This window comes from Oncorhynchus gorbuscha, linkage group LG01 (assembly GCF_021184085.1).
Source record: "Oncorhynchus gorbuscha isolate QuinsamMale2020 ecotype Even-year linkage group LG01, OgorEven_v1.0, whole genome shotgun sequence".
NCBI classification, from domain to species: Eukaryota; Metazoa; Chordata; class Actinopteri; order Salmoniformes; family Salmonidae; genus Oncorhynchus; species Oncorhynchus gorbuscha.
Window position 1 is genome coordinate 113,743,213 of NC_060173.1, and position 137,605 is coordinate 113,880,817.

At 43.8% G+C, this 137,605-nt stretch overlaps 6 protein-coding genes across 11 annotated transcripts in view; 5 read left to right on the forward strand and 1 right to left on the reverse strand.

The window, feature by feature from the left end:
- Nucleotides 1-5,804, forward strand: part of ercc1 (excision repair cross-complementation group 1) — a 10,855-nt gene extending 5,051 nt beyond the window's left edge. The window contains exons 6-9 of the mRNA XM_046342434.1: nucleotides 2,936-3,035; nucleotides 4,849-4,920; nucleotides 5,014-5,082; nucleotides 5,592-5,804. Of these exons, the coding sequence (XP_046198390.1) occupies nucleotides 2,936-3,035; nucleotides 4,849-4,920; nucleotides 5,014-5,082; nucleotides 5,592-5,654 (304 nt within the window). The 3' untranslated portion in view covers nucleotides 5,655-5,804. The remainder of the gene's footprint in view (nucleotides 1-2,935; nucleotides 3,036-4,848; nucleotides 4,921-5,013; nucleotides 5,083-5,591) is intronic.
- Nucleotides 5,805-23,008: 17,204 nt separating this feature from the next.
- LOC124030631 (guanylate-binding protein 1-like) lies at nucleotides 23,009-40,843 on the forward strand. 2 transcript variants are annotated; one of them, XM_046342083.1, is made up of 10 exons: nucleotides 23,009-23,095; nucleotides 23,742-23,936; nucleotides 30,938-31,065; nucleotides 31,227-31,336; nucleotides 31,868-32,064; nucleotides 35,390-35,632; nucleotides 35,753-36,033; nucleotides 37,492-37,704; nucleotides 37,871-37,973; nucleotides 39,784-40,843. In XM_046342083.1, the coding sequence occupies exons 2-10, from the start codon at nucleotides 23,765-23,767 to the stop codon at nucleotides 40,224-40,226; spliced, it is 1,890 nt and encodes a 629-aa protein (XP_046198039.1). In that variant the 5' UTR covers nucleotides 23,009-23,095; nucleotides 23,742-23,764; the 3' UTR covers nucleotides 40,227-40,843. The 2 variants fall into 2 exon arrangements, with proteins under 2 accessions (XP_046198039.1, XP_046198135.1); XM_046342179.1 differs by lacking the exon at nucleotides 23,742-23,936 and having other exon boundaries at nucleotides 23,029-23,095.
- Nucleotides 40,844-45,806: 4,963 nt separating this feature from the next.
- On the forward strand, nucleotides 45,807-68,698 carry LOC124031236 (guanylate-binding protein 1-like). The gene is made up of 10 exons (XM_046342312.1): nucleotides 45,807-45,882; nucleotides 46,804-46,998; nucleotides 59,458-59,585; nucleotides 59,747-59,856; nucleotides 60,441-60,637; nucleotides 63,830-64,072; nucleotides 64,183-64,463; nucleotides 64,995-65,207; nucleotides 65,346-65,448; nucleotides 66,342-68,698. The coding sequence occupies exons 2-10, from the start codon at nucleotides 46,827-46,829 to the stop codon at nucleotides 66,806-66,808; spliced, it is 1,914 nt and encodes a 637-aa protein (XP_046198268.1). The 5' UTR covers nucleotides 45,807-45,882; nucleotides 46,804-46,826; the 3' UTR covers nucleotides 66,809-68,698.
- Nucleotides 68,699-85,649: 16,951 nt separating this feature from the next.
- On the reverse strand, nucleotides 85,650-111,215 carry LOC124031307 (guanylate-binding protein 3-like). 4 transcript variants are annotated; one of them, XM_046342431.1, is made up of 10 exons: nucleotides 100,017-100,092; nucleotides 98,966-99,160; nucleotides 92,613-92,740; nucleotides 92,343-92,452; nucleotides 91,539-91,735; nucleotides 89,622-89,864; nucleotides 89,239-89,519; nucleotides 88,572-88,784; nucleotides 88,308-88,410; nucleotides 85,650-86,162 (listed from the first exon to the last, which is right to left on the reverse strand). In XM_046342431.1, exons 2-10 carry the CDS (start codon nucleotides 99,135-99,137, stop codon nucleotides 85,705-85,707), a joined length of 1,905 nt encoding a protein of 634 aa, XP_046198387.1. In that variant the 5' UTR covers nucleotides 99,138-99,160; nucleotides 100,017-100,092; the 3' UTR covers nucleotides 85,650-85,704. The 4 variants fall into 4 exon arrangements, with proteins under 4 accessions (XP_046198387.1, XP_046198466.1, XP_046198554.1 ...); XM_046342510.1 differs by lacking the exons at nucleotides 98,966-99,160; nucleotides 100,017-100,092 and adding an exon at nucleotides 109,480-111,215; XM_046342598.1 differs by lacking the exon at nucleotides 98,966-99,160 and having other exon boundaries at nucleotides 100,017-100,060.
- LOC123991685 (guanylate-binding protein 1-like) lies at nucleotides 99,406-112,868 on the forward strand. Its single transcript, XM_046293364.1, has 6 exons — nucleotides 99,406-99,427; nucleotides 107,032-107,274; nucleotides 107,401-107,681; nucleotides 111,373-111,585; nucleotides 111,714-111,816; nucleotides 112,315-112,868. Exons 1-6 carry the CDS (start codon nucleotides 99,406-99,408, stop codon nucleotides 112,677-112,679), a joined length of 1,227 nt encoding a protein of 408 aa, XP_046149320.1. The 3' UTR covers nucleotides 112,680-112,868.
- Nucleotides 112,869-136,407: 23,539 nt separating this feature from the next.
- Nucleotides 136,408-137,605, forward strand: part of LOC124031487 (protein FAM124A) — a 58,406-nt gene continuing 57,208 nt past the window's right edge. Inside the window, exons 1-2 of one of the 2 annotated variants that reach the window (XM_046342898.1) lie at nucleotides 136,408-136,617; nucleotides 137,172-137,199. In XM_046342898.1, coding sequence (XP_046198854.1) covers nucleotides 136,584-136,617; nucleotides 137,172-137,199 — 62 coding nt within the window. In that variant the 5' untranslated portion in view covers nucleotides 136,408-136,583. The remainder of the gene's footprint in view (nucleotides 136,618-137,171; nucleotides 137,200-137,605) is intronic. The other variant, XM_046342803.1, reaches the window with a different exon arrangement.

The following is a 137,605-nucleotide window of genomic DNA, read 5'->3' on the forward strand; positions in this document are numbered from 1 at the left end:
TCTCACCCCTGGCCTGGAGGTAACCCTCTCACCCCTGGCCTGGAGGTAACCCTCTCACCCCTGGCCTGGAGGTAACCCTCTCACCCCTGGCCTGGAGGTAACCCTCTCACCCCTGGCGGTAACCCTCTCACCCCTGGCGGTAACCCTCTCACCCCTGGAGGTAACCCTCTCACCCCTGGAGGTAACCCTCTCACCCCTGGTCTGGCGGTAACCCTCTCACCCCTGGTGGTAACCCTCTCACCCCTGGTGGTAACCCTCTCACCCCTGGAGGTAACCCTCTCATCCCTGGTGGTAACCCTCTCACCCCTGGCCTGGTGGTAACCCTCTCACCCCTGGCCTGGTGGTAACCCTCTCACCCTGGCCTGGAGGTAACCCTCTCACCCCTGGTCTGGCGGTAACCCTCTCATCTCTGGTCTGGAGGTAACCCTCTCACCCCTGGCGGTAACCCTCTCACCCCTGGCCTGGCGGTAACCCTCTCACCCCTGGTCTGGCGGTAAACCTCTCACCCCTGGTCTGGCGGTAACCCTCTCACCCCTGGCGGTAACCCTCTCACCCCTGGAGGTAACCCTCTCACCCCTGGAGGTAACCCTCTCACCCCTGGCGGTAACCCTCTCACCCCTGGTCTGGCGGTAACCCTCTCACCCCTGGTCTGGCGGTAACCCTCTCACCCCTGGCGGTAACCCTCTCACCCCTGGAGGTAACCCTCTCACCCCTGGCCTGGTGGTAACCCTCTCACCCCTGGAGGTAACCCTCTCATCTCTGGTCTGGCGGTAACCCTCTCACCCCTGGCCTGGCGGTAACCCTCTCACCCCTGGCCTGGTGGTAACCCTCTCACCCCTGGCCTGGTGGTAACCCTCTCACCCCTGGCCTGGTGGTAACCCTCTCACCCCTGGTGGTAACCCTCTCATCCCTGGCCTGGAGGTAACCCTCTCACCCCTGGCCTTGCGGGAACCCTCTCACCCCTGGAGGTAACCCTCTCACCCCTGGCCTTGCGGGAACCCTCTCACCCCTGGTGGTAACCCTCTCACCCCTGGAGGTAACCCTCTCACCCCTGGCCTTGCGGGAACCCTCTCACCCCTGGCCTGGTGGTAACCCTCTCACCCCTGGCCTGGCGGTAACCCTCTCACCCCTGGCCTGGCGGTAACCCTCTCACCCCTGGCCTGGTGGTAACCCTCTCACCCCTGGAGGTAACCCTCTCACCCCTGGCCTGGTGGTAACCCTCTCACCCCTGGTGGTAACCCTCTCACCCCTGGCCTTGCGGGAACCCTCTCACCCCTGGCCTTGTGGGAACCCTCTCACCCCTGGCCTTGTGGGAACCCTCTCACCCCTGGAGGTAACCCTCTCACCCCTGGGCTGGTGGTAACCCTCTCACCCCTGGCCTTGCGGGAACCCTCTCACCCCTGGAGGTAACCCTCTCACCCCTGGCCTTGCGGGAACCCTCTCACCCCTGGCCTTGCGGGAACCCTCTCACCCCTGGAGGTAACCCTCTCACCCCTGGAGGTAACCCTCTCACCCCTGGAGGTAACCCTCTCACCCCTGGTCTGGAGGTAACCCTCTCACCCCTGGTCTGGAGGGAACCCTCTCACCCCTGGCCTTGCGGGAACCCTCTCACCCCTGGAGGTAACCCTCTCACCCCTGGCCTTGCGGGAACCCTCTCACCCCTGGAGGTAACCCTCTCACCCCTGGAGGGAACCCTCTCACCCCTGGAGGTAACCCTCTCACCCCTGGCCTTGCGGGAACCCTCTCACCCCTGGCCTTGCGGGAACCCTCTCACCCCTGGCCTTGCGGGAACCCTCTCACCCCTGGAGGTAACCCTCTCACCCCTGGAGGTAACCCTCTCACCCCTGGAGGTAACCCTCTCACCCCTGGAGGTAACCCTCTCACCCCTGGAGGTAACCCTCTCACCCCTGGTCTGGAGGTAACCCTCTCACCCCTGGTCTGGAGGTAACCCTCTCACCCCTGGTCTGGAGGGAACCCTCTCACCCCTGGCCTTGCGGGAACCCTCTCACCCCTGGCCTTGCGGGAACCCTCTCACCCCTGGAGGTAACCCTCTCACCCCTGGAGGTAACCCTCTCACCCCTGGCCTTGCGGGAACCCTCTCACCCCTGGTCTGGAGGGAACCCTCTCACCCCTGGCCTTGCGGGAACCCTCTCACCCCTGGAGGTAACCCTCTCACCCCTGGAGGTAACCCTCTCACCCCTGGCCTTGCGCGAACCCTCTCACCCCTGGAGGTAACCCTCTCACCCCTGGAGGGAACCCTCTCACCCCTGGAGGTAACCCTCTCACCCCTGGCCTTGCGGGAACCCTCTCACCCCTGGCCTTGCGGGAACCCTCTCACCCCTGGAGGTAACCCTCTCACCCCTGGAGGTAACCCTCTCACCCCTGGAGGTAACCCTCTCACCCCTGGAGGTAACCCTCTCACCCCTGGTCTGGAGGTAACCCTCTCACCCCTGGTCTGGAGGTAACCCTCTCACCCCTGGTCTGGAGGTAACCCTCTCACCCCTGGTCTGGAGGGAACCCTCTCACCCCTGGCCTTGCGGGAACCCTCTCACCCCTGGAGGTAACCCTCTCACCCCTGGAGGTAACCCTCTCACCCCTGGCCTTGCGGGAACCCTCTCACCCCTGGAGGTAACCCTCTCACCCCTGGAGGGAACCCTCTCACCCCTGGAGGTAACCCTCTCACCCCTGGTCTGGCGGGAACCCTCTCACCCCTGGCCTTGCGGGAACCCTCTCCATTCCTGGCCTTGCGGGAACCCTCTCCATTCCTGGCCTTGCGGGAACCCTCTCACCCCTGGCCTTGCGGGAACCCTCTCACCCCTGGCCTTGCGGGAACCCTCTCACCCCTGGCCTTGCGGGAACCCTCTCCATTCCTTACTATGTAATGACAATGTTTGAGAGTGAAGATTTTAAGTTGGAACTTATTTTTTGTTAACAGTCCAGAGGAGGCGGGGCGTTACCTGGAGACGTACAAGTCCTATGAGAAGAAACCAGCTGATCTGCTGAAGGAACATGTGGAGAAAGACTACCTGTCGAAGGTCTGAGCCATTATGGGCACTAACCAACAGTCATATTAATACACTGAACAAAAAATATAAACGCAAAATGTAAAGTGTTGGTCCCATGTTTCATGAGCTGAAGTAAAATTTCCCAGAAATGTTCCTCATGCTCAAAAATCGCATTTCTCCTCAATGTTGTGCACGAACGTGTTTACATCCCTGTCAGTGATAATTTCTCCTTTGCCAAGATAAGCCATCTACCTATGTGACAGGTGTGGCATATCAAGAAGCTGAGTAGACAGCATGATTATTACACAGGTGCACCTTGTGCTGGGGGACAATAAAAGGCCACTCTAAAATGTGCAGTTTTGTCACACAACACAATATAGATTAAGGGATTGTGCAATTGGCATGCTGACTGCAGGAATGTCCACCAGAGCTGTTGCCAGATAATTTAATGTTAATTTCTCAACCATAAGCCGCCACCGACATCGTTTCGAAGAATTTGGCAGTACGTCCAACTGGCCTCACAACCACAGACCATGTGTAACCACGACAACCCAGGACCTCCACATCCTGCTTCTTCACCTGCGTAAACGCATGAGACCAGCAACCCCGGACAGCTGATGAAACTGTGGGTTTGCACAGCCAAAGAATTTCTGCACAAATCTCAGGGAAGCTCATCTGTGCGCTCGTCATCTTCACCAGGGTCTTGTTCTAACCGTAGTTTGGCGTCGTAACCAATTTCAGTGGGCAAATGCTCACTTTTGCTGGGCACTGGAGAAGTGGGCTTTTCACAGATGAATCCCAGTTTCATCTTTAGAGGGGAGATTGCAGACAAGCGTGTATGGCATTGTGGATGGATTGCATGGATGGCATTATGGAGTTGTGTGGGCGAACTGACTGTGAACAGAGTGCCCCATGGTGTGGTTATGGTATGGGGCAGAGGCATAAGCTACGGACAACGAACACAATTGCATTTTTTACGATGGAAATTTGAATGCGCATAGATAACCGATAACACCCGTTTTTTAAATAAACATGCCGCCCGTTTATTATGTTTGGGATGCTCTGGATCGACTTGTTCGACAGCGTGTTCCAGTTCAATATTAATATTATAAAACCAATATTCCAGCTAGGAGAGACAACTAACAACCTGATCCAACTATATGTGAAGGAGTTGTTGCACGGCATGAGGCGGTGGTCGCACCAGATACTGACTGGTTTTCAGAATTATTATTATTATTATATAATTATTATTATTATTATATAATTATTATTATTATTATATAATTATTATTATTATTATATAATTATTATTATTATTATATAATTATTATTATTATTATATAATTATTATTATTATTATATAATTATTATTATTATTATATATAATTATTATTATTATTATATAATTATTATTATTATTATATATAATTATTAATATTATTATATATAATTATTATTATTATTATAATTATTATTATTATTATATAATTATTATATATTATTATTATTATATAATTATTATTATTATTATATAATTATTATTATTATTATATAATTATTATTATTATTATATAATTATTATTATTATTATATAATTATAGATTATTATTATATGTATCTATTCCTAATTCCCACTGGATGTCATAAGGTGAATGCACCAATTTGTAAGTCGCTCTGGATAAGAGCGTTTGCTAAATGACTTAAATGTAAATGTAAATGTAGTCATGTGACAAACACGGATTAGGGCCTAATTTAATTTATTTATTCAATTATTTCAATTGACTGATTTCCTTTCATAGGAACTGTAACTCAGTAACATCTTAGCAGTGTGTTGTTTTTACAGGTGACGGACTGTCTGACCACTGTGAAGTCTGTCAACAAGACTAACTCGATCACTCTGCTGTCAACCTTCTCTGTAAGAGGCTTTCATTATATATTGAAATGAACCGTGCTGATGTACTCAAATGAATTGTCTTGAGTTGAGCTGAGAGATGGTATTTTTTCTCAGTCCTTAGAGGGGATCATCACTGCAACTAAAGAGGACCTGGTTCTCTGTCCTGGACTGGGACCACAGAAGGTGAGCAGGAAGGATGGGTGGAGGGGTGGAGGGATGGGTAGAGGGGTGGAGGGATGGGTGGAGGGGTAGAGGGGTGGAGGGGTAGAGGGGTGGAGGGGTAGAGGGGTGGAGGGATGGGTGGAGGGATGGTAGAGGGGTAGAGGGATGGGTAGAGGGATGGGTAGAGGGATGGGTAGAGGGATGGAGGGATGGGTGGAGGGGGGTGGAGGGATGGGTGGAGGGGTAGAGGGATGGGTGGAGGGGTAGAGGGATGGGTGGAGGGGTAGAGGGATGGGTAGATGGAGGGAGAGATAGGTGGAGGATGGGGGGTGTTTGACAGAAAGATAGGGAATAGTGTTCCCTTGAATTTTAAAATATGACCTTCAACATTTTAATTATTATAATTCAGTGTGATTATTTCCAAACGTTGATGGTTATTTCAAGGAAAATATATCCTCGAACGGTGTCAGTTTTCCTTAGTTAGTCTCCTTGCATTATTGAGTGGTGTGTGTGTTTGCTGTGTCCTACAGGCCAGACGTCTCTATGACGTGCTACACCAGCCCTTCCTCAAGGCCAAGAAGAAAGACAGCTGACCCACAGACAGTCCTTACTACTCTACTGTGGACCTTTCTCCTCAGCAGGGAACTGGCTTCCATAAGGGCTCACTATCCTAAGGACTGTTTCAACTGTATTGTTGTTGTTTTTTTTGTTGCATTTGTATAAAAATAAAACACGAGAAAATAGATCTTGTGTCAATAAATGTTAGAATCACCTTTGGCAGTGATTACAGCTGTGAGTCTGTCTGGGTAACTCTACACCTGGATTGTACAATATATTTTTTTGTTCTTTTTTAAAATTCTTCATCTCTGTCAAATTGGTTGTTGATCATTGCTAGACGGCCATTTTCAGGTCTTGCCATAGATTTTATAGCAGATTTAAGTCAAAACTGTAATTCGGCCACTCGAACGTTCTCTGTCTTCTTGGTAAGCAACTCCAGTGTAGATTTGGTCTTGTGTTTTAGGTTATTGTCCTGCTGAAAGGTGAATTCATCTCCCAGTGTCTGGTGGAAAGCAGACTAAACCAGACCTGTGGTTAGCTCCAGTCTGTTTTTAGTTGAGTTTTTTTTTATCCTGAAAAACTACCCAGTTAATGAATACAAGCATACCCATAACATGATGCAGCCACCACTATTAGGGATGCAAACTAGTCACCTTTCAGTGAAATTCGCCGTTTTGAATCCAAAATAGGTGACCTAAGTGATTCGTGTAGATCTGATGAGAAAAGTTTGGGAGGGGGGGGGGGCTTTAGATGACTACTTTGGAGCAATATTGGCTGTATCCTACGGTCAGCCAATCGTTCACATAACAACAGAATGCAGCATGTGCCTGAAGAGAGAAAATACAACCAATGTAATAGTTAACAGCATCAGCGTGCACTCTGGAAAGAGAGTAGAATGGCAATTTGGCAGTTATTAATTTACAACAGCATGTCTCCTGAATGATATCGACGAGGTAGGTGAGAGGCTTGACCGCGGAGACAAGGTGATGAAGCATACTTTATGAGCTGTAACCGAAAAACAACTGGCATTTGGAAAGTTTGAGGTGAGGGAGAATGTGTGGTGGAACCAGTATTGTTAGCATTAAGTGTCTTACTAGCTCAATCAAATTATCTATTAGCTAGCCAGAGAAATGTTGAGCAACATTAGCCAACTTAACTGACCAAATATAATTTATGGTGTGAAAATTAACTGCCTAATAAAGTCAGACAGCTAATGATTGTAACCTAACCTTAGCCAGCAGCATACCACTGCTGGCTTGCTTCTGAAACTAAGCAGGGTTGGTCCCTGGATGGGAGACCAGATGCTGCTGGAAGTGGTGTTGGAGGTCCAGTAGGAGTCACTATTTCCTCTGGTCTAAAACATATCCTAATGCCCCAGGACACTGCCCTGTGTAGGGTGCTGTCTTTCAGATAGGATGTTAAACAGGTGGCCTGACTGATGTCATTAAAGATCCCATGGCACTTATTGTAAGAGTAGGGGTGTTAATTGGCTAAATTCCCAATCTGGCCCTCAAACCATCATGGTCACCTAATATTCCCAGGTTTACAATTGGCTCATTCATCCCCCTCCTCTCCCCTGTAACTATTCCCCAGGTTGTTGAGGTAAATGAGAACAAGTTCTCAGTCAACTTACCTGGTAAAATAACAGATAAATAAAATAACACATTTGCAATAGTGTTAACTGGTAATGTTATACGACTCCTTGCCGTTATAACGTGTTAGTTGCTGACTGGACTGCAATCTGTGAAATGTTAACTAGCTAATGAACTAATGTTTTCCCAAAGGTTATCATGCTCCGCTGGCACATTGTAGAACAGATGTCCACAGGCAGAAAGTGTACCATTTTAGGTAGCCTAGTGGTTAGAGTGTAGGGACGGCAGGTAGCCTAGTGGTTAGAGTGTAGAGGCGGCAGGGTAGCCTAGTGGTTAGAGTGTAGGGGCTGCAGGTATCCTAGTGGTTAGAGTGTAGAGGCGGCAGGGTAGCCTAGTGGTTAGAGTGTAGAGACGGCAGGGTATCCTAGTAGTTAGAGCGTTGTGCCAGTAACCGAAAAGTTGCTGGATCGAATCCCTGAGCTGACAAGCTAAAAATGTAGTGTATTGTTTTTTTTCTCAAGACTTGAGTGTCATTTGCAGTTTTTTTATATTAGCCACTTATTTTACACACAGAGATCATGTGATCATGTGTATCATGTGACTTGTTGTTTAATTAGTTCAAACCTGCATTTCCCCCTAGCAGGGATTTTTTGGCCTCCTATCACAGCCATTAAACTCAAACTCTTTTAAAGTCACCATTGGCCTTATGAACAGTTTCCTTCCTCTCCGGCAACTGAGTTAGGAAGGACGCCTGTATCTTTGTAATGGATAGGTCTATTGATACACCATCCAAAGTGTAATAACTTCACCATGCTCAAAGGGATATTCAATGTATTTTATTTTTAAAAAAAATGTATCCACCAATAGTTGCCCTTCTTTGTGAGGCTTTGGAAAACCTCCCTAGTCTTTGTGGGATAGTCTATGTTTTAAATGCACTGTTTGACTGAGGGACCCTACAGAGAAATATATGTGTGGGGTGTTTACCATGATTCTTTTTCATTACTATTATTGCACACAGTGAGTCCATGCAATTTATTATGGGACTTGTTAAGGAAATGTTTACTCCTGAATGTATTTAGGCTTTTGCTGTAACAAAGGGGTTAAATACTTATTAACTCAAGACATTTCAGCATTTAATTTTAACATTTAAAAAAAACATAATTCCACTTTGACATTATGGGGTATTGTGTGTAAGTCAGTGAAAATTGAATCCATTGTTTATTCAGGCTGTTTATTCAGGCTGTAACACAACAACATGTGGAACAAGTAATGGGTTTTGAATTCTTTCTGAAGGCATCAACAGCTATTTGTTTCAATTCAATCCAGGGTTCAACTAAAAATAGACAATACATAGAGGCTTAGGCTTTCAAGTATTGATTGATTTCAAATGTAATCTTCAAGTTAATCATTAATGTTGAATTCACGTCTCCATTTCAACCAAAAATCTAAATTTAAAGAATAGGACTAAATCAAAATCGCACTTTATTTAAAATGCATTTAAGATTAGATTAAGTCCTTCAATTCACGTCATCATGTATCCAACATATCAATGATTAATGCGGAGCTATATACAGGTGGTACCAGTACCAGGTCAATGTGGAGCTATATACAGGTGGTACCAGTACCAGGTCAATGTGGAGCTATATACAGGAAGTACCAGTACCAGGTCAATGTGGAGCTATATACAGGAAGTACCAGTACCAGGTCAATGTGGAGCTATATACAGGTGGTACCAGTACCAGGTCAATGTGGAGCTATATACAGGAAGTACCAGTACCAGGTCAATGTGGAGCTATATACAGGAAGTACCAGTACCAGGTCAATGTGGAGCTATATACAGGTGGTACCAGTACCAGGTCAATGTGGAGCTATATACAGGAAGTACCAGTACCAGGTCAATGTGGAGCTATATACAGGAAGTACCAGGTCAATGCGGAGCTATATACAGGAAGTACCAGTACCAGGTCAATGTGGAGCTATATACAGGTGGTACCAGTACCAGGTCAATGTGGAGCTATATACAGGAAGTACCAGGTCAATGCGGAGCTATATACAGGAAGTACCAGTACCAGGTCAATGTGGAGCTATATACAGGAAGTACCAGGTCAATGCGGAGCTATATACAGGAAGTACCAGTACCAGGTCAATGTGGAGCTATATACAGGTGGTACCAGTACCAGGTCAATGTGGAGCTATATACAGGAAGTACCAGGTCAATGCGGAGCTATATACAGGAAGTACCAGTACCAGGTCAATGTGGAGCTATATACAGGAAGTACCAGGTCAATGCGGAGCTATATACAGGAAGTACCAGTACCAGGTCAATGTGGAGCTATATACAGGAAGTACCAGTACCAGGTCAATGTGGAGCTATATACAGGAAGTACCAGTACCAGGTCAATGTGGAGCTATATACAGGAAGTACCAGGTCAATGCGGAGCTATATACAGGAAGTACCAGTACCAGGTCAATGTGGAGCTATATACAGGAAGTACCAGGTCAATGCGGAGCTATATACAGGAAGTACCAGTACCAGGTCAATGTGGAGCTATATACAGGAAGTACCAGGTCAATGCAGAGCTATATACAGGAAGTACCAGTACCAGGTCAATGTGGAGCTATATACAGGTGGTACCAGTACCAGGTCAATGCGGAGCTATAAACAGGTGGTACCAGTACCAGGTCAATGTAGAGCTATATACAGGTGGTACTAGTACCAGGTCAATGTGGAGCTATATACAGGAAGTACCAGTACCAGGTCAATGTGGAGCTATATACAGGAAGTACCAGTACCAGGTCAATGTGGAGCTATATACAGGTGGTACCAGTACCAGGTCAATGTGGAGCTATATACAGGAAGTACCAGTACCAGGTCAATGTGGAGCTATATACAGGAAGTACCAGGTCAATGTGGAGCTATATACAGGAAGTACCAGGTCAATGTGGAGCTATATACAGGAAGTACCAGTACCAGGTCAATGTGGAGCTATATACAGGAAGTAACAGGTCAATGTGGAGCTATTTACAGGAAGTACCAGGTCAATGTGGAGCTATATACAGGAAGTACCAGGTCAATGTGGAGCTATATACAGGTGGTACCAGTACCAGGTCAATGTGGAGCTATATACAGGAAGTACCAGTACCAGGTCAATGTGGAGCTATATACAGGAAGTACCAGTACCAGGTCAATGTGGAGCTATATACAGGTGGTACCAGTACCAGGTCAATGTGGAGCTATATACAGGAAGTACCAGTACCAGGTCAATGTGGAGCTATATACAGGAAGTACCAGGTCAATGTGGAGCTATATACAGGAAGTACCAGGTCAATGTGGAGCTATATACAGGAAGTACCAGTACCAGGTCAATGTGGAGCTATATACAGGAAGTACCAGGTCAATGTGGAGCTATTTACAGGAAGTACCAGGTCAATGTGGAGCTATATACAGGAAGTACCAGGTCAATGCGGAGCTATATACAGGAAGTACCAGGTCAATGTGGAGATATATACAGGTGGTACCAGTGCCAGGTCAATGTGGAGCTATATACAGGAAGTGCCAGGTCAATGTGGAGCTATATACAGGAAGTACCAGGTCAATGTGGAGCTATATACAGGAAGTACCAGGTCAATGTGGAGCTATATACAGGTGGTACCAGTGCCAGGTCAATGTGGAGCTATATACAGGAAGTACCAGGTCAATGTGGAGCTATATACAGGTGGTACCAGTACCAGGTCAATGTGGAGCTATATACAGGGGGTACCGGTACCAGGTCAATGTGGAGCTATATACAGGAAGTACCAGATCAATGTGGAGCTATATACAGGTGGTACCAGTACCAGGTCAACGTGGAGCTATATACAGGAAGTACCAGATCAATGTGGAGCTATATACAGGAAGTACCAGGTCAATGTGGAGCTATATACAGGAAGTACCAAATCAATGTGGAGATATATACAGGTGGTACCAGTGCCAGGTCAATGTGGAGCTATATACAGGAAGTACCAGGTCAATGTGGAGCTATATACAGGAAGTACCAGGTCAATGTGGAGCTTTATACAGGAAGTACCAGGTCAATGTGGAGCTATATACAGGTGGTACCAGTGCCAGGTCAATGTGGAGCTATATACAGGAAGTACCAGGTCAATGTGGAGCTATATACAGGAAGTACCAGATCAATGTGGAGCTATATACAGGTGGTACCAGGTCAATGTGGAGCTATATACAGGAAGTACCAGATCAATGTTGAGCTATATACAGGTGGTACCAGGTCAATGTGGAGCTATATACAGGGACTACCAGTACCAGATCCATGTGGAGCTATATACAGGAAGTACCAGATCAATGTGGAGCTATAAACAGGAAGTACCAGATCAATGTGGAGCTATATACAGCTATATACAGGAGCTATATACAGGAAATACCAGATCAATGTGGATCTATATACAGGGGGTACCGGTACCAGATCAATGTGGAGCTATATACAGGGTGTACCAGTACCAGATCCATGTGGAGCTATATACAGGAAGTACCAGATCAATGTGGAGCTATATACAGGGGGTACCGGTACCAGATCAATGTGGATCTATATACAGAGAGTACCAGTACCAGATCAATGTGAAGCTATAGTACCGGTACCCCCTGTATAAATCAATGTCCTTCTGTAGCTCAGTTGGTAGAGCATGGCACTTGTAACACCAGGGTAGTGGGTTCGATTCCCGGGACCACCCATACGTAGAATGTATGCACACATGACTGTAAGTCGCTTTGGATAAAAGCGTCTGCTAAATGGCATATTATTATTATTATTATTATTATATTAATGTGGAGCTACGTATGGGGTTACCAGTACCAGATCAATGTGGAGCTATATACAGGAAGTCCCAGTACCAGGTCAATGTGCAGAGGTACGAGGAATTTGAGATAGAGATCAAATCAAATCAAATTTATTTATATTGCCCTTCGTACATCAGCTGATATCTCAAAGTGCTGTACAGAAACCCAGCCTAAAACCCCAAACAGCAAGCAATGCAGCTGTAGACGCACGGTGGCTAGGAAAAACTCCCTAGAAAGGCCAAAACCCAGGAAGAAACCTAGAGAGGAACCAGGCTATGTGGGGTGGCCAGTCCTCTTCTGGCTGTACCGGGTGGAGATTATAACAGAACATGGCCAAGATGTTCAAATGTTCATAAATGAACAGCATGGTCGAATAATAACAAGGCAGAACAGTTGAAACTGGAGCAGCAGCACAGTCAGGTGGACCGGGGACAGCAAGGAGTCATCATGTCAGGTAGTCCTGGGGCACGGTCCTAGGGCTCAGGTCCTCCGAGAGAGAGAAAGAAAGAGAGAATTAGAGAGAGCATATGTGGGGTGGCCAGTCCTCTTCTGGCTGTGCCGGGTGGAGATTATAACAGAACATGGCCAAGATGTTCAAATGTTCATAAATGACCAGCATGGTCGAATAATATTAAGGCAGAACAGTTGAAACTGGAGCAGCAGCATGGCCAGGTGGACTGGGGACAGCAAGGAGTCATCATGTCAGGTAGTCCTGGGGCATGGTCCTAAATCAAATCAAATTTATTTATATAGCCCTTCTTACATCAGCTGATATCTCAGCATGCTGTACAGAAACCCAGCCTAAAACCCCAAACAGCAAGCAATGCAGGTGTAGAAGCCCGGTGGCTAGGAAAAACTCCCTAGAAAGGCCAAAACCTAGGAAGAAACCTAGAGAGGAATCAGGCTATGAGGGGTGGCCAGTCCTCTTCTGGCTGTGCCGGGTGGAGATTATAACAGAACATGGCCAAGATGTTCAAATGTTCCTAGATGACCAGCAGGGTCAGATAATAATAATCACAGATGTACATGAAGGCAGGGTAAAGTGACTAGGCATCAGGATAGATAATAAGGTACTTGAGGTAGATATGTACATGAAGGAGGGTAAAGTGACTAGGCATCAGGATAGATAATAAGGTATTTGAGGGAGATATGTACATGAAGGCAGGGTAATGGGACATCAGGATAGATAATAATAAGGTATTTGAGGTAGATATGTACATGAAGGCAGGGTAAAGTGACTAGGCATCAGGATAGATAAGAGTAAAATAAAGAATAGCGTAGCAGCAGCAAATGAGTGTAAAGGTTTTTTGTGTGTGTTGTTTTGGTTTGAGTGTGCGTATATAGTGAATGTGTGTGGGATTTGAAAGGGGAGTGACAATGTAGTGTGTGTGAGTTAGTGTGTAGGGTCAGTGCAAGAGAGTCATTGCAGATAGTCTGTGTAACAATAATTTACTATTTAGCTGTCTTATGGCTTGGGGGTAGAAGCTGTCTCTGAGCTTGTTGGTCCGAGAGCCGATGCTCCGGTACCATTTGCCAGACGGTAGCAGAGTGAACAGTCTATGACACGGGTGGCTGGAGTTTTGGCAATTTTTCTGGCCTTCCTCTGACACCGCCTGATATAGAGGCCCTGGATGGCAGGGGGCTCGGACCCAGTGATGTACTGGTCTGTCCGCCACCACCCTCTGTAGCACTTTACGGTCAAGGGCAGTACATTTGCCATACCAAGCAGTGATGAAGTCAGTCAAGATGCTCTCGATGGTGCAGCTGTAGAATGTTTTGAGGATCTGAGGGCCCAAACCAAATGTATTCAGCCTCCTGAGGGGGAAGAGGCACTGCTGTGCCCTCTTCCTGACTGTGCGGGTGTGTGTGGACCATGTTAAGTCCTTAGTGATGTGGACGCCATGGAACTTAAAGCTCTTGACCCGCTCCACAACAGCCCCATTGATATCGATGGGGGCGTGCTCTCCCCTCCTTCTCCTATAGTCAACGATCAGCTCCTTGGTCTTATTGACGTTGAGGGAGAAGTTGTTGTCATGGCACCACACTGCTAAGTCTCTGACCTCTGACCTCCCTGTAGGCTGATTCATCACCTTCGGTGATCAGGCCTACCACCATTGTGTCATCAGCAATCTTGATGATAGTGTTGGATTCATGCGTGGCCATGCAGTCGTGGGTGAACAGGGAGTACAGGAGGGGACTAAGCACACACCCCTGAGGGTGTTGAGGGTTAGTGTAGGAGAGACGTTGTTGCCTAACCTCACCCCCTGGAAGCCGGCCCATCAGGAAGTCCAGGATCCAGTTGCAGAGAGAGAGGTTCAGTCCCACAGTGCGTAGCTTGGTGATGAGCTTGGAGGGGACTATCGTGTTGAACGCTGAGCTGTAGTCTAAGAACAGCATTCTCACGTTAGTTATATCCCCTCATGTCCAGGTGGGAGAGGGCAGTGTGAAGTACAATTCAGATTGCATCATCTGTGGTTCGGTTGGGGCGGTATGTGAATTGGACTGGGTCTAGGAATATCTGGGATGATGATGTTGATGTGTGTCATAACCAGCGTTTCAAAGCACTTCATAATTACAGATGTGAGTGCTACAGGGCGATAGTCATTTAGGCAGGTTACCTTGGAAACAGGGACAATGGTGGTCATCTTGAAACCTGTTGGGATTACAGACTGGGACAAGGAGAGATTGAAAATGTCAGTGAAGACACTTGCAAACTGGTTTGAGCATGTTTTGAGAACGCGCCTTGGTATTTCCTTTAGGCACGGCGGCCTTGTGATAGTAAACCTGTTTAAATGTTTTGCTCACATCGGCCATGGAGAGCAAGATCACACAATCATCTGAAAAAACAGGCTTTCACGCAAGGCACAGTGTTATATTTCTCAAAGCAAAAAGACATTTAGGAGTTCTACATTATGGTAAAATAAACATATGCGTCTCCATGCTGCTATCAAATTAAATCAAATGTATTGGTCTTGTGCTTGTCCTTCTAGTTCCGACAGTGACGTAATATCTAACAAGTAATCTGTCTGTCTGTCTGTCTGTCTGTCTGTCTGTCTGTCTGTCTGTCTGTCTGTCTGTCTGTCTGTCTGTCTGTCTGTCTGTCTGTCTGTCTGTCTGTCTGTCTGTCTGTCTGTCTGTCTGTCTGTCTGTCTGTCCGTCTGTCCGTCCGTCCGTCCGTCCGTCCGTCTGTCCGTCTGTCCGTCCGTCTGTCCGTCTGTCCGTCTGTCCGTCTGTCCGTCTGTCCGTCTGTCTGTCTGTCTGTCCGTCTGTCCGTCTGTCCGTCTGTCCGTCCGTCCGTCCGTCCGTCCGTCCGTCTGTCCGTCTGTCTGTCTGTCTGTCTGTCTGTCTGTCTGTCTGTCTGTCTGTCTGTCTGTCTGTCTGTCTGTCTGTCTGTCTGTCTGTCTGTCTGTCTGTCTGTCTGTCTGTCTGTCTGTCTGTCTGTAACCCCATAGTTTGTAACCTGCCACCATCCATGCAACCAGGCCTCACACATACCCCAAGCGTGAGAGAGAGAGCGATTTCATTCATCGAAGGTGAATCACAGTACACCTAGAATTGGTCTAGGAGACATGTTTTCTGTACTTTATCTCTCTTGAGGTTTCTTGTCGCTCTGAGTGTTCACAGCTCTTACATATACTCAGACATAACTACCCCGCAAATTACTGTTTCATATACAAGATCCCTTGTACATGAAGGCAGGGTAAAGTGACTAGGCATCAGGATAGATAATAAGGTATTTGAGGTAGATATGTACATGAAGGCAGGGTAAAGTGACTGGGCATCAGGATAGATAATAAGGTATTTGAGGTAGATACAGTTGAAGTCGGGAACTTGACATACACCTTAGCCAAATACATTTAAACTCAGTTTTTTACAATAACCAATAGTCTGAGTACAATAATCAGAGAAAGTAAAATAACATTGTCACGCCTTGGTCATAGTATTTTGTGTTTTCCTTAGTTATTTGTTCAGGCCAGGGTGTGACATGGGTTTATTGTGTTGTCTTTTCGGGATTTTTGTAGGCATTGGGATTGTGGTTTATTAGGGGTGTGTCTAGCATAGGCTTGGCTGCCTGAGGCGGTTCTCAATCAGAGTCAGGTAATTTCTCGTTGTCTCTGATTGGGAACCATATGTAGGTAGCCGGGGGTTTCACTTTGTACTTCGTGGGTGATTGATCCTGTCTCTGTGTAGTTTCACCAGATAGGCTGTATTTAGGTTTCACGTTCCGTTTGTTGTTTTTGTATTTATTAAGTTATTTCATGTATCGTCATTTGTTTCATTAAAGACATGAGTAACCACCACGCTGCATTTCGGTCCGACTCTCTTTCGACAAACGAAGAACGCCGTTACAGAATCACCCACCACACACGGACCGAGTGGCGTGGTTACAGGCAGCGACAGCAGGAGCAGCGAAGGGAGGACGTTATGGACAGCAGAAGCATGGAGTATACGACGTGGAATGAAATAGACAGGTGGGCGGTCGACCCAGAGAGAGTGCCGGAGCCCGCCTGGGATTCGCTGGAGCAGTGCGAAGAGGGCTATAGGAGAATGGAGTTGGAGAGACAATCACGACAGCGCAGAGGAAAGCCTGTGAGTCAGCCCCAAAAATGTATTGGGGGGGGGGGCTCAGAGGGAGAGTGGCAGAGTCTGGAGATAGACCTGAGCCAACTCTCCTTGTTAATCGTGAGGAGCCAAGGAGGAGACCAGAACCAGAGCCGGTGTTAGAGGTGAGCGAAGCAGAGACTGTGAAGGAGTTAATGGGGAAGGTGGAGTGGAGAGTAATGAGGAGTTGCTAGCTTGGTGCTTTAGGTACAAGATTCGTCCGACGGAGCGTGTCGGGGATTTGATGGCACCTGGGTCAGCGCGCCATACTCGTCCTGAGGTGCGTGTTAGTCGGCTGGTGAAAAATGTGCCAGCCTCACGCCCTAGGCCTCCTGTGTACCGACCTAGCCTTGCACGTCCTGTGCCAGTCCTGCTCTCAGGCTCTCCAGTACACCTTCACGGTCCAGTCCATCCTGTGCCTCTTCACATACTAGTCCTCCGGTAGCAGCTCCCCGCACCAGGCTTCCTGTGCGTGTCCTCGGCCCAGTACCACCAGTGCCAGCATCACGCATCAGGCCTACATTGCGCCTCACCTCTCCTGCGCTGCCGGAGCCTCCCGCCTGTTCAGTGCTATCAGAGCCTTCCTCCTCTACAGCACTGCTGGAGTCTCCTGTCTGTTCAGCGTTATCAGAGCCTTTCTCCTCTCCTGCGCTACCGGAGTCTCCCGCCTGTTCAGTGCTATCAGAGCCTTCCTCCTCTACAGCGCTGCTGGAGTCTCCTGTCTGTTCAGCGCAGCCTGACCTGCCAGTTTTTGCATGAAGCAGCCAGAGCTGTCAGTCTGCAAGGAGCTGCCAGTCTGCAAGGAGCTGTCAGTCTGCAAGGAGCTGTCAGCCTGCATGGAGCAGCCAGAGCTGTCAGTCTGCAAGGAGCAGCCAGTCTGCAAGGAGCGGCCAGTCTGCAAGGTGCTGCCAGTCTGCAAGGTGCTGCCAGCCTGCATGGATCAGTCAGAGCTGTCAGTCTGCATGGAGCAGCCAGAGCTGTCAGTCTGCATGAAGCAGCCAGAGCTGTCAGTTTGCATGAAGCAGCCAGAGCTATCAGTCCGTATGAAGCAGCCAGGGCTGTCAGACTGCATGAAGCAGCCTGAGCTGTCAGTCTGCATGGAGCAGCCTGAGCTGTCAATCTGCATGGAGCAGCCAGAGCTGTCAGTCTGCATAGAGCAGCTAGATCCGCCAGTCAGCCATGATCTTCTAGATCTGCCAGTCAACCAGATTCTTCCAGATCTGCCAGTCAACCAGTCTCTTCCAGATCTGCCAGTCAATCAGAATCTTCCAGATCCGCCAGCCAGCCAGGATCTACCGGAGCCTACTACCTGCCTGAGCTTCATCTCAGTACTGGGCTTCCTCTCAGTACTGGGCTTCCTCTCAGTACTGGGTTTCCTCTCAGTACTGGGCTTCTCCTCAGTCCCGGGCTTCCTCTCAGTCCCGGGCTTCCCATCAGTTCCGAGCTGTCCCTCAGTCCCGAGCTGCCCCTCATTCCCGAGTTTCCCCTCAGTCCCGAGCTGCCCCTCAGTCCTGAGCTGCCCCTCAGTCCCGAGCTGCCCCTCAGTTCAGTGGGGTTCTGGGTGAGGACTATTAGGCCATGGTCGGCGGCGAGGGTGGATTATACTAGGACGCGAAGGGGAGGAACTATGACAGTAATGGAGTGGGGTCCACGTCCCGAACCGGAGCCGCCACCATGGACAGGCACCCACCCGGACCCTCCCTATGGTTTTGAGGTGCGTCCGGGAGTACACACCTTAGGGGGGGGGGGCGTTCTGTCACGCCTTGGTCATAGTATTTTGTGTTTTCCTTAATTATTTGTTCAGGCCAGGGTGTGACATGGGTTTATTGTGTTGTCTTATTGGGGATTTTTGAAGTTTTTTAAAGTTATTTCTTGTATCGTCATTTGTTTCATTAAAGACATGAGTAACCACCACGCTGCATTTCGGTCCGAATCTCTTTCGACAAACGAAGAACGCCGTTACAAGCATTCACATGTGGAAATCTAACTTTCACACGTGGAATTGCAAGTTCACATGTGTGGGTAAGAATAGTGTTATTGCTCAAGGTGGTGTTATTGTGTTGTACTAGTAATGTTTCCACATGTGGAATTGCAAGTTCACATGTGTGGGTCAAATAGTGTTATTGTTCAAGGTGGTGTTATTGTGTCGCCGTTACAAACATGGATATAAATAAGAGAGAATAGGGTCAAAGTGTTTTTAGCCCTTTAGATCTGTAGGAACTATAAGAACCAATGGTTTTAATAAGCACAATAAAACAAAAATACCAAAGAATAAGCAAAGAAAGAATAAATACGGAAAAAATACGAATATCACAGGAAGTTAAATGAATAAACCCGGAAACAAGAATATCCGTAGCGTTAGAATAGATAAGGAACATTACATGAAAGAGCAGCAATAATAAAAATATAAATGGTCTATAAACTAATATTAATGATAATACTAGTACTTCGCAGACAAAGAAAAAGGTAAACAACACAGATGCAGGCCGCAATAATGAGTAAATTGGCAGTAGACATTCTGAGCGCTAGGCATCCGCTAGGCAAAAAATAACTAATAGAAATGTCTAAGAAATGGGAAAAACGCACTAGGAAAATGGGTACTAAATGGCCAGAGGAGGGAACATTTGATGTCTCAGTGTGTGAGGAAATGGAAACTATAATAAAAAACACATAAATCAAAGGACACAGGAAAGAAATTTAAAAAATAAACGAGCTAGAGAAAGCAAGGTGATGAAAATGTTCAAAGTAAAAGGAGAGGGATTGCTGAAAAGTATAAAGACAGCTAGGGGAATGTTGAAGAAAGACAATGAAAAGTCAGACAGGAAGATGGTGGAGGTTTACAGAACCTCCACCATACATCAATGGACAAATGCTGATGGTGTCTGAAACAGTGGAAATGAAGGGAGAAGTGGGATTGGAAAAAAGAGAGGGATGTTTCCTCTACACTTTCTTTAGAGAAAAGAAAGGACTTGAAAAAACACACAACTGATGAACAGAGACTTACAAAACAAGAAAAAAAAATCCAGAGAAAACTGACTCAGCTTCAGCTGGAAGAATTGACCTACAAAGGATAAAAAGGAATCCAGGCTCCAGTGACAACACCTCTGCCAGAAGTAGGGACAATGGCTGCAGTCTTGTTGTGGAAATTTCCTGTATTTACCAAATCATGAGAGCAAACCACACACAAGTCAGAGTTAGTTATCACAAAGTCCATCTTTAATTATATGAGCTCCATCACAACCCTGTGACTCTCAGATCAATTCAGTGTCTATCAATGAATTCTCTGAGAGTCCCTTACACATTGCAACTGAGATCCTTTATAGCAAAGACACACATAGCCAGACAGCATTGGCATAATTTATCGTTCATGTTATGTTCTTTTCTCAAACTCAGAACCATAAACCAATCCTCCATATCAACAGGCATATATCAAATCCATCCTATCTTGACAAGATCACAGAGACACATTGACTGGCACACAGACATTGTGGAGCCAAGAGATACACGCTTGACCTCTCCCCTCTATCCGGCCCAAACAACGTAGTCTTGACAGAGAACAGATACTGCAACCCCGCCACAGTATTATACAAACACATTCTGATGAGAAGTAACTTACAAACATATGATGAATATAAAACATCTTACCTATGTTACCAACTAATTCTGATTATTCCCCAACAGTCTCTCCAGGAGACTTTTTTACTTTACCTTTATTTTACATTTATTTATACAGGTTTTTCTCATTGAGATAACATCTCTTTTCCAATAGGTACCTGGTCCAATAGCAGCAGGGGGAACTGTCACGATCGTCGTACGAACTGGAAATATACTCAGACCAAAGTGCAGCGTGATTTGGGTTCCACATGTTTAATAAAGGAAACTCACAATAAACAGCAAACGAAACGTGAAGTCATGGAGTGCTCACAGGCAACTACACACAAACAAGATCCCACAAAACACAGTGGTGAAATGGCTGCCTAAATATGATCCCCAATCAGAGACAACGATAAACAGCTGCCTCTGATTGGGAACCATACCAGGCCAACATAGAAATATAAAAACTAGAGTACCCACCTTAGTCACAACCTGACCTAACCAAATTAGAGAATAAAACTCTCTCTAAGGTCAGGGCGTGACAAAGGTACTACATCTCTGTGCTAAAGGTGTCCCTACAGACCCTGGTTCGATTCCAAGCTGTATCACACCTGGCCGTGATTGGAAGTCCCCATACAGCCCCAATACAGTCCCCATACAGCACCCATACTGCCCCAATACAGCCCCAATACAGCCCCAATAGGGCTGCACACAATTGACCCAGTGTTGTCTACAAAGCATGTGACAAATAACATTTGGGCTTATGACACCATGGTCTTGGAGGCTACTTTCACATTCAGTAGCCTGCTGTGTAGTGTTTGCCATTTATAGATGGTGGGATGAGGGTTTGCAGGGGATCCTTGAATGTTTCTGGCAAAGAAAATACGAGTCTACGTGAGTATCAGGATTTCAGGGATCCAAATGGGCTGAATACTAACTTTAGATCTGCAGGCTAAACTTATTTAAATTCAATCTATCATGGCAAACTCCCATCAATAACAATTGCTTTGCGAATGCATCTCAAGATTGAATTCTGCCCTATTCTTCCTAGGCATCTCCAAGTGTGTGTTCCACATCTGCACTAACACGCCTGTTTCAAATATTCCACTTATAATAGTCTTAAGTCTGGACCTTTAATATTTGAATATCGTGCTAATGCTGGGTTGGAATCAAATATACATACATGTTGTCTCTTGGCACAAGAGAGTGGAATGCATTATCATGGGAATTTAATGTAAGAATCAATGATGATTAACTTGTATCAACCATTAGCTGCTTTGAAGTGATCGTTTGATCATGGATTTCCCAACGTGCCTCTTTAAAAACAATGACATGTTATTGTTCTCAGAAAGCAGTCCTGAGCCATACTTTCCTGACTCCATAGACTATACGCAGTACACTGACATTTTTTCATGCAATTGTTTTTACTTGAGAAATACTGCACCCAACATCTTAGCTAGACGTAAAATTGCGCGACTAAGATTTTGGCGGCAAAAAAGTATAAATTAATTACAGATTTCTTTATGCACCTTAGAATAATTCTGATTATTTTGAGGGAGTCACTATTTTGAGGAAGTGGCTATGATGCTACGGTGACTCAGGAGGGACAAACAACAGAACCTGCCAGGGTATTCAGGCATGGCCTCTAGCATTTCTTAATTAGCTTTGGTGGAAAAACGAGGTGAAATAAGGAAGTACGTTCGTCCATTAAATATTTGAATAGTGTGTTAGTACTTGGTTGGAATGAAAGCCTCCAGTATGTTAAGACCTTGATAGTGAACACTAGGCCTTGTATTTTGCAATCGGTACAAGAAAGAGTGATATGGTTTATTTGGGGGATTTAATATTTAAAACTCAAATTTCATATTTAAGTATTAACGAGAATTAACTCGTATCAATCATTCACAAAAGCATTTGGGGATTTGCGTGTAGGCAATTTGGTGTGCGTAAAATTAGGCCTGAAAGTTTAGGCTTAAACACTAATACCAGATGGATAGAAATTAAAGGATAAAACCTATAGATATAAATTACACAACAATGATGATTCATTTATGGATTTTTAATGTATTATTTTCTCTTTATTCAACTAGAGCGCCACCCATCCGCTCTCCAACCAGAGCCCCACCCATCCGCCCTCCAATCAGAGCCCCACCCATCCGCCCTCCAACCAGAGCGCCACCCATCCGCCCTCCAACCAGAGCACCACCCATCCGCCCTCCAACCAGAGCGCCACCCATCCGCCCTCCAACCAGAGCGCCACCCATCCGCCCTCCAACCAGCGCACCACCCATCCGCCCTCCAACCAGAGCACCACCCATCCGCCCTCCAACCAGAGCACCACCCATCCGCCCTCCAACCAGAGCGCCACCCATCCGACCTCCAACCAGAGCGCCACCCATCCGCCCTCCAACCAGAGCACCACCCATCCGCCCTCCAACCAGAGCGCCACCCATCCGACCTCCAACCAGAGCGCCACCCATCCGCCCTCCAACCAGAGCGCCACCCATCCTCCCTCCAACCAGAGCACCACCCATCCGCCCTCCAACCAGACCGCATTTAATGACCCTAAACCTTCCCGCCCAGTGGATATAACCACAGAAGGTGGTTATTAGAAGGAATTGTACTTTAGTACATTGTAAAGTTCCATTGGCACCCATGAATAAAAGCAACTGTGAATCTGAGGTAGTTCCTGTTAAACTGCATTCTTGTGGTACTTAGGTAATGAATGAGTTTCACCAGACAGGAGGTCACTTTCACTTTCAGTGTCTGCAGCCTTTAAATGGCCTGCTGCTTGGTGATTTTACCAAATTGTTTTGCAGAGAATCCTTGACTGTCAGCGAAACTACGAGTATATGTGAGTATCAAGCCTGACGTTAATCTGACTTCTGATTTCCAAACCCACAGGTATTCAAACTCTTCGCTGGTTGACCTAATCCTGACAAATTGGCTCCCATAAATACTTGGCCTGTGGTATCTTTACAAATGATCTCAGCGACCACTTTCCTATTGTTTGTACTAAAGATACCAAACTGAATAACTTTGATCGTTGTAGATTTATGAAGAGGTTAATCATATTTTTGCCCCCAGGCGTTCCTTCGTGATCGGTATTCTTCAGAGTTTCTCTATATCAGTTGCATTCATCACACTGATTTGGTTGTTGAATTGTTCTCATGTTCTCACGACACACACCAATAGCACTGTCAAACTTGTATAAACCTGGACCTTGATTTTTTGAATCAGGCATGTTAGTGCTGGACTACAATACAAGCTTGTAGAACCAGCCACTACTGGACTGGATCAGGAGATCCCTGCATTAGAATTGTGGTGGTGTCTTAACAAACTATTTACTATTTATTATTGTTACAGATCATTATTAGAAGTAAAATGGTTTATAATGACAAAATGTGTTGTATTTCGCTATTGACATGATAAGGAATAGCATCGTAGAGGTAAAATAAGTATTCATGATGATGAACTTGGATCAACCATTTGCTTTTAAGTGATCTTGTGAAGCCACTTGACCATGGACTCCCCAATGTGCCTCGTTAAAAACGCTGACGGAGAGCTTTGCGTAGAACCAGAGGCCATCAACTACCTGATGGGACTGAAACAGAAAGTTGTGGTTGTGTCTGTGGTCGGGCTGTATCGCACCGGAAAGTCCTACCTCATGAACAAGCTGGCTCAGAAGAGAAGTGGTGAGAGACAAATATATCTTACTTTACAAACAGGTTTGGACATCATCTGTGCCTCAGTCTTTTTTGGTAACACTGTACATTAAGTTTATTCTACTACTCTGCAACTACACAAGTAATAACTGTAGAAACAGAGTAGGACAGGGATTCTTGCAACTTGTACAATATTTGTGTTGCAGGAAGGCAATATCTGTGCGTAACCTCTTAGATTTAACGGCAAAATGTTGATTTCCACCAAATTAGACATACGCAAAAGTAACTGCGATTCATATGTAATTAGATGATTCTGACATGCCAAAACTTGGTATATTTGTAAAGAAAATATCTGGGAGATTATGAGGAAAGTATCCGAAGATAGACAGGAGTTACATAGCTCAGAATACACAAGATCAAGCACACACAAAAATAATTGTTTATTTTGTATTTTGAAAGTCATCTTTCATTGGCAAGCTTTAAGTGAATGATTGATTCCCAGAGCTGGAAACACATCAGAAGGCGTCCACATCATCTGAACAATATCAGAAAAAAAATGGGATTGATAGACCTAACAACTAGAAATGGGATTGATAGACCTAACAACTAGAAATGGGATTGATAGACCTAACAACTAGAAATGGGATTGATAGACCTAACAACTAGAAATGGGATTGTTAGACCTAACAACTAGAAATGGGATTGATAGACCTAACAACTAGAAATGGGATTGATAGACCTAACAACTAGAAATGGGATTGATAGACCTAACAACTAGAAATGGGATTGTTAGACCTAACAACTAATAATAATAATAATAACTAGAAATGGGATTGATAGACCTAACAACTAGAAATGGGATTGATAGACCTAACAACTAGAAATGGGATTGATAGACCTAACAACTAGAAATGGGATTGATAGACCTAACAACTAGAAATGGGATTGATAGACCTAACAACTAGAAATGGGATTGTTAGACCTAACAACTAGAAATGGGATTGTTAGACCTAACGACTAGAAATGGGATTGTTAGACCTAACAACTAGAAATGGGATTGTTAGACCTTACAACTAGAAATGGGATTGTTAGACCTAACAACTAGAAATGGGATTGTTAGACCTAACAACTAGAAATGGGATTGTTAGACCTTACAACTACAAATGGGATTGTTAGACCTAACAACTACAAATGGGCAGGTGTTTTAGTAAGTGGTGTCAGGTGTGGTCACGGGACGTTTCCAAAGTGGCAGATGTCTGTAAATGTGATCATTCCAGTGCTATTATATATCTGTAATCCCTAAATGCTGTTTGTTCAATATAAAAACACAATTTCTACCATATATATATTTTTTTAACAAGGGAAGTCAGTTAATGTTACCGATGTGAAATGGATAGCAAGTTAGTGGGGTGCGTGCTAATAGCGTTTCAATCATTGATATCACTCGTTCTGAGAATATGGGTAACGATGCTTCGGTGGGAGGCTGTTGTCTAGGTGTGCAGAGGGTCCCTGGTTCGAGCCCAGGTAGGGGCTAGGAGAGGAACGGAAGCAATACTGTTACCTTAACAACAAATTCTTATTTACAACAACGGCATACCAGGGAATAGTGTTCAGGGGCAGAACCTCACTCAAACTGTGGTGGTATTATGGGGTATTCAGGGTATTATGGGGTATTCAGGGTACATTCAAGTGCCCTTTCAACCTTTCAAAATTGTCTGAATGTGGTATTTGCATTGCTTTTGCACTCTGGATGTGCCTATATTGTTCACTATTAAAACTAAATTTCTACAACACCAACCTCTCTCAAACGTTGTGGTGGTGTCAGGGGATATCCAAATCGCTTTTCAACCTCTCCAAAGTGCCTCTCCAAAGGGCCTGCATGTTTAGCCTAGGCATATCCAATGTATTGGCCCCACATACAAACTAACTGTTCACAAAAACAATATAAAAGCAACAGATATAGTGTACATTAAAGAATATATCAACATGTCTTATCAAACACATACTTGGTTACACGTGTCCATCACCAAAGAAAAAGTGCAAAACTAAACAACTATTTACAAAATGGCGTCCGTGTTTGTTTTACATCCCAAGTGTAAATGATAAGATTTAAATTTCACCGTAGCTTGTGCATGTCGTGTTAGTCTTTGAAGGAGGCCCTCTCTGCCAGGAAACAAAATGAGAACTGGAATTTCGGACAGAAGATCTGGCATTTCACCCTTTTTTCCTGTCTGTGTTTAGTGAAATGCTTGCGGTTTTTCGTTTTGTCTTTTGTGTTGGGTAGTGTCACTCACTTTGAGAGGTGGTGGGGGGGGTCTTTGTTGAAGGAATTTAATTCCTCTGTTTTAATTCCCAATTAAAATTAAACACTCTGTCAATTCATAAGAATTTGTAGGACCCTTATTTTATAGGAATGGACAGAGCCCCGGTCTTAAAGTCAAGTAACAGCCTTTATTCAAGAGAGTACTGAGTACACACACATTTTACCACAGGTTATAAACTGAAAATGACGTCAGCGTTTTCTAAATGTTCCATCTCTTCTTGACACTGGTAGAAAGGCTCTATAGCTTTCAAGCCTTCCCTCCTCGCCTAGAGCCAAGATCAGTCAGTGTAGATAAGCATTCTATTCAGTTTGGAGATATAGTTCATTCATTTGTACCAAGGAACAGACCGTCATTGTTCTAAACTCTTGACCACATTCACACACACATTATTTTCAGTACTGGGATTAAGAAAGAAAACTCATACATATACAGTAACATAATAGTATTCTGATTAGTACATATACAGTAACATTTAGTATTCTGATTAGTACATATACAGTAACATAATAGTATTCTGATTAGTACATCCTGATTGAAATGTATACATAATTAGTCATTATAGATAAACATTCCCTTAACAGTCTTGTGATGGTTGTGAGGTTGCTATGGCACCCCAATTCAGTAATTTCCCACACCAGCTGTTATCGGAAGGCCAGCTGGGAGAGAGGTGTTTGACTTTTTGTGTTGGCCATTTGCTTGTGGACAATGAAAGCATTTAATATAGCAATGTAAACAAAGTGGTAAAAAAAGGCTTATACCACTTCCTGGTCTTGTGGAGAACCTGGTAGTAGCCTATCAGAGCATCAGATAGGTTGACACGCCCCCATGCTGGCATTGCAGTCCTCCACAGAAACAGGAATGCGGACATTCTTCCTTTTCACCCTCCTTGAGACATGGTTGTTGTTGAATGCCTTATGCTGTGTGGTGAGCATGTTAACTTCCCTAGTGTCCTTCCATTTCACAAAAAGCAGTTTGTTGGGGAGGGGTGGCTCGCAAATGTCATCATCCAAATACTCTGCATCCTCCACTCTGTAGTGAATCAAATAAAGGGATGTATTGTTGTTAGACACACAGAATTACAGTTGACTAAATTTACAAAACAACATTACCGTAAAGTTAAAACACCAAGCCTGAATTTTATCTGTACAGTGACTCATATAGAAGGTGTGAAGCACAAACAATGCAAACAAATAAGCAATGGTCATGAGAGTTTAGTGGTCCTCTCCAATGGTCATGAGAGTTTAGTGGTCCTCTCCAATGGTCATGAGAGTTTAGTGGTCCTCTCCAATGGTCATGAGAGTTTAGTGGTCCTCTCCAATGGTCATGAGAGTTTAGTGGTCCTCTCCAATGGTCATGAGAGTTTAGTGGTCCTCTCCAATGGTCATGAGAGTTTAGTGGTCCTCTCCAATGGCCATGAGAGTTTAGTGGTCCTCTCCAATGGTCATGAGAGTTTAGTGGTCCTCTCCAATGGTCATGAGAGTTTAATGGTCCTCTCCAATGGTCATGAGAGTTTAGTGGTCTCCAATGGTCATGAGAGTTTAGTGGTCCTCTCCACTGGTCATGAGAGTTTAGTGGTCCTCTCCAATGGCCATGAGAGTTTAGTGGCCTCTCCAATGGCCATGAGAGTTTAGTGGTCCTCTCCAATGGCCATGAGAGTTTAGTGGTCCTCTCCAATGGTCATGAGAGTTTAATGGTCCTCTCCAATGGTCATGAGAGTTTAGTGGTCCTCTCCAATGGTCATGAGAGTTTAATGGTCCTCTCCAATGGTCATGAGAGTTTAGTGGTCCTCTCCAATGGTCATGAGAGTTTAATGGTCCTCTCCAATGGTCATGAGAGTTTAATGGTCCTCTCCAATGGTCATGAGAGTTTAGTGGTCCTCTCCAATGGCCATGAGAGTTTAGTGGTCCTCTCCAATGGCCATGAGAGTTTAGTGGCCTCTCCAATGGCCATGCGAGTTTAGTGGCCTTTCCAATGGTCATGAGAGTTTAGTGGCCTCTGCAAAGTAACAATGATGACACTTAGAACAGTAAACAGTGAACTAATATGAAATAATAGACAATAACTACTTTGGAATTGTATAACATTGACATTTCTTGTTACATAGGCCTATGAAAACTAAATCCAAAGCACAAAAAGCAGACAATGTACTAAAAACAAAATAAATATACTAAATAAGCTACAGTATATCACAAAAGTGAGTACACCCTCACATTTCTGTAAATATTTGAGTATATATCTTTTCATGTGACAACACTGAAGAAATGACACTTTGCTACAGTGTAAAGTAGTGAGTGTACAGCTTGTATAACAGTGTAAATTTGCTGTCCCCTCAAAATAACTCAACACACAGCCATTAATGTCTAAACACTGTTATACAAGCTGTACACTCACTACTTTACATTGTAGCAAAGTGTCATTTCTTCAGTGTTGTCACATGAAAAGATATACTCAAATATTTAAAGAAATGTGAGGGTGTACTCACTTTTGTGATATACTGTATATGAAGTACAAAATAAAGTATAGTGTATATATATATATATATACATATATATATACACATATATATACACTATACTTTATTTTCATATATAGATAAGTCATGAAAATAAAAATGATATTTCCCTTTCCTTTGAGAAAGAAAAATAAATAAACAAAAATCACCATGGTTACAATCATGATCTCCATCTCCCTTAATTAAACAAAATAAATACCTCACTCTGAACCCCAAACATATTTGCTAGATTCATGATAGGAACGTGAATTTAAAACATGATCTTGTTTTATTGGAATTTGAAGCTGTTGTTGGTAAAGAATGAAATCTGCTGGCTTCCGAAGTTACTTTCTCAACTTTGAAACCCTTTTTAATAAAGAGAAGTCAAACAGAAATTTTTTCTCCTGTCTCCAAATTTTTGCTGGTTTCTGTTGTCTGCAAAGGTTGTACATTGTTACATTACATTGTAACTACATAGTAATTAGAAATGTAAGGGGGTTGGTTTTAAAAAGGAAGACACATCTCAGTTGAATTGCATTGAATTGTACGACTGACTAGGTTGAGTTTCAGATTATTTTGTGCCCAATGGAAATTAATGGTAAATAATGCATTGTGTCACTTTGGAGTCACTTTTATTGAAAGTGTTTTAAAAACATATACTATTCTTATTTACAACAAAAGTGTAACGGCGTTCGTCTGTCGAAGGAGAGTCGGACCAAAATGCAGCGGGGTTAGTTCGATACATGTTTAATATAGAAAAAACACGAACAATACAAAAACAAGAAACGGAACATGAAAACCTATACAGCCTATCTGGTGAAATACAAACACACTGAGACAGGAACAATCACCCACAAACACACAGTGAAACCCAGGCTACCTAAATATGGTTCCCAATCAGAGACAACGAGAATCACCTGACTCATCTGACTCTGATTGAGAACCGCCTCAGGCAGCCAAGCCTATGCTAGACACCCCTACTCAGCCACAATCCCAATGCCTACTAAAACCTCAATACGACAACACAATAAACCCATGTCACAACTTGGCCTGACCAAATAACTAAAGAAAACACAAAATACTAAGACAAAGGCGTGACAAAAAGTGACTCGAATATGACAATACGTATTTACCATTTATTTCCAAGTTAATTTTGTCCCAATACTTTTTGTCGCCTAAAATGGGGCAACTATCTGCCCCTCCCCCCTAGCTCTGGTCTGGAGTAGTTCTGGTACACACTAACTAACTCTGGTCTAGGGCTTTGCTAGTAGCTAGCTAGTTCTGGTCTGCACTAACTAACTCTGGTCTAGGGCTTTGCTAGTGGTTAGCTAGTTCTGGTCCATACTAACTAACTCTGGTCTAAGGTGTAGCTAGTAGTTAGCTAGTTCTGGTCCATACTAACTAACTCTGGTCTAAGGTGTAGCTAGTAGTTAGCTAGTTCTGGTCCATACTAACTAACTCTGGTCTAAGGTGTAGCTAGTAGTTAGCTAGTTCTGGTCCATACTAACTAACTCTGGTATAAGGCGTAGCTAGTAGCTAGCTAGTTCTGGTCCATACTAACTAACTCTGGTCTAAGGCGTAGCTAGTAACTAGCTAGTTCTGGTCTGCAGTAGCTCTGGTCCGTACTAACTAACTCTGGTCTAAGGCATAGCTAGTAGTTAGCTAGTTCTGGTCCATACCAACTAACTCTGGTCTAAGGCATAGCTAGTAGTTAGCTAGTTCTGGTCCATACCAACTAACTCTGGTCTAAGGTGTAGCTAGTAGCTAGCTAGTTCTGGTCTGCAGTAGCTCTGGTCCGTACTAACTAACTCTGGTCTAAGGCATAGCTAGTAACTAGCTAGTTCTGGTCCATACTAACTAACTCTGGTCTAAGGCATAGCTAGTGGTTAGCTAGTTCTGGTCCATACCAACTAACTCTGGTCTAAGGTGTAGCTAGTAGCTAGCTAGTTCTGGTCCATACTAACTAACTCTGGTCTAAGGTGTAGCTAGTAGCTAGTGTTCTGTTGCAGTAGTTCTGGTCCATACCAACTAACTCTGGTCTAAGGTGTAGCTAGTAGTTAGCTAGTTCTGGTCCATACTAACTAACTCTGGTCTAAGTCGTAGCTAGTAGCTAGCTAGTTCTGGTCTGCAGTAGCTCTGGTCCAGCTCTGTAACAGTGTTATAGTCTGGTTTAATATTTATACTGTAAATGTCCTCATCAATCTCTCTTGATTTAGGTTTTGCCCTTGGAGCCACCATCCAGTCTAAGACTAAGGGCATCTGGATGTGGTGTGTCCCTCATCCTGAAAAAACAGACCACACCCTGGTGCTGCTGGATACAGAGGGACTGGGGGACGTGGAGAAGGTGGGGGGGTCAAAGCTCAATCTCTTTACAATCCACATTACATATTCATATTCCATTTACCAACAAAGCACAATGAACACATACTGTATCTGCACCCTCATCATTTAAACAAGATGATTACTTTGTCAGAGATCCGATACATGTTGTGATACTTGTTTCAGGGGGATTCTAAGAATGATGCCTGGATCTTCTCGCTGGCCATTCTGTTAAGCAGTACTCTGGTCTACAACAGTCGAGGGACCATCGACAATGATGCTGTGGAGAAGCTTCAGTATCCTTTTGCGTCAAAATGTGGCTCAAATCTTGTGGACATAATCTGTTGTGGTATTTCATATGATAGTTTGCTTGTTTGTTAGGCTTTTGAAAGTCATCTCAGCCATATTAGTGGTAGCCTTGCTAATTGTGATGGCCATTTTCATGAATTTGTATGTATATTTTTAACATGATTTAATTGTAGGCTAGACCTAATCATTGATATAGAGAATTTAAATGCATATGTTGTGTTTATCAGTACTACGTAGTCATTTATTTCTCTGGGAACTGTAAAGGGCTTGAGAAATCTCAGGATGCCGGTTCCGGGATTGATTCTTAGCTTTAGTGAACATGAAGAGCTGATGTAAAGCAAAGTCGGTGACATTCAAACAAATGACGTTACTGTGTCAGTTGAAGTCTAAACTGAAAATTACTTGTTTTGTTTGTTTGTTTGTAATTTCCCTGAAATTCAAGCCCCTGAACTCAAACTGTGCATGACACTGACATGAGCTTTGGGAACTTCAATATCAATCCTCAACCGGTCCTGAAGATATGTGAACGAACTGACAGAGATGATCAAGGTGAAGTCTTCCACTGTCGATGAGGAGGAAGGAGAGGGCACCCAGTTTATGCAGTTCTTTCCTAATTTTGTGTGGACCGTCAGAGATTTCACTCTACAGCTCGAGATCGACGGCAGAGAAATCACTCCAGACGATTATCTGGAGAATTCCCTGCAACTCAAGAAAGGTGATATTGATTAATATAAACCAGGTAGTTTGAGACCAAGATGCTGATTGGCTCAAACAGCATTCCAGCTGTGTGTATGTCAGACAATATACCACGGTATGATGCAAAGTGTAATGTTATGACTATAACTACTGTTCCCTGAAGAAGTACAACATACTATGGAGATTCACACTCTCGTGACTTCGGTTGAAGGATTTACAATCACGCCTGACAAGGCCAATGAAATCCTGGGACTGGGAGAGATTTCATCCACCACTCTTGACAACTGTTTGAGAGATGGATACTTTTCATCTGACTCATATGTGGGAGACACAACAGCTTTTACACCCGTGAACACTGTGGAACTCAGCTGAAAAACCTGTGTTCATGTGCCAAGGTTTACAAAACCCTGGTGAGCTCTGGGTAAACCGGCTCCCGCGATCAGTGACAAGCCTCATTAAAAATTTACCTAGTGAAAAAGCCTTGTCATGGAGGTTACCCTACCGACCAGTCATAGATACTGACAAAATACCTTGTAACATATCTGGGAATGGGACAGACAGCTCATTTGGGGGCTCAAAGGGGGGAACATTAATAAACATAGACAAGCTTCCAACATACGTAGTGTTTCCATGAGACTGTATAACCTGCGGGAAGCAAAAGGGGCTATGGCAAGGTAGGCTAGCTCGCATCTTTGACCGAAGCAGTCTATTTAGAATAACCAAGCGACTTTAAGCTACATATTCTGAACAAGAGAGCTACCCCAGCAACTCCACCATGGGCAGGTAGCAATAGCTAGTTATATGCTATGCTTGTTTAGCTAGCCCAGTCTCAAAAGTCCAGGTAGGAACGGTTTACTGGGGTGGGACCGGACCGTTCATCAACATGTCTGGGAAGAGAGATAAACGGTGCTTGACCGAGGCAGACACAGGCAGCAGGGGGTACCCACTGAATCTGGCCGCCCTCTCTCTTCGGGTAGCCTCACCCTAACTGGCAACAGAGCACACAGGAGCCGCCCTCTCTCTTCGGGTAGCCTCACCCTAACAGGCAACAGAGCACACAGGAGCCGCCCTCTCTCTTCGGGTAGCCTCACCCTAACTGGCAACAGAGCACACAGGAGCCGCCCTCTCTCTTCGGGTAGCCTCACCCTAACAGGCAACAGAGCACACAGGAGCCGCCCTCTCTCTTCGGGTAGCCTCACCCTAACAGGCAACAGAGCACACAGGAGCCGCCCTCTCTCTTCGGGTAGCCTCACCCTAACAGGCAACAGAGCACACAGGAGCCGCCCTCTCTCTTCGGGTAGCCTCACCCTAACTGGCAACAGAGCACACAGGAGCTGCCCTCTCTCTTCGGGTAGTCTCACCCTAACTGGCAACAGAGCACACAGGAGCTGGGTTGAGTCCCATAATCACACCGGTGTGATTTATTACCTCCAGCCCATTTGAAACATTGTGTGTTTGTGCAACATACATATTTTTTTGCATTTTTTTGCATTGTTTTGCATCCATTCCTTCTGTATCCGCCGATACCAACCATTAACCTGTGTGATTAACGGGGGCTGAGCTAGAGAGGAGTCTGTGTGACAAGGGCAGATCCCAAAAACGGTTCTTCTCACAAAAAAAATGTCTGTAAAGTCCGAACAGTTTGAACTGCAGATTATTATGACCCTAATATGAAAAGCTGAGACAATCACAAACACACACATGTAAGCTACACAAGAGTCTTTAGAAGGTAAGGAGTGCTTCTACGTAGAAAATCATAGGACATCCCAGAACATATGGTCTATAATACTGTAAGGTGTTCTTCTACATAGAAGATCATAGGAAATCCCCAGTCATAGTGTCTATAATACTGTAATAAGATCACATAGTTGCTGTCACAAACTCCAAACTCCACACAGTTATCACTGAGTAGATATTATTATTATTATTATTGAAGAAACAATTCCTGGATTTATAGCATTTTTATGAATTCATATTTGATCAGGTTTCTGTTAAGGTGGACCATATTTTTATTTATTTATTTTTATTTAATATTTTTTTTTACATTTGAAATTAAACTCACGAATGCAATTGTTTATGTCAAATTGTTCTGTTCTCCTTGTATCCCTGGTTGTCCTGAAAAGAGCATGGGAAAACACTTCAAGTAATAGTAGCCTGGTAATGCTTATGTTATGTGAGGCTAAATATAAGAGCAAGCAGATTAATGAAATAACGTCGGTCGATGACGTTTAAGATGAGGGAGGACATTTTTTTTTTCATGAACATGGCCTTATTTCTATTACAGCATATTGGATGACTGTCATTCATATTCCATTCACCCAGTTTAATAAATCTTCTTCTGGATCGGTGTCCCTTCCATGGGACGGTTGAGCTAACGTAGGCTAATGCGATTAGCATGAGGTTGTAAGTAACAAGAACATTTCCCAGGAGACATATCTCATATTGGCAGAAAGCTTAAGAAATGTTTTTCAACAGAATGGGTGGAATTAATATAATAAGCCTGATCACACACAAACACTGTTCACTTTCATAGCAGCTACATACAAACAGCATGATCATTTTGCTCATTATAAATATCTATAATTCCTTCTCACGTCTACACGCTCTACTCCTCTCACCTTTTCCCTTCACTTGTAGACTTCAGTGCACAACACATCAGCTGTCTGTGACCAGGCAACAACAAAAATCAAAGCCAAACCTTCATATCATAACCGCTAACTACTACACACAGTCTATATCATTATCGCCATATTAGCTAACATCATAGTCAACATAGCTAATAGAAGTAAGATCTTACTAAACCCGCTACATTCATGCAGTAACGTTACAGTTAACAGTCAGCAAGCAGTTTAGCAGTTAAACCAGTGGGCCCTGGCGACAATAAATTAGTAAAACCAAAATCTTACCTTGGAAGAGTTCCAGTGTTGGATAGACATTCAGCTGGGAAACATAGCATCCCTCGCTGTTTTAGCCAGTTGTTTGAGTATGCTAAACTAGCTAGCTGCATTCACTAGCTAAGTAAAAGTGGAAAAAATACAACGAAATATACACTCTCTCTATCGCTTCTCCTTCATTTTTAAAGAAATGAATTTGTTAAAAACTGTTAAACTATTGTCTTTCTATTTGAGTCAATTAATCACCACACTTTACACACTGTAGTGCTAGCTAGCTGTAGCTTATGCTTTCAGTACTAGATTCATTCTCTGATCCTTTGATTTGGTTGACACCATGTCAGTTCATGCTGGAAGAGCTCTAATAGGTTGGAGGAGAAAGGACATATTATTGGGACGTACCCAAGATCTGCATGTACTATAAAATCCAGTAATGTCAATGTTATCTTTCAGGTACTAGTAAAAAGATCAGTGACTACAACCTCCCGCGAGAGTGCATCCGGAACTTCTTCCCCTCACGCAAGTGTTTTGTGTTCCCTTCCCCTACAACTCCTGACAACATGCACCGACTGGACTCCATGGACGAGGCTGAGCTTTCTGAACGCTTCAGAGAAGTCGCAGATACTTTCTGCCTCTTCATTTTCCAGGAGAGCCGTCTGAAGACTGTTATAGGGGGACACACATTGACTGGAGAGAGTGAGTCAGACATCCACCTACAGGACAGTATATGAAAACGGATAAATATATTGATTATGCATTGTATTGTGCCACTAATTTCATACATTCATATTTTTCCTCCCATCTGTCTGATTGCAGTGTTGGGCCACTTGGTCACCACCTATGTGGAGACCATTGCCAAAGGCAATGTGCCCTGTCTGGAGAATGCTGTGTTGGCCATGGCTAAAATTGAGAACCAGGCTGCTGTGGATGAGGGCCTGGCGGTGTACCAGAAGGGAATGGAGGATGTGAAGGCCTTATTCCCAGTGGACATCAATCAGCTGTCAGAGAACCACCTTCGATCAGAGACCCAGGCCACAAAGGCATTCATGAAGCGATGCTTCAGAGACGACAATGGGGAGTTCTTGAAAGCTCTTGTGGTAATGCATTTTTATCATCATCAATGCCATTCAATAGAAAAATTATTGATTCGCTTATGCAACAAAATGATAATCACCTGTAACAGTAACACCAGTAGGACCCAAGGGCACCAGGTGGAATATGACCAAGCAGTGCAATTCCTCAATCAATTCATTTCTAGAGACAAAATAACACTACTTTGAAAATCATTGCTCAAATTAGATTTTTAAACTTGGATTAAAACTGACACTATATTGAATAAAAGCCTTGTAGTGGCTTCCTTTCTCTTTACCATAGCCACTGCCCAAGCCTGAAGCGGGGTTGTTTGGTACGCATACAGTCCACACTCAAGGTTTCCAAACGGCCAAACATTCCATGACATCCAGGGATATGGTGCAACAAAAATGTTTATTCTTCTTATATCTAACAAATAAATGAGTCTCCAATCAACTTAAAGCACAAAATACTTGATATGGAAAATAAATATTATGGTCTGTATGTCTGTATGTCTGTATGTCTGTATGTCTGTATGGTCAAAAAACTATACCGCTCCCGCGTCTAGCAAGGACTCCCTCTCCCGAAGGCCCAACTTCCTGCCTTTATCCTAACAAAATTAACACAATACAATGAACAGGCAAGAGGGGGGGCCAAATGTCCGAGTTACACTAACAACAAATTAATATATCTCAATCGGGTAAATATAAATCATAAAGGTACGTACCTAATATTTCATCATTTACATTCATATTTAATATATTTACACAAATATACATGGAGCTCCATATGTTCGGTCTTTTATACAAATATGTCCAAATCGGCTCTAACAAGCCTTATGTAGATATGGAGCCAATATGTAACAATTACTCACTATAGTAATATGGCATACCGGGATCCACATGTCTGAAGCTAGCATCAGCTCATACCAGGGTTCACATGTCTGAAGCTAGTATCAGTTCATACCAGGGTTCACATGTCTGAAGCTAGTATCAGCTCATACCAGGGTTCACATGTCTGAAGCTAGTATCAGCTCATACCAGGGTTCACATGTCTGAAGCTAGTATCAGCTCATACCAGGGTTCACATGTCTGAAGCTAGAATCAGCTCATACCAGGGTTCACATGTCTGAAGCTTGTATCAGCTCATACCAGGGTTCACATGTCTGAAGCTAGTATCAGTTCATACCAGGGTTCACATGTCTGAAGCTAGTATCAGTTCATACCAGGGGTCACATGTCTGAAGCTAGTATCAGCTGAAGGTCAACCTGACCTTGTATACTATAAAATGTTGCTTCTTAGAGAACATTCTGATCTACAACGTGTTATTGTATTGATGTTGACTTACAGCTGCTGTGTTTCTCATGTGGTTTATACTGTCTTCTCCAATGTTAGCAAGCTGTAATAAACGGTCTTTCTATAACTGTCTGATCTTTAATCTTAGTCTACACACCTGCATCTGAATATTCCCAATAAATCTTTCAGGAGGCCATTAGCAACCACTCCGCCGACCTTTTCAAACAGAACAAGGATGCCTCAGAGAAGAAGTGCAAGGCTCTTCTGGAGAAGCTGTCTGCTCAGATGGATCAGGGGATGAAGGAGGGGACTTACGCCACACCGGGAGGCTATGAGCTTTACTGCAATCACCATGACAACATAGTGGCACAGTACCGGGCCGAGCCCAACAAAGGAGTCAGGGTAAGAGCTGGAAACCAAACAACATCAACAACGTACTGTATTAGAGAATACAAAAACATCCATCATTAGTCAGTGATGATGACCAACATTTCAACTAATTTCAGTCAGCTGGTTACGGTTTGAATCAAAATCGATACAACAACCTATAAGGCCCTGTTTTCTGCAGGCTGAAGAGGTTCTGGAGCAGTTCCTGAAGGACAAGAGTGCAGAGTCCAACTCCATCCTGCAAGCTGACAAACAACTGACAGAAAATAAGAAAAGAATCCAAGGTAAGCCACACCTCAATTTTTTTTTCTTCAAATTATAAAATAAAAATATGACTGTGGTAGGTTAATGTTCGGAAGATGTAAACAAGACCATTGGCCCCGCCCTAATGCCAGGCCCTGCCCAAAATGACAACTTCTAAGTATTATGGATTAAAAATAACCAAATATATTCAAACTGGATTTTATTATTGGTGGCCGACTAAAACATACTAATGGCAGATTTGACAAATAAGCATTTAGTTAGTATCTACTATTTTGAAAGAAGAATTAAAATCAAAGCAAATCAAATTTTATTTACAGAGCCTTCAGAAAGTATTCACACTCCTTGACTTTTTTCCACATTTTGTTTTGTTATTTTTAAAATTTAAAATGGATTAAATTCAGATGTTTTATCACTGGCCTACACAAAGTATCCCACAAGGTCAAAGTTGAATTATGGTTTTAACATGGGTTACGAATTAATTAAACATTACAAGCTGAAATGTCTTGAGTCAGTAAGTGTTCAACCCTTTTGTTATGGCCTAAATAATAGTGTTTAACTTGATTTTTGAATGACTACCTCATCTCTGTACCCCACATACAATTATCTGTAAGGTCCCTCAGTCGAGGAGTGAATTTCCATCACAAATTCAACCACAAAGACCAGGGAGGTTTTCCAATGACTCGCCAAGAACGACACCTATTTATTGGTAGATAATAAAAATAATAAATGCAGAAATGTAATATCCGTTTGACGATGCTAAAGTTATTAATTACACTTTGGATGGTGTATTAATTCAACCAGTCTTTTCAACGATACAGGCGTCCTTCCTAACTCAGTTGACGGAGAGGAAAGAAACCGGTCAGCGATTTCACCATGAGGCCAATGGTTAATTTAAAACAGTTACAGAGTTTAATGGCTGTGATGGGAGGAAACTGAAGATGGATCAAAAACATATTACTCCACAATACTAACCTAATTTACAGAGTGAAAAGAAGGTGAATACTTTCTGAAGGTATAACAATCTGGTGCTCAACTAACTGTCTCCAAAGGGATATCCAAAGTCAACCCAAATGTACCACTACGACCGGATCTCATGCAGCTGCACTCTGAATTGATGATTAACTGATTGCTGCCAGCTGTAGGCAGGATTGAAACAAACCTATCCTTCATTTACATTGTTATGCAGTCACGACCACAAGTCACACAAAAATCTGTTTTGGGGTGACACTGACTTTATGTCCAAAATTATCCTCTTTACAATTTGTGTGATTTATCTTTTTTTTCATCAAATTCAAATGTTTTTCCTTTTTTCCCACCAATTTCATGATATCCAATTGATATCCAATCTTGTTCCATCGCTGCACCTCCCATATGGACTCGGGAGAGGCGAAAGTCGAGAGCAATGCGTCCTTCGAAACAGTGTGTCAAGAAGCAAGAGACACTGCTCTCTTAACCCGGAAGCCAGCCGCACCAATGTGTCGGAGGAAACACAGTACAACTGGTGACCGAAGTCAGCGTGCATGAGAAGAATGATTTGCGGGATGTTTCCTGGTTTGACAAACAGGGCTGTAGATCTGCCCCTTTCCACCTTCTGGTGAGGAACGACGACATAGATGGATGTGGTGGATTGAGACGCAGCCCAATGCAAATATACATATCTCTAGCTTTAACTGAACGATTTTAAATCATTTTTGTTTTTATTATGTTACTTAGATTGAAGCACTGTTGGCCAATAGACTCGAGAGGGTTTTATTAATGTGTATGAATCTGTATGAGAAAATTAATTCTCCAGATTTCCTACTTATTTCTCTCTCTCCTTGGATCTTCCAGCTGAGAAGATGAAAACAGCTGAGCTGGAGCAGGAGAAGGCAGCATTGAATGAGCAAAAGGCAGAGATGGAGCGCACCATTGAGAACATTGGCAGGGGCCAGGAGAAGTACTTGAAGGAGATGAAAGAGAAGATGGAAGAGGAGAGGAAGCAACAGCAGCAGGAGTTCAACAGGACCCTGGAACGCAGGATGCAGGAGCAGAAAGATCTCCTGGAGAAGGGCCATAAGGAGAAGGCTGAGCTAATAAGACAAGAGATCGAGGAGATAAAGAAGAATAATCAATTGGAAAGGGACGCCAATACCCAGAATCAGAAGGCTCTGCTGGATGACTACAAGCAGCAGGCTGGGGAACAGAGCAAAAAGATAGAAGCGTTAATGTCAGCGCTTAACAATAAATCACAGGCCCCCGTACAAGTGGTTGAACGACTCTGTATGGTAATGTGATCCACTTCACTTCGAATGCCTGACTCTGAAAAGCCAACTGATATTGAATCTTGAAGCGTTGAAGTGTTTGTTCTCTACAGCCATTGCTGTTTTTATCTCTCCCTGCTGGTTATGTATGAAAGTTTTAACGTCTTGAAAGTATATCTGGCGTTCATGGCCACATGAGCCTGGTTCCTCTCTCGGTTTCTTCCTAGGTTCCTGCCTTCTAGGGACTTTTTCCTAGCCACTATGCTTCTGCCTCTGCATTTCTTGCTCCTTGGGGTTTTAGGCTGGGTTTCTGTAAAGCACTTTGAGACAACCGTTGATGTAAAAAGGGTGTTTATAAAATAAATGTGATTGATTGACCTTTTGTGAACCCTACATCTTAGTTTAAGATGTCGTAGGCCCTGCAATCAAATGTGGTGCTGTATGTCACCTGCGGCCACACGGCAAATGGCCCAAAACACAAAGAATCTTGTCGGGGCCAGTCCTCCCTTCCTCTGTCAAGAGGACAAAATGTCTCTATGTTACAGTACCCAGATGAATGACTATTGAGATGTATGTCACAGTAATATCCATGTTTGGTAGCTACAGTATCTGAAACCTCAGAGGAGAACTTGGATGCATTCACATGGATCTATGATCTCTGTATGCTTTTTGTTTATCCAGATGACCAGATATTAATAAGCTGTGGGCACCATCAAAGGTCCAAATTACTAAATCATCAGACATTTTCAAGAGATTTGGAAAACAATATACTGTATACTTGATTTTATCTGCATTAAGTGCCAATTTCAGTTCAACAAAGATTTTCTGGAAAGCAACAAATGCAGACTGTACCTCTTGTTGGAATCGGTTAAACCTTTGAACATTGAGATAGTAAATGAATGATAGGAAATGAAAGAGACTGGGTTATGTTAGAAGTTAATGGTTCCCAGAAGAAAGAAGAAGGCTTTGGAATGTGTTTGATAGAGGAGAGTGATGGGTTGATACAGGGGAGACAGATAGACAATCACCACCTGTGAAACCCCACCTCTTTATACCTAGGATAGGTTAAATCCCTCTCACCCCACCCCCCTAAGTTTTAGATGCTCTATTGTTAAGTGACTGTCCCACTGGATGTCATAAGGTGAATGCACCAATTTGTAAGTCGCTCTGGATAAGATCGTCTGCTAAATGACTTAAATGTAAAATGTAAATGTAACATCTGTGTATTAGATGAAAGAGGGGTTGAGGTCAGGAGGTGAGGACAGATTCTCTTAATAATAAATGTTAGGAATCCTGTTACCCTCTTTATTAGCTTCCTGTAGAGCCATAAAATGTATGGATTAGAGAGAAAGGGGAGTGTCTTAAGTAGGATGCATATAAACTATAAACGGTGAAGTCTGACATCTTTTGCTGTCTGTTTTCAGCTGTACAGAACCTTTGGGAAAAATAAACTTGGTTAAAGATTCTCTAGTGTCCGTGGATTATTTACTCTGAAAAATAAGTCACCCAACACTCTGAAAGAGCCTGGTCAACCGTGGGGGAAATAGCAATAGCATAGCATTGTTCATGTAAATAATGAAAATTACCGGATGAAGAATTGATCCTTGTGGGACACCCTTTGTTGTGTCCAGAAAACCTGATTTAACACCATCAGTAAATACACATTGCGTTCTGTCCATTTAATCATTATCAATCCAGCTACAAAGCCTCCGAATGAGTAACGAGTGATCCATAGTGTTCAAAGCCTTAGACACTTCAATGAAAAGGTCTGCACAGTGTTTCTTCTTATCAATACAAGTAATAACATCATTTCAAACAAGAGAAGCAGCAGAGATGGTGCTATGACCTGGTCAGCATCCCATGTTGACATGTAAGAAACATCTTCACGTACTTTAGAAACTAAATTAATGTAATTAATACAATTCAATTCTAAAGAATAGAATCAAGACTTACATTGTTATATTACAGTATATTACATTAACCTATTAATAGCTGAATATAGAGAGAAAGCCAATCTACAGACCCTCCATGACCCCAATGCATTTATATACGACACCATGTCGGGCCAGTTGAAATTCTGTTGGGGACAGTAGATTTTGAACAACAGGCCTGGTCGGACCAGTGAGGAAGAAAAAGTTTACATTGGACCCTGTCATAGCCTACAAAATAGGACACAGAGTTGTACCTGACCGGGACACGAGATCAGGAAAAACTCCAGGCCACAGAAAATACATTTTTCCCACACCACTTTTGAAACTGTGGTGGCGTCTCTGGGAAGGAGGTTTGTCAAGCGTAGTCGATCGCATGCATGAATTGATTCTGGGTTCCCCAGACTAATACAGGCTTTTCCTACATTACCTATAGAGGCCATGTCATCTCACCAGCGTACAAGGTTACTTTCATTGTGTGACACATTTGTATATGAGACAGCATAGATTAAGTAGTAAATTTGGAGCAAGAAGTCAGAAGAGTTAATTTACTTCAGAGTTAGTTTATTATAGCGTCCATCAATCCATTATAGTGCCTAGTAGTGTAGGAAAATCCAGACACACAATTTGTTAAGTAAAAGTTTATTGCAATTTGCATTGTCACATTCACATACAGCACGTCCATATTGAAGTCACATTCATCCTTGCATAACAGAATGGAGGCATCTAAACCCGTTTCTCAAGAAAATACTAAACAAAGATTCCATCAAATCATCTGACAGACAAAACAATACCATCAAAATGATTGTGGAATAGTTTTAAACAATTTACTGTACAACAAAATGATAACAATACTGGTCACGTCTTCCCAGAGGAATGGCAATATTTAGATTCACATTGTTTTAAGAAAATGTATAGTGCCTTCAGAAAGTATTCAGACCCCTTGACTTTTTCCACATTTTGTTACAGCCTTATTCTAAAATGTATTAGATAAATAAAAAATCCTATCTCTGCAAAGTACAGAGAGATCGTTGATGAAAACCTGCTCCGGAGCGCTCAGGACCTCAGGCTGGGGCAAAGATTCACCCTCCAACAGGACAATGACCCTAAGCACACAGCCTGGAGTGGCTTCGGGACAAGTCTCTGAATGAGCGGCCCAGACAGAGTCCGGACTTGAACCCGATCTAACATCTCTGGAGAGGCCTGAAAATAGCTGTGCAGCAACGCTCACCATCCAACCTGACAGAGCTTGAGAGGATCTGCAGAGAAGAATGGGAGAAACTCCCCAAATACAGGTGTGTCAAGCTTGTAGCCTCATACCCAAGAAGACTCGAGGCTGTAATCACTGCCAAAAGGTTCTTCAACAAAGTACTGAGTAATGGGTCTAAATACTTATGTAAATGTGATGTGAGCTTTTTATTATTATTATAAAATGAGCAAAAGTCTAAAAACAGTTTTTGCTTTTGTCATTTTGCTTTGTTCATTTAATCAATTATAGAAGAAGGCTATAACATGACCAAATGTGGAAAAGGTCAAGGGGTCTGTATACTTTCCAAAAGCACTATTATGATCATCAAAGTCCTTATCATGCTTCTCTGTATCAGCGTCTGAGGAGTAACCATTAGGGATATAAAACACATTGAACAGATTCATTTCCTCTTACAACCGCTTAGATTGGGGGGCGGCTGCGTAGCCTAGTGCTTAGAGCGTTGGACTAGTAACCGGAAGGTTGCGAGTTTAAACCCCCGAGCTGACAAGGTACAAATCTGTCGTTCTGCCCCTGAACAGGCAGTTAACCCACCGTTCCCAGGCCGTCATTGAAAATAAGAATATGTTCTTAACTGACTTGCCTGGTTAAATAAAGGTAAGAAAAAAAAGAAAAGATGTCACGCCCTGACCTTAGTATTCTTTGTTTTCTTTATTGTTTTGGTTAGGTCAGGGTGTGACATGGGTGATGTATGTGTTTTTAGTACTGGGTTTTGTAGGTTTTGTAGGTTTATGGGGTCGTATACTATCTAGGTGTTTGTGTATGTCTAGGGTTGCCTAGATTGGTTCTCAATTAGAGGCAGCTGTTTATCGTTGTCTCCAATTGGGAACCATATTTAGGCAGCCATCTTCTTTGGGTATTTCGTGGGTTATTGTCTATGTCTAGTTGCCTGTGGTTGCACTCAGTATATTATAGCCTCACGTTCGTTTTGTTATTTTGTATAGTTTGTTTAGTGTCTGTCTTTATTAAAACAATCGTCCTTTAAATATTTTAATATCGTGGTAATGCTGGGTTGGAATAAAATATACATTAATGTAGTCTCTTGGCACAAGAAAGAGAGTGTTATGGTTTATTTGTGGCATTTAATAAGTAACACTCAATATGAAATATTATTTAATTAATTAATGAGGATTAACTCGTATCAACCATTCACAAAAGCATTTGGGGATTGGCTTGTAGGCTATTTGGTGTGGGTAAAATTAGGCCCTAAAATCTAGGCTCAAACACTCATGCCAGATAGATAAAAATAATGAAAGAGAAAACCGATGTAAATTACACAAGAAATATGTTTTGTTTATGGATTTTGAATGGATTCTTTTCTCTTTATTCAACCAGACCGCCCCCCATCCGTCCTACAGCTGGACAATATTTAATGAACTTTTGCGCCCCGTGGATATAACCGCAGAAGGTCCAATTCCCTACTGTTGATCTATACTCTCGTACCTTAGGACCATTGCAACAAGGAATTAAGGTTGCTGAGGGTGTTGCAGTACCCTCTGAAAAATCAGAATTGGTGAAAAAAAATCATTTTTTTCCTCTGAAAAATAGTGCACTGTGCCTTTCGCTAGCTCTGAATTAGTGGACCGATATATCTGTCTGTAGCAGGGGCAAAAGCAAACGTCTGCATCCCCCTTCCTCGAAACATCACCACAAAATCCCCCCCATGAATATAAGGCACTTAGAATCTGGGGTAGTTTCCCACAGCAGTTCCTGTATTGATGGGTTCTTGTAGTACTTAGGTCATGAAAGTTCATCAGACACTTTCACTTTCAGTATCTGCAGCAACTAAATAGCTGTAATGGATATAAGCACTGAAGGTATTTTTTCCTACCTCCTATACTCTAGTCTTACTAGCACTACAGACTATTCACCTCCTCTCTTGAAACTAACAACGGATTAAAACTCAGCAAATAAGAAATTCATCTCTGCATTTTTGTTGTTTAGTCCTCCATCTCCTTTCTGCCTTAAATGAGTCTTTTAGGACTTTTTTCTTGATAAACCCTTTTGTCAAAACGCATAGTACATTAGGACCATTGCAACAAGGAAGTAAGGTTGCAGAGCGTGCTGCAGCATCCCTGTGAAATCAGGATAAAAAACATATATTCATAATTAACTCATATATTTTGAGAAATTAACTTTTTTTTCCTCAAAAATAGTGCACTGTGTCTTTTAATAGTTCTGTATTAGTGACCCGATATTGCCGTCTGTAGCACGGGCAAAAAAAAGTGTCTGCATCCCCCTTCCACAAATTATTATCACCGCAAAATGTCCCCCAAATTCCCCCAGGCACTTGGAATCTGGGGTGGTTTCCACAGCAGTTCCTGTTATGATGAATTATTGTAGAACTTAGATGATGAAAGAGTTCATAAGACAGGAGGTCCCTTTCACTTTCAGTGTCTGCAGCCTTTAAATGGCCTGCTGCTTACTGCTTTTGCCATCATTGCCATATTGGTTTGCAGAGGATCCTTGACTCTCAGCGAAACTACGAGTATACGTGAGTACCAAGCCTGACTTTAACCTGACTCTTCTGATTTCCAAACCCACAGGTATTCATGGAAATTATCTTCAAACTATTTGCTGGTTGACCTAATCCTGACAAATTGACTCCATAATAGCTTGGACAGTGGTGTTTTTTATTTATTATTAAAGTGATCACTTTCCTATTGCTTGTACTAAAGATACCAAACTGAAAAACTCTGATCGTTGTATAATTATGAAGAGACATTTATAACATTTGTCACCCCAGGCATTCCTTCGTGATCAATATGTTTTAGAGTTTATCTATATCAGCCGCCCCACCTTGTTCTCGTGTATTATTATCACTCTGGCAGACAAACACCAATAGCAATAACAAACCTGTGTCGAATTATCTACTAATGATGATCTTCAGTCTGGACCCTGATATTTTGAATCAGGCATGTTAGTGCTGGACTACAGTAGAAACCTGTATAAACCTGGACCTTGATATTTTGAATCAGGCATGTTAGTGCTGGACTACAGTAGAAACCTGTATAAACCTGTACCTTGATATTTTGAATCAGGCATGTTAGTGCTGGTTACAGTAGAAGCCTGTATAAACCTGGACCTTGATATTTTGAATCAGACATGTTAGTGCTGGACTACAGTAGAAGCCTGTATAAACCTGTACCTTGATATTTTGAATCAGACATGTTAGTGCTGGACTACAATACAAGCCTGTAGAACCAGTTACTACTGGACTGGAGCAGGAGATCCCTGCATTAGAATTGTGTCTTAAGATGCTGTCAAACTATTTACTATTTATTATTGTTACAGACCATTATTAGAAGTAAAATGGTTTATGATGACAAAATGTGTTGTATTTTGCTATTGACATGATAAGGAATAGCATCATAGAGATTAAATAAGTATTAATGATGATTAACTTGCTTTTAAGCGATCTTGTGAAGCCACTTGACCATGGACTCCCCAATGTGCCTCGTTAAAAATGCTGACGGAGAGCTTTGCGTAGAACCAGAGGCCATCGACTACCTGATGGGACTGAAACAGAAAGTCGTAGTTGTGTCTGTGGTCGGGCTGTATCGCACCGGAAAGTCCTACCTCATGAACAAGCTGGCTCAGAAGAGAAGTGGTGAGAGACAAATATGTATTTCTTTACAAACAGGTTTTGACATCATACATTAAGTTTCCCCTACTACTTTGTCATACTGCTTGACTAGTTGGGCCCAAGCTTGCTGTACAACATTAAGACCTATTCAGTCTGTCTACAAACAGACAACTCTCAAAGTGCTTGATAGGAAGCCCAATAGCCATCATCATTGTCACATCCTCAGAAAGCATGCGCTCCTGAGTTGGGAAAATCTTGTGCAATTCACCGATGCATGTCTTGTATTCAAGATCCTAAATGGCCTGGCTCTCCCTCCACTCAATATTACTGTTAAACAGAAAACCCAAACATATGGCAGTCGATCCACAAGTTCTGCCATGAGAGGTGACTGTATAGTTCCCTTAAGGAAAAGCACCTTTAGCAAATCTGTTTTCTCTGTGAGAGCTTCCCATGTGTGGAATACACTGCCATCAGACACACATAACTGCACCACATATCACACTTTCACAAAATGCTTGAAGACATGGCTAAATGGTCCCTAGCTGTGTGTTACCACTTTCCATGTCTGTTGTCTGTAGCTTGTGAGGTGTGGAAACACTTTGTTGCTTTTATGAACTTTGTCTTGCTGCTTTTTGTTCTATGTTGCTCTGTCTGTATGCTATGTCTTTCTTGTCCTATGTTGCTCTGTCTGTATGCTATGTCTTTCTTGTCCTATGTTGCTCTGTCTGTATGCTATGTCTTTCTTGTCCTATGTTGCTCTGTCTGTATGCTATGTCTTGCTTGTCCTATGTTGCTCTGTCTATATGCTATGTCTTGCTTGTCCTATGTTGCTATGTCTGTATGCTACATCTTGCTTGTCCTATGTTGCTCTGTCTGTATGCTACGTCTTGCTTGTCCTATGTTGCTCTGTCTGTATGCTACGTCTTGCTTGTCCTATGTTGCTATGTCTGTATGCTACGTCTTGCTTGTCCTATGTTGCTCTGTCTGTATGCTACGTCTTGCTTGTCCTATGTTGCTCTGTCTGTATGCTATGTCTTGCTTGTCCTATGTTGCTCTGTCTGTATGCTACATCTTGCTTGTCCTATGTTGCTCTGTCTGTATGCTATGTCTTGCTTGTCCTATATTGCTCTGTCTGTATGCTACGTCTTGCTTGTCCTATGTTGCTCTGTCTGTACGCTATGTCTTGCTTGTCCTATATTGCTCTGTCTGTATGCTACGTCTTGCTTGTCCTATATTGCTCTGTCTGTATGCTATGTCTTGCTTGTCCTATATTGCTCTGTCTGTATGCTACGTCTTGCTTGTCCTATGTTGCTCTGTCTGTATGCTATGTCTTGCTTGTCCTATATTTCTCTGTCTGTATGCTATGTCTTGCTTGTCCTATGTTGCTCTGTCTGTATGCTATGTCTTGCTTGTCCTATATTGCTCTGTCTGTATGCTACGTCTTGCTTGTTCTATGTTGCTATTGTCTATATTGTAATTGTTTTTAATAACCTGCCCAGGTACTGCAGTTGAAAATTAGCCGGCTGGCTAAAACCGGCACTTTTACTGAAATTACATTTACATTTACATTTAAGTCATTTAGCAGACGCTCTTATCCAGAGCGACTTACAAATTGGTGCATTCACCTTATGACATCCAGTGGGACAGTCACTTAACAATAGTGCATCTAAAACTTAGGGGGGTGGGGTGAGAGGGATTACTTAACCTATCCTAGGTATTCCTTAAAGAGGTGGGGTTTCAGGTGTCTCCGGAAGGTGGTGATTGACTCCGCTGTCCTGGCGTCGTGAGGGAGTTTGTTCCACCATTGGGGGGCCAGGGCAGCGAACAGTTTTGACTGGGCTGAGCGGGAGCTGTACTTCCTCAGTGGTAGGGAGGCGAGCAGGCCAGAGGTGGATGAACGCAGTGCCCTTGTTTGGGTGTAGGGCCTGATCAGAGCCTGGAGGTACTGAGGTGCCGTTCCCCTCACAGCTCCGTAGGCAAGCACCATGGTCTTGTAGCGGATGCGAGCTTCAACTGGAAGCCAGTGGAGAGAACGGAGGAGCGGGGTGACGTGAGAGAACTTGGGAAGGTTGAACACCAGACGGGCTGCGGCGTTCTGGATGAGTTGAAGGGGTTTAATGGCACAGGCAGGGAGCCCAGCCAACAGCGAGTTGCAGTAATCCAGACGGGAGATGACAAGTGCCTGGATTAGGACCTGCGCCGCTTCCTGTGTGAGGCAGGGTCGTACTCTGCGGATGTTGTAGAGCATGAACCTACAGGAACGGGCCACCCGGAAATGTTGATTAATGTGCACTGTCCCTGTAAAAATAAAATAAACTCAACTCAAACTCAACTCAATACAGTAATAACTGTAGAAAGATAGTAGGACAGGGATTCTTGAAACTGGTAGAGTCTTTTTATGGCAGAAAAAAATATATATATGTATAACAACAACAAAATAGAAAGGATTTTGTTGCAATAAAATAGATCGTTGTCACGCCTTGGTCATTGTATCTTGTGTTTTTGTTATATGTTTGGGTAGGCCAGGGTGTGACATGGGTTTATATGTTGTATTTCGTATTGGGGTTTGTATTAATTGGGAGTGTGTATTATTAGGGGTGTGTCTAGTTAGGCTTAGCTGCCTGAGGCGATTCCTAATTGGAGTCAGCTGATTCTCGTTGTCTCGGATTGGGAACCGTATTTAGGCAGCCTGAGTGCGCGTTGTATTTCGTGGGTGATTGTACCTGTCTTTGTGTTAGTCACCAGATAGGCTGTAATTAGTTTCACTCGTTTGTTGTTTTCGTATTTTCAGTTATTTCATGTACCGTATTTTCTTCATTAATAGTCATGAGTAACCTACACGCTGCATTTCGGTCTGACTTTCTACAAACAACAGACGAACTTCATTACAATCGTGATATATAGAGATGAAGTTTGCATACACCATAGCCAAGTAAATTTAAACTCAGTTTTTCACAATTCCTGACATTTAATCTGTAAAAATGTAATCCAGTTAGGATCACCACTTTATTTTAAGAAAGCATGACATAATTTTCTGGAATTTACCAAGCTGTATTAAAGGCACAGTCAACTTAGTGTATATAAACTTCTGAACCACTGTAATTGTGATGCAGTGAATTATAAGTGATATAATCTGTCTGTAAACAATTGTTGGAAAAATTACTTGTGTCATGCACAAAGTAGATATCTTAACCGAATTGCCAAAACTATAGTTTGTTAATTAACAAGAAATTTGTGGGGGAACAAAATGGCGCCGTAGAGAGAACACGGTGTTTCAGCGAGCTCTCGTGGCATTTGTAAAGTTATATTCTTACATTAATCTCCTAGCTTGAAAAAGTGATAGAATTGGCTAAATAAGTTACCATATAATGAGTCTTGACGACTATTTCGCAAAAATCTCCGACAACATGCGCAATAGAACTACTAAGAAGTCGACCAAAACCACCACCCCTGTGGATGTGCACGAGGAGCTAGCTAACGTTAGCGAAGCTAACACCATTGCGGACCCAGGTACAATGGACCTGATAATTCAAAAGATGACTGATAACATTACTAAAGTGATCGATGCTAAGATAAGAACGGTCTTGGAAGCAATAGCAAGCCATTCAGCTGAAATACAGAGTGTTGTGAAACGTGTTGTTGAGGCGGAAGGAAGAATTGCTGCAGTGGAAACTTCAACTACATCTATGGACGCTAAGATAAAAGCACTTGAGAAACAGGTGCAAGAAATGGCGGAGCACATTGACGACTTGGATAATCGAGGACGCAGATGCAATATTCGTGTTGTGGGACTCCCGGAAAATTCTGAAGGGACACGTTCAGTAAAATTCTTTGAGGAATGGGATCCCTGGCGACCTACAAATGGACACTAAGGCTTTTCGTGTGAAGCTGTACAGAGCCCATCGCTCTCAAGCACCGATACCGGGCCCCAATCAGCGCCCACGGCCGGTGGTTATAAAGTTCCACAACTTCACCGACAAGCAGCGCGTCATGGATGCGGCTAGAAACATCGGCTCTGTTGGTAGTCAACATAAAGGCCCAAAGGTCTCATTCTTCAATGATTACTCCACAGCGGTTGTACGAAGACGCAAAGCGTTTGATGAGGTGAAGGCTCGACTCAGGAGAATGAAGATGGACTACGCACTGTTGTACCCGGCCACATTGAAGATTATGGTCAACGGATCACCTAAAAAGCTCTACACACCTGAAGAGGCTGCTGCGTTTATTGACTCTCTTGGGTAAATAACTCTAAGCTGCGCCTCCACAGCATTGAATAACTTTGCTTATTTTTGGTTGAATCTGATCATGAAACAGTGGTGTGAGTCCTCACGTACTCCGGCTCAGTAATATTCGTATCTTTATTATTTTTCTTGCTAAAGTAATAGCCGCTATAGCTCAGGCTGAGATATGTGTGAATCCATATTGGTGCCCAGGCTTGGTTTTAGGTGGAAGAGCCTCAATCTTCTTCTATTGATTTTATTTTCCATATATATAAAGGATGAGGCTATTGAGCGGCAATGCGGACTTAAGAGTCTACATTGGAGAGTTGAAATCCCCTGTATGTTAGCTAGTGGGAAAACCCCCTTTTGGATTTTTACATGTTTAATTTTTGGGTTCAGTATAGTTCGAGTTCAGGGTTCATATTTTTTGTTTATGCTCAGTGAGATGGAGGAGAGTTCAACACATGGAAAAAGGTACCACCCCGCTTTTACAGTAGGATCCAGTCTGAATATTGAATGGTCAAGATACAATGGCAGATAACAGACTGTGTGTATGTACGTGGAACATTAGAGGGAGCCATAACCCCATTAAGAGGAAGAAAGTATTGTCTTTTTTGAAAAAAGAAAATATTGATATTGCCCTGTTACAAGAAACCCACTTGGATGATAAGGAGCACCTGAAATTACAACAAGGAGGATTTGATCAAGTGTTTTTCTCATCATTTACATCCAGAAGTAGAGGTGTAGCAATTCTGGTGAAAAAGAACTTACCACTTAAGGTCTTGAATTGTGTGAAAGATAAATTTGGTCGCTTTGTTATAATTAATGGTACTTTACAAGGGCAGAACATTTCCATAATGAATATTTACTTCCCCCCTGCTCACCCCCCTGATTTCCTCACTAAAGCATTTCTAGACTTTTCAGAATTAAACTCAGACACTGCAGTGGTTGGAGGAGATTTTAACTGCTTGTTGAACCCCCTTATTGATAAGTCTCCCAGCGGTATAGCTTCACTCTCTCCTCAAGCTAAGTCACTTAAAGTTATTTGTGATGATCTGGGGTATGCGGATGTCTGGAGAGCTTTCCATCCCTCCAACAGAGAGTTCACTTTTTTCTCTGCACCTCATGGATGTCAGACTAGAATAGACTATTTTTTATGCCCAAGACGTCTTTGCAGTCTGTTTTATCTGCTAGGATAGGAAGCATAGTCATATCTGATCATGCTGTGGTGATCCTGGACATAAAACTCAACGGGGCATTCAATCGGTCAAGACATTGGAGGTTGAACACAACCATTCTTAAAGACCATACATTCACATCATATTTTATAACAGAGTTTAAAGCATTTTTCTCTATTAACTCTCAATCAGCAGATAACCCCTCGCTCCTTTGGGAGACCTGTAAAGCGTATGCCAGGGGTCTGATTATGTCATACACAGCTACCAAGAGACGGAAAAAGCGGGAAAAGCAAAAAATGTTAGAGGGTGAATTAGGAACTAAAGAGAAGGACTACATTAAAACGCCCACTCCTGCCCTATTAAAGGAAATATCAGTCATTAGACCAACGTTAGACTCTCTCCTAACACAGGACGCTGAAAAGAAAATGAGATTTGTCAGGCAAAAGCTATATGAACATGGCGATAAGCCAGGAAAGTACTTGGCATACCTAGCTAAAAAGAGGGCTGACTCAGTCAATTGCTACTATTACTGATTCTGATGGTAATCATTTATATGAAAATAAATTGATAAGTGACTCATTTAAGAAATTTTATACAAACCTTTATGCCTCAGAACTGCCAAAGGATGCACCCAAATTAATGGAGAACTTCTTTGGTAAGATTGAGCTCCCTACTATCTCCGAAGAACAGAGGTCCCTCCTCAATGCCCCTATTACCAAGGAAGAGATACTGTTCGCAATTAAGAATCTGCAAAATGGTAAGGCCCCAGGACCAGATGGGTTTTGTAGTGAGTTCTATAAAGAGTTCCATGGCCTGATCCTTGAGCCATTGCGTGATATGTTTAACCACTCATTTTCAAATGACCAACTCCCTCAAACGCTGAGAGAAGCCAACCTTTCACTTATTCTCAAAAAGGGAAAATGTCCAGTCTTGTTCCTTGTACAGACCAATTTCCCTTCTGAATGTTGATAGAAAATTGCTTTCTAAAATTCTAGCCACAAGATTAGAGGACTCATTGCCACTAATTGTGAAAGGAGACCAAACTGGCTTCATTAGGGGCCGTAAGTCATGCAACAACGTCAGGCGGCTTCTTAATGTAATTCAAGCCTACCAACAAAGTGCTGTGGATGGTCTTGTGCTCTCCCTAGATGCTGAGAAAGCATTTGATCGTGTGGAGTGGTCTTACCTATTATTTGCTCTAAATAAATTTGGTCTGGGGGACAACTTTATAAAATGGGTGAAAGTTTTATATGATGATCCTCAGGCTGCTGTCCTTACTAATGGGCTACGGTCAAATAGCTTCCCTATACACAGAGGTACCAGACAGGGCTGTCCTTTATCCCCCCTCCTCTTTGCACTCGTTATGGAACCACTGGCCGAGGCCATCAGGGTAACGCCTGCTATACAGGGGCTGCTCATTGGTGATGTTCACCATAAAATAAGCTTGTATGCTGATGATGTCCTGATATTCATCTCTAGTCCCGAGACTTCAATTACACCTCTTATTAATATTATTGAATTATTCAGCGGATTCTCAGGCTACAAGATTAACCTTACTAAGTCAGAGGCTATGCCACTTGGTAGCCTGCATTCTGTACCTAATACTTCTCCCCCCTTCCCTTTTAAATGGTCTCCCTCAGGTTTCATGTATCTGGGTATATTTGTAACTCCTAAATTCCAGCTAATGTACAAAGCCAATTTTGTTCCTTTGTTTGATACAGTAAGACAGGATCTGGAGCGCTGGAACTCCCTCCCCATTTCTTGGTTGGGTAGAATATCCCTCTTGAAAATGAACGTTTTACCTAGACTACTTTACCCAATCCAAATGATCCCAGTATTACTCTCCAATAAGGTAATAAAGGATGTAAATGGATGGCTAAGTTCCTTTATATGGAGTAAGCGCAAGCCAAGACTTAAGATGGCAATATTGCAGCTGCCAAGTTCTATGGGCGGCTTGGACCTGCCCAATATCAAGTTCTATCAATGGTGTGCCCACCTTTGTTATATTTCTGACTGGATCACAAATGATGACTCCTCTATTTGGTTAGATATTGAGACTTCTCTTTCAAAATACCCCTTACAGGATCTTTTATTTTTCAGAAGTTTCAAGTCTGTAGAAGAACACTGCAATAATCCAGTTACACTTAACACACTCAAAGTATGGAAGGTCCAAACTAACCTCTGCTCTTACCCCAATTCTTAACAACCCAGATTTAAGCCCAGGATTGCTGGATGCTGGCTTTAACTTATGGCTTAATAAGGGCATACGCAGGCTAAACGACTTATTTGCTGATAAGATTTTGTTGTCATTTGAGCAGATGGTCGAGAAATATCGACTCCCAAAGCAGGACTTTTTCCGCTTCCTACAAGTAAGACATGATATTCTGGAGAGCACCACCTTAATTGGTAACCCTGATGTGTCTGTCATTGAAAGAATGCTTTTTTCCCACAAAGGAAAATGTCTGTAAGTCTGTTTTATGATACTTTAAGGTCCTTTTCTGCTGTCAACACACAGAGGGTGAAACAAGTGTGGGAGAAAGAATTGTCTGTTACTATTGACGAAGAGATGTGGGAGGACAGTTGGAGATATGCAAAAACAATATCTATATGTAACCGTACTAGAGCAATCCAATTAAGAATAATACACAGATTGCATATATCCCCAAATCGCAGACATGCTTTTAGCCCCACTTCCTCTTCCCCTCAGTGTCTTAAATGCAAAACTGATAAAGGCACCCTAACACATTGTTTATGGTCATGTACCAAAATACAAAGATACTGGTCTGGTGTCCTGCAAGAAATTGAAAAGATCCTAGGGGTTGATCTAGAATTGGACCCAGTTTCTTTACTGTTAATGTCTCCCTAGTAGGCATGTTACTTCTGTCTGTAAAAGGAGGCTTTACAACATCCTTACCTTCACAGCGAGGAAAAACATCCTTTTACAGTGGATTAGTGATAAGGTTCCTTCTATTAAAGACTGGCATAAGATACTATTTGAATGGGTGCCTCTGGAATATCTGACATGTACATTGCATTCTAAAACAGACCAGTTCTACAAAGTATGGGAACCTTATCTAAATTATCTAGAATTATCTAGACCTGAGGTATCAACTATTATGCTGCAAGGATTCTCTTAGAATGGCGGGGATCTATGTATTTCAGAACTACACTGTACGTTCCATGTGTGGAACCTAACCTCTTGGTTTAAACTGAGCTTTTTTGTTTAATTTCTGTTTGTAAGTTTGTTTAAAATGTATGTATTGAGAGACTCAATGATGGTGATGGGGTGAGAGAGGCACAGAGCGGGAAGAGGAAAATGGTGTGCGTATGTATGGGTGTGTATAGGTGTGTGCGTGCGTGCGTGCGTGTATGTATGCATAGGTGTGTGTATATGCATGGGTATATGTATATGTGTGTATGTATGTGTATGTATGTATGTGTATGTATATGCATGTAGATATGGGTAAGTGGGGGCTGTTTTTCTTTTTGTTCTGTGTGCTTTGTCTCTGTTGTATCTCTTAATAAAAATTGAAAATTGTGAAATGTCAATAAAAATACTGTTACAAAAACAAGACATTTGTGGAGTGTTTGAAAAATGTTTTTTTGTAAGTTTAAATGACTCCAACATAAGTGTATGTTAACTTCGGACTTCGACTGTATATATTCATGTTTTATTACTTTATTAATTTCCGTGTTTTTTCCATTTCCGTTTCTCCGTGTCCCGAGGAAAGGATATAAATTTCAAACTTTCCCTAAATGTGGTTGTAAAAATGTTTTTAAAATGATCTTATGTGGTTCCTGACAACAGCCCTTTGTGACGTCAGGGAGCATTTCTCCCACAACTGTGATTCCTTAAAAACGTGTGCAGAATTTTGGCCAACTCAGATTTTTCTAAAATCTTAAATTAATCAGGAAGGAGCAGGGTCAGCTTTACCATAAGGACCCCTTCTTCATGACCTCATTACATGTTGTGAAACAAGACCACTCACAGTCTGGAAAGTTCTCTACTATTGATATATTTAAACAAAAGTATTGAAATCACCATGGTCACAATCATAACCTGTCATCTCCAGCTCTCTTATGAAACTAAATAAATACTGCACTCTGAACCAAAACAGGTATTTGATTCATGATACTATTGTTAGACAAATCAAGGAACAAGAACTTAAAAACATGAAGTGGTTTTGTTGGAATTTGCAGCTGTTGTTGGTAAATAATGAAATCTGACGGCTTCTGAAATTGCTTTCTCGACCTTGAAATCCTTTAAAGAGATGTCAAACTGAAAAATGTTCTCTTGTCTCCTAATTTTTCCTGTTTAGCCTGTTGTCTGCAAAGGTTGTTACATTATAACTACATAGTAATTAAAAATGTCACCTCAATTTAGATTAAATTGCTTGCTTCTGGGTATGTACATTTTAAATATATACGTATCCCATGTAACAACATTGTAATTACAGAGTTGGTTGTTAAATATTGTTATAAAGTAATGCTAATAATATTTATATATAAATAGTATACTTAAAACTTCTTATGGCTGAGGTCTCGCAAACGGGATCGATATGACAACAGCCAGTGAAAGTGCAGGGCGCCAAATTCAAAACAACAGAAATCTCATAATTAAAATTCCTCAAACATAGAAGTTTTTTGTACAATTTTAAAGAAACGTGTTGTTAATCCCACCACAGTGTCCGATTTCAAAAAGGCTTTACTGCGAAACCACAACATTTCATTATGTTAGGTCAGCACCTATTCACAGAAAAACACAGCCATTTTTCCAGCCAAAGAGAGGAGTCACAAAAAGCAGAAATAGAGATAGAATTAATCGCTAACCTTTGATGATCTTCATCAGATGACACTCATAGGACTTTATGTTACACAATACATGTATTTCTTGTTCGATAAAGTTCATATTTATATCCAAAAATCATTTACATTGGCGCATTATGTTCAGTAGTTCCAAAACATCCGGTGATTTTGCAGAGCCACATCAATTTACAGAAATACTCATCATAAATGTTGATGAAAATACAAGTATTATGCATGGAACTTTAGATAAACTTCTCCTTAACCTCTAGCGACGAGCAATCCCGTATCCGGGAGCATAATCATAGCCTCAAGCACATTACCATAACGCAACTTTTCCTATTCATGAAAATCGCAAATGAAATGAAATAAATATATTCAAAAACAAACTTAGCCTTTTGTTAACAACACTGTCATCTCAGATTTTCAGAATATGCGTTACAGCCAACGCTAGACAAACATTTGTGTAAGTTTATCATGGCATAATGCTATGCTAGCTCTGCTGGCAGCAGGCAACATTTTCACGAAAATAAGAAAAGCAACCAAATTAAATCATTTACCTTTGAAGAACTTCGGATCCTTTCACTGAGGAGACTCCCAGTTAGATCGCAAATGTTCATTTTTTCTAAAAATATTATTTTTGTAGGCAAAATAGCTCCCGGGTAACGGCTTTCTAGGTGTGGTGAAGGAGAGTCGGACCAAACTGCAGCGTGTAGATTGCGATCCATGTTTAATGAAAAAACAAACATAAATACGAATAAACACAAAACACTACAAAACAATAAATGTAATGAAAACCGAAACAGCCTAGTTCTGGTCTGCACTAACTAACTCTGGCCTAGGGCTTTGCTAGTAGTTAGCTAGTTCTGGTCTGCACTAACTAACTCTGGCCTAGGGCTTTGCTAGTAGTTAGCTAGTTCTGGTCTGCACTAACTAACTCTGGTCTAGGGCTTTGCTAGTGGTTAGCTAGTTCTGGTCTGCAGTAGTTCTGGTCCGTAATAACCAACTCTGGTCTAAGGCATAGCTAGTAGTTAGCTAGTTCTGGTCCATACTAACTAACTCTGGTCTAAGGTGTAGCTAGTAGTTAGCTAGTTCTGGTCCATACTAACTAACTCTCGTCTAAGGCATAGCTAGTAACTAGCTAGTTCTGGTCCATACTAACTAACCCTGGTCTAAGGCATAGCTAGTAGTTAGCTAGTTCTGGTCCATACTAACTAACTCTGGTCTAAGGTGTAGCTAGTAGTTAGCTAGTTCTGGTCCATACTAACTAACTCTGGTCTAAGGTGTAGCTAGTAGTTAGCTAGTTCTGGTCCATACTAACTAACTCTGGTCTAAGGTGTAGCTAGTAGTTAGCTAGTTCTGGTCCATACTAACTAACTCTGGTCTAAGGTGTAGCTAGTAGTTAGCTAGTTCTGGTCCATACTAACTAACTCTGGTCTAAAGTGTAGCTAGTAGTTAGCTAGTTCTGGTCCATACTAACTAACTCTGGTCTAAGGCGTAGCTAGTAGTTAGCTAGTTCTGGTCCATACTAACTAACTCTGGTCTAAGGTGTAGCTAGTAGTTAGCTAGTTCTGGTCCATACTAACTAACTCTGGTCTAAAGTGTAGCTAGTAGTTAGCTAGTTCTGGTCCATACTAACTAACTCTGGTCTAAGGCGTAGCTAGTAACTAGCTAGTTCTGGTCTGCAGTAGCTCTGGTCCATACTAACTAACTCTGGTCTAAGGCATAGCTAGTAGTTAGCTAGTTCTGGTCCATACTAACTAACTCTGGTCTAAGGTGTAGCTAGTAGTTAGCTAGTTCTGGTCCATACTAACTAACTCTGGTCTAAGGTGTAGCTAGTAACTAGCTAGTTCTGGTCCATACTAACTAACTCTGGTCTAAGGCATAGCTAGTAGCTAGCTAGTTCTGGTCCATACTAACTAACTCTGGTCTAAGGCGTAGCTAGTAGTTAGCTAGTTCTGGTCCATACTAACTAACTCTGGTCTATGGCATAGCTAGTAGTTAGCTAGTTCTGGTCCATACTAACTAACTCTGGTCTAAGGAGTAGCTAGTAGCTAGCTAGTTCTGGTCTGCAGTAGTTCTGGTCCGTACTAACCAACTCTGGTCTCAGGTGTAGCTAGTAGTTAGCTAGTTCTGGTCCATACTAACTAACTCTGGTCTAAGTCGTAGCTAGTAGCTAGCTAGTTCTGGTCTGCAGTAGCTCTGGTCCAGCTCTGTAACAGTGTTATAGTCTGGTTTAATATTTATACTGTAAATGTCCTCATCAATCTCTCTTGATTTAGGTTTTGCCCTTGGAGCCACCATCCAGTCTAAGACTAAGGGCATCTGGATGTGGTGTGTCCCTCATCCTGAAAAAACAGACCACACCCTGGTGCTGCTGGATACAGAGGGACTGGGGGACGTGGAGAAGGTGGGGGGGTCAAAGTTCAATCTCTTTACAATCCACATTACATATTCATATTCCATTTACCAACAAAGCACAATGAACACATACTGTTTCTGCCCTCTCGTCATTTAAACAAGATGATTACTTTGTCAGAGATCCGATACATGTTGTGATACTTGTTTCAGGGGGATTCTAAGAACGATGCCTGGATCTTCTCGCTGGCCATTCTGTTAAGCAGTACTCTGGTCTACAACAGTCGAGGGACCATCGACAATGATGCTGTGGAGAAGCTTCAGTATCCTTTTGGGTCAACATTTGGCTCCATTCTGTGGAATCTTGCGACCAAAATCTGTTGTGGTATTTCATATGATAGTTTGCTTGTTTGTTATGCTTTTGAAAGTCATCTCAGCCATATTAGTAGTAGCCTAGCTAATTGTGATGGACATTTTCATGAATTTGTATGTATATTTTTAACATGATTTAACTGTAGGCTAGACCTAATCATTGATATGGTAGAGAATGTAAATGTAATAATGCTCCACCTAAATATGTTCCAATTAATTAAATATACTATATGCATGTTGCATCAGTGCTACGTAGTCATTTTGTTTCTCTGGAAACTGTGAAGGGCTTGAGAAATCACAGAATGCCGATTCACGGGATTGACTCTTAGCTTTTGTGAAATTTAAGAGCTGATGTTGACTTAAAGCAATGTCTCTGACTTTCAAAAAAATGACGTTACTGTTTCAGTTGAACTCTAAACTGAAAATTACTTATTTTGTTTGTTTGTTTGTAAATTCAAGCCCCTGATCTCAAACTGTGCATGACACTGACATGAGCTTTGGGAACTCCAATATCAATCCTCAACCGGTCCTAAAGATATGTGAACGAGCTGACAGAGAAGATCAAGGTGAAGTCTTCCACTGTCGATGAGGAGGAAGGAGAGGGCACCCAGTTTATGCAGTTCTTTCCTAATTTTGTGTGGACCGTCAGAGATTTCACTCTACAGCTCGAGATCGACGGCAGAGAAATCACTCCAGACGATTATCTGGAGAATTCCCTGCAACTCAAGAAAGGTGATTTTGATTCATATAAACCAGGTAGTTTGAGACCTCAATGCTGATTGGCTTAAACAGCATTCCAGCTGTGTGTATATCAGACAATATACCACGGTATGATGCACTGTTCCCTGAAGGAGTACAACATACTATGGGGAGTCGCATTCTCACGACTTTGGTTGGAGGATCTACAATCACGCCTGACAAGGACAATGAAATCCTGGGTCTGGGAGAGATTCTTCCACCAATCTTGACAACTGTGTGTCTGAACGTGGAGATGGGACACTTTTCATCTAACTCATATGTGGGAGACACACCAGTTTTTACACAACACTCTTGACACCCGTGAACACTGGAACTCAGTTGAAAAACCTGTGTTCATGTGCCAAGGTTTGCCTAACGCCTAGCCCACTCAGGGTTCACAGGCTCCTGTGATCAGTGTTGAGCATCACTCGGTTTAGGCGGTAAGATGTGTTCCGGCAACCGGCTGGCACCCAGTGCTGGAAGGCATGCATTAAAAAATAGACCAAGTGGAAAAGCCATATCATGGAGGTTACCCTACCGACCAGTCATAGCTACTGGCAACAAAATACCTTGTAACATACCTGGGAATGGGACAGGCAGCTGTTGTAACAGACTGGAGTGAATTGTAATTGAATATAATTCCCAGAAATGAAAAGAGTAGAGCTGGAGACAGATAGCTAATTTGGGGGCTCATATGAACCACAGAGACCTTGTGTGGGATAATAGGGTGGTCGTGTCCAACCCTGCTCGTTCCCTCAACTCCGCTACCAGCAACTAATCACCTATAGAGACCATAACCTGTATCACCAGACACCAGAGGCCAGTGAGCTACAGGCAGGGATCAACAATGAATCTCAGTAATGAGCCATCTATGGGGAAGGGGCGCCTCCTTGTGGACAAATACCCAACTTCTCACTCTGACCCTGGAGTGATTGATTTATCCCCTGAACCCCGTTGACAGTGTGGGACGTGGGGTAACAAAGGGGGGAATATTAAACATAGACAACCTTCCAACATACGTAGTCCTTCCATGAGACTGTATAACCTGCGGGAAGCAAAAGGGGCTATGGCAAGGTAGGCTAGCTAGCATCTTTGACCGAAGCAGTCTATTTAGAATAACCAAGTGACTTTAAGCTACATATTCTGAACAAGAGAGCTACTCCACCGTGGGCAGGTAGGATATGCAGTGCTTGTTTAGCTAGGCCATTCTCGAAAGTCCAGGAAGGAAACGGTTTTCTGGGGTGGGACCGGACTGTTCATCAACATGTCTGGGAAGAGAGGTAAACGGTGCTGGACCAAGGCAGACACAGGCAGCAGGGGGTACCCACCGAATCTGGCCGCCATCTCTCTTCAAGCAGCCTCACCCTAACTGGCGACAGAGCACACAGGAGCCGGGTGGGGGCGCGTGTAGGGTCTCGCTTTGAGTCCCACAATCACAACCCCTTTTAAACATTGTGTGTTTATTATTATGACCATTATGACCCCAATATGAGAAGCTTAGACACACAAACTTCTACATCTTCTACATAGAAGTTCATAGTAAATCCCAGGGCAGAGTGTCTATAATACTGTAAGGGGTTCTTCTACATAGAAGTACATAGGAAATCCCAGGTCACAGTGTCGATGATACTGTAAGGGGTTCTTCTACATAGAAGATCATAGGAAATCCCAGTACATAGTGTCTATAATACTGTAAGGGGTTCTTCTACAAAGAAGATCATAGGAAATCCCAGGACATCGTGTCTATAATACTGTAAGTTTTTTTTTAAATTTCCCACTGAGAAAACAATTTCTGGACTTCTGGACAGCATTTTTATGAATTCATATTTTATCAGGTTTCTGTTAAGGCGGACCGTATTTTATTTCTTTTTTAACATTTGAAATTAAACTCACGAATGCAAATATTTATGTCAAATTGTTCTGTTCTCCTTGTATCCCTGGTTGTCCTGAAAAGAGCATGGGAAAACACTTCAAGTAAAAGTAATGCCTAGTAATGCTTATGTTATGTGAGGCTAAATATAAGAGCAAGCAGATGAATGAAATAGCGTCGGTCGATGACGTTTAAGATGAGGGAGGATGATTAATTTTTTTCGTGAGCGTGACCTTATTTCTATTACAGCATATTGGATGACTGTCATTCATATTCCATTCACCCAGTTTAATATAACATTGATAAGGTTAGGCTACTACAAGATACTCAAATTTTCCCAACACCTAACATGAGGTTGCTACAATCTAGCCTATGAATGAAAGTTTACAACGTAAACTGGTTGAGAGACAAGTTGGAGTTGAATCAAGGTGAAAGACACATTCAATACCGCCTTGCACACTCTTGCCTTCATCTAGCTAAACTAGGGTGCAATCATTAGTCCAACAGTTGCAAACGAGAGTTTCTATTGGACAAATGCAGGTATGTTAATCCCCGTTTTTTGCTTATTATATTTATATATATATATAATTCTTTCTCACCTCTTCACGCTCTCCTCCTCTCACCTTTTCCCTTTGCTTGTAGACTTCAGTGCACAACACATCAGCTGTCTGTGACCAGGCCTAAACAAAAATCAAAGTCAAACCTTCATATCATAACCGCTAACTACTACACACAGTCTACATCATTATCGCCATATTAGCTAACGTCATAGTCAACATAGCTAATAGAAGTAAGGTACATTCATGCAGTAACATTACAGTTAACAGTCAGCAAGCAGTTAGCAGTTAAACCGGCGGAACCCAGTGACAATAAATTACTGAAACCAAAAGCTTACCTTGGAAGAGTTGCAGTGTTGGCAATACATATTCAGCTAGGGAACATAGCATCCCTCTCTGTTTTAGCCGGTTGTTTGAGTAAGCTAAACAAGCTAGCTGCATTCACTAGCTAAGTGAAAGTGGGAAAAAATGCAACAAAATATACACTCTATCACTTCCCCTTCATTTTTAAAGAAATGAATTTGTTAAAATCTGTTAGACTAGTCAATTAATCACCACACTTTACACACGGTAGTGCTAGTTAGCTGTAACTTATGCTTTCAGTCCTAGATGCATTCTCTGATCCTTTGATTGGGTTGACAACATGTCAGTTCATGCTGCAAGAGCTCTGATAGGATGGAGGAGAAAGGACATATTATTGGGAAACACCCAAGATCTGCATGTACTATAAAATCTAATAATGCCGATGTTATCTTTCAGGTACTAGTAAAAAGATCAATGACTACAACCTCCCGCGAGAGTGCATCCGGAACTTCTTCCCCTCACGCAAGTGTTTTGTGTTCCCCTCCCCTACAACTCCTGACAACATGCACCGACTGGACTCCATGGACGAGGCTGAGCTTTCTGAACGCTTCAGAGAGGTCGCAGATACTTTCTGCCGCTTTATTTTCCAGGAGTGCCGTGTGAAGACTGTTATAGGAGGACACACATTGACTGGAGAGAGTGAGTCACATACAGGACAGTATGGGAAAACGGATACATATTAATTCTACATTTTATTGTACCACTAAATACATACATTCATATTTTTCCTCCCATCTGTCTGATTGCAGTGTTGGGGCACTTGGTGAACACCTATGTGGAGACCATTGCCAAAGGCAATGTGCCCTGTCTGGAGAATGCTGTGTTGGCCATGGCTAAAATTGAGAACCAGGTTGCTGTGGATGAGGGCCTGGTGGTGTACCAGAAGGGAATGGAGGATGTGAAGGTCTTATTCCCAGTGGACATCAATCAGCTGTCAGAGAACCATCTTCGCTCAGAGACCCAGGCCACAAAGGCATTCATGAAACGATCCTTCAAAGACAAAGATGGGGAATTCTTGAAAGTTCTGGCGGTATAGATCATCATTCTAGATCTGTGCCTGATACACACAATGCATTTCTAACATTGTCAAGGCCATTCAATTGAAAAATGATTGATTCACATGTCTGAAGCTAGTATCAGCTCATACCAGGGTTCACATGTCTGAAGCTAGTATCAGCTCATACCAGGGTTCACATGTCTGAAGCTAGTACCAGCTCATACCAGGGTACACATGTCTGAAGCTAGTATCAGCTCATAACAGGGTTCACATGTCTGAAGCTAGTATCAGCTCATACCAGGGTTCACATGTCTGAAACTAGTATCAGCTGAAGGTCAACCTTGTATACTATAAGATGTTGCTTCTTAGAGATCATTCTGATCTACAACGTGTTATTGTATCGAGGTTGACTTACAGCTGCTGTGTTTCTCATGTGGTTTATACTGTCTTCACCAATGTTAGCATGCTGTAATAAACCTTTTCTGGAACTGTCTTTATATAATTGTCGGATTGTTTATCTTATTTTACACACCTGATTCTGAACATTCCCAATGAATCTTTCAGGAGGCCATTAGCAACCACTCCGCCGACCTTTTCAAACAGAACAAGGATGCCTCAGAGAAGAAGTGCAAGGCCCTTCTGGAAAAGCTGTCTGCTCTGATGGATCAGGGGATGAAGGAGGGGATGTACACCACACCAGGAGGCTATGAGCTTTACTGCAATCACCATGACAACATAGTGGCACAGTACCGGGCCGAGCCCAACAAAGGAGTCAGGGTAAGAGCTGGAAACCAAACAACATCAACAACGTACTGTATTAGAGAATACAAAAACATCCATCATTAGTCAGTAATGAACAATTCAACATTCAATCAAAATCAATGCTAGCCTCCTATAAGGCCTGTTTTTCTACAGGCTGAGGAGGTTCTGGAGCAGTTCCTGAAGGACAAGAGTGCAGAGTCCAACTTCATCCAGCAAGCTGACAAAAAACTGACTGACAATGAGAAACAAATCCAAGGTAAGCCACACCTCAATGTTTTTTTTTTCAAGTAGAAAATAGAAATCAACTGTGTTAGGCTAATGTTTGGAAGATGAAAACAAGACCAGTGGCTCCGCCCTAATGCCAGTCCCCGCCCAAAAATACAACTTTAAGTATTATGGAGTTAAAAGTATTATTGGTGATTGACTAGAACATATAAATTGTGACATATTTTACAAATAAACATTTTGCTATTATCTGCTATTTTTTTTATTTTATTTTACCCCTTTCTCTCCCCAATTTCATGGTGTTTTAGTAGCTACTATCTTGTCTCATTGCTACAACTCCCGTACGGGCTCGGGAGAGACGAAGGTTGAAAGTCATGCGTCCTCCGATACACAACGTTGGGTTTGCCTCACTGCTTCTTAACACAGCGCCATCCAACCCAGAAGCCAGCCGCACCAATGTGTCGGAGGAAACACTGTGCACCTGGCTACCTTGGTTAGCGTGTACTGCGCCCGGCCCGCCACAGGAATCGCTGGTGTGCGATGAGACAAGGATATCCCTACCTGTTAAACCCTCCCTAACCCGGACGACGCTAGGCCAATTGTGCGTTGCCCCACAGACCTCCCGGTCTCTGCCGGTTACAACAGAGCCTGGGTGCGAACCCAGAGTCTCTGATGGTACAGCTGGCGCTGCAGTACAGCGCCCTTAACCATTGCGCCACCCGGGAGGCCCAGTATCTGTTATTTTGAATGATATGATTTTATTTCCAGTCCAACCACAAAGACCAGGGAGGTTTTCCAATGCCTTGCGAAGAAGGTCACCGTTGTGCTAATAGACTCTAGAGGGTTTTAATGTGTATGACACTGTATGAGAAAATGAGTTGTCCAGTTTTCCTACTTATTTATCTCTCTCCTTGGCTCTTCCAGCTGAGAAGAAGAAAACAGCTGAGTTGGAGCAGGAGAAGGCAGCATTCAGGAAGCAACAGGCAGAGATGGAGCGCAGAATTGAGAAAAATCGCGCTAGCCAGGAGAAGTACTTGAAGGAGATGAAAGAGAAGATGGAGGAGGAGAGGAAGCAACAGCAGCAGGAGTTCATAAGGACCCTGGAACGCAGGATGCAGGAGCAGAAGGATCTCCTGGAGAAGGGCCATAAGGAGAAGGCTGAGCTAATGAGACAAGACATCGAGGAGATAAAGAAGAAGAATCAATTGGAAAGGGACGCCTATATCAAGAATACACAGAATCAGAAGGCTCTGCTGGATGACTACAAGAAGCAGGCTGTGGGACAGAATAAACAGATGGAAATGTTAATGAGGGAGCTCAACAATAGATCACAGACCCCTGTACAAGTTGTTGAACGACTTGTTCCTCAAGAAGCCTGTATCGTAATGTGATCTACTCCACCTTGAATTCTTGACTATGAAAAGTAACCTGATATTGAGTCTTGAAGCGTTGAAGTGTTTGTCTTCTATAGCCATCATTGTTTTTATCTGATCCTGCTGGTTATCTATGAAAGCTGATGTAAAAAGGGCTTTTTTAAAATACATTTGTTTGAGTGACCTCTTGAAGATAAATGCTATAAGACATGACTGGGATCATGATCTCAACCCCAAATCCGGCTTAGTCATCATCGTCTTTGTCGTTTTCTTGCACCAGCAAATTGAATAATAACTAATGGTTTGTGATTATAAAATGTGTAAGAACAAGTACAAACTTCAGCACACAACATCCAGTGGGTAAGCACTCTACCACAAAGGGAAAGGTTAGTTAGAGCAACACAAGTCCGTCTCGTTTTCCAATTGTTTAATTTAGTAGCGTGAATCGTTCCTGTTCACACCAAAGAGAAGAGCGGAATAATTGGAAGAATGAATCCGAGTTTATGATAGCAATAAGGCACCTCATGGGTTTGTTATATTTGGCCAATATACAACGGCTAAGGGTTGTATACAGGGACTCTGCGTGGCGTCGTAAATTAGAACAGCCCTTAGCCATGGTATTTGGGCCATGTACCTCACTCTCTCAGGCCTCATTGCTTAAATATACCTCACTCTCTCAGGCCTTATTGCTTAAATATACCTCACTCTCTCAGGCCTTATTGCTTAAATATACCTCACTCCCTCATGCCTTATTGCTTAAATATACTTGTGTGTGACAAGGGCAGATCCTGCAAACAGTCCTCACAAAAAAGCGTCTGTAATGTCTGAACAGTTTGAGCTACAGACCATTATGACCACAATATGAAAAGCTGAGACACTCACAAACACACACATGTAAGCTACACAAGAGTCGTCTGAAGCTAAGGGGTTCTTCTACATAGAGGACGATAGTAAATCCCAGGTCATAGTGTCTAAAATACTGTAAGGGATTCTTCTACATAGAGGACGATAGTAAATCCCAGGTCATAGTGTCTAAAATACTGTAAGGGATTCTTCTACATAGAGGACGATAGTAAATCCCAGGTCATAGTGTCTAAAATACTGTAAGGGATTCTTCTACATAGAGGACGATAGTAAATCCCAGGTCATAGTGTCTAAAATACTGTAAGGGATTCTTCTACATAGAAGATCATAGGAAATCCCCGGTAATAGGGTCTATAATACTGTAATAAGATCACATAGTTGCTGGCACAATCTCCAAACTCCACACACTTGTCACTGATGAGTTGGATATTCATTTCCCACTGAGCAAACAATTGCTGTACTTACAGAATTCTTTTAAATTCATTTTTGTCTGTTAAGGCGGACCTTATTTTTTTTATTGACATTCACAATACAACTCACAAATGCAACTGCAATTGCAATTTTTATGTTGTACTTGTAGTCCTGGTTGTTTTAAAAGGAAAATGTTAAAAACTTCATTGTGAAGCTCAATTCAAGATCCAGCAGATGAATGAAACGGTGGCGGTCAGTAATGTTTATGAGCTTGGCCTTATTTCTATTACAGCATATTGGATGAATGTCATTCGTATTCCATTCACCAGTTCAATGTAACAGTGATAGGTTTAGGCTACTACCCCATCCCTGTCTGCTCGTCGCCAGTGTGTTGTTATCCATTGGATCTGCCTAACCACTCCCATCAACCCATCTCCGCTGCCCGCTGCTCCACCCGGAACTATCTACCTCCACGTTCTCATTGATTAATAAATACTCACCATCTTTATACTTACCTTGTCCTGGTCTGCTTCTGGGTCCAATTCTGGTAAACCTTGACAAAAACGAGTCCTATATCGACATAACCCAAACTCAGCAAGGAACAAGCCACTGCTCCAAAACCGCCATAAAATAGCCAGACTACGATTTGCAACTGCACATGGGAACAAAGATCGTACTTATTGGAGAAATGTCCTTTAGTCTGATGAAACAAAAATAGACTTGTTTGGCCATAATGACCATCGTTATGTTTCAAGGAAAAAGTGGAGGATTGCAAGCCGAAGAACACCACCCCAACCGTGATGCACGGGGGTGGCAGCATCATGTTGTGGGGGTGTTTTGCTGCAGGAGGGACTGGTACACTTCATAAAATAGATGGCATCATGAGGAAAGTACAAGTACGTGGATATATTGAAGCAACAGCTCAAGACATCAATCAGAAAGTTAAAGCTTGTTCGCAAATGGGTCTTCCAAATGGACAATGACCCAAAGCATACTTCCAAAGTTGTGGCAAAATGGCTTAAGGACAACAAAGTCAAGGTATTGGAGTGGCCATCACAAAGCCCCGACCTCAATCCCATAGAAAATGTATGTGTAGAACTGAAAAAGCGTGTGCGAGCAAGGAGGCCTACAAACCTGACTCAGTTACACCAGCTCTGTCAGGAATAATGGACCAAAATTGTGGAAAGCTACCCGTTTGACCCAAATTAAACAATTTAAAGGCAATGCTACCAAATACTAATTGAGTGTATGTAAACTTCTGACCTAATGGACATGTGATGAAAGAAGCTGAAATAAACAATTCTCTCTATTATTATTCTGACATTTCACATTCTTAAAATAAAGTGGTGATCCTAACTGACCTAAAACAGGGAATATTTACTCGGATTAAATGTCAGGAATTGTGAAGAACTGAGATTAAATGTATTTGGCTAGGGTGTATGTAAACTTCAGACTTCAACTGTAGGTTTTCCTCCACTGTACTCACATCCTACCATACCCTTGTCTGTACATTATGACTTGAATCTATTCTACCACATGTGGAAATCGGCTCCTTTTATTCTCTTTCCCCAACGCACTAGACGATCAGTTCTTATAGCCATTAGCCTTATCCTACACCTCTTCTGTTCCTCTGGTGATGTAGAGGTTATCCCAGGCCCTGTCGCCCCCAGTTTCACTCCTATTCCCCAGGCACTATCATTTGTTGACTTCTGTAACCGTAAAAGCCTTGGTTTCATGCATGTTAACATTAGAAGCCTCCTCCCTAAGTTATTTTTTTTCACTGCTTTAGCGCACTCCGACAACCCTGATGTCCTAGCCATGTCTGAATCCTGGTTTCGGAAGGCCACCAAAAATTCGGAAATTTCCATCCCAGCTATAACATTTTCCGCCAAGATAGAACTACCAAAGGGGGTGGAGTTGCAATATACTGCAGAGATTGCAGAGTTCTGTCATGCGTTCTGTCATGCGTTCCAGGTCTGTGCCTGTTAGAGGAAATTATAGTTGAAATTATTAATTATGTATACATTATTGATTAGAACCATTTATTCTAATACTATTATGTTATGGTATGAAAAGTATGAGTTCTCGGTTAAGCTGTAACTGAAAATGTAAGCAGAACCAATTAATTGTCTGTGCCTCTTGGGCAGTTTAAGGGAGAAAATTGATATAGCTTTACAGACAAGATAAGAATGTTTGGATTATGTTCCATTAGTGGGAGAAAAGTATATCTTTTAGACAGATTGGAATGTCTGGTTTATGAAGGGAGTAGAAAGCATCTCCGGACCTAAAAAAACGGGGCTATCGTGGGAAACTGATGATGTAATTTTCAGTTTATAACCTGTGGAAATCTGTGTATGTAGTTAGTACTCTCTGGAATTAAACGCTCTTACCTGGCATTTAAGACTGGTCTCGATCTACTTCATGCAGAATTAATGAACTTACACCTCATTAATGAATTAGATACGAGTGCGAATTTGGTTTTGGCAATAAAACATACAGGAATTTAGAATTCCTCTATCAGTGCCCAATCTACTGCAGAGACAGCCTACAGAGTTCTGTCATGCTATCCAGGTCTGTGCCCAATCTACTGCAGAGACAGGCCTGCAGAGTTCTGGAGACAGCCTGCAGAGTTCTGTCATGCTATCCAGGTCTGTGCCCAAACATTCCAGAAATAAGTCTCTCACTGTTGCTACTTATTACAGACCCCTCTCAGCCCCAAGCTGCACCCTGGACAACATATGTGAATGAATTGCCCCCCATTTATCTTCAGAGTTTGTACTGTTAGGAGACCCAAACTGGGATATGCTTAACACACCGGCCGTCACTTCTGCGAGCAGGCCTTTCTAATCAACCTGGCCGGGGTATCCTGGAATGACATTGACCTCATCCCGTCAGTAGAGGATGCCTGGTTATTCTTTAATAAAATCAAATCAAATCAAATCAAATCAGATTTGATTTGGTTATTCTTTAAAAGTGCCTTCCTCACCATCTTAAATAAGCATGCCCCATTCAAAAATCAAAATAGATTGTTGTTCACTCCAGACCTGTCTGCCCTTGACCAGCACAAAAACATCCTGTGGGGTACTGCAGTAGCATCGAATAGCCCCCGTGATATGCAACTTTTCAGGGAAGATAGGAACAAATATACACAGGCAGTTAGGAAATCTAAGGCTGGCTTTTTCAAACAGAAATTTGCATCCTGTAGTACAGGGGTGTCAAACTCAAATACCCAGTGGGCCAAAATGTAAAACCTGAACAAAGTCACGGGCCAACATTGAACAAATTAACCTTTTAATATGGACCCAAACAAGTTTTGCTTTAACATTGAATATGGAACAAGCATCGCTTATTACCATACAATATATAATTTAATAGTGGAGACATGCAAAATCGAATTTCAAATGAAAAAACACATCAATGGCATTCATTTATTAAATAAATAAAATTTAAATAAAAATTGTATGCCTCTTTTCTATTTGCAGCCTTCTGATTTAAATACCAAAATAAACTTTTTCCACTGGCTAATAATTTTACAAATAAAATTATAATAAATCAATCAACCATTCAAGCCCATGCATTGTGTCAGGGATGAACCATGGAAACTGTGCGGCGCCCACAGCATCATACTTTGACTTCAGCGTGTCGTTGCACAGGAGTTCAATCAGCTCCATTTGGATGTTGGTTGGTGCATTTTCCACATCAACTGCGAAGGGATTACTAAGCAGTTCAAACTTGCATTTCTGGGCATCGAAGTCGGCAAATCGCCGGCTAAACTCAGTGGCGAGAACACTGAGTTTTTCAGCAAACTGTGCGCATGGGAACACGGCGGTAGAGATCTGCGCTTTTATGGATTGGCAGCAGGGAAAATGGCAAAGGTTTCCTTGCAGCATCTGATTCTCCCACAGGCACAGTTTAGTTTTGAATGCCCTCACTGCAGCGTACATGTCTGTGATGATGCGCCCCCGCCCCTGAAGCTGCAGGTTCAGCGCTTCGAGATGGCTCGAGATGTCACAGAGAAAGGCCAGCTCACACAGGAACTTTTGCTCCCGGAGCTCTGCTGTATCCTTCCCTTTGGTTTCCAGGAATTTACATATTTCCTCACGCAGCTCGAAACATCTGTTCAGTACTTTTCCTCTGCTTAGCCATCTCACCTCTGTGTGATACAGCACGTCTGCGTATTCCGAACCACACCCCTCCAGAAAAGATTTAAACTGGCGGTGATTTAGACCTTTGGCTCTTATAAAGTTAACTACCTGTGTTACTGTGGTCATAACATGTTCCATCTTTAGGGCTTTGGCTCACAGTGCTTCCTGATGTATGATGCAGGGGTAAACAGTTAGCTCACCTGCACAGTTCTCTTCCCGCATCTTCTCCCGAACCATGCCCACCAGTCCACTCTTTTTACCGCACATCGCTGGCGCACCATCTGTCGTTAATCCAACGAGTTTATCCCACGGCAGCTTTATTTCAGTTACACATTTGGAAACCTCCTCAAAGATTTCCTTTCCTGTGGTTGTGTCATGCATTGATTTGAATCCTAATAGCTCCTCCGTAACACACAGATTTGAGTCCACTCCACGGATGAAGACTGACAGCTGAGCAGTATCAGATGCGTCGCAGCTCTCATCCACAGCGAGGGAGAACGCAACAAATCTTTTCCCTTTTCCATCAGCTGGTCATACAGATTGGTGGCAAGATCACATGTGCGATCAGCTACTGTGTTCCTGCTCAGGCTCACGTTTGAAAATGCTTGTTTTTTTCTCTGGGCATACGAGGTCACAAACCTTCATCATGCACTTTTTCATGAACTCTCCCTCATTAAAGGGCCGGGCTGATTTTGCGATCTCTGCTGCCACTATATAACTAGCCTTTACAGCAGCCTCGCTTTGTGATGTGGCTTTTTTAAACATATTCTATTGTGAAACCAAACTTCTTTTCATCTCCTCTACTTTCTGGCTCCTTTGAGTCATGTCCAGGTCCTTGTATTTGTCATGGTGTTTCGTTTCATAGTGTCGTCTAATGTTGAACTCCTTACTTACAGCCACGTTGACTCCACAAACAAGACAAACAGGTTTGTCTTTTACATATGTAAACAGATATTCTGCCTCCCACTTGTCCAGAAAGCTCCTGTTTTCTGCCTTTCTTTTCGCCATTTTTGGGAAGGGTTAGCTCGCTGACAGTTGTAGCGTCTATGTTGCTATGACTACTGTCACAGAGGAGAGAGCGTTTCTGGGTCCTGTCCTGATTGGCGCGCGAAAACAGCAGAGCATTATGGGATTCGTAGTATTAGTGGTGAATGCGCTGTATAATACCAGCGGGCCAGCTCTAGTAGTAATTTGGTATTGTCTCGCGGGCCAAATATAATTACCCCGCGGGCCAAATTTGGCCCACGGGCCAGAGTTTGACACCCATGCTGTAGTACAAACTCCAAAAAGTTCTGGAACACTGTAAAATCCATGGAGAGTAAGATCACCACCTTCCAACTACCCACAGCACTGAGGCTAGGAAACACTGTCACCACCGATAAATCCACGATAATTGAGAATTTTTCTACGACTTGCCTTGCTTTCCACCTGGCTACCCCTACCCCGGTCAACTGCCCGGAACCCCCCACAGCAACTTGCCCAATCCTCCCTCATCTAAAATTATCTGCTGAAATTGTTGCAACCCCTATTACTAGACTGTTCAAATTCTCTTGCGTATCATCTGAGATTCCCAAAGATTGGAAAGCTGCCGCGGTCATCCCCCTCTTTAAAGTGTGTGACACTCTAGACACAAACTGCTACAGACCTATATCTATCCTACCCTGTCTTTCTAAGGTCTTCGAAAGCCAAGTTAACAAACAGATCACCGACCATTTTGAATCGCACCGTACCTTCTCCGCTATGCAATCTGGTTTCAGAGCTGGTCATGGGTGCAGCTGAACCACGCTCAAGGTCCTAAACGACATCATAACCGCCAATGATAAGAGACATTACAGTGCAGCTGTATTCATCGACCTGGCCAACGCTTTCAACTCTGTCAATCACCACATTCTTATTGGCAGACTCGACAGCCATGGTTTCTCAAATGATATCCTCGCCTGGTTTACCAACTACTTCTCTGATAGAGTTCAGTGTGTCAAATCGAAGGGCATGTTGTCCGGACCTCTGGCAGTTTCTATAGGGGTGCCACAGGTTTCAATTCTCAGGCCGTCTCTTTTCTCTGTATAGATCAATGATGTCGCTCTTGCTGCTTGTGGTTCTCTAATTAACCTCTGTGCAGATGACACCATTCTGTATACTTCTGGCCCTTCTTTGGACACTGTGTTAACTAACCTCCAGACGAGCTTCAATGCCATACAATCCTCCTTCCGTGGCCTCCAACTGCTCTTCAACGCAAATAAAATTAAATGCATGCTATTCAACCGATCATTGCCCGCACCTGCCCGCCTATCCAACATCACTACTCTAGACGGCTCTGACTTAGAATACGTGGATAACTACAAATACTTAATTGTCTGGCTGGACTGTAAACTCTCCATCCAGACTCACATTAAGCATCTCCAAACAAAAATTAAATCTAGAATTGGCTTCCTATTTTGCAACAAAGCTTCCTTCACTCATGCTGCCAAACATACCCTCGTAAAACTGACCATCCTACCGATCCTTGACTTCGGCGATGTCATCTATAAAATTGCCTCCAATATTCTACTCAGCAAACTGGATGTAGTCTATCACAGTGCCATCCGTTTTGTCACCAAAGCACCATATACTACCCACCACTGCGACCTGTACGCTCTCGTTGGCTGGCTCTCGCTTCATACTCATCGCCAAACCCACTGGCTACAGGTTATCTACAAGTCTCTGCTAGGTAAAGCCCCGCCCTATCTCAGCTCGCTGGTCACCATAGCAGCACCCACTCGTAGCACACGCTCCACAGGTATATCTCAATGGTCACCCCCAAAGCCAATTCCTACTTTGGTCGCCTTTCCTTCCAGTTCTCTGCTGCCACTGACTGGAACGAACTGCAAAAATCACTGAAGCTGGAGTTTCCCATCTCCCTCACTAGCTTTAAAAACCATCTGTCAGAGCAGCTCACAGATCACTGCACCTGTTCATAGCCCATCTGTATACAGCCCATCTATCTACCTCATCCCCATACTGTATTTATTTATTTAGCTCCTTTTGCACCACATTATCTCTACTTGCACATCCATCTTTTGCACATCTACCATTCCAGTGTTTAATTGCCATATCGTAATTACTTTGCCACCATGACCTATTTATTGCCTTATTTGACCTTATTTGCACTCACTGTATATAGACTTTGTTTTCTTTTTTTCTACTGTATTATTGACTGTATGTTTTGTTCATTCCATGTATAACTCTGTGTGTGAGTAATTCCATGTGTAACTCTGTGTTGTTGGATGTGTCGAACTGCTATGCTTTATCTTGGCCAGGTCTCAGTTGCAAATGAGAACTTGTTCTCAACTAGCTTACCTGGATAAATAAAGGTGAAATAAAATAAAAAATAAAAATCACTGAGCCTGAACATGGTAAGGATCTGTGTCTCTGCTTCGTATTTCTGACAGAGTAGAGATAATTAGCCAATTAAGTATTCTCTGATTATGCCCAGATAGCAATTTACTCTGCTTTCTTTTTTCCAATGTTGTAAATATAATCCTTTGATTGGTTCATGATTTTTAAAATGTTGATTCTTTCTTTTGAAGCAGTGCTGGTGTCAGCTTGGTAGGTTAGGTCCAACACCAGCTGGCTGAGAGGGCTCATTTCTGGGCTCAGATCTTGGGTTTGAAACGCTTGACATTGGAGACTTGAGGGTGAGAGAGGGTCAAAAATAATGTTTTGCAGACTAGACTAGCGTACTGCTGTCTTAGGCCCTACTATCTCCAAATATTCCAGTGCACCTGTATAATGAAATCCATTCTAATCATCAAAACATTGTCATGATCTGATAAAAATCTTAGCAATAAGGGTGTTTGGTGTTTTGCTGGCATTGTTGTCACGAAACATCAAACCCGTTCTACAACAATCTAAGACGTCTTGGGGTTAGCTTTCTTTTTTTTGTGATAAAAACATTGTAAATATTGGTTATACAGGTACTAATGGAAAAAGGGTTCTCTTTCTAAACGAATAAAACAAATAAGAGATTCATATTGATCATCTGAGTAAATTTCAATAATGAATAACATTAATATCTGGTGGTAAAATCAGTCCTTTATCGTGATCTTGCCCACATTCTGATGGTGCCCACATTCTGATCTTGCCCACATTCTGATGGTGCCCACATTCTGATCTTGCCCACATTCTGATGCCCACATTCTGTGCCCACATTCTGATCTTGCCCACATTCTGATGGTGCCCACATTCTGATGGTGCCCACATTCCGATCTTGCCCACATTCTGATGGTGCCCACATTCTGATCTTGCCCACATTCTGATGGTGCCCACATTCTGATCTTGCCCACATTCTGATGGTGCCCACATTCTGATCTTGCCCACATTCTGATCTTGCCCACATCCTGATCTTGCCCACATTCTGATGGTGCCCACATTCTGATCTTGCCCACATTCTGATGGTGCCCACATTCTGATCTTGCCCACATTCTGATGGTGCCCACATTCTGATGGTGCCCACATTCTGATCTTGCCCACATTCTGATGGTGCCCACATTCTGATCTTGCCCACATTCTGATGGTGCCCACATTCTGATCTTGCCCACATTCTGATGGTGCCCACATTCTGATCTTGCCCACATTCTGATGGTGCCCACATTCTGATGGTGCCCACATTCTGATGGTGCCCATATTCTGATCTTGCCCACATCCGGATGGTGCACACATTCTGATCTTGCCCACATTCTGATGGTGCCCACATTCTGATCTTGCCCACATTCTGATGGTGCCCATATTCTGATGGTGCCCACATTCTGATCTTGCCCACATTCTGATGGTGCCCACATTCCGATCTTGCCCACATTATGTTCTTGCCCACATTCTGATGCTGCCCACATTCTGATGGTGCCCACATTCTGATCTTGCCCACATTCTGATGGTGCCCACATTCTGATGGTGCCCACATTCTGATGGTGCCCACATTCTGATCTTGCCCACATTCTGATGGTGCCCACATTCTGATGGTGCCCACATTCAAGCTGTTGAATCTACACATGGTATAAAAATATCTCTCTTATCTGTCCACTGTCACCATTGTGACCAGATTTCCTTGTGTAACGGTGTGATGTTTAATGATGTTTGATATGAGTCTGTAAGGAGAGTTTACAGTCTAGCCAGACACCTAGGTACTTATAGATGTCCACATATTCAAGGTCGGAACCATTCAGGGTGGTGATGCTAGTCGGGCGTGCGGGTGCAGGCAGCGAACGGTTGAAAAGCATGCATTTGGTTTTACTAGCGTTTAAGAGCAGTTGGAGGCCACGGAAAGAGTGTTGTATGGCATTGAAGCTCGTTTGGAGGTTAGATTGCAGTAAAGCTCATAGCCTCCTGGTGTGGCGTACGTCCCCTCCTTCATCCCCTGATCCATTTGAGGAGACAGCTTCTCCAGAAGGGACTTGCACTTCTTCTCTGAGGCATCCTTGTTTTGATTGAAAAGGTCAGCGGAGTGGTTGCTAATGGCCTCCTGAAAGATTTATTGGGAATTTTCAGATTCAGGTGTGCAGAATATGATAAAAGATCAGACAACTATAGAAAGACAGTTGTAGAAAAGGTTTATTACAGCATGCTAACATTGGAGAAGACAGTATAAACCACATGAGAAACACAGCAGCTGTAAGTCAACCTCGATACAATAACGCGTTGTAGATCAGAATGTTCTCTAAGAAGCAACATTTTATAGTATACAAGGTCAGGTTGACCTTCAGCTGATACTAGCTTCAGACATGTGAACCCTGGTATCAGCTGATACTAGCTTCAGACATGTGAACCCTGGTATGAACTGATACTAGTTTCAGACATGTGAACCCTGGTATGACCTGATACTAGCTTCAGACATGTGAACCCTGGTATGAGCTGATACTAGCTTCAGACATGTGAACCATGGTATGACCTGATACTAGCTTCAGACATGTGAACCCTGGTATGAGCTGATAGTAGCTTCAGACATGCGAACCCTGGTATGAGCTGATACTAGCTTCAGACATGGGAACCCTGGTATGAGCTGATACTAGCTTCAGACATGTGAACCCTGGTATGAGCTGATACTAGCTTCAGACATGTGAACCCTGGTATGACCTGATTTTAGCTTCAGACATGTGAACCCTGGTATGAGCTGATACTAGCTTCAGACATGTGAACCCTGGTATGATCTGATTCTAGCTTCAGACATGTGAACCCTGGTATGAGCTGATACTAGCTTCAGACATGTGAACCCTGGTATGAGCTGATGCTAGCTTCAGACATGTGAACCCTAATTCAATATAGTGTTATTTTTTTATCCGAGTTTAAATAACAAATATGAGAACTGATTTTCACAGTAGTGTTATTTTGTCTCCAGAAGTTAATTGAGTGGGGAATTGCACTCCTTGGTCATATTCCACCTGGTGTCCTTGGGTCCTACTGGTGTTACTGTTACTGGTGATTATAATTTTGATGCATAAGCTAATCAATCATTTTTCAGTTGAATGGCCTTGACAATGTTAAAAAATGCATTGTGTGTATCAGGCACAGATCTAGAATGATGATCCATACCACAAGAGCTTTCAAGAATTCCCCATCTTTGTCTTTGAAGGATCGCTTCATGAATGCCTGTGTTGCCTGGGTCTCTGAGCGAAGATGGTTCTCTGACAGCTGATTGACGTCCACTGGGAATAAGGCCTTCACATCCTCCATTCCCTTCTGGTACACCGCCAGGCCCTCAACCATAGCAGCCTTGTCACGCTCGCTATCCTCAAATTCCCTGTCATAAATCGACCAAGGAGCAGCATGTAGTTCCACATCTTTCAATGAAAGTGAAACCGAAACAACCAAAAACCAAACAGGTAAACAGCAAAGAGAACACGAGGTCAAACACACAGGGAAAAATAACTACCCACAACACACAGGTGGAATAAGGCTACCTAAGTATGTGTCACGCCTTGGTCATTGTATCTTGTGTTTTTGTTATATGTTTGGGTAGGCCAGGGTGTGACATGGGTTTATATGTTGTATTTCGTATTGGGGTTTGTATTAATTAGGAGTGTGTATTTATTAGGGGTGTGTCTAGTTAGGCTTGGCTGCCTGAGGCGATTCCTAATTGGAGTCAGCTGATTCTAGTTGTCTCGGATTGGGAACCGTATTTAGGTAGCCTGTGTGCGCGTTGTATTTCGTGGGTGATTGTACCTGTCTTAGTGTTAGTCACCAGATAGGCTGTATTAGTTTCATTCGTTTGTTGTTTTCTTCTTCCGTTATTTCATGTACCGTATTAGCTTCATTAAAAGTCATGAGTAACCTACACGCTGCATTTCGGTCTGACTTTCTACAAACAACAGACGAAGATCATTACAGAATCACCCACCACGATTCACAGACCGAGCAGCGTGTGAACTGGCAGGATCTGAAGGAGGACGATATGGATTATACTACGTGGGAAGAAATGGGATTCCCTACAGCAATGCGAAGAGGGCTACAGGCGAATCGAATCAACGAAAAAGACACGCCGGAAAAACGGAGAGGCGCTGGTTTAAACAGGCAGCGACAGCTGGAGCAGCAAAGGGAGGATGAATTATTTGGAGAATGGACATGGGAAGACGTATTGGATGGTAAAGGTTGTTACAATTGGGAGGAGATATTGGCCGGAAGAGATCGCCTCCCATGGGAACAGGTGGAGGCACTAAGGAGAGCAGAGGCAGCGGGAGATAGTAGCCGACGATACGAGGGAACACGGTTGGCAAGGAAACCGGAAAAACAGCCCAAAAAAATGATTGGCGGGGGAGCTAGAAGGGAGAATAGTTATGCCAGGTAGGAGACCTGCGCATACTCCCTGTGCTCACCGTTGGGCTAGAGAGACCGGGCAGGCACCGTGTTATGCTATGGAGCGCACGGTGTTTTCAGTGCGGGAGCATAGCCCGGTGAGGCACATACCAGCTCTTCCTATTGGCCGGGCTAGAGTGGGCATCGAGCCAGGGAAGCTTGGGCAGGCTCGGTGCTCTAGAGCTCCAGTGCGCCTGCACGGTCTGGTCTATCCAGAGCCACCTCTACACACCAGTCCTCCGGTAGCAGCTCCCCGCACCAGGCTTCCTGTGCGTGTCCTCGCGCCAGTACCACCAGTTCCAGCACCACGCACCAGGCCTCCAGTGCGCCTCGCCTGTTTAGCGCAGCCAGAGCTTTTCTCCTCTCCTGCGCTGCCGGAGTCTCCTGTCTGTCCAGCGCCACCAGTGCTCCCAGTCGGCCCAGCGCGTCCAGTGCGCATCGCCTGTTCAGCACAGCCAGTGCTTTTCTCCCCTCCTGTGCTATCGGAGTCTCCCGCTTGTTTAGCGCAACCAGAGCTGTTCTCCTCTCCTGCGCTGCCGGAGTCTCCTGTCTGTCCAGCGCCACCAGTGCTCCCAGTCGGCCCAGCGCGTCCAGTGCGCCTTGCCTGTTCAGCGCAGCCAGAGCCTTTCTCCTCTCCTGCGCTGCCGGAGTCTCCTGTCTGCCCAGCGCCGCCAGTCGGCCCAGCGTCACCAGTCTGCCAGGATCCGCCAGAAGTGCCAGTCTGCCAGGATCCGCCAGAAGTGCCAGTCTACCAAGATCTTCTAGATCGGCCAGACAACCTTAATCATCCAGGTCCACCAGCCAGCCAGGATTTACCGGAGCCTACTACCTGCCTGAGCTTCCTCTCAGTACTGAGCTTCCTCTCAGTACTAGGCTCCCTCTCTGTACTGGGCTCCCTCTCAGTACCGAGCTTCCTCTCAGTACCGAGCTTCCTCTCAGTACTGAGCTTCCTCTCAGTACTGAGCTTCCCCTCTGTCCCGGGCTGCCCCTCTATCCTGAGTTGCCCCTCTATCCTGAGTTGCCCCTCTATCCTGAGTTGCCCCTCTATCCTGAGTTGCCCCTCTATCCCGAGTTGCCCCTCTGTCCCGAGCTGCCCCTCTGTCCCGAGCTGCCCCTCTGTCCCGAGCTGCCCCTCTGTCCCGAGCTGCCCCTCTGTCCCGAGCTGCCCCTCAGTTATGTGGGGATCAGGGTGAGGACTATTAGGCCATGGTCGGCGGAGAAGGTGGATTATCCTAGGACGCGAAGGGGAGGAACTAGGACATTTATGGAGTGGGGTCCACGTCCCGAGCCAGAACCGCCACCATGGACAGACGCCCACCCGGACTCTCCCTATGCTCTTGAGGTGCGTCCCGGAGTCCGCACCTTAGGGGGGGGGGGGTTCTGTCACGCCTTGGTCATTGTATCTTGTGTTTTTGTTATATGTTTGGGTAGGCCAGGGTGTGACATGGGTTTATATGTTGTATTTCGTATTGGGGTTTGTATTAATTAGGAGTGTGTATTTACTAGGGGTGTGTCTAGTTAGGCTTGGCTGCCTGAGGCGATTCCTAATTGGAGTCAGCTGATTCTAGTTGTCTCGGATTGGGAACCGTATTTAGGTAGCCTGTGTGCGCGTTGTATTTCGTGGGTGATTGTACCTGTCTTAGTGTTAGTCACCAGATAGGCTGTATTAGTTTCATTCGTTTGTTGTTTTCTTCTTCCGTTATTTCATGTACCGTATTAGCTTCATTAAAAGTCATGAGTAACCTACACGCTGCATTTCGGTCTGACTTTCTACAAACAACAGACGAAGATCATTACGGTATGGTTCTCAATCAGAGTCAACGATAGACAGCTGCCTCTGATTGAGAACCACACCCTGCCAAACACAAAGAAATAGAAAGCATAGAAAAATTAACATAGAATGCCCACCCAAATTACACCCTGACCAAACCAAAATAGAGACATAAAAAGCTCTCTACCGTCAGGGTGTGACAAGCCTGTTTCTCAATTTTAGCCATGGCCAACATAGCATTCTCCAGACAGGGCACATTGCCTTTGGCTATGGTCTCCACATAGGTGGTGACCAAGTGCCCCAACACTGCAATCAGATAGAGGTGGGAGGAAAAATATGTGGCACTAAATATTTAGTGGTACAATAAAATTCAATATATCAATATATTTATCCATTTTCACATACTGTACTGTAGGTAGATATCTGACTCACTCTCTCCAGTCAATGTGTGTCCCCTTATAACACTCTTCACACGGCTCTCATGGAGAATAAAGCGGCAGAAAGTATCTGCGACCTCTCTGAAGCGTTCAGAAAGCTCAGCCTCGTCCATGGAGTCCAGTCGGTGCATGTTGTCAGGAGTTGTAGGGGAAGGGAACACAAAACACTTGCGTGAGGGGAAGAAGTTCCGGATGCACTCTCGCGGGAGGTTGTAGTCACTGATCTTTTTACTAGTACCTGAAAGATAACATTGACATTACTGGATTTTATAGTACATGCAGATCTTGGGTACGTCCCAATAATATCTCCTTTCTCCTCCAACCTATTAGCGCTCTTCCAGCATGAACTGACATGGTGTCAACCAAATCAAAGGATCAGAGAATGAATCTAGTACTGAAAGCATAAGCTACAGCTAGTTAGCACTACAGTGTATAAAATGTGGTGAGTAATGGACGTAAAGAGAGAGAAAGACAATAGATTAACAGTTAACAAATGTATTTCTTTAAAAATGAAGGAGATGCAAAAGAGAGAGAGAGAGCAATATTTGCTTGCATTTTTTAAACTTTCGAATGCAACTAGCTAGATTAACTTACTCAGACATCAGGCTAAAACAGTGAGGGATGCTATTTTAGCTAGCTGGCCATGGCTATCCAACACTGGAACTCGTCCAAGGTAAACTTTTGGTTTTATGAATTAATTGCCACCGGGGCCTGCAGGTGTAACTGCTAAACTGGTTGCTGACTATACACTGTACTGGATGATTGTAGCTGGTTAACTAATGCATTAGTTATAGTAGCTATGTCGTCTAGCTATGACGTTAGCTAATATGCTGACAATGATGTTGGCTGTGTTTAGCGGTTAGTAGTTATGATATGAAGGTCTGGTTTGGAAAGGTATTTTTCGTCTGGTCACTGACAGCTGATGTGTTGTCTACTGAAGTCCACAAGCGAAGGGAAAACGTGAGAGGAGAGAGCATAGATGTGAGAAGGAATTATACAATGAACAAAATGATCATGCTGTTTGTATGTGTTTACGTGTGATCAGAGGTGTATTCATTCCCCCGATTCTGTTGAAAAACATTTCTGAAATGGAACAAAACGGGGATAAACATACTTGAATTTGTCCAATGGAAATTCTCGTTTGCAACTGTTGGACTAATGATTACACCCTAGATCAGCTAGATGCAGGCCAGAGTGTGCAACATGGTATTGATCGTGTCACTGTCTGTCACCTTGATTACTCAAATTTGTCTCTCGACCTGCGCACCTACGTTGTAAACTTTCATTCATAGGCTAGGTTGTAGCAACCTCATGATGGGTGTAGGGAACATTAAAGTATCATGTAGTAGCCTAAACCTATCACTGTTACATTGAACTGGTGAATGGAATATGAATGACAGTCATCCAATATGCTGTAATAGAAATAAGGCCATGCTCATAAACATTACTGACCGCCACCGTTTCATTCATCTGCTGGATCTTGAATTGAGCTTCACAATGAAGTTTTTAACATTTTCCTTTATAAACAACCAGGACTACAAGTACAACATAACAATTGCAATTGCAGTTGCATTCGTGAGTTGTATTGTGAATGTCAATAAAAAAAATAAGGTCCGCCTTAACAGAAACCCGATTTAAAAAATGTAAGTACAGCAATTGTTTACTCAGTGGGAAATTAATATCCAACTCATCAGTGACAAGTGTGTGGAGTTTAGAGATTGTGACAGCAACTATGTGATCTTATTACAGTATTATAGACACCATAGCTTCCGACCACTCTTGTGTAGCTTACATGTGTGTTTGTGAGTGTCTCAGCTTTTCATATTGGGGTCATAATTGTCTGTAGCTCAAACTGGTGGTACATTACAGACGTTTTTTTGTGAGGAGAACTGTTTTCAGGATCCTTTCTTGTCACACAAACTCCACTCTATCTCAGCCCCCATTAATCACACAGGTTAATGGTTGGTTTCTGCAGATGAAGAAGGAATAGACACATCTGATTAAAAAGTATGTAGCTCAAAAATTGCTGGACGTATTAAATCACGCTGGTGTGATTGTGGGACTCAAAGCGAGATGGATAAAAATAATATTCTTATTTCTGTTTTATCATGATTACACTGTAATTTGTAAATAGTAGAGGCCTGAGGGAGTGAGGTATATTTAAGCAATAAGGCCTGAGAGAGTGAGGTATATTTAAACAGTACAGTCTGAGAGAGTGAGGTATATTTAAGCAATAAGGCCTGAGAGAGTGTGGAACATGGCCCAAATACCATGGCTAAGGGCTGTTCTAATTTACGACGCCACGCAGAGTCCCTGGATACAACCCTTAGCCGTTGTATATTGGCCAAATATAACAAACCCATGAGGTGCCTTATTGCTATCATAAACTCAGATTCATTCTTCCAATTATTCCTCTCTTTGGTGTGTCGTGGAAATTACCTCTATTTACCAAATCATGAGAGCAAACCACACACAAGTCAGAGTTAGTTATCAAAGTCCATCTTTAATTATATGAGCTCTATCACAACCCTGTGACTCTCAGATCAATTCAGTGTCTATCAATGAATTCTCTGAGTCCCTTCCACATTTCAACTGAGATCCTTTAATAGCAAAAAACACACATAGCTAGACAGCATAGACATAATTTATTTTTCAGCTTTGTCTCCTAAACTATGTTATTTACTCAAACTCAGAACCATAAACAAATCCTTCATATCAACAGGCATGTATCAAATCCATCCTATCTTGACAAGATCACAGAGACACATTGACTGGCACACAGACATTGTGGAGTCAAGAGATACACGCTTGACCTCTCACCTCTCTCCGGCCCAAATAACGTAGTCTTGACATAGAACAGATACTGCAACCCGCCACAGTATTATACAAACACATTCTGATGAGAAGTAACTTACAAACATATGATGAATATAAAACATCTTACCTATGTTACCAACTAATTCTGATTATTCCCCAACAGGTGTGAACAGGAACGATTCACGTTACTAAATCAAACAATTGGAAAACGAGACGGACTTGTGTTGCTCTAACTAACCTTTCCCTTTGTGGTAGAGTGCTTACCCACTGGATGTTGTGTGCTGAAGTTTGTACTTGTTCTTACACATTTTATAATCACAAACCATTAGTTATTATTCAATTTGCTGGTGCAAGAAAACGACAAAGATGACGATGACTAAGCCGGATTCGGGGTTGAGATCATGATCCCAGTCATGTGCTTATAGCATTTATCTGAAAGATTCTCGCAATCTGTGTGTGGAGTGTTTAGGGTTTGGAGGGTTCACAAGAGGTCAATCAATCAAATGTTTTTTATAAAGCCCTTTTCATATCAGCTTTCATAGATAACCAGCAGGGTTAGATAAAAAATAATGATGGTTATAGAAGACAAACACTTCAAGACTCAATATCAGTTTACTTTTCATAGTCAAGAATTCAAGGTGGAGTAGATCACATTACGATACAGGACGGCTGAGGAACAAATCGTTCAACAACTTGTCCAGGGGTCTGTGATCTATTGATGAGCTCCCTCATTAACATTTCCATCTGTTCTTTCTGTCCCACAGCCTGCTGATTTAATAATTCCATCAGAACCTTCTGATTCTGGGTATTGGTCTCCCTTTCCAATTCATCCCTCTTCTTAATCTCCAAGATCTCTTGTCTCATTAGCTCAGCCTTCTCCTTATGGCCCTTCTCCAGGAGATCTTTCTGCTCATGCATCCTGCGTTCCAGGGTCCTGTTGAACTCCTGCTGCTGTTGCTTCCTCTCCTCCTCCATCTTCTCTTTCATCTCCTTCAAGTACTTCTCCTGGCTAATGCGATTGTTCTCAATGGTGCGCTCCATCTCTGCCTGTTGCTCCCTGAATGCTGCCTTCTCCTGCTCCAGCTCAGCTGTTTTCTTCTTCTCAGCTGGAAGATCCAAGTAGGGAGAGAAATAAATAGGAAAACTGGACAACTCATGTTCTCATATAGATTCATACACATTAAACCCCTCTCGAGTCTATTGGCCAACAGTGCTTCAATCTAAGTAACATAATAAAAACAAAAATGATTTAAAATCGTTCAGTTAAAGCTAGAGATATGTATATTTGCATTGGGCTGCGTCTCAATCCACCACATCCATCTATGTCTCCGTTCCTCACCAGAAGGTGGAAAGGGGCAGATCTACAGCCCTGTTTGTCAAACCAGGAAACATCCTGAAAAACGGGTCTTCTCATGAAAACATTGAACGGTTTAGCCTAACTAATATGACCACAGAAAGGGGAGACTCTCACCAACACGATGGAATTCCCCATTTTGCTCTACGACCACAAATGTCACGGGACTCATCTGAAGGTATCCCGGTACCAGTTTAAAAAAGGAAGTAGCTTTTTGCCAATAAAAACAATTGTTAAATATTTGTCCCAAAAAACCTATATATATATTTTTCCCCCTGAGCTTTGTTATATCACATAGATTTAGGACAGATATTTCAAAACCTTATTCCTTATGATTTCATTTTTGATTAACTTTTTTTGCTATTTCAGAGTGTGCTATTTAATGTGTTTCTAGGGGCTATAGTAGTAAAGGCCAAATTCAATATTTTATTTAAAAAAAAATGTTTTATAAGGTTTTATACTTTTAAGAATTAATCAAAGAACAAATGGGCGAGATGATCGTTGCTGGAGCAGGCAAACACATTTTGAGTTATTTTGTAAATCAACTTTATCACCACTCTAAATTCATGAAGTCAGTCTCGCACAGAACAGATGTAAATGAAGGTTGGGTTTGTTTCAATCCTGCCCACCTGCCCACTGCTGGCAGCACTCAGGTAATCATCAAATCAGAATGCAGCTGCACGCAACCCGATCTCAATGCCTGTGGTAAATTAGGGATCAATTTGAATATCCCTATGACGCTAGTAAACAGTACATTCAGAAAGTATTCATACCCCTCGACTTATTTCACATTTTGTTGTGGATTAAAGATATTTAATCACACTACAATGACAACATGTTTTAAACTTTTTTTTAAATGAAATACAAAAATGTGTAATTTACATAAGTTTTCACTTTTGGCAGCATTTACAGCGGTGAGTCTTTTTGGGTAAGACTCTGAGAGCTTTCCACACCTGGATTGTACAATATTTGCCCATTATTATTTTCAAAATTCTTCAAAGTGGTTGTGTTGTTGAACATTGCTAGACAACCATTTCCAGTCTTGCCATAGATTTTCAAGCAGATTTAGGTCCAAACTCTAACTCGGCCTAAACTGTGACTGTCTTCTTTGTAAGAATTTCCAGTGTAGATTTGGCCTTGCGTTTTAGGTTATTGTCCTGCTGAAAGGTGGGAAGCTGAACAAGGTTTTCCCCTAGGATTTTACCTGTGCTTAACTCCATTCCATGTATTGTTTATCCTGAAAACTACAAAGTTCTTAACAATTACAAGCATACCCATAACATGCAGTCACCAATATTGCTTGAAAATGTGGAGAGTGGTACTCAGTCAATTAGGTTAGTATTGTGGAGTAACTACAATGTTTTTGATCCATCCTTTGTTTTCTTCTATCACAGCCACACTCTGTAACTGTTTTAATGTCACCATTGGCCTAATGGTGAAATCCCTGAGCGGTTTCCTTTCTCTACGGCAACTGAGTTAAGAAGAATGGCTGTATCTTTGTAAAGACGGGGTGAATTCCATCCAAAGTATAATTAAGAACTTTACCATGGCCAAAGGGATATTCAGCGGCTACTTTTATTCTTCTTTTTACCCATCTACCAATAAGTGACCTTCCTTGCGAGGCATTGGAAAACCTCCCTGGTCTTTGTGGTTGAATCTGTGTTTGAAAAAGTCCAGGCACTGGAAAATAATCATATCATTCAAAATAGCAGATAATAGCAAAATGCTTATTCATGAAATCTGTCATAATTTATATGTTTGAGTCGGCCACCAATAATACTTTCTACTGGCATTAGGGCGGAGCCACTGGTCTTGTTTTCATCTTCCGAACATTAGCCTAACACAGTTGATTTTTATTTTATAATTGGAAGTAAAAAAAGATTGAGGTGTGGCTTACCTTGGATTTGTTTCTCATTTTCCGTCAGTTGTTTGTCAGCTTGCAGGATGGAGTTGGACTCTGTACTCTTGTCCTTCAGGAACTGCTCCAGAACCTCCTCAGCCTGCAGAAAACATGCCTTATAGGTTGTTGTATTGATTTTGATTCAAACCGTAACCAGCTGACTGAAATTTGTTGAAATGTTTAATTGTTCATTACTGAATAATGATGGATGTTTTTGATTCTCTAAAATTATGATGTTGCTGTTTGGTTTCTAGCTCTTACCCTGACTCCTTTGTTAGGCTCAGCCCGGTACTGTGCCACTATGTTGTCATGGTGATTGCAGTAAAGCTCATAGCCTCCCGGTGTGGCGTAAGTTCCCTCCTTCATCCCCTGATCCATCTGAGCAGACAGCTTCTCCAGAAGAGCCTTGCACTTCTTCTCTGAGGCATCCTTGTTCTGTTTGAAAAGGTCGTCGGAGTGGTTGACAATGGCCTCCTGAAAGATTTATTGGGAATTTTCAGATCCAGACATGTGAACACTGGTATGCCATGTTCCTACAGTGATAAAGGGTTACATATTGACTCCATATCTATATTAGGCTTTTATTCAATATAGAGTACATTTTAATCCAAGATTTAAAATCTCATCTGAGCAATCATTTTCACAGTAGTGTTCTTTTTGTATCAATAAGTTAATTGATTGAGGAATTGCACTGATTGGCCGTATTCCACCTGGTGTCACTGGTGTTGCTGTTGATGATCATGCTTTTGTTACATAAGCTAATCAATCATGTACCAGGCACAGATCTAGAATGATGATCTATACCGCCAGAGCTTGAACTGATACTAGCTTCAGACATGTGAATCAATCATTTTTCAATTGAATGGCCTTGACAATGTTAGAAATACATTGTGTGTACCAGGCACAGATCTAGAATGATGATCTATACCGCCAGAGCTTTCAAGAATTCCCCATCTTTGTCTTTGAAGGATCGTTTCATGAATGCCTTTGTGGCCTGGGTCTCTGAGCGAAGATGGTTCTCTGACAGCTGATTGACGTCCACTGGGAATAAGACCTTCACATCCTCCATTCCCTTCTGGTACACCACCAGGCCCTCATTCACAGCAGCCTGGTTCTCAATTTTAGCCATGGCCAACACAGCATTCTCCAGACAGGGCACATTGCCTTTGGCAATGGTCTCCACATAGGTGTTGACCAAGTGCCCCAACACTGCAATCAGATAGAGGTGGGAGGAAAAACATGTGGCACTGAATATTTAGGAAAACCTCTCTCATTTTCACATACTGTACTGTAGGTGGATGTCTGACTCACTCTCTCCAGTCAATGTGTGTCCTCCTATAACAGTCTTCATACAGCTCTCCTGGAAAATAAAGCGGCAGAAAGTATCTGCGACCTCTCTGAAGCGTTCAGAAAGCTCAGCCTCGTCCATGGAGTCCAGTCGGTGCATGTTGTCAGGAGTTGTAGGGGAGGGGAACACAAAACACTTGCGTGATGGGAAGAAGTTCCGGATGCACTCTCGCGGGAAGTTGTAGTCATTGATCTTTTTACTAGTACCTGAAAGATAACATTGGCATTACTAGATTTTATAGTACATGCAGATCTTGGGTGTGTCCCAATAATATCTCTGTTCTCTTCCATCCTATCAGAGCTCTTGCAGCATGAACTGACATGTTGTCAACCCAATCAAAGGATCAGAGAATGAATCTAGTACTGAAAGCATAAGCTACAGCTGTCTTGCACTACAGTGCGTGAAGTGTGGTGAGTAATTGACTCAAAGAGAAAGACAATAACAGATTTAAACAAATGTGTTTCTTTAAAAATGAAGGAGAAGCGATAGAGTGCTACATCTTCTTATATTTGTTTCTACTTTCACCAAGCTAGTGAATGCAGCTAGTTAGATTATCCTACTCAAACAACTGGCTAAAACAGAGAGGGATGCCATGTTACCTAGCCAAATGTCTATCCAACACTGGAACTCTTCCAAGGTAAGATTTTGGTTTTATTAATTTATTGCCACCGAGGCCCACTGGTTTAACTGCTAAACTGCTTGCTCACTGTTACCTGTAACATTACTGCATGAATGTAGCTGGTTTAGTAACACCTTACTTCTATTAGCTATGTTGACTATGACGTTAGCTAATATGGTGATAACGATGTCGACTATGTGTAGCGGTTAGCGGTTATGATATGAAGGTTTGGCTTTTTTTTTTGCCTGGTCAGCTAGACAGCTGATGTGTTGTGCACTGAAGCCTACAAGCAAAGGGAAAAGGTGAGAGGAGATGCGAGAAGGAATTATATATTATATATATATTATAATGCGCAAAAGAATCATACTGTTTGTATGTGGCTGCTATGAAAGTGAATTGTGTTTGCGTGTGGTCAAGGGTGTATTAATTCCGCAGATTCTGTTGAAAAACATTTCTTAAATGGAAAGGACCCGGGATAAACCTGCATTTGTCCAATGGAAACTCTCGTTTGCAAAAAAAATCTTTAACGTCTCTGCCCTGTTTCATTCATCTGCTTGATCTTATATTTAGCATCACATTGAAGTGTTTTACCACGCTCTTTCTATGTAGAAGAATCCCTTACAGTATTATAGACACTATGACCTGCGATTTACTATGGTCTTCTTTGTCGAAGAACCCCCCAGCTATGTTACAAGCTATTTTGTCGCCAGTAGCTATGACTGGTCTGTAGGGTAACCTCCATGATAAGGCTTTTCCCCTTGGTCTATTTTTTAATGCATGCCTTCCAGCGCTGGGTGCCAGCCGGTTGCCGGAACACATCTTACTGCCTAAACCGAGTGAGGCTCATCACTGATCGCAGGAGCCTGTGTACCCAGAGTGGGCTAGGCTTTAGGCAAACCTTGGCACATGAACACAGGTTTTTCAACTGAGATCCACAGTGTTCACGGTTGTAAAAACTGGTGCGTCTCCCACATATGAGTTAGATGAAAAGTGTCCCATCTCCACATTCAGACACACAGTTGTCAAGATTGGTGGAAGAATCTCTCCCAGACCCAGGATTTCATTTGCCTTGTCAGGCGTGATTGTAGATCCTCCAACCAAAGTCGCGAGAGTACTCCTTCAGGGAACAGTAATTATAGGCATAAGGCTATGCTTTGCATCATACCGTGGTATATTGTCTGATATACACACAGCTGGAATGCTGTTTAAGCCAATCAGCATCTTGGTCTCAAACTACCTGGTTTATATGAATGAATATCACCTGTCTTGAGTTGCAGGGAATTCTCCAGATAATCGTCTGGAGTGATTTCTCTGCCGTCGATCTCGAGCTTTAGAGTGAAATCTCTGACGGTCCACACAAAATTAGGAAAGAACTGCGCAAACTGTGTGCCCTCTCCTTCCTCCTCATCGACAGTGGAAGACTTCACCTTGATCATCTCTGTCAGGTCGTTCACATATCTGTAGGACCAGGTTGAGGATTGATACACGATTTCCCATAGCTCATGTCAATGTCTTACACAGTTTGTGTTCAGGGGCTTGAATTTCAGGGAAATTACAAACAAACAAAAAAACTAACAAAACAAGTCATTTTCAGTTTAGATTTCAATTGACACAGTAACGTAATTTGTTTGAAAGTCACAGACATTGCTTTTAGTCAACATCAGCTCTTCATGTTCACTGAAGCTAAGAATCAATCACGGGAACCGGCATCCTGAGATTTCTCAAACCCTTTACAGTTTCCAGAGAAATAAATGACTACGAATTACTGATAAACACGACCTATGCAACTTGCATATGCTATATTTAATTAAATGGGACATATTTAGTTGGTGAATTATGAACATTTAAATTCTCTACCATATCAATGATCATGTCTAGCCTACAATTAAATCATGTTAAAAATATACATACAAATTCATGAAAATGGCCATCACAATTAGCTAGGCTTTCACTGATATGGCTGAGATTACTGTCAAAAGCCTAACAAACAAGCAAACTATCATATGAAATACCACAACAGATTATGTCCACAAGAATTGAGTCACATTTTGACCCAAAAGGATACTGAAGCTTCTCCACAGCATCATTGTCGATGGTCCCTCGACTGTTGTAGACCAGAGTACTGCTTAACAGAATGGCCAGCGAGAAGATCCAGGCATCGTTCTTAGAATCCCCCTGAAACAAGTATCACAACATGTATCGGATCTCTGACAAAGTAATCATCTTGTTTAAATGACGAGGGTGCAGATACAGTATGTGTTCATTGTGCTTTGTTGGTAAATGGAATATGAATATGTAATGTGGATTGTAAAGAGATTGAGCTTTGACCTCCCACCTTCTCCACATCCCCCAGTCCCTCCGTATCCAGCAGCACCAGGGTGTGGTCTGTTTGTTCAGGATGAGGGACACACCACATCCAGATGCCCTTAGTCTTAGACTGGATGGTGGCTCCAAGGGCAAAACCTAAATCAAGAGAGATTGTTGAGGACATTTACAGTATAAATATTAAACCAGCCTATAACACTATTACAGAGCTGGACCAGAGCTACTGCAGACCAGAACTAGCTAGCTACGACTTAGACCAGAGTTCGTTAGTATGGACCAGAACTAGCTAACTACTAGCTACACCTGAGACCAGAGTTGGTTAGTACGGACCAGAACTACTGCAGACCAGAACTAGCTAGTTACTAGCTACGCCTTAGACCAGAGTTAGTTAGTATGGACCAGAACTAGCTAGTTACTAGCTACGCCTTAGACCAGAGTTAGTTAGTATGGACCAGAACTAGCTAACTACTAGCTATGCCTTAGACCAGAGTTAGTTAGTATGGACCAGAACTAGCTAACTACTAGCTACACCTTAGACCAGAGTTAGTTAGTATGGACCAGAACTAGCTAACTACTAGCTATGCCTTAGACCACTGTTAGTTAGTATGGACCAGAACTAGCTAACTACTAGCTATGCCTTAGACCACTGTTAGTTAGTATGGACCAGAACTAGCTAGTTACTAGCTATGCCTTAGACCACTGTTAGTTAGTATGGACCAGAACTAGCTAACTACTAGCTATGCCTTAGACCACTGTTGGTTAGTACGGACCAGAACTACTGCAGACCAGAACTAGCTAACTACTAGCTACACCTGAGACCAGAGTTGGTTAGTATGGACCAGAACTAGCTAGCTACTAGCCAGGGTTAGTTAGTATGGACCAGAACCTTAGCTACCAGACCAGAGTTAGTTAGTATGGACCAGAACTAGCTAACTACTAGCTATGCCTTAGACCAGGGTTAGTTAGTATGGACCAGAACTAGCTAACTACTAGCTATGCCTTAGACCAGAGTTAGTTAGTATGGACCAGAACTACTGCAGACCAGAACTAGCGAGCTACTAGCAAAGCCCTAGACCAGAGTTAGTTAGTAGGGAACAGAACTAGCTAACTACGCCTTAGACCAGAGTTAGTTAGTATGGACCAGAACTAGCGAGCTACTAGCAAAGCCGTAGACCAGAGTTAGTTAGTAGGGAACAGAACTAGCTAACTACTAGCTATGCCTTAGACCACTGTTAGTTAGTACGGACCAGAACTAGCTAACTACTAGCAAAGCCCAAGTCCAGAGTTAGTTAGTGTGGACCAGAACTACTGCAGAACAGAACTAGCGAGCTACTAGCAAAGCCCTAGACCAGAGTTAGTTAGTAGGGAACAGAACTAGCTAACTACGCCTTAGACCAGAGTTAGTTAGTATGGACCAGAACTAGCGAGCTACTAGCAAAGCCGTAGACCAGAGTTAGTTAGTAGGGAACAGAACTAGCTAACTACTAGCTATGCCTTAGACCACTGTTAGTTAGTACGGACCAGAACTAGCTAACTACTAGCAAAGCCCAAGTCCAGAGTTAGTTAGTGTGGACCAGAACTACTGCAGAACAGAACTAGCTAACTACTAGCAAAGCCCAAGTCCAGAGTTAGTTAGTGTGGACCAGAACTACTGCAGAACAGAACTAGCTAACTACTATCAAATCCCTAGACCTGTAAGGGTTTTCCTGTGGTGAAGGAGAAGCGGACCAAAACGCAGCGTGGTGGTTATTCATGTTCTTTAATAAAGGAACTAGACATGAAATAACTAACAAAACAATAAATGTGCGAAAACCTAAACAGTCCTATCTGGTGCAAACACAGAGACAGGAACAATCACCCACCAACACACAGTGAAACCCAGGCTACCTAAGTATGGTTCCCAATCAGAGACAATGACTAACACCTGCCTCTGATTGAGAACCATATCAGGCCAGACATAGAAATAGACAAACAAGACATCCAACATAGAATGCCCACTCAGATCACACCCTGACCAACCAAAACATAGACAAGACCAGAGTTAGTTAGTGTGGACCAGAACTACTGCAGACCAGAGCTAGGGGGGAGGGGCAGATAGTTGCCCCATTTTAGGGGCCAAAAAGTATTGGGACAAAATTCACTTTGAATTAAATGGTAAATAATGTATTGTGTCATATTTGTGTCACTTTTGTTGTAAATAAGAATAGTTTGTTGTTAATGTGGATGCTAAGAATATGAATATAATAATGATGAGTGTTTCAACAAGACATGCTAACCTCTCACATTACATGGGGATGTTATATCTACCAAGACATGCTAACCTCTAACCTGAATGAATCAGGGAATTTTAATGATGAAGACATGCTAACCTCTAACCATTACAATAACAGGGGAGGTTAGCATTTCATATCATACCCCCAAGACATGCTAACCTCTAACCATTACAATAACAGGGGAGTTTAGCATTTCATATCATACCCCCAAGACATGCTAACCTCTAACCATTACAATAACAGGGGAGTTTAGCATTTTATATCATACCTCCAACACATGCTAACCTCTAACCATTACAATAACAGGGGAGTTTAGCATTTCATATCATACCCCCAAGACATGCTAACCTCTAACCATTACAATAACAGGGGAGTTTAGCATTTCATATCATACCCCCAAGACATGCTAACCTCTAACCATTACAATAACAGGGAGTTTAACCATTACAATTACAATAACAGGGGAGTTTAGCATTTTATATCATACCTCCAACACATGCTACCCTCTCACCATTACAATAACAGGGGAGGTTATCAAGTTTCTTTAAAATGGTATAAAATACTTCTATGTTTGAGGAATATTAGTTATGAGATTTCTGTTGTTTTGAATTTGGCGCCCTGCACTTTCACTGGCTGTTGTCATATAGATCCCGTTAGCGGGATCTCAGCCATAAGAAGTTGTAACAGTGGCGTGCTGTGGGCCTGGGGCCTGGGCCTTCAGTGAGGTCCTACACAGTCCCACCCAAATTAATCCACCTCTTATTACCATCATTATGATGTCATGGCTCTAGACACTATACATTTAGACAGAAAAGCAGTATAACCAGGCGTTGCGTCACCTTGAAATTGACATTTTTATTCAGAGAATTGCAGGGGAAGAGTACAATACAGTACAGTTCAACGAATAGGCAAGAACTTAGTTGAGTGCAACAGAGTTATATTAATATTCTTCTTCTATCCATTTCTGGTCCACAAACTTTGAGCTTTAAGTCCAAATAAAAAGTATTTTCAATATTTCCCTATTTTTCTTCAAATTTTCATTGTGCAGCTCCGTTGCCCTGCGCGCTTGTTCGTTGAGCTGTAGATCCACTCGGGTGTCTCCAAAACTTTTCAAAAGCGCCATTGCTTGTAAGTGCCCTGCTGTACTTTGGTGTCTCGTTGCTGTCTTGGTTAGACAACTCAAGTTTGCAAAGCCAGTATGGCTCCAAACACCAAATTGATCACTTGCAAATAATAGGCATTCCCAGCAGTACAGTTTGTAGTGCTTCTCGGAGCCTGTAAGCCATTGATAGCGCTTGTAGTTGGAACTTTGAAAGTGGCGAACGAACCCCTTTCCCGCCTGTGACTGGCTTTGTAGCGTCGGCGTCGGCCGACCTCTCCTTACAATGTCTAACTTTTCTTTGAAAGTTTGTCTTGAGAATGGCGTTATAATTATATCCTCGACCAAATCGATATCTTCTCCTTCCGCCATTGTGGGTTGAAAAAACAGCTTAGTAGTACGCAAATTAATTTGTTTATCAAATTCATTTTCCTAGTTCTGCATAGACCTGCCCATAGGACTTGCCTCTCAATATTGGTAATCCAATCAAAAGACGTGCACGCACTACGCGTAACACTGGAGCCAGCCAGCAGGCGTACAATAGCCAACTCTAAAGCTGATTGGTTGACACATAATGTTCATTTTCATTCCCTTTAAGCTACAAGCGCCCGTTGATTCTGAAGGCCTGAGGGCAGATTTTAGACCCCTGGCAACACATGATTGGATAAAAGATCTAACTTAAAGACCAGCCCTCCAAATCTCAACCTGGGGCTGGAAGCAGTGCAACCAAGAGGAAAGCTATGAAATGAAGAGTATAAATCTTACTCTGGGGAGTAATTTAATAAATATTTGTGGGAAATATATTTAAAAATATATATATATTCTGATGATGTTTAGGCCAGCAGAGAAGGCCTTGCAGGCCCTGACGGCCCACCACTGAGTTTTAAGTATACCATTATTATATATTTATATGCAAATATATATATTATTAGCATTACTTTATAACAATATTTAACAACCAACTCTGTATTTAAAATGTACTTACCCAGAAGCAAGCAATTTGATCTAAAGTGAGGTGACATTTTTAATTACTATGTAGTTACAATGTAACAACCTTTATAGACAACAGGCTAAACAGGAAAAATTAGGTTTGTTTGACATCTCAGTTTGACATCTCTTTCAAGGTCGAGAAAGTAATTTCAGAAGCCATCAGATTTCATTATTTACCAACAACAGCTGCAAATTACAACAAAACCACTTCATGTTTTTAAGTTCTCGTTCCTTGCTTTGTCTAACAATAGTATCATGAATCAAATATCTGTTGTGGTTCAGAGTATTTATTTAGTTTCATAAGGGAGATGGAGATGACAGGTTATGATTGTGACCATGGTGATTTCAATACTTTTGTTTAAATATATCAATAGTAGAGAACTTTCCAGGCCGTGAGTGGTCTTGTTTCACAACATGTAATGAGGTCATGAAGAGGTCATGAAGAAGTGGTCCTTATGGTAAAGCTGACCCTGCTCCTTCATGATAAATTTAAGATTTTAGAAAAATCTGAGTTTGCCAAAATTCTGCACACGTTTTTAAGGAATCACAGTTGTGGGAGAAATGCTCCCTGACGTCACAGAGGGCTGTTGTCAGGAACCACATAAGATCATTTTTAAAAACATTTTAACAACCACATTTTGGGAAAGTTTGAAATTGTTATCCTTTCCTCAGGACAAGGGCATTTTTGTTCATAGAAAAAACACGGAAATTAATAAATAAAATAAAAAATGAATATATACAGACAATGTCAGAAGTTAAGTCATTTAAACTCCCTTTTCAACCACTCCACAAATGTCTTGTTAATTAACAAACTATAGTTTTGGAAATTCCGTTAGGACATCTACTTTGTGCATGACACAAGTAATTTTTCCAACAACTGTTTACAGACAGATTATTTCACTTATAATTCACTGCATCACAATTCCGGTGGTTCAGAAGTTTATATACACTAAGTTGACTGTGCAAGACATAGCATACAGACAGAGCAACATAGGACAAGCAAGACATAGCATACAGACAGAGCAACATAGGACAAGCAAGACATAGCATACAGACAGAGCAACATAGGACAAGCAAGACGTAGCATACAGACATAGCAACATAGGACAAGCAAGACATAGCATACAGACAGAGCAACATAGAACAAGCAAGACATAGCATACAGACAGAGCAACATAGGACAAGCAAGACGTAGCATACAGACAGAGCAATATAGGACAAGCAAGACATAGCATACAGACATAGCAACATAGGACAAGCAAGACGTAGCATACAGACAGAGCAACATAGGACAAGCAAGACATAGCATACAGACATAGCAACATAGGACAAGCAAGACGTAGCATACAGACAGAGCAACATAGAACAAAAAGCAGCAAGACAAAGTTCATAAAAGCAACAAAGTGTTTCCACACCTCACAAGTTACAGACAACAGACAACATGGAAAGCGGTAACACAAAGCTAGGGACCATGTTCACAAATCTGATTGACCTTTAGCCATGTCTTCAAGCATTTTGTGAAAGTGTGATATGTGGTGCAGTTATGTGTGTCTGATGGCAGTGTATTCCAGACATGGGAAGCTCTCACAGAGAAAACAGATTTACTAAAGGTGCTTTTCCTTAAGGGAACTATACAGTCACCTCTCATGGCAGAACTTGTGGATCGGCTGCCATATGTTTGGGTTTTCTGTTTAACAGTAATATTGAGTGGAGGGGGAGCCAGGCCATTTAGGATCTTGAATACAAGACATGCATCGGTGTATTGCACAAGATTTTCCCAACTCAGGAGCTCATGCTTTCTGAGGATGTAACAGTGATGATGGCTATTGGGCTTCCTATCAAGCACTTTGAGAGTTGTCTGTTTGTAGACAGACTGAATAGGTCTTAATGTTGTACAGCAAGCTTGGGCCCAACTAGTCAAGCAGTATGACAAAGTAGTAGGGGAAACTTAATGTATGATGTCAAAACCTGTTTGTAAAGAAATATATATTTGTCTCTCACCACTTCTCTTCTGAGCCAGCTTGTTCATGAGGTAGGACTTTCCGGTGCGATACAGCCCGACCACAGACACAACTACGACTTTCTGTTTCAGTCCCATCAGGTAGTCGATGGCCTCTGGTTCTACGCAAAGCTCTCCGTCAGCATTTTTAACGAGGCACATTGGGGAGTCCATGGTCAAGTGGCTTCACAAGATCGCTTAAAAGCAAGTTAATCATCATTAATACTTATTTAACCTCTATGATGCTATTCCTTATCATGTCAATAGCAAAATACAACACATTTTGCCATCATAAAACATTTAAATTCCAATAATGATCTCTAACAATAATAAATAGTAAATAGTTTGACATCATCTTAAGACACAATTCTAATGCAGGGATCTCCTGATCCAGTCCAGTAGTAACTGGTTCTACAAGCTTGTATTGTAGTCCAGCACTAACATGCCTGATTCAAAATATCAAGGTACAGGTTTATACAGGCTTCTACTGTAACCAGCACTAACATGTCTGATTCAAAATATCAAGGTACAGGTTTATACAGGCTTCTACTGTAACCAGCACTAACATGCCTGATTCAAAATATCAAGGTCCAGGTTTATACAGGTTTCTACTGTAGTCCAGCACTAACATGCCTGATTCAAAATATCAGGGTCCAGACTGAAGATCATCATTAGTAGATAATTCGACACAGGTTTGTTATTGCTATTGGTGTTTGTCTGCCAGAGTGATAATAATACACGAGAACAAGGTGGGGCGGCTGATATAGATAAACTCTAAAACATATTGATCACGAAGGAATGCCTGGGGTGACAAATGTTATAAATGTCTCTTCATAACTATACAACGATCAGAGTTTTTCAGTTTGGTATCTTTAGTACAAGCAATGGGAAAGTGGTCCCTGAAATCATTTTTAAAAACACCACTGTCCAAGCTCTTATGGAGTCAATTTGTCAGGATTAGGTCAACCAGCGAAGAGTTTGAAGATAATTTCCATGAATACCTGTGGGTTTGGAAATCAGAAGAGTCAGGTTAAAGTCAGGCTTGGTACTCACGTATACTCGTAGTTTCGCTGAGAGTCAAGGATCCTCTGCAAACCAATATGGCAATGATGGCAAAAGCAGTAAGCAGCAGGCTATTTAATAAAGGCTGCAGACACTGAAAGTGAAAGTGACCTCCTGTCTTATGAACTCTTTCATCATCTAAGTTCTACAATAATTCATCATAACAGGAACTGCTGTTGAAACCACCCCAGATTCCAAGTGCCTGGGGGAATTTGGGGGACATTTTGCGGTGATAATGATTTGTGGAAGGGGGATGCAGACACTTGTTTTGCCCGTGCTACAGACGGCTATATCGGGTCACTAATACAGAACTATTAAAAGACACAGTGCACTATTTTTGAGGAAAAAAAGTTTATTTCTCAAAATATATTAGTTAATTATGAATATATGTTTTTTATCCTGATTTCACAGGGATGCTGCAGCACGCTCTGCAACCTTACTTCCTTGTTGCAATGGTCCTAATGTACTATGCATTTTGACAAAAGGGTTTATCAAGAAAAAAGTCCTAAAAGACTCATTTAAGGCAGAAAGGAGATGGAGGACTAAACAACAAAAAATGCAGAGATGAATTTCTTATTTGCTGAGTTTTAATCCGTTGTTAGTTTCAAGAGAGGAGGTGAATAGTCTGTAGTGCTAGTAAGACTAGAGTATAGGAGGTAGGAAAAAATACCTTCAGTGCTTATATCCATTACAGCTATTTAGTTGCTGCAGATACTGAAAGTGAAAGTGTCTGATGAACTTTCATGACCTAAGTACTACAAGAACCCATCAATACAGGAACTGCTGTGGGAAACTACCCCAGATTCTAAGTGCCTTATATTCATGGGGGGGGATTTTGTGGTGATGTTTCGAGGAAGGGGGATGCAGACGTTTGTTTTTGCCCCTGCTACAGGCAGCTATATCGGTCCACTAATTCAGAGCTAGCGAAAGGCACAGTGCACTATTTTTCAGATGAAAAAAATGTTTTTTTTTTCACCAATTCTGATTTTTCAGAGGGTACTGCAACACCCTCAGCAACCTTAATTCCTTGTTGCAATGGTCCTAAGGTACGAGAGTATAGATCAACAGTAGGGGAATTGGACCTTCTGCGGTTATATCCACGGGGCGCAAAAGTTCATTAAATATTGTCCAGCTGTAGGACGGATGGGGGGCGGTCTGGTTGAATAAAGAGAAAAGAATCCATTCAAAATCCATAAACAAAACATATTTCTTGTGTAATTTACATCGGTTTTCTCTTTCATTATTTTTATCTATCTGGCATGAGTGTTTGAGCCTAGATTTTAGGGCCTAATTTTACCCACACCAAATAGCCTACAAGCCAATCCCCAAATGCTTTTGTGAATGGTTGATACGAGTTAATCCTCATTAATTAATTAAATAATATTTCATATTGAGTGTTACTTATTAAATGCCACAAATAAACCATAACACTCTCTTTCTTGTGCCAAGAGACTACATTAATGTATATTTTATTCCAACCCAGCATTACCACGATATTAAAATATTTAAAAGACGACTTTAAAGTAATCCTTCTCACCCCCCCCCCCCCTTTAAGATTTAGATGCACTATTGTAAAGTGACTGTTCTACTGGATGTCATAAGGTGAATGCACCAGTTTGTAAGTCGCTCTGGATAAGAGCGTCTGCTAAATGACTTAAATGTAAATGTTTTGGCCACGCGCTCAGGACTGCTTTATGAGAAAAATAACATGTCTCCGTCGTTGTGTTTAAAGAGGCACATTCGGGATTCCATCCATTGGACCAGCTGTATCACCGCCTGGTACTGCAACTGCACCGCCCGCAACCGCAGCGCTCTCCAGAGGGTGGTGTGGTCTGGCAAATGCATCACCGACCGGGTGCACACTGCCTGCCCTCCAGGACACCTACAGCACCCAATGTCATAGGAAGGCCAAAAAGATCATCAAGGACATCAACCACAAGAGGCACTGCCTGTTCATCCAGAAGGCAAGGTCAGTACAGGTGCATCAAAGCTGCGACTGACACTGAAAAACAGTTTCTATCTCAAGGCCATAAGACTGTTAAATAGCCATCACTAGCCGGCTACCACCTGGTTTCACAACCCTGCAGCTCAGAGGCTATTGCCCTATATACAGTGGGGCAAAAAAGTATTTAGTCAGCCACCAATTGTGCAAGTTCTCCCACTTAAAAAGATGAGAGAGGCCTGTAATTTTCATCATAGGTCTTGAGATGTTGCTTCAATATATCCACATAATTTCCCCCCCTCATGATGCCATCTATTTTGTGAAGTGCACCAGTCCCTCCTGCAGCAAAGCACCCCGGCAACATGATGCTGCCACCCCCGTGATTCACGGTTGGGATGGTGTTCTCCAGCTTGCAAGCCTCCCCGTTCTCCTCCAAACATAACAATGGTCATTATGCCCAAACAGTTCTATTTTTGTTTCGTCAGATCAGAGGACATTTCTTCAAAAAGTATGATCTTTGTCCCCATGTGCAGTTGCAAAACGTAGTCTGGCTTTTTTATGGCGGTTTTGGAAACGTGGCTGCTTCCTTGCTGTGCGGCCTTTCAGGTTATGTCGATTTAGGACTCGTTTTACTGTGGATGTAGATACTTTGTACCCTGTTTCCTCCAGCATCTTCACAAGGTCCTTTGCTTTTGTTCTGGGATTGATTTGCACTTTTTACACCAAAGTACGTTCATCTCTCGGAGACAGAACGCATCTCCTTCCTGAGCGGTATGACGGCTGCGTTTTCACATCGTGTTTATACTTGCGTATTATTGTTTGTACAGATGAACGTGGTACCTTCAGGTGTTTGGAAATTGCTCCCAAGAATGAACCCGATTTGTGGAGGTCTACAATTTTTTTCTGAGGTCTTGGCTGATTTCTTTTGATTTTACCATGATGTCAAGCAAAGAGGCACTGAGTTTGAAGGTAGACCTTGAAATACATCCACGGGTACACCTCCAATCGACTCAAATGATGTCAATTAGCCTATCGAAAGCTTCTAAAGGCATGACATAATTTTCTGGAATTTTCCAAGCTGTTTAAATGCACAGTCAGCTTAGTGTATATGAACTTCTGAACCACTGGAATTGTGATGCAGTGAATTATAATTGAAATACTCTGTCTGTAAACAGTTGTTGGAAAAATGACTTGTGTCATGCACAAAGTAGATATCCTAACCCGAATTGCCAAAACTATAGTTTGTTAACAAGACATTTGCGGAGTGGTTGAAAAATGAGTTTAAATGACTCCAACATAAGCGTATGTTAACTTCTGACTTCAACTGTATATATTCATGTTTTATTTTATTTATCAATTTCCGTGTTTTCTCTATCAACAAAAATGCCCCGAGGAAAGGATAACAATTTCAAATTCTCCCAAAATGTGGTTGTAAAAATATTTTTAAAATGATCTTATGTGGTTCCTGACAACAGCCCTCTGTGACGTCAGGGAGCATTTCTCCCACAACTGTGATTCCTTAAAAACGTGTGCAGAAGTTTGGCCAACTCAGATTTTTCTAAAATCTTAAATTAATCATGAAGGAGCAGGTCAGCTTTACCATAAGGACCCCTTCTTCATGACCTCTTCATGACCTCAGATATTAATGTACAAACAAAGTCGGACCGTATTGATTTTTTTACATTTGCAATTTATCTCACAAATGCTTATTGTTTATGTCAAATGGTTGTTCCACATGTAGTCTTGGTATTCCTGAAAAGAGTGTGGTAAAACACTTCAATGTGATGCTAAATATAAGATCAAGCAGATGAATGAAACAGTAGTGGTCAGTGACGTTTAAGACAAGGGAGGACAATACATTTTTTTTCGTGAGCATGGCCTTGTTTCTATTACAGCATATTGGGTGACTGTCATTCATATTCCATTCACCCAGTATAATATAACATCGATAAGTTGAGGCTACTACATGATACTACTAACATGAGGTTGCTTCAAACTAGCCTATGAATGAAAGTTTACAATGTAGGTAGAAACAGGTTGAGAGACAAGTTGGAGTAATCAAGGTGACAGACAGTGGCACATTCAATTCCACCTTACACACTCTTGCCTTCATCTAGATATACTAGGGTCAAATCAAATCATATGTATTTTGTCACATACACATGGTTAGCAGATGTTAATGCGAGTGTAGCGAAATGCTTGTGCTTCTAGTTCCGACAATGCAGTAATAACCAACGAGTAATCTGACTAACAATTCCAAAACTACTACCTTATACACACAAATGTACATAAAGATATATGAATGAGTGATGGTACAGAGCGGCATAGGCAAGATGCAGTAGATGGTATCGAGTACAGTATATACATATGAGATGAGTATGTAAACAAAGTGGCATAGTTTAAAGTGGCTAGTGATACATGTATTACATAAAGATGCAGTAGATGATATAGAGTACAGTATATACGTATACATATGAGATGAATAATGTAGGGTATTAATAGAGGAATTCTAAATTCCTGTATGTTTTATTGCCAAAACCAATTAGCACTAATTTCTAATTAATTAATGATTTGTAAGTTCATTAATTATGCATGAAGTAGATTGAGACCAGTCTTAAAAGCCAAAAGTAACTGCGTTTATTACAAGAGAGTACTAAATGCATACACACATTTCCACAGGTTATAAACTGAAAATGACGTCAGTGTTTTCCAAACGTTCCATTTCACAAACAGAGGGCCCCTCTAGCTCTTGAGCCCTCGCGTTATCAGCACGAAGTCAAGGCCAGTCAGCATAAATCAACATTCCCGACAATCTGGAGATGGCCCGTTCCCACCACCTGGAGATTTGTACAACTGAATGAACTAAGGAACAGACCTTCATTGTTACTAAACTCCTGACTACATTATATACAATTGGGGAAGGGAGCAAGAGAGAAAATTCACATGTACAGTACTTTATAGCATTTGGACTAGTCAGTTCTGATTGGAATGTATACATAATTAGTCATTTCAACCATAATGTCCTCTATCAGGTATGTAAACATTATATTAAGTAGCATTGTTTAAAGTGGCTAGTGATATATTTTACATCAATTCCCATCAATTCCCATTATTAAAGTGGCTGGAGTTGAGTCAGTGTGTTGGCAGCAGCCACTCAATGTTAGTGGTGGCTGTTTAACAGTCTGAAGGCCTTGAGATAGAAGCTGTTTTTCAGTCTCTCGGTCCCAGCTTTGATGCACCTGTACTGACCTCGCCTTCTGGATGATAGCGGGGTGAACAGGCAGTGGCTCGGGTGGTTGCTGTCCTTGATGATCTTTATGGCCTTCCTGTGACATCGGGTGGTGTAGGTGTCCTGGAGGGCAGGTAGTTTGCTCCCGGTGATGCGTTGTGCAGACCTCACTACCCTCTGGAGAGCCTTTCGGTTGTGGGCAGAGCAGTTGCCATACCAGGCGGTGATACAGCCCGCCAGGATGCTCTCGATTGTGCATCTGTAGAAGTTTGTGAGTGCTTTTGGTGACAAGACGGATTTGTTCAGCCTCCTGAGGTTGAAGAGGCGCTGCTGCGCCTTCTTCATGATGCTGTCTGTGTGGGTGGACCAATTCAGTTTGTCTGTGATGTGTACGCCGAGGAACTTAAAACTTACTACCCTCTCCACTACTGTCCCATCGATGTGGATAGGGGGATGGTCCCTCTGCTGTTTCCTGAAGTCCACAATCATCTCCTTAGTTTTGTTGATGTTGAGTGTGAGGTTATTTTCCTGACACCACACTCCGAGGGCCCTCACCCAGGGTCTCAAGCTTGATGACGTGTTTGGAGGGTACTATGGTGTTAAATGCTGAGCTGTAGTCGATGAACAGCATTCTCACATAGATATTCCTCTTGTCCAGGTGGGTTAGGGCAGTGTGCAGTGTGGTTGAGATTGCATCGTCTGTGGACCTATTTGGGCGGTAGGCATATTGGAGTGAGTCTAGGGTGTCAGGTAGGGTGGAGGTGATATGGTCCTTGACCAGTCTCTCAAAGCACTTCATGATGACGGAAGTGAGTGCTACGGGGCGGTAGTCGTTTAGCTCAGTTACCTTAGCTTTCTTGGGAACAGGAACAATGGTGGTGGGTGCAATCATTAGTACAACAGTTGAAAACTAGAGTTTCTAACAAATGCAGATATGTTTATCCCCGTTTCGTTACATTTAAGAAATGTTTTTCAACAGAATCGGCGGAATTAATACACCCTTGACCACACGCAAACACAATTCACTTTCATAGCAGCCACATACAAACAGTATGATTATTTTGCGCATTATAATATATATATAATATATAATTCCTTCTCGCATCTCCTCTCACCTTTTCCTTTGCTTGTAGACTTCAGTGCACAACACATCAGCTGTCTAGCTGACCAGGCAAAAAAAAAGCCAAACCTTCATATCATAACCGCTAACCGCTACACATAGTCGACATCGTTATCACCATATTAGCTAACGTCATAGTCAACATAGCTAATAGAAGTAAGGTGGTACTAAACCAGCTACATTCATGCAGTAATGTTACAGTTAACAGTCAGCAAGCAGTTTAGCAGTTAAACCGGTGGGCCTCGGTGGCAATAAATTAGTAAAACCAAAATCTTACCTTGGAAGAGTTCCAGTGTTGGATAGACATTTGGCTAGGTAACATGGCATCCCTCTCTGTTTTAGCCAGTTGTTTGAGTAGGATAATCTAACTAGCTGCATTCACTAGCTTAGTGAAAGTAGAAACAAATATAAGAAGATGTAGCACTCTATCGCTTCTCCTTCATTTTTAAAGAAACACATTTGTTTAAATCTGTTATTGTCTTTCTCTTTGAGTCAATTACTCACCACACTTCACGCACTGTAGTGCAAGACAGCTGTAGCTTATGATTTCAGTACTAGATTCATTCTCTGATCCTTTGATTGGGTTGACAACATGTCAGTTTATGCTGCAAGAGCTCTGATAGGATGGAAGAGAACACACCCAAGATCTGTTATTGGGACACACCCAAGATCTGCATGTACTAAAAAATCTAGTAATGCCAATGTTATCTTTCAGGTACTAGTAAAAAGATCAATGACTACAACTTCCGGCGAGAGTGCATCCGGAACTTCTTCCCCTCACGCAAGTGTTTTGTGTTCCCCTCCCCTACAACTCCTGACAACATGCACCGACTGGACTCCATGGACGAGGCTGAGCTTTCTGAACGCTTCAGAGAGGTCGCAGATACTTTCTGCCGTTTCATTTTCCAGGAGAGCTGTATGAAGACTGTTATAGGGGGACACACATTGACTGGAGAGAGTGAGTCAGACAGCCACCTACAGGACAGTATGTGAAAATGCATCAATGTATTCATATATTGAATTTAATTGTACCACTAAATATTTTGTGGCACATATTCTTCCTCCCATCTCTATCTGATTGCAGTGCTAGGCCACTTGGTCACCACCTATGTGGAGACCATAGCCAAAGGCAATGTGCCGTGTCTAGAGAATGCTGTGTTGGCCATGGCTAAAATTGAGAACCAGGCTGCTGTGGATGAGGGCCTGGCGGTGTACCAGAAGGGAATGGGGGATGTGAAGGCCTTATTCCCAGTGGACATCAATCAGCTGTCAGAGAACCAGCTTCGCTCAGAGACCCAGGCCACACAGGCGTTCAAGAAACGATCCTTCAAAGATCAAAATGGGGAGTTTTTGAAAGCTCTGGTGGTAAGAGCAAAAGAACTGTGAAAATCAGATTTGTTTTTTAATCTCAGGTATAAATTACACAATATTGAAAAAAAAATTATATAGATATGGAGCCAATATGTAAACCTTTATCACCATAGGAACATGGCACCCCGGGGTTCACATGTCTGAAGCTAGTATCAGGTCATACCTGGGTTCACATGTCTGAAGCTAGTATCAGGTCATACCTGGGTTCACATGTCTGAAGCTAGTATCAGGTCATACCTGGGTTCACATGTCTGAAGCTAGTATCAGGTCATACCTGGGTTCACATGTCTGAAGCTAGTATCAGGTCATACCTGGGTTCACATGTCTGAAGCTAGTATCAGCTCATACCAGGGTTCACATGTCTGACGCTAGTATCAGCTCATACCAGGGTTCACATGTCTGAAGCTAGAATCAGCTCATACCAGGGTTCACATGTCTGAAGCTAGTGTCAGCTCATACCAGGGTAACACATGTCTGAAGCTAGTATCAGCTCATACCAGGGGTCACATGTCTGAAGCTAGCATCAGCTCAAACCAGGGTTCACATGTCTGAAGCTAGTATCAGCTCATACCAGGGTTCACATGTCTGAAGCTAGTATCAGCTCATACCGGGGTTCACATGTCTGAAGCTAGTATCAGTTCATACCAGGGTTCACATGTCTGAAGCTAGTATCAGCTGATACCAGGGTTCACATGTCTGAAGCTAGTATCAGTTCATACCAGGGTTCACATGTCTGAAGCTAGTATCAGTTCATACCAGGGTTCACATGTCTGAAGCTAGTATCAGTTCATACCAGGGGTCACATGTCTGAAGCTAGTATCAGTTGAAGGTCAACCTGACCTTGTATACTATAAAATGTTGCTTCTTAGAGAACATTCTGATCTAAAACCTGTTATTGTATCGAGGTTGACTTACAGCTGCTGTGTTTCTCATGTGGTTTATACTGTCTTCTCCAATGTTAGCATGTGTCGCGATACGAAACCTTCAGCCCCGCCCCTTGGCCGGCAGCGGGGTGGCTAGAGGTGGTTAGCGTCCCGTTCCCTGGATTGGACAGGGCACTATAGGTACTTCAGGTTATTTCGGTATAACCAGGACCGCTCGCGTGGCCCTGCCTCTCTTTCTCTATCTAAACGTTGTCCGCGTAGAGAGGTCTTTTGCCTTGTCACTCTCAACGGTCTAGCTCTAGCTGGGATGTGCGAACCCCACCTTTATCCTCTAGACTCTTTGTTTCACCACTAATTGGTCCTTGAGTTATTATTAAGCACTAGTCCTACCAGTCTCTATATGATTTCCCTGTGGTTGAGTGTTTCCCCTCTGTGATGTATCTAGTTTAAAGTGTGAAGACCTTTAGTCAACTTAGTCTCACTACTCTGCCCGTCGGCTATGTATCGCTTGGAAAATAAAACTTAGATAGATCGATAAGACAATGAAATGAATCACTACTGGACACACCTTCCTCTTTGTCTTTTAATAGTAACTTACTCTGTCATAGAGTACTGATCTCCGTTTCCAGTGTCCCGGTAGCGGGGAGTGTCAGAGTTGTTATCTCCCGTGCCGTTAACTGTCTTTGAGAGAACCGTTTACTCGAGACAAAATAAGACTACCGTTTATTTTTGAAAACACTCTGTTTTTTGTCTTTTACAATCAAACACACTTCAAAATACACAATTGTTACTCGGTCACACACAGCGTTAATCAAAAACATGCACTTGCCTTAATGCTCTATAAAAATGCCTGGTACAATGATAACACTTATCGCTACATTAAATGCTTATAATAGTTATTTAATTACCTTTGAGAGATGACGAGGAGACCCACAAGATCAGGAGCAGAGTTTCAATCGGTCAGAGTTCTTTTAGAATTTAGTTAGTAGCGACTTCCCTCTACTGGCTGAAAGGTTGACTTGAAGTCGGCGGTTTGCTAAATTGAGAGATTCAAGTTTGGACTGAATGAGAGAACCCGCTGGTGATTCCCTGCCCCATTGGAATATCGAAAAGTCTGCGTCACACGACTAGGGCTAGGTACTGAGCTCAACCGAGAGTTGCAGATCCGAAGACTGGCCCTGGGTGTAATCGCGTCAGTATACAAGCACCAAGGCCGCGGGCGACAGGGTCAATTCAGATAACCGTAGGTATTAACAGGAGATCAACTTAAGGACTAGAGAGACTCTCAGAGCCGTTGAACTACCGCAGTGTCCGTGCCATGTAACTAGGGCTAGGTACTGAGCTCAACCGAGAGTTGCAGATCCGAAGACTGGCCCTGGGTGTAATCGCGTCAGTATACAAGCACCAAGGCCACAGGCGAGAGAACAGCTGTTCAATAGTTAAACAGTATAACGGAGAGACCCTTCTCAGATCCAACAAGTTAGAATCTTTAAGTAATTTGAGTCAGGTGGCAATTACCCGAAGTCAAATGGTTGTCTAAATGAATTCAGAATTCAAGAAGTCAGCGCCAAAGTAATGGCAAATGTCTCTTTATATACCTTTTGATTCTCTGCACCCGATCTGCTGCTCCTCCCATTCCCCCAGAGCAGAGAGGGTGATGACATATCTTACAACAGGAAATACTTTTCTTACAGTGCATATATGGGCCTCTGGTTATGACAGTGCCCATTACTCTAGCAACAATGAGGAAACACTTTTCTTACAGTGCATATATGGGCCTCTGGTTATGACAGTGCCCATTACTCTAGCAACAATGAGGAAACACTTTTCTTACAGTGCATATATGGGCCTCTGGTTATGACAGTGCCCTTACTCTATCAGCAATGAGTCTATCAGCTGTTCCCATGCAGAGGTGTCACTTGAGGCAGAGGGTGATTCTTCCTGCCTCCAGTCAGGTTCAGTAGTTGGTTGGCTTGAGTCGTCTTCTGGTGGCTTTGCCCAATCCGGTATTTCAGTAGGCGAGGTCATCTCTGTCTCTACCCTTGGTGGGTAAGACAGGGGAAGAGGACCAGGAGGTAGATCCATTTGGCGTTTTACTACACCCTCTCCAGGATCTACCCCTGTCCCTCTTCTCTTAGTGCTCCTAACCGGACTCTGATTATCAACTCTGGTTATTCCTAGCACTAGTCCGTCTGACCTAGCCGTTATTCCCCATACTGTTGCCCAGCTACTATGACCCGGCATGGTTCCTTCAGGGTCAGCTCTGACCCTCATTCTCAAATACACACCATCCGTATGTCTACTTCTAGTAGCTATTCTACCATGTTCAAATATATCAGCATATTCTCTCTCCATAGGCCAAACCTCATGTTCGTCCTCGCTATACCACTCCTGCCTTTTTCTAGCGCAACTCTGACAACATAAGCATCTCTTGCAAAGCGCCATAACACTAACACCATCCTTTTTGCCCCACTGGCAGGTGTACTTTCCTCTGGTTCCTGATTCACAGCCTGTGCATCTTTGAACCCGTCTCTGTTGTCCTTCTTCTCCAACCTGTTGAATAGGTCTCGTAAGCCATCCCATGCAATTCAACAGTGCCAGTTCTCTTATCCCAGTCTACTTCTTGTCCCTTGTAAAGCATTGTTAAATATATATACACACGATATACACACGACTATACACACGACTATACACACGACTATACACACGACTATACACACGACTATACACACGACTATACACACGACTATACACACGACTCTGAAACACCTGCATCTGATTATTCCCAATAAATCTTTCAGGAGGCCATTAGCAACCACACCGCCGACCTTTTCAAACAGAACAAGGATGCCTCAGAGAAGAAGTGCAAGGCTCTTCTGGAGAATCTGTCTGCTCAGATGGATCAGGGGATGAAGGAGGGGACTTACGCCACACCGGGAGGCTATGAGCTTTACTGCAATCACCATGACAACATAGTGGCACAGTACCGGGCTGAGCCTAACAAAGGAGTCAGGGTAAGAGCTAGAAACCAAACAACATTACCATCATAGTGTATTAGACAATCAAAAACATACATAATTAGTCAGTGATGACCAATCAATCAAAATCAATGCAACAACCTATAAGGCCCTGTTTTCTGCAGGCTGAGGAGGTTCTGGAGCAGTTCCTGAAGGACAAGAGTACAGAGTCCAACTCCATCCTGCAAGCTGACAAAAAACTGACTGAAAATGAGAAACAAATCCAAGGTAAGCCACACCTCAATGTTTTTTTTCTCCCAATTATAAAATAAAAATCAACTGTGTTAGGCTAATGTTCGGAAGATGAAAACGAGACCAGTGGCTCCGCCCTAATGCCAGTAGAAAGTATTATTGGTGGCCAACTCAAACATATAAATTATGACAGATTTCATGAAAAATACAACTTTAAGTATTATGGAGTTAAAAGTATTATTGGTGATTGACTAGAACATATAAATTGTGACATATTTTACAAATAAACATTTTGCTATTATCTGCTATTTTGAATGATGTGATTTATTTCCAGTGCCTTCAGAAATTATTCCCACCCCTTGACTTTTTAAAACACAGATTCAACCACAAAGACCAGGGAGGTTTTCCAATGCCTCGCGAAGAAGGTCTCCGTTGCGCCAATAGACTCTAGAGGGTTTAGTGTGTATGAATCTATACGAGAAAATGAGTTGTCCAGTTTTCCTATTTATTTATCTCTCTCCTTGGCTCTTCCAGCGGAGAAGAAGAAAACAGCTGAGTTGGAGCAGGAGAAGGCAGCATTCAGGGAGCAACAGGCAGAGATGGAGCGCACCATTGAGAACAATCGCATTAGCCAGGAGAAGTACTTGAAGGAGATGAAAGAGAAGATGGAGAAGAAGAGGAAGCAACAGCAGCAGGAGTTCAACAGGACCCTGGAACGCAGGATGCAGGAGCAGAAAGATCTCCTGGAGAAGGGCCATAAGGAGAAGGCTGAGCTAATGAGACAAGACATCGAGGAGATAAAGAAGAATAATCAATTGGAAAGGGACGCCAATACCCAGAATCAGAAGGCTCTGCTGGTTGAATGTAAAAAGGGGAAAAGCTCAAAAGCTCCACTTTGAATGCCTGACTATGAAAAGCCAACTGATATTGAATCTTGAAGCGTTCGTCCGAAAATTGCCATCGTTGTTTTTATTTTAAAAATGATCTGGTGTTAATGACCACATGAGCCTGGTTCCTCTCTAGGTTTCTCCTAGGTTCCTGCCTTGTAGGGAGTTTTTCCTAGGATTAAATGTCAGGAATTGTGAAAAACTGAGATTAAAAATATTTTGCTAAGGTGTATGTAAACTTCCGACTTCAACTGTACATGTAGGTAGAGTTAATTAAAGTGACTATGCATAGATGACAACAGAGAGTGGCAGTGGTGTGGAGAGGGGAGGGGAGGGGAGGGGAGGGGAGGGGAGGGGAGGGGAGGGGAGGGGAGGGGAAATGTGAATAGGTTTAAGTCCCTCGCCCTCATACACTGGGCTCCCAGTAGGGGACGTACGGCCCAGAGAAGGCAGGAACAAAGTATTTCATAATTTTTTATATTGAACCTTTATTTAACTAGGCCAGTCAGTTAAGAACTAATCATTTTTTACAATGACGGCCTACTCTGGCCAAACCCTAACCCGGACGACACTGGGCCAATTGTGCGGTGGTTATGATACAGCCTGGAATCAAACTGAGATGCAGTGCCTTGGACTGCTGCGCTACTCGGGAGTGTCACGGTCTGACCATCGTTCGTATGTGTTTTTCCTTGTTTTAGTGTTGGGCAAGACGTGAGCTGGGTTGGCATTCTATGTTGTGTGTCTGGTTTGTCTATTTCTATGTTTGGCCTGATATGGTTCTCAATCAGAGGCAGGTGTTAGGCATTGTCTCTGATTGGGAACCATATTTAGGTAGCCTGTTTTGTGTTGGGTTTTGTGGGTGATTGTCCTTAGTGTCTTGATGTCCTTATTCTGTGTTAGTTTACATTAGTATAGGCTGTTTCGGTTTTCGTCACGTTTAGTGTTTTGTAGTGTTTGTATTTAGATTCGTGTTACGTTTATTCATTAAACATGGATCGCAATCTACACGCTGCATTTTGGTCCAACTCTCCTTCACATACAGAAAACCGTTACAGAATCACCCACCACAGGACCAAGCAGCGTGTCAACAGGCAGGAGCCACAGGAGAAGCAACAAAGGAAGCAACAGCGGCGCAATGAGGATTGGACATGGGACGATATATTGGATGGCAAGGGTTGCTACACATGGGAGGAGATCCTGGCGGGAAGGGATCGCCTTCCATGGGAACTGGTGGAGGCAGCGAGGAGGGCAGAGGCAGCCGGCGATATGAGGGAACGGTATATTCCAGCTCCTCGTATCGGCCGGGCTAGAGTGGGCATCGAGCCAGGTAAGGTTGGGCAGGCTCGGTGCTCAAGAGCTCCAGTGCGCCTGCACGGTCCGGTCTATCCAGTACCACCTCCACACCCCAGCCCTCTGGTAGCAGCTCCCCGCTCCAGGCTTCCTGTGCGTGTCCTCGGTCTAGTACCACCAGTACCAGCACCACGCATCAGGCCTACAGTGCGCCTCGCCTCTCCAGCGCTGTCGGAGCCTTTCTCCGCTCCTGCGCTGCTGGAGTCTCCCGCCTGTTCAGCGCTGCCAGAGCCTTCCTCCTCTACTGCGCTGCTGGAGTCTCCTGCCTGTTCAGCGCAGCCAGAGCTGCCAGCCTCCATGGAGCAGCCAGAGCTGTCAGTCTGAATGGAGCAGCCAGAGCTGTCAGTCTGCAAGGAGCTGTCAGTCTACATGGAGCAGCCAGAGCTGTCAGTCTGCAAGGAGCTGCCAGTCTGCAAGGAGCTGCCAGTCTGCAAGGAGCTACCAGTCTGCAAGGAGCTGTCAGTCTGCAAGGAGCTGCCAGTCTGCACGGAGCTGTCAGTCTGCAAGGAGCTGTCAGTCTGCATGGAGCAGCCAGAGATGTCAGTCTGCATGAAGCAGCCAGAGCTTCCAGTCTGCATGGAGCAGCCAGAGCTGTCAGTCTGCATGAAGCAGCCAGAGCTGTCAGTCTGCATGAAGCAGCCAGAGCTGCCAGTCTGCAAGGAGCTGCCAGTCTGCAAGAAGCTGTCAGTCTGCAAGGAGCTGCCAGTCTGCATGGAGCCGCCAGAGCTGCCAGTCTGTAAGAAGCCGCCAGAGCTGTCAGCCTACATGGAGCAGCCAGAGCCGCCAGTCAGCGTGGAGCAGCCAGAGCCGCCAGTCAGCATGGAGCAGCCAGATCTTTCAGTCTGCCAGGATCCGCCAGTCAGCCAGACTCTTCCAGATCTGCCAGTCAGCCAGGATCCGCCAGTCAGCCAGACTCTTCTAGATCGGCCAGACTCTTCCAGATCCGCCAGTCAGCCAGACTCTTCCAGATCTGCCAGTCAGCCAGACACTTCCAGATCCGCCAGACTCTTCCAGATCTGCCAGTCAACCAGACTCTTCCAGATCCGCCAGTCAACCAGACTCTTCCAGATCCGCCAGTCAACCAGACTCTTCCAGATCCGCCAGTCAACCAGATTCTTCCAGATCCGCCAGTCAGCCAGGATCTGCCAGATCCGCCAGTCAACCAGACTCTTCCAGATCCGCCAGTCAGCCGAGATCCGCCAGAACTGCCAGTCGGCCAGGATCCACCAGTCAGCCAGGATCTGCCAGATCCGCCAGTCAGCCAGGATCTGCCAGTCAGTCAGGATCTGGTAGATCCATCAACCTGCCTGAGCTTCCTCTCACTCCTGAGCTTCCTCTCACTCCTGAGCTTCCTCTCACTCCTGAGCTTCCCCTCAGTCCCGAGCTTCCCCTCAGTCCCGAGCTTCCCCTCAGTCCCGAGCTTCCCCTCAGTCCTGAGCTACCCCTCAGTCCCGAGCTACCCCTCAGTCCCGAGCTACCCCTCAGTCCCGAGCTACCCCTCAGTCCCGAGCTACCCCTCAGTCCGGAGCTGCCCCTCAGTCCAGTGGGGCCCGTTGTTAGGTTTCCTAGGCCAAGGTTAGCAGCGAGGTTCGCCAATCAAGGGACGCTAAGGAGGTGGACTAAGACAACTATGGAGTGGGGTCCACGTCCAGCGCCAGAGCCGCCACCGCAGACAGATGCCCACCCAGACCCTCCCCTATAGGTTTAGGTTGTGCGTTCAGAGTCCGCACCTTGGGGGGAGGGTCTGGGTGGGCATCTGTCCACAGTGGCGGCTCTGGCGCTGGACGTGGACCCCACTCCATAGTTGTCTTATGTGTTTTTCCTTGTTTTAGTGTTGGTCAGGACGTGAGCTGGGTGGGCATTCTATGTTGTGTGTCTGGTTTGTCTATTTCTATGTTTGGCCTGATATGGTTCTCAATCAGAGGCAGGTGTTAGGCATTGTCTCTGATTGGGAACCATATTTAGGTAACCTGTTTTGTGTTGGGTTTTGTGGGTGATTGTCCTTAGTGTCTTGATGTCCTTATTCTGTGTTAGTTTACACTCGTATAGGCAGTTTTGGTTTTCGTCACGTTTATTGTTTTGTAGTGTTTGTATTTAGATTCGTGTTACGTTTGTTCATTAACCTCTTGCTCCTACCTGACACGCAGGCGTCCCATCTAGACATCTGGAAATGCAAATGCGCTACGCTAAATGCTAATAGTACTAGTTAAAACTCAAACGTTCATTAAAATACACATGCAGGGTATTGAATTAAAGCTACACTCGTTGTGAATCCAGGCAACAAGTCAGATTTTTAAAATGCTTTTCGGCGAAAGCATGAGAAGCTATTATCTGATAGCATGTAACACCCCAAAAGACCCGCAGGGGACGTAAACAAAATAATTAGCATAGTCAGCGCTACACAAACCGCACAAATAAAATATAAAACATTCATTACCTTTGACCATCTTCTTTGTTGGCACTCCTAGATGTCCCATAATCACTATTGGGTCTTTTTTTCTCGATTAAATCAGTCCATATATAGCCTAGATATCGATCTATGTAGACTGTGTGATAAACAAACAAAAAAATGCGTCTTATAACGTAACGTCATTTTTTTTAATTAAAAAAGTTGACGATAAACTTTCACAAAACACTTCAAAATACTTTTGTAATGCAACTTTAGGTATTAGTAAACGTTAATAAGCGATCAAATTGATCACGAGGCGATGTATATATTCTATAGGGGTACGTCTGGAAATAATGTCCGGTTAAATCTCAACCAAAATATCCGGTTCGAGACCTGAAGAAATGGGCTGTCTCTTCTTTGTTTGACCAAGAAACAAAGCCTAGGCAAATGACAAGACTGTTGACATCGTGTGGAAGCTGTAGGAATTGCAATCTCGGCTCCAGGTAATTTGCTTTCCCATAGACAATACATGCAAGTGGCGCATTGATATATTTTCCAATTTTCAGTGATCAGATTTTCCTGCGCTTTTCGATGAAACGCACATTCTGTTATGGTCACAGCCGTGATTTAACCAGTTTCATAAACGTCTGAGTGTTTTCTATCCACACATACTAATCATATGCATATACTATATTCCTGGCATGAGTAGCAGGGCGCTGAAATGTTACGCGATTTTTAACAGAATGTTCGAAAAAGTAGGGGGTAGGAGTAACAGGTTAAACATGGATCGCAATCTACACGCTGCATTTTGGTCCGACTCTCCTTCACATACAGAAAACCGTTACAGGGAGGCCGAGTAACATTCGTAGAACGAGCCCACATTTTTTTATTTTTTTTATTTTACCTTTATTTAACCAGGCAAGTCAGTTAAGAACAAATTCTTATTTTCAATGACGGCCTAGGAACAGTGGGTTAACTGCCTGTTCAGGGGCAGAACGACAGATTTGTACCTTGTCAGCCCGGGGGTTTGAACTTGCAACCTTCCAGAGCGAAGTGGAGGTGAGAGAAGAGAGAGCGATGTAGGGGTGAGAGAAGAGAGAGCGATGTGGGGGTGAGAGGAGAGAGAGAGAAGTGGGGATGAGAGAAGAGAGAGCGAAGTGGGGGTGAGAGAAGAGAGAGAGAAGTGGGGATGAGAGAAGAGAGAGAGAAGTGGGGATGAGAGAAGAGAGAGCGATGTGGGGGTGAGAGGAGAGAGAGAGAAGTGGGGATGAGAGAAGAGAGAGCGATGTGGAGGTGAGAGAAGAGAGAGAGAAGTGGGGATGAGAGAAGAGAGAGCGATGTGGAGGTGAGAGAAGAGAGAGAGAAGTGGGGATGAGAGAAGAGAGAGCGATGTGGAGGTGAGAGAAGAGAGAAGTGGGGATGAGAGAAGAGAGAGAGAAGTGGAGGTGAGAGAAGAGAGAGAGAAGTGGAGGTGAGAGAAGAGAGAGAGAAGTGGGGATGAGAGAAGAGAGAGCGAAGTGGGGGTGAGAGAAGAGAGAGAGAAGTGGGGATGAGAGAAGAGAGAGCGAAGTGGGGGTGAGAGAAGAGAGAGCGATGTGGGGGTGAGAGAAGAGAGAGCGATGTGGGGGTGAGAGAAGAGAGAGCGAAGTGGAGGTGAGAGAAGAGAGAGCGAGGTGGGGGTGAGAGAAGAGAGAGCGATGTGCGGGTGAGAGAAGAGAGAGAGAAGTGTGGATGAGAGAAGAGAGAGCGATGTGGGGGTGAGAGGAGAGAGAGCGTTGTGGGGGTGAGAGGAGAGAGAGCGAATGGAGGTGAGAGAAGAGAGAGAGAAGTGGGGATGAGAGAAGAGAGAGAGAAGTGGGGTTGAGAGAAGAGAGAGAGAAGTGGGGATGAGAGAAGAGAGAGAGAAGTGGGGATGAGAGAAGAGAGAGCGAGGTGGGGGTGAGAGAAGAGAGAGCGATGTGGGAGTGAGAGAAGAGAGAGAGAAGTGGGGATGAGAGAAGAGAGAGCGAAGTGGGGGTGAGAGAAGAGAGAGCGATGTGGGGGTGAGAGAAGAGAGAGAGAAGTGGGGATGAGAGAAGAGAGAGCGAAGTGGGGGTGAGAGAAGAGAGAGCGAGGTGGGGGTGAGAGAAGAGAGAGTGAAGTGGGGGTGAGAGAAGAGAGAGAGAAGTGGGGATGAGAGAAGAGAGAGTGAAGTGGGGGTGAGAGAAGAGAGAGCGAGGTGGGGGTGAGAGAAGAGAGAGAGAAGTGGGGATGAGAGAAGAGAGAGAGAAGTGGGGATGAGAGAAGAGAGAGCGAAGTGGAGGTGAGAGAAGAGAGAGCGATGTGGGGGTGAGAGAAGAGAGAGCGAAATGGAGGTGAGAGAAGAGAGAAGTGGGGATGAGAGAAGAGAGAGAGAAGTGGGGGTGAGAGAAGAGAGAGCAAAGTGGAGGTGAGAAAAGAGAGAGTGACGTGGGGGTGAGAGAAGAGAGAAGTGGGGATGAGAGAAGAGAGAGAGAAGTGGGGGTGAGAGAAGAGAGAGCAAAGTGGGGGAGAAGAGAGAGCTAGCTGGGGGAGAAGAGAGAGAGAAGTGAGGGTGAGAGAAGAGAGAGAAGTGGGGGAGAAGAGAGAGCGAAGTGGGGGAGAAGAGAGAGCTAGCTGGGGGAGAAGAGAGAGAGAAGTGGGGGTGAGAGAAGAGAGAGAAGTGGGGGAGAAGAGAGAGCGAAGTGGAGGTGAGAGAAGAGAGAGCAAAGTGGGGGAGAAGAGAGAGAGAAGTGGGCATGTGTTGGGTCTTTAGTAAATATTCAATAAAGTACTATTACAGTCATAATGGCTGCCAGTCTACCCTTTATGCCATTGAGTTGAATGGGGAGGCCTGTACTATGGATTATATTTCTATGATACTATACACATATTAGATGTTTTGTGTGTTGCAGAGCAGAGCTCACCTATCTCTGAGGAGGACTGGATGATTCCCAGGTTGTCTTTCAGCCAGTGCACCACCGCCACAGATATGGACACCAACCAATCGCAGGTCAGCACCAGGAGAGAGGAGCCAATCAGAGCATGGCACATACGCATACTGCAAGGCTTCATTTCATAGCGGGCATAATATGACTTGATTAATATAACTGAAGACCTCGAGAGCGTAGCAGGCTGGTGTTTCCTTCCCCAGTTTGTAGGAGTGACACACTAACAACCTAAACCATAATTTTGGTATGGTCTGGTGGATATCACTTCCTGTTCCAGAGAGAGACAGTGGGCTAGGGTACATGCCCAACCAACTACACCATAGCCACACCTAACTGTAAACCCATAGCAACACCTAACCGTGAACCCATAGCAACACCTAACCATGAACACAACTAGCTGTCCTAATGTTACACCAACAGGCCACAGAGGAACCTCCGAGATGGGAGCCCCTGAGATGGGGGCCCCTGAGATGGGGGCCCCTGAGATGGGGGCCCCTGAGATGGGAGCCCCTGAGATGGGAGCCCCTGAGATGGGAGCCCCTGAGATGGGAGCCCCTGAGATAGGAGCCCCTGAGATGGGAGCCCCTGAGATAGGAGCCCCTGAGATAGGAGCCCCTGAGATGGGAGCCCCTTAGATGGGAGCCCCTGAGATGGGAGCCCCTGAGATAGGAGCCGCTGAGATGGGAGCCCCTGAGATAGGAGCCCCTGAGATAGGAGCCCCTGAGATAGGAGCCCCTGAGATGGGAGCCCCTGAGATAGGAGCCCCTGAGATGGGAGCCCCTGAGATAGGAGCCCCTGAGATAGGAGCCCCTGAGATAGGAGCCCCTGAGATAGGAGCCTCTGAGATGGGAGCCCCTGAGATGGGAGCCCCTGAAGATGGGAGCCCCTGAGATAGGAGCCCCTGAGATGGGAGCCCCTGAGATGGGAGCCCCTGAGATGGGAGCCCCTGAAGATGGGAGCCCCTGAGATAGGAGCCCCTGAGATGGGAGCCCCTGAGATGGGAGCCCCTGAGATGGGAGCCCCTGAAGATGGGAGCCCCTGAGATGGAGCCCCTGAGATGGGAGCCCCTGAGATGGGAGCCGCTGAGATGGGAGCCCCTGAGATGGGAGCCCCTGAGATGGGAGCCCCTGAAGATGGGAGACCCTAGAGATGGGAGCCCCTGAGATGGGAGCCCCTGAAGATGGGAGCCCCTGAAGATGGGAGCCCCTGAAGATGGGAGCCCCTGAAGATGGGAGCCCCTGAAGATGGGAGCCCCTGAGATGGGAGCCCCTGAAGATGGGAGCCCCTGAAGATGGGAGCCCCTGAGATGGGAGCCCCTGAAGATGGCAGCCCCTGAAGATGGGAGCCCCTGAAGATGGGAGCCCCTGAAGATGGGAGCCCCTGAAGATGGGAGCCCCTGAAGATGGGAGCCCCTGATATAGGAGCCCCTGAAGATGGGAGCCCCTGAAGATGGGAGCCCCTGAAGATGGGAGCCCCTGAAGATGGGAGCCCCTGAGATAGGAGCCCCTGAAGATGGGAGCCCCTGAAGATAGGAGCCCCTGAAGATGGGAGCCCCTGAGATAGGAGCCCCTGAGATGGGAGCCCCTGAAGATGGGAGCCCCTGAGATGGGAGCCCCTGAGATGGGAGCCCCTGAGATAGGAGCCCCTGAGATGGGAGCCCCTGAGATGGGAGCCCCTGAAGATGGGAGCCCCTGAAGATGGGAGCCCCTGAAGATGGGAGCTCCTGAAGATGGGAGCCCCTGAAGATGGGAGCCCCTGAAGATGGGAGCCCCTGAAGATAGGAGCCCCTGAGATAGGAGCCCCTGAGATAGGAGCCCCTGAAGATGGGAGCCCCTGAAGATTGGAGCCCCTGAAGATGGGAGCCCCTGAAGATAGGAGCCCCTGAGATGGGAGCCCCTGAGATGGGAGCCCCTGAGATGGGAGCCCCTGAAGATGGGAGCCCCTGAAGATGAGAGCCCCTGAAGATGGGAGCCCCTGAAGATGGGAGCCCCTGAAGATGGGAGCCCCTGAGATGGGAGCCCCTGAAGATGGGAGCCCCTGAGATAGGAGCCCCTGAGATAGGAGCCCCTGAGATGGGAGCCCCTGAGATGGGAGCCCCTGAGATGGGAGCCCCTGAAGATGGGAGCCCCTGAGATGGGAGCCCCTGAGATAGGAGCCCCTGAGATAGGAGCCCCTGAGATGGGAGCCCCTGAGATAGGAGCCCCTGAGATAGGAGCCCCTGAGATGGGAGCCCCTGAGATGGGAGCCCCTGAAGATGGGAGCCCCTGAGATAGGAGCCCCTGAGATAGGAGCCCCTGAAGATGGGAGCCCCTGAGATAGGAGCCCCTGAGATAGGAGCCCCTGAGATAGGAGCCCCTGAGATAGGAGCCCCTGAGATGGGAGCCCCTGAGATAGGAGCCCCTGAGATGGGAGCCCCTGAGATAGGAGCCCCTGAAGATGGGAGCCCCTGAAGATGGGAGCCCCTGAGATAGGAGCCCCTGAGATAGGAGCCCCTGAAGATAGGAGCCCCTGAGATAGGAGCCCCTGAGATGGGAGCCCCTGAGATAGGAGCCCCTGAGATAGGAGCCCCTGAGATGGGAGCCCCTGAAGATGGCAGCCCCTGAGATGGGAGCCCCTGAGATAGGAGCCCCTGAGATAGGAACCCCTGAAGATGGGAGCCACTGAGATAGGAGCCCCTGAGATAGGAGCCCCTGAGATAGGAGCCCCTGAGATGGTAGCCGCTGAGATGGGAGCCCCTGAGATGGGAGCCCCTGAGATAGGAGCCCCTGAAGATGGGAGCCCCTGAAGATGGGAGCCCCTGAAGATGGGAGCCCCTGAGATAGGAGCCCCTGAGATAGGACCCCCTGAGATAGGAGCCCCTGAGATGGGAGCCCCTGAGATAGGAGCCCCTGAGATGGGAGCCCCTGAGATAGGAGCCCCTGAAGATGGGAGCCCCTGAAGATGGGAGCCCCTGAAGATGGGAGCCCCTGAGATAGGAGCCCCTGAGATAGGAGCCCCTGAAGATAGGAGCCCCTGAGATAGGAGCCCCTGAGATGGGAGCCCCTGAGATAGGAGCCCCTGAGATGGGAGCCCCTGAGATGGGAGCCCCTGAGATGGGAGCCCCTGAGATAGGAGCCCCTGAGATAGGAGCCCCTGAGATGGGAGCCCCTGAGATAGGAGCCCCTGAGATAGGAGCCCCTGAGATAGGAGCCCCTGAGATAGGAGCCCCTGAGATGGGAGCCCCTGAGATAGGAGCCCCTGAGATGGGAGCCCCTGAGATGGGAGCCCCTGAAGATGGGAGCCCCTGAGATAGGAGCCCCTGAGATAGGAGCCCCTGAGATAGGAGCCCCTGAGATAGGAGCCCCTGAAGATGGGAGCCCCTGAGATAGGAGCCCCTGAGATAGGAGCCCCTGAGATAGGAGCCCCTGAGATAGGAGCCCCTGAGATGGGAGCCCCTGAGATAGGAGCCCCTGAGATGGGAGCCCCTGAAGATGGGAGCCCCTGAGATTGGAGCCCCTGAAGATGGGAGCCCCTGAAGATGGGAGCCCCTGAGATGGGAGCCCCTGAAGATGGCAGCCCCTGAAGATGGGAGCCCCTGAAGATGGGAGCCCCTGAAGATGGGAGCCCCTGAAGATGGGAGCCCCTGAAGATGGGAGCCCCTGATATAGGAGCCCCTGAAGATGGGAGCCCCTGAAGATGGGAGCCCCTGAAGATGGGAGCCCCTGAAGATGGGAGCCCCTGAAGATGGGAGCCCCTGAGATAGGAGCCCCTGAAGATGGGAGCCCCTGAAGATAGGAGCCCCTGAAGATGGGAGCCCCTGAGATAGGAGCCCCTGAGATGGGAGCCCCTGAAGATGGGAGCCCCTGAGATGGGAGCCCCTGAGATGGGAGCCCCTGAGATAGGAGCCCCTGAGATAGGAGCCCCTGAGATGGGAGCCCCTGAGATAGGAGCCCCTGAGATAGGAGCCCCTGAGATGGGAGCCCCTGAGATGGGAGCCCCTGAAGATGGGAGCCCCTGAGATAGGAGCTCCTGAAGATGGGAGCCCCTGAAGATGGGAGCCCCTGAAGATGGGAGCCCCTGAGATAGGAGCCCCTGAGATAGGAGCCCCTGAAGATAGGAGCCCCTGAGATAGGAGCCCCTGAGATGGCAGCCCCTGAGATGGGAGCCCCTGAAGATGGGAGCCCCTGAGATAGGAACCCCTGAAGATGGGAGCCCCTGAGATAGGAGCCCCTGAGATAGGAGCCCCTGAGATAGGAGCCCCTGAGATGGGAGCCCCTGAGATGGGAGCCCCTGAAGATGGGAGCCCCTGAGATAGGAGCCCCTGAGATAGGAGCCCATGAAGATGGGAGCCCCTGAGATAGGAGCCCCTGAGATGGGAGCCCCTGAGATGGGAGCCCCTGAGATAGGAGCCCCTGAGATGGGAGCCCCTGAGATAGGAGCCCCTGAGATGGGAGCCCCTGAGATAGGAGCCCCTGAAGATGGGAGCCCCTGAAGATGGGAGCCCCTGAAGATGGGAGCCCCTGAGATAGGAGCCCCTGAGATAGGAGCCCCTGAAGATAGGAGCCCCTGAGATAGGAGCCCCTGAGATGGGAGCCCCTGAGATAGGAGCCCCTGAGATGGGAGCCCCTGAGATGGGAGCCCCTGAAGATGGGAGCCCCTGAAGATGGGAGCCCCTGAGATAGGAGCCCCTGAGATAGGAGCCCCTGAGATAGGAGCCCCTGAGATAGGAGCCCCTGAGATAGGAGCCCCTGAGATGGGAGCCCCTGAGATAGGAGCCCCTGAGATGGGAGCCCCTGAGATAGGAGCCCCTGAGATAGGAGCCCCTGAGATGGGAGCCCCTGAGATAGGAGCCCCTGAGATGGGAGCCCCTGAGATAGGAGCCCCTGAGATAGGAGCCCCTGAGATGGGAGCCCCTGAGATAGGAGCCCCTGAGATAGGAGCCCCTGAGATGGGAGCCCCTGAGATGGGAGCCCCTGAAGATGGGAGCCCCTGAGATAGGAGCCCCTGAGATAGGAGCCCCTGAGATAGGAGCCCCTGAGATAGGAGCCCCTGAGATAGGAGCCCCTGAAGATGGGAGCCCCTGAGATAGGAGCCCCTGAGATAGGAGCCCCTGAGATAGGAGCCCCTGAGATGGGAGCCCCTGAGATGGGAGCCCCTGAGATGGGAGCCCCTGAAGATAGGAGCCCCTGAGATAGGAGCCCCTGAGATGGGAGCCCCTGAGATGGGAGCCCCTGAGATAGGAGCCCCTGAGATAGGAGCCCCTGAGATAGGAGCCCCTGAAGATGGGAGCCCCTGAGATAGGAGCCCCTGAGATAGGAGCCCCTGAGATAGGAGCCCCTGAGATAGGAGCCCCTGAGATAGGAGCCCCTGAGATGGGAGCCCCTGCCAGTGAGTCATAATTCTATAGAATGGACATAAAGAGAGAGACATGATGAGAGTAAGACAAGAAGTTACTGATCCAGACCCGTGTCAAATTCCATCTCATACTTCAATCCCATTGAAATATTTTACCCTTAAAAGTCCTCAATAAAATAAGATGTCATTGTCATTGAGAACTAATAGCAGTGGTTGGGTATGTGCCCTATCACACTGTCTCTGGAACAGGAAGTGATGGACACCCAGACCATACTAAAACGTAAACTACACCCCTACAGGGCATCCGCCCAAATAGCGGTTACCTCTCCTGTTGTGTTCCGGTCGAACTGGACTGAAGTTTTCTCTCTGAAAAATGTAGTTAATTTAATCTGATTGTCATAAGGTTCCATGACGTTGTCCACACAGGGCATCTGAACACACAAAATACATTGTGATGACAAAGTGAAAACATGTTTTAGAAATGTTGACTAATCTATTATACATGTTAGAATCACCTTTGGCAGCGATTACAGTCTCTAAGAGTTGTACAATATTTGCACATTATTCTTTAAAAAAAGGAACATTTAATGTCATCTTGGTAAGTAACTCCAGTGTATATTTGTGCCTTGTGTTTTAGGTTAATGTCCTGCTGGATGGGGAATTTGTCTCCCAGTGTGTCACGGCTTCCGCCGAAGTCGGTCCCTCTCCTTGTCCGGGCGGCGTTCGGCGGTCGACGTCACCGGCCTTCAAGCCATCGCCGATCCACTTTTCATTTTCCATTTGTTTTGTCTTTGTTTTACACACCTGGTTTCAATTCCCCAATTACTTGTTCATTATTTAACCCTCTGTTTTCCCCATGGTTTTTGTGCGTGTTTGTTTATTGTAAATTTGGTACGATGTTTGTGGGCCTGGTGATACTTCATGTATTTTGTAATTTGAGTAAAGTTCCTTGTGTTACTCATCTCTGCTGTCCTGCGCCTGACTCCTCTGCACCAGCTACACCCAGATCCTTACACAGTGTCTGTTGTAAAACAGACTGAACCAGGATTTCCTCCAGGATTTTGCCTGTGCTTATTAGCTGTACCCGTTTCTTTTCATCCTAAAAAAAAACATTATATTTCTTGCCGCTACAAAGCATACCCATAACATGATGCAGTCGCCACCATGCTTTAAAATATGAAGAGTGGTACTCAGTGATGCATTTGTATTTATTATGGATCCCTGTTCGCAGCAGCTATTCTTCCTGGGTTCCAGCAACATTAAGGCAGTTACAATACATTCATAACAGATCTCACAACATATTAAGTGTGTTCCCTCAGGCCCCTACTCCACTACCACATATCTACAACATATTAAGTGTGTTCCCTCAGACCCCTACTCCACTACCACATATCTACAACATATTAAGTGTGTTCCCTCAGGCCTCTGATTCTACTGCTGCATCAGTTACCTGATATTGAATAGAGTTCCATGTAGTCACCTCCTGTTGTCTGTTCTGGACTTGGCGACTGGGCAGAGACCTCTGGTGGCATGTCTTATGGGGTATGCATGGTGTCCGAGCTGTGTGCAGGTAGTTTAGACAGACAGCTCTGTGCATTCAACATCTCTCATAAATACAAGTAGTGATGAAGTCAATCTCTCCTCCACTTTGAGCCAGGAGAGATTGACATGCAAAAGAAATGTAAACTACATTTATCAAGTACATTTTGATTTCAAAACTATAAGTCCTACAAACACATGCTTAGTAATGTTAGAAAGGTAAGAACCATGGGATTCTGATACAGCAACAACGTGACTATTACAGAGCCAGAGCAAGTGCAGGCAAATAAAAGCAAAAACAAATATATACGTATTTTAGTTTTTTGGGGTGTGGGGTGGATATAATTTGGTTCCCAAATTGTCCCCATCCAAATCGTGCCAATGTTGGGGAATAAGATATTTCAAAGTCTAGGTTTAAAATAAAATGTCACCAATTACCATTACAAAGGGATAAAATATATATATATATATTTTTTGTGTGTGTGTGTGTGTGTGTGTGTGTGTGTGTGTGTGTGTGTGTGTGTGTGTGTGTGTGTGTGTGTGTGTGTGTGTGTGTGTGTGTGTGTGTGTGTGTGTGTGTGTGTGTGTGTGTGTGTGTGTGTGTGTAATATCTTGTACCTGACGGTGGCGCTCAAAACATGCGCAAATTGCCATAGCAACACAGCCATTTTAAAAGCGCAGGGCATGTGCAACGTACCAATGAATGAGCATGAGTTACATACATATGAGGAGAAAGTTGAAGTCATAACCTTTCCACTGATGTAAATCAGATATCATGTCTGATTCACAGTTCATCCACTAGTAGATCACATGACATGACTTGGACACTTTTTCACTGTGGGAAAATGGCTGAACACATTTTCAAAACGAACATCTTAAAATAACCCAAGCGATTTATCAAGTTTTAAAAAAAAAATTTATAACAAACTGACAGGCGAGGACACGTACAACTTATTTTACCATTCATGGAAACGAATGAGATCAGCAGTATATTTGGAGGACCGATTCAAGGTGACTGCAAATTAAATGTGGATGCATTGCATTTTATGATGACCACCAGGGGGAACCATTTCCATGCATACCATAATATAGCACTTTTGGTGATGACATACATTTCATTATCTATGAATATGACGTTCAGGTTTCCTCAACTTTTTTGACCCATGACCCCATTTTTTTTACCCCAATGTTAAAATTCTCGCGACCTGGTGAATTTTTTGTTGTTGCAATTAACAGCCAATGTTTACTTTGTATTTAAACATTAAAACATTTGTATTTATTTATTTGCGACTATTGCAGTCGATTTAAAAAAAAATCTAACAGTATTTCTGATTGTTTTCACAACTCATCATCACATACTTTTAATGTGGGGCTATGCATAATAATAACATATCAATTGCAAATTAGTCCGATATCATTTCATCTAAAACACCATTGCCCTAGAGCACACAAAGAAACGATACATACCTCGGCCTAAACATCAGCTCCACAGGTAATTTTCCACAAAGCTATGAACGATCTGAGAGACAAGGTAAGAAGGATCTTCTATGCCATCAAAAGAAACATAAATTTCAACATACCAATTAGGATCTGGCTAAAAATACTTGAATCAGTCATAGAGCCCATTGCCCTTTATGGTTGTGAGGTCTGGGGTCCACTCACCAACCAAGAATTCACAAAATGGGACAAACACCAAATTGAGACTCTGCATGCAGAATTATGCACAAATATCCCAAATGTACAACATAGAACACCAAATAATGCATGCAGAGCAGAATTAGGCCGATACCCACTAATTATCAAAATCCAGAAAAGAGCCATTAAATTCTACAACCACCTAAAAGGAAGTGATTCCCAAACCTTCCATAACAAAGCCATCACCTACAGAGAGATGAACCTGGAGAAGAGTCCCCTAAGCAAGCTGGTTCTGGGGCTCTGTTCACAAACACACCCCACAGAGCCCCAGGACAGCAACACAATTATGAGAAAACAAAAGATAATGACTTGACACATTGGAAAGAATTAACCAAAAAACAGAGCAAACTAGAATGTTATTTGGCCCTAAACAGAGAATACACAGTGGCAAATACCTGACCACTGTGACTGACCCAAACTTAAGGAAATCTTTGACTATGTACAGACTCAGTGAGCATAGGCAGTAGACAGGCTCTCAAGAGAAGACAGGCTATGTGCTCACTGCCAACAACATGAGGTCGAGCCTGAGCTGCACTTCCTAACCTCCTGCCAAATGTATGACCATATTAGAGACACATATTTCCCTCAAATTACACAGACCCACAAAGACTTAGAAAGCAAATCAAATGTTGATAAACTCCCATATCTAATGGGTGAAATTCCACAGTGTTCCATCACAGCAGCAAGATGTGTGACCTGTTGCCACAAGAAAAGGGCAACCAGTGAAAAACAAACACCATTGTAAATACAACCTATATTTATGATTATTTATTTTCCCTTTTGTACTTTAACTATTTGCACATCATTACAACACGGTTTATCGACATAATATGACAGTTGAAATGTCTTTATTCTTTGAAAATGTTGTGTTTGTAATGTTTACTGTTAATTTATCTTTTGTTTATTATCTACCTCACTTGCTTTGGCAAGTTTCCCTGCCAATAAAGCCCTTTAATTGAGTTGATTCTGCGCGTCGGACAGTGTGTACCTCATCTTTAAGATTTAGATGCACTATTGTAAAGTGACTGTTCCACTGGATGTCATAAGGTGAATGCACCAATTTGTAAGTCGCTCTGGATAAGAGCGTCTGCTAAATGACTTAAATGTAATCTCTGCTGTCAACTCCAACCTGGATGGAGATCTGTCTTTAATGCAGACGAGATGTAAATGAGATCACTGAATCCAGCTTCACACAGATATGAGCTGAAGAAGGATGAGTTTTATGGTGCTTTCAAGACAACTGGGAACTCTGAAAAATATGATGTCAAATGGTGACGTCAGTGATCTTCAGGTCGGAAAGGCCGGAGCGCTAGAAAGAGGTCAGAGTTCCCGAGTTGGAATTCCGAGTTGGATCACCGTTCAAAAATGATTTTCCCCAGTTTTCTGATAGTAGAGAACTGGAAGGAAAGGCGGCCAAAGGAGGAATTGGCTTTGGGGATGACCAGTGAAAAATACCTGCTGGAGCATGTGCTACGGATGGGCGCTGCTATGGTGAAGGGGAGTTTACAGTCTAACCAGACACCTAGGTATTTGTAGTTGTCCACATATTCTAAGTCAGAACCATCCAGAGTAGTGATGCTGGACATACGGGCAGGTGGGGCAGCGATCGGTTGAAGAGCATTTAGTTTTACTTGCATTTAAGAGCAGTTGGAGGCCATGGAAGGAGTGTTGTATGGCATTGCATCTCGTCTGGAGGTTAGTTAACACAGTGTCCACAGTGTTTATAGCCTCGTACAGTTCATTAATGGGGACAATCAGCAGTTGCTACATCCGTTTTTGGACTTAGAAATCAATAATATGTATCCATTGATTCTTGAAGCATTTAACTTTAAGAAATGCTTCATGTTCTCAGTTCTACTGTCGTACCCCATCAGAACCCAAAATATATAAACTTGTTTTACTCCAATGTTTGTTAAACTGTTACTCCTAACCCCTACTTTTTCGAACATTCTGTTAAAAATCGCGCAACATTTCAGCGCCCTGCTACTCAGGCCAGGAATATAGTATATGCATATGATTAGTATGTGTGGATAGAAAACACTCAGACGTTTATAAAACTGGTTAAATCACGGCTGTGACTATAACAGAACGTGCGTTTCATCGAAAAGTGCAGGAAAATCTGATCACTGAAAATGGAAATAAATATCCTTGCGCTACTTCCAGAAAATTGTTCAAAGTGAACCGAATTAAATGAGGCCGAGGTTGCAGTGCCTACAGCTTCCACACGATGTCTAGAGTCTTGTCATTTGATTCGGCTTTGATTCTTGGTCAAACCGAATCAAGGGAACCGATTCCCTCCGGTCTCCGACCGGATGTTTTGGTCGAGCTCTCTCCAGACATTTTTTCGAGACGGACAGCTAAAGAATTTACATCGCCTCCTGATGAATTTTATCGCTTATTAACGTGTACTAATACCTAAAGTTGCATTACAAAAGTATTTCGAAGTGTTTTGTGAAAGTTTATCGTCGACTTTTTGAATTTTAAAAAATGACGCTATTTTTTTCTGTTTATCACAGTCTTCATAGATCGATATCTAGGCTATATATGGACCGATTTAATCGAAAAAAAGACCCAATAGTGATTATGGGACATCTAGGAGTGCCAACAAAGAAGATGGTAAAAGGTAATGAATGTTTTATATTTTATTGTGCGGTTTGTGTAGTGCCGAATATGCTAATTATTTTGTTTACGTCCCCTGCGGGTCTTTTGGGATGTTACATGCTATCAGATAATAGCTTCTCATGCTTTCGCCGAAAAGCATTTAAAAAATCTGACTAGTTGCCTGGATTCACAACGAGTGTAGCTTTAATTCAATACCCTGCATGTGTATTTTAATGAACGTTTGAGTTTTAACTAATACTATTAGCATTTAGCGTAGTGCATTTGCATTTCCAGAGCTCTAGATGGGACGCCTGCGTGCCAGGTAGGAGCAAGAGGTTAACAATTAAAATGTGAACACACATAGAGCCTCAAAACATGGTTAAAACTATACATTTGATATCATGGATGGTCAATGCTGAGCTTTAGCTCTATTAATCTACATTTCTCCATGAGCAATTCACCGTACCAGGGGTGGGGAGTCTGCTTTGTTATTGTTTCTACTGCTGATTGCCACTTTAAGTGCCAGTTTGTTATTTTTCTTTCCCTGAGGTGGCATGTATACAGCAGTCACAATAACAGCTGAAAACTCCCTGTGAAGGTAGAAGAGTCAACATTTGTGACTTGTTACAGGAAACTAGGTCTATGCCACACGTCACTACTTCACAGGACGTAAACTTTTATTTTATTTTATCAAAATGCGTTTTTCTTTTGGCAGAAATACCTTCTGGAACATGTGAACTTTCATGTGCCTTAAATAACAAACTTGTTTACCATCTGTAAATCTGAATACAATTGTTAAATTACGAGCCTATTTGGTTCAGCCACCGAAAAAGCCAGCAACCTTCCCGCTAGCCATGATTGGATGAGATAATGAGTGGGCTGGACATGCGGAGAGATGAGTTCGGATTGGTCTGCCAGGTAGCACGCTTCTATCTATAATATGAGTTGGTCAGTATGTGTAGGTTATTCTTTCTAAAAATGGCTTTTTTTTATATAAAGATATCACGTAGTAGAACTGCATAAGTGTTGCTCTCCACTTTCTGGAGGACCGAGTTTTGAAATCAGTTGAATTAGAGTGTGATATCTAAGGAGATGGAAAAAATTCTGCCGTTTGATTGCAAATATGGAGACGGAGTAGAAAAAGAGAACACAGAAGGCTGTTGTATAAAACACCTGTCTCCGGATTACATCTTCAAACTAAGAGCAACCATGGCATCTGTGTCCATCCCATGTATACGGGTACGAGATTCTAGCAGGCTACATTTTCTGATATTAAACGTTTCTATTTTTGTCAGAAGGTCTTTTTCATTTCAAGTTGAAGTGTACTGTTAGCTAGCTAGCTAACGTTAGCAATCAGAAATTAGTAGTTCTGAATATGCTCTTCGAGAGGTGATATTAAAAACGAAAACAGTTATAAAATACATTTAACAATTCCTTGAAAGCGGTACATAGTTGTCAATGGTTTTAACGAAGCTGGGGCGGGAGGGGTCTCCTTGCCGACCAGAATCGCCAAATCGAAAGCTCTGCATCGTGTTGTGACTGAGTTGCTCTGCTGTTTTAGCATTGGACATCTGAAGAGGAGGAGAGAGAGAGGGGGGGTGGGACGGGGGTGTTAGAGAATGGTTCCTAATGTACAAGTCATTTTAAACCTGATTTAGATGAGGGTGCAGCACTATAGCCATAGTGTTATTCAAACATAGTCATGTATTTACCTGAGTCAACTCGGAGTGTTGGCATTGTACAATGACTTTGAGGAGGGGAATCTCTCAAATCATATCTAAGCATGAAGCAATGTAATATATTACAGCCAAACACACACAATGTAATATATTACAGTCAAACACGCAGTGTAATATATTACAGCCAAACACACACAATATAATATATTACAGTCAAACATGCAATGTAATACATTACAGCTGAACGCACACAATGTAATATATTAGTCAAACGCACACAATGTAATATATTACAGCCAAACACGCAATGTAATATATTACAGTCAAACACACGCAATCTAATATATTACAGGCAAACATACACAATGTAATATATTACAATCAAATACACACAATGTAATATATTGCAGCCAAACACATGCAATGTAATATATTACAGTCAAACATAAAGACTACAATTGGCCTTGGCATGGCCTGGAGAACCACACAGTGCTGTCACATTCAGTCCAGGTCATCTGGATGGACACTGGCAATCTGGCTTTACCACAAAGGCACACTGAGAGAGAATGGCCAGGCAGACACTGATAAACTGTCTGATAAACTGTCTGATAAACTGTCTGATGAACTGTCTGATGAACTGTCTGATGAACTCTCTGATAAACTGTCTGATGAACTGTCTGATGAACTGTCTGATGAACTGTCTGATGAACTGTCTGATGAACTGTCTGATGAACTGTCTGACAAACTGTCTGATGAACTGTCTGATGAACTGTCTGATAAACTGTCTGACAAACTGTCTCACAAACTGTCTGACAAACTGTCTGACACAGTAAATGTGTGGTGTCTCACACTCTGTGATTCAAGACAGTTGTCTTAGAGTAGATATTTTATAGATAGTTTACACTTCCTCTTCCAAGTCAAAATAATGAAAAAACTATCTATCAAATCTATTATTTAAAAAAATCTTGATGAATTGTTCTTTCCATTATCATTATTTAACCTGATGATTTTTTTTGCTAATGAATGATGTGGGTCCCTGGGTCTCCGGTTTGGCTGGGTGGGGTCCCTGGGTCTCCGGTTTGTCTGGGTGGGGTCCCTGGGTCTCCGGTTTATCTGGGTGGGGTCCCTGGGTCTCCGGTTTGTCTGGGTGGGGTCCCTGGGTCTCCGGTTTGTCTGGGTGGGGTCCCTGGGTCTCCGGTTTGTCTGGGTGGGGTCCCTGGGTCTCCGGTTTGTCTGGGTGGGGTCCCTGGGTCTCCGGTTTGTCTGGGTGGGGTTCCTGGGTCTCCGGTTTATCTGGGTGGGGTCCCTGGGTTTCCGGTTTGTCTGGGTGGGGTCCCTGGGTCTCCGGTTTGTCTGGGTGGGGTCCCTGGGTCTCCGGTTTGTCTGGGTGGGGTCCCTGGGTCTCCGGTTTGTCTGGGTGGGGTCCCTGGGTCTCCGGTTTGTCTGGGTGGGGTCCCTGGGTCTCCGGTTTGTCTGGGTGGGGTCCCTGGGTCTCCGGTTTGTCTGGGTGGGGTCCCTGGGTCTCCGGTTTGTCTGGGTGGGGTCCCTGGGTCTCCGGTTTGTCTGGGTGGGGTCCCTGGGTCTCCGGTTTGTCTGGGTGGGGTCCCTGGGTCTCCGGTTTATCTGGGTGGGGGTCCCTGGGTCTCCGGTTTGTCTGGGTGGGGTCCCTGGGTCTCCGGTTTATCTGGGTGGGGTCCCTGGGTCTCCGGTTTGTCTGGGTGGGGTCCCTGGGTCTCCGGTTTATCTGGGTGGGGTCCCTGGGTCTCCGGTTTATCTGGGTGGGGGTCCCTGGGTCACCGGTTTGGCTGGGTGGGGGTCCCTGGGCCACCGGTTTGCCTGGGTGGGGTCCCTGGGTCACCGGTTTGGCTGGGTGGGGGTCCCTGGGTCACCGGTTTGGCTGGGTGGGGGTCCCTGGGTCACCGGTTTGGCTGGGTGGGGTCCCTGGGTCACCGGTTTGGCTGGGTGGGGGTCCCTGGGCCACCGGTTTGCCTGGGTGGGGTTCCTGGGTCACCGGTTTGGCTGGGTGGGGGTCCCTGGGTCACCGGTTTGGCTGGGTGGGGTCCTCTGGTCTTAATCTAAAAGCAAACCAAGTTTTGCTTTTAGAAACCTTGGTTTAACAAACAAACCCATTAAATAGCTAACAACACTCGCTAACACAGTCATAACACCAATTTAGCCAGTTTCTACAGGCTACAACTGGTCTTCTAGGACCTAAATCTCAGCTCCCTCTCACAGGCATTTAACCATTCAGTAGTTGTTTCAAAACAGTATCACATTATAGGCCTGTAGACATTGTTCTCCCTCCCAGCATGAACCCTAGTTGTACCATACTCAACAGATCTGTTATGAGCATGGACGACCTGATAGGTCGGACCATAGTAAAGAAGTATCTCCATCTCTATCAGCAGTCTATTTCTTTTACCAAAAATAAGCTGTTTTAAAAGGGAGAAGGGGAAAGGTCAACTGATTATGTCGTTTATGTCAGACAGACAGACAGACAGACAGACAGACAGACAGACAGACAGACAGACAGACAGACAGACAGACAGACAGACAGACAGACAGACAGACAGACAGACAGACAGACAGACAGACAGACAGACAGACAGACAGACAGACAGACAGACAGACAGACAGACAGACAGACAGACAGACAGACAGACAGACAGACAGACAGACAGACACAGCAATAGGTATTCAATCTTAGTTAGGTACTCAATCTTAGATACTCAATCTTAGATAGGTACTCAAACCTCTCTCTACCAGACCACACCTCCTCTCTCTACCAGACCACGCCCCTCTCTCTACCAGACCACACCCCCTCTCTACCAGACCAATTAGAAGGAGTGGTGAGAGTAAGGGGTGTTTTGATAGTCAATCTCCTTCTTTATTAATTGGACAACTATTGGACGTATTTATAACATTTATCCCAATGGTGACCCAGGCTCTGTCTTTACAGAACAGAAGAACCAAAACAGATCTAGATGGAACATAAAGGGTGGATGAGGCAGGATGAGGCAGGAAGAGGCAAGATGAGGCAGGAAGAGGCAAGATGAGGCAGGAAGAGGCAAGATGAGGCAGGATGAGGCAAGATGAGGCAGGAAGAGGCAAGATGAGGCAGGAAGAGGCAAGATGAGGCAGGAAGAGGCAAGATGAGGCAGGAAGAGGCAAGATGAGGCAGGATGAGACAGGATGAGGCAGGATGAGGCAGGAAGAGGCAGGAAGAGGCAAGATGAGACAGGAAGAGGCAGGATGAGGCAGGAAGAGGCAGGATGAGACAGGATGAGGCAGGATGAGGCAGGAAGAGGCAGGAAGAGGCAGGATGAGGCAGGAAGAGGCAGGATGAGACAGGATGAGGCAGGATGAGACAGGAAGAGGCAAGATGAGGCAGGAAGAGGTAAGATGAGGCAGGAAGAGGCAGGATGAGGCAGGATGAGACAGGAAGAGGCAGGATGAGGCAGGAAGAGGCAGGAAGAGGCAGGATGAGGCAGGAAGAGGCAAGATGAGGCAAGATGAGGCAGGATGAGGCAGGAAGAGGCAGGAAGAGGCAGGATGAGGCAGGAAGAGGCAGGAAGAGGCAAGATGAGGCAGGATGAGACAGGAAGAGGCAGGATGAGGCAGGAAGAGGCAGGATGAGGCAAGATGAGGCAGGACCGTCACAGAGCCTACAGACTCCAAAGCTAAAGTCACTCTTAGACAAAAGGGTTCCAAAAGGGTTCTTCACCTGTCCCTATAGGTGAACCATTTTTGGTTCCAGGTACAACCCTTTTTGTTTCCAGGTAGAACCCTTTTGGGCTCCATTTAGAACTCTTTGTGGAAAGGGTTCTACATGGAACCCAAAGGGGTTCTTCAAAGGATTCTCCATTGGGGACAGCCAAAGAACCCCACACATTCTCCAATATCACTGTACTAGTGTACATCATTGGGACTCTGTGTTTAGTGCAATCAGGTGACATTTACATTGGAACCTTTATTTATAAAGCTTTTTCATCAAACTGTCCAATTGCTTTTAAATGTGTAATGGTGTAATTCTCATTTCACGACAACTTCAATAATACTGTACTTTGTATCATGAGGTACGATAGTACCTCGTAGTACCACATGCTGGCGACAAAGACAACCATTTTGCTGAATGAACGCGGATGATGACGCAGTGGGGAGCCAGCCTGTTGCTGCTGGGGCGATCAGGAGAATGTTCTGCAGGGCTGCGAGAGAGAGGTAGAGGTTCGCGTCTCTTCTTGCCTCTTCTGTTCCCTCTCTTCTTTTAACGTCGAAGAAGGTTGTTTAGAGCCGCGCTCCAACAAATGTTTCTGAACAATTGAGAAATAATGCAAACTAAATATGTTGTTATCCTTTGAGATGGAGAAGAATTTAACAGAAGATGACTGCGTGGATTCAGGAGCAGAGACTGGAGGGTGAGTTTTTTGGTGTTTAGTTGGTTGAGGAATTTACTTCTCCACGTCTTGAAAAGCACTTACATCTTTCTCTTACGGTTTAGCCTACTGTATCGACATGTTTAGTGAGACTTTAATTATGCCACAGACCTGTAGACGAGAGTCAAGTCACTTGATCCAATCGTCAAGTCTCACAAAGCTCATTAATTTGGTTTGACAGATTACAGCAGGAGGAGGAGGAGGAGGAGGGTGAAGGCTGCAGAATGTTTTGGTTGTATGGGGGCCGGGAAAACATAATTGAGTTTGGAAAAGTTCCTCGGCTCGTTGTTCACCCATCCATATGCTGCTTGGCACTAAGCACTAGGACATCTGCCACGGGAGATTTAAAACCCTAATGCTTTTGTGGAAAGTAGCTGGCAATGTGGAACTAATGACTATCTTTAATTAAGAACAGATTGTAACGTGTTCCTTTGACACAAATCGAATGTTGATGAATTGTAGCCTAATGATGCTGCCAATGCTATATTAATCCAAACGTCAAAATATACATGTGTTGTTCATTGTTTTGTTTTCAGCTATTAAGCAAAGATGCTCCCTGGTTTGGTATGTTGCTGATAACTTTGGTGTGTAGGCTAGTGTGTGTGTGTGTGTGTAGCCTAGTGCCTTACTTCTTGCCCCAAACCTGGGCTTGAACCACAACGATAGAAACAGTCACCCTCGAAGCATCGTTACCTGTCGCTCCACAAAAGCCACGGCTCTTGCAGAGGAAGGGGAACGAGCGTCTCAGAGCGAGTGACGTCGCTGAGTTCTTTTTAAAACGCTGCAATCGCGCACCGCCAATTAGTTAACCATTTCACCACGGTTACCGATGTAGGTGTGTGTGTGTGTGTGTGTGTGTGTGTGTGTGTGTGTGTGTGTGTGTGTGTGTGTGTGTGTGTGTGTGTGTGTGTGTGTGTGTGTGTGTGTGTGTGTGTGTGTGTGTGTGTGTGTGTGTGTGTGTGTGTGTGTG

What these genes read in the sequence shown, in the direction of transcription:
- LOC124030631 (XM_046342083.1), top strand. Translation starts at nt 23,765, where the DNA reads ATGGACTCCCCAATGTGCCTCGTTAAAAACGCTGACGGAGAGCTTTGC. An exon ending in GCTGGCTCAGAAGAGAAGTG is followed by an intron (nt 23,937 to 30,937) that starts GTGAGAGACAAA and finishes CTCTTGATTTAG; the next exon opens with GTTTTGCCCTTGGAGCCACC. An exon ending in ACACACATTGACTGGAGAGA is followed by an intron (nt 35,633 to 35,752) that starts GTGAGTCAGACA and finishes GTCTGATTGCAG; the next exon opens with TGTTGGGCCACTTGGTCACC.
- LOC124031236 (XM_046342312.1), top strand. Translation starts at nt 46,827, where the DNA reads ATGGACTCCCCAATGTGCCTCGTTAAAAATGCTGACGGAGAGCTTTGC. An exon ending in GATGCTGTGGAGAAGCTTCA is followed by an intron (nt 59,857 to 60,440) that starts GTATCCTTTTGG and finishes CCGGTCCTAAAG; the next exon opens with ATATGTGAACGAGCTGACAG. An exon ending in AGCCCAACAAAGGAGTCAGG is followed by an intron (nt 65,208 to 65,345) that starts GTAAGAGCTGGA and finishes GTTTTTCTACAG; the next exon opens with GCTGAGGAGGTTCTGGAGCA.
- LOC124031307 (XM_046342431.1), bottom strand. Translation starts at nt 99,137, where the DNA reads ATGGACTCCCCAATGTGCCTCGTTAAAAATGCTGACGGAGAGCTTTGC. An exon ending in GATGCTGTGGAGAAGCTTCA is followed by an intron (nt 91,736 to 92,342) that starts GTATCCTTTTGG and finishes CTGGTCCTACAG; the next exon opens with ATATGTGAACGACCTGACAG. An exon ending in AAATGAGAAACAAATCCAAG is followed by an intron (nt 86,163 to 88,307) that starts GTAAGCCACACC and finishes TGGATCTTCCAG; the next exon opens with CTGAGAAGAAGAAAACAGCT.
- LOC123991685 (XM_046293364.1), top strand. Translation starts at nt 99,406, where the DNA reads ATGCCTGATTCAAAATATCAAG. An exon ending in GCCTGATTCAAAATATCAAG is followed by an intron (nt 99,428 to 107,031) that starts GTACAGGTTTAT and finishes GTTATCTTTCAG; the next exon opens with GTACTAGTAAAAAGATCAAT. An exon ending in ACACACATTGACTGGAGAGA is followed by an intron (nt 107,275 to 107,400) that starts GTGAGTCAGACA and finishes ATCTGATTGCAG; the next exon opens with TGCTAGGCCACTTGGTCACC.